The 142,683-nt window shown below is 32.9% G+C and overlaps 14 protein-coding genes, 1 long non-coding RNA gene and 2 other non-coding genes across 25 annotated transcripts; 8 read left to right on the forward strand and 9 right to left on the reverse strand.

Annotated features, from left to right (window-relative positions):
- Nucleotides 1-22,224: 22,224 nt before the first annotated feature.
- On the forward strand, nt 22,225-28,023 carry LOC102631315 (uncharacterized). Of its 3 annotated transcripts, none has more exons than XM_006469522.4 (11): nt 22,225-22,382; nt 23,109-23,351; nt 24,216-24,425; nt 24,987-25,067; nt 25,152-25,238; nt 25,325-25,420; nt 25,553-25,606; nt 25,720-26,708; nt 26,933-26,981; nt 27,077-27,116; nt 27,693-28,023. In XM_006469522.4, exons 2-11 carry the CDS (start codon nt 23,115-23,117, stop codon nt 27,842-27,844), a joined length of 1,995 nt encoding a protein of 664 aa, XP_006469585.1. In that variant the 5' UTR covers nt 22,225-22,382; nt 23,109-23,114; the 3' UTR covers nt 27,845-28,023. The 3 variants fall into 3 exon arrangements, 2 of the variants coding, with proteins under 2 accessions (XP_006469585.1, XP_006469586.1); XR_008051963.1 differs by having other exon boundaries at nt 22,258-22,415; nt 25,720-26,655; nt 27,693-27,817; XM_006469523.4 differs by having other exon boundaries at nt 22,259-22,415.
- Nucleotides 28,024-28,363: 340 nt separating this feature from the next.
- On the reverse strand, nt 28,364-32,162 carry LOC102631010 (protein-tyrosine-phosphatase IBR5). The gene is made up of 5 exons (XM_006469521.4): nt 31,655-32,162; nt 30,927-31,026; nt 29,847-29,904; nt 29,492-29,598; nt 28,364-29,023 (listed from the first exon to the last, which is right to left on the reverse strand). Exons 1-5 carry the CDS (start codon nt 31,892-31,894, stop codon nt 28,683-28,685), a joined length of 846 nt encoding a protein of 281 aa, XP_006469584.1. The 5' UTR covers nt 31,895-32,162; the 3' UTR covers nt 28,364-28,682.
- An 880-nt stretch (nt 32,163-33,042) lies between these two features.
- LOC102630499 (3-oxoacyl-[acyl-carrier-protein] synthase, mitochondrial) lies at nt 33,043-38,187 on the forward strand. Its single transcript, XM_006469520.4, has 14 exons — nt 33,043-33,362; nt 33,482-33,711; nt 34,285-34,392; nt 34,476-34,547; nt 34,719-34,805; nt 35,271-35,422; nt 35,842-35,922; nt 36,019-36,052; nt 36,163-36,229; nt 36,329-36,405; nt 36,944-37,004; nt 37,107-37,189; nt 37,333-37,404; nt 37,767-38,187. The coding sequence occupies exons 1-14, from the start codon at nt 33,230-33,232 to the stop codon at nt 37,929-37,931; spliced, it is 1,422 nt and encodes a 473-aa protein (XP_006469583.1). The 5' UTR covers nt 33,043-33,229; the 3' UTR covers nt 37,932-38,187.
- A 253-nt stretch (nt 38,188-38,440) lies between these two features.
- Nucleotides 38,441-41,364, reverse strand: LOC102629813 (tRNase Z TRZ2, chloroplastic). Of its 3 annotated transcripts, XM_006469516.4 has the most exons (8): nt 40,758-41,362; nt 40,206-40,368; nt 40,052-40,122; nt 39,808-39,903; nt 39,615-39,728; nt 39,332-39,400; nt 39,159-39,233; nt 38,441-38,705 (listed from the first exon to the last, which is right to left on the reverse strand). In XM_006469516.4, exons 1-8 carry the CDS (start codon nt 41,142-41,144, stop codon nt 38,613-38,615), a joined length of 1,068 nt encoding a protein of 355 aa, XP_006469579.1. In that variant the 5' UTR covers nt 41,145-41,362; the 3' UTR covers nt 38,441-38,612. The 3 variants fall into 3 exon arrangements, with proteins under 3 accessions (XP_006469579.1, XP_006469580.1, XP_006469581.1); XM_006469517.4 differs by lacking the exon at nt 39,159-39,233 and having other exon boundaries at nt 40,758-41,364; XM_006469518.4 differs by lacking the exons at nt 39,159-39,233; nt 39,332-39,400 and having other exon boundaries at nt 40,758-41,364.
- A 129-nt stretch (nt 41,365-41,493) lies between these two features.
- LOC102628883 (putative BPI/LBP family protein At1g04970) lies at nt 41,494-45,452 on the reverse strand. The gene is made up of 6 exons (XM_052433740.1): nt 44,907-45,452; nt 44,094-44,233; nt 43,278-43,629; nt 42,507-42,755; nt 42,011-42,136; nt 41,494-41,914 (listed from the first exon to the last, which is right to left on the reverse strand). Exons 1-6 carry the CDS (start codon nt 45,330-45,332, stop codon nt 41,699-41,701), a joined length of 1,509 nt encoding a protein of 502 aa, XP_052289700.1. The 5' UTR covers nt 45,333-45,452; the 3' UTR covers nt 41,494-41,698.
- Nucleotide 45,453: 1 nt separating this feature from the next.
- Nucleotides 45,454-49,367, forward strand: LOC102629348 (uncharacterized). 2 transcript variants are annotated; one of them, XM_006469515.4, is made up of 11 exons: nt 45,454-45,802; nt 46,067-46,200; nt 46,858-46,939; nt 47,047-47,117; nt 47,250-47,351; nt 47,434-47,523; nt 48,148-48,222; nt 48,331-48,363; nt 48,483-48,560; nt 48,812-48,871; nt 48,958-49,367. In XM_006469515.4, exons 1-11 carry the CDS (start codon nt 45,748-45,750, stop codon nt 49,126-49,128), a joined length of 951 nt encoding a protein of 316 aa, XP_006469578.1. In that variant the 5' UTR covers nt 45,454-45,747; the 3' UTR covers nt 49,129-49,367. The 2 variants fall into 2 exon arrangements, with proteins under 2 accessions (XP_006469578.1, XP_052289706.1); XM_052433746.1 differs by lacking the exon at nt 48,148-48,222.
- A 1,020-nt stretch (nt 49,368-50,387) lies between these two features.
- Nucleotides 50,388-51,745, forward strand: LOC102627510 (eukaryotic translation initiation factor 1A). Of its 2 annotated transcripts, none has more exons than XM_006469506.3 (2): nt 50,388-50,553; nt 51,098-51,745. In XM_006469506.3, the coding sequence occupies exon 2, from the start codon at nt 51,109-51,111 to the stop codon at nt 51,544-51,546; it is 438 nt and encodes a 145-aa protein (XP_006469569.1). In that variant the 5' UTR covers nt 50,388-50,553; nt 51,098-51,108; the 3' UTR covers nt 51,547-51,745. The 2 variants fall into 2 exon arrangements, with proteins under 2 accessions (XP_006469569.1, XP_006469570.1); XM_006469507.3 differs by having other exon boundaries at nt 50,395-50,553; nt 51,095-51,745.
- A 477-nt stretch (nt 51,746-52,222) lies between these two features.
- Nucleotides 52,223-54,418, reverse strand: LOC102628194 (protein IQ-DOMAIN 33). Of its 2 annotated transcripts, none has more exons than XM_025094895.2 (6): nt 53,953-54,418; nt 53,614-53,880; nt 53,313-53,513; nt 53,084-53,197; nt 52,617-52,994; nt 52,223-52,496 (listed from the first exon to the last, which is right to left on the reverse strand). In XM_025094895.2, exons 1-6 carry the CDS (start codon nt 54,022-54,024, stop codon nt 52,395-52,397), a joined length of 1,134 nt encoding a protein of 377 aa, XP_024950663.1. In that variant the 5' UTR covers nt 54,025-54,418; the 3' UTR covers nt 52,223-52,394. The 2 variants fall into 2 exon arrangements, with proteins under 2 accessions (XP_024950663.1, XP_052289066.1); XM_052433106.1 differs by having other exon boundaries at nt 53,307-53,513.
- Nucleotides 54,419-55,992: 1,574 nt separating this feature from the next.
- LOC102627223 (transcription initiation factor TFIID subunit 6) lies at nt 55,993-60,995 on the forward strand. 2 transcript variants are annotated; one of them, XM_025095176.2, is made up of 13 exons: nt 55,993-56,246; nt 56,473-56,559; nt 56,644-56,745; nt 56,834-56,942; nt 57,178-57,246; nt 57,449-57,549; nt 57,639-57,776; nt 57,870-57,965; nt 58,789-58,913; nt 59,158-59,290; nt 60,079-60,204; nt 60,327-60,435; nt 60,544-60,995. In XM_025095176.2, exons 1-13 carry the CDS (start codon nt 56,121-56,123, stop codon nt 60,918-60,920), a joined length of 1,698 nt encoding a protein of 565 aa, XP_024950944.1. In that variant the 5' UTR covers nt 55,993-56,120; the 3' UTR covers nt 60,921-60,995. The 2 variants fall into 2 exon arrangements, with proteins under 2 accessions (XP_024950944.1, XP_006469568.1); XM_006469505.4 differs by lacking the exon at nt 57,178-57,246 and having other exon boundaries at nt 55,994-56,246.
- Nucleotides 60,996-61,073: 78 nt separating this feature from the next.
- LOC102626661 (uncharacterized) lies at nt 61,074-61,801 on the reverse strand. The gene has a single exon (XM_052433109.1). The coding sequence runs from the start codon at nt 61,736-61,738 to the stop codon at nt 61,220-61,222; it is 519 nt and encodes a 172-aa protein (XP_052289069.1). The 5' UTR covers nt 61,739-61,801; the 3' UTR covers nt 61,074-61,219.
- Nucleotides 61,802-63,312: 1,511 nt separating this feature from the next.
- LOC102626363 (uncharacterized) lies at nt 63,313-64,052 on the reverse strand. Its single transcript, XM_052432377.1, has one exon. The coding sequence runs from the start codon at nt 63,879-63,881 to the stop codon at nt 63,465-63,467; it is 417 nt and encodes a 138-aa protein (XP_052288337.1). The 5' UTR covers nt 63,882-64,052; the 3' UTR covers nt 63,313-63,464.
- Nucleotides 64,053-65,045: 993 nt separating this feature from the next.
- Nucleotides 65,046-65,773, reverse strand: LOC102625783 (uncharacterized). Its single transcript, XM_006469500.4, has one exon. It carries the CDS (start codon nt 65,609-65,611, stop codon nt 65,195-65,197), a length of 417 nt encoding a protein of 138 aa, XP_006469563.2. The 5' UTR covers nt 65,612-65,773; the 3' UTR covers nt 65,046-65,194.
- Nucleotides 65,774-75,389: 9,616 nt separating this feature from the next.
- On the reverse strand, nt 75,390-75,495 carry LOC127900485 (small nucleolar RNA R71). The gene has a single exon (XR_008052668.1). It is a non-coding gene; the product is annotated as a small nucleolar RNA R71 (small nucleolar RNA).
- An 11,620-nt stretch (nt 75,496-87,115) lies between these two features.
- On the forward strand, nt 87,116-88,112 carry LOC102625227 (glycine-rich protein-like). Its single transcript, XM_006469498.3, has 2 exons — nt 87,116-87,294; nt 87,648-88,112. The coding sequence occupies exons 1-2, from the start codon at nt 87,180-87,182 to the stop codon at nt 87,914-87,916; spliced, it is 384 nt and encodes a 127-aa protein (XP_006469561.1). The 5' UTR covers nt 87,116-87,179; the 3' UTR covers nt 87,917-88,112.
- A 979-nt stretch (nt 88,113-89,091) lies between these two features.
- Nucleotides 89,092-91,666, forward strand: LOC107175723 (uncharacterized). Its single transcript, XR_001507235.3, has 2 exons — nt 89,092-89,712; nt 91,240-91,666. It is a non-coding gene; the product is annotated as an uncharacterized LOC107175723 (long non-coding RNA).
- A 15,751-nt stretch (nt 91,667-107,417) lies between these two features.
- LOC102624944 (glycine-rich protein HC1-like) lies at nt 107,418-108,264 on the forward strand. The gene is made up of 2 exons (XM_006469497.4): nt 107,418-107,585; nt 107,769-108,264. Exons 1-2 carry the CDS (start codon nt 107,474-107,476, stop codon nt 107,990-107,992), a joined length of 336 nt encoding a protein of 111 aa, XP_006469560.1. The 5' UTR covers nt 107,418-107,473; the 3' UTR covers nt 107,993-108,264.
- A 23,168-nt stretch (nt 108,265-131,432) lies between these two features.
- On the reverse strand, nt 131,433-131,539 carry LOC112497388 (small nucleolar RNA R71). The gene has a single exon (XR_003064186.1). It is a non-coding gene; the product is annotated as a small nucleolar RNA R71 (small nucleolar RNA).
- Nucleotides 131,540-142,683: the final 11,144 nt, after the last annotated feature.

Consider the following 142,683-nt stretch of genomic DNA (forward strand, 5'->3'; position numbering starts at 1 on the left):
TCATACAGAAACTTATATATATTTCTTATTATTTAAATTTAAATTTATATGATTTATTTACTTTATAATTAATATGAATAAAATTGTATTTTAAAACAAGGGTAACAATATAAAATTACGGCACTAGAGAGATTATTGAATATTATTAAAATAGTAGAGAAATAAGTGATATATACTAATTTTAATAAAGAGAAACTGACAAACCGCCTTTTCCTTTGCATGTAAGTTACAGATCATGCATCAATAATTAATCCCTACACGAACCAGTCACTCGGGTCTCAAGGCATCCAAAAGGACCAAAGGAAAAAAATTGCTGGCTTTAATTACTATTCTTATCATCTGCTAGCTTCAGGATGTCAAGCTCCAGCTCCTCATCTTTGAAAATGTCAATCGTTGTATTCTCTTCCTGTTCTCTTTTTGTTCCTCTCTTTGCATGCATGCAATGCCCGGCGTCTTGGTGCCATTTGGTTTTATTGAGATTTGTCTTCAGTTCTAGCATGCTCTTACCTATGTTGGGATGGGCACGGCATGATGCTACTATTCAGTTGTCCTCAATTAAAAAAGTAATACTTTTTTTTTTTTTTATGCTTAAGTCTTGTTCATATAATCTTTATAAATCCGTCCTTTCATTTTTCATTGATCTGTCTCTTTGCCCTTTAAAATTATTTAAACAACTTGATAACTTGAAATTAAATCTTTAATGGCCGTAACCTCAGACTCAGTATATTGAGAAAGATATTTTATACAATGTTGATAATGAAACCATTAAACAATCGCTACAACAAAAAAAAGGCTTTAGCAATTAAAAATAAAATCGTGGCTAAAGCATACAATTTTTGTTTCTATAGGCTATAGCGATAAAAAAAAAATTCGTCTTTACTTTGTAGCAATAAGAGCATTGCATTAGGCCTTTGGCGACGAATTTTCAAATTTCATTGCTAAATGTCTCCCTTTTAACGGCGAATACAATCATCACTTGCATGAGTTTTAGCGACGAACTATTTTGTTGCTAAAAGTATTTATAGCGACGAATAGAATTTGTTGCTGAAAAGCGCTTTTAGCGACGAATATGATTTCGTCGCCGATAGGTGCTTTTAGTTTTTCATTGCTAAAAGATGTTTTTAGTGACGAATAAAACTTAGTCACTAAATGGTATAGTTTTTCTAATATTTAATTATTATTATGAATATTTAAATATTATAATTTTTATCACGAAATTACAATGTTAATTAACACCATTATTATAAAAAGAGAACAAATTAATTAAAAAGAATTATCATTAGTGATGGAAAAATTACAAAAATAGTTACAAAATTTAATATCCATTCTTTTGAAAGAATAATTTTACAAATGAATATAAATTTGTTGACTTTCACAAATTTTAGTGGGAATCAATCCGTCATTTTTTTAATTTTCACAATGTTTAGCGAGTATTCATCAACAATGAAATATAGATTTTGTAGTTATGTAGTGCACATTTAGCGACGGAATTTATCTTTTATCGCTAAAGTCTAAATTTTTTGTGGAAATTTAAATCTTTAAATGAATATTTTTAGCCACAAAATTTGAATTTTGTCTCTAAAGGTCTAAAATTTTGGCAAACATCTTTAAATCTTTAAATGAATATTTTAGCGATAAACTTATAATCTCGTCGTTAAAGGTATAAAATTTTGGCAAAAAAATAACTGCTTTTAATCTTTAAATAAATATTTTTAGCGACGAAATTTGTATTTGTAACTAAAGGTCTAAAATTTTGGCTGAAAATAACTGATATTTAAACAAATATCTTAGCTACGAACTTATAATTTTATCGCTAAAAGTATGTATTTAGCAATGAAATTTAAAGTTCGTTGCAAAAGTTCTAACATTTTGGCATTAATATAAAATTTTAAATGAATATTTTCAGCAACAAACTTATAATCGATGAGGTGCACGCGAATATGGATTCTCGCAGGGAGTGTTGCCTTCCCTAATTGTGTGAGAGAGGTTAGATGTTAGGATTTAGTTTGGGGGATCGCGATTGAATGGGTATTTTACATTTTTAGTGATGGTTTAATCTAAAACCAGATTTCGTTAATTTTGCTTGGTTCTTATCGCTTCTTAAAATTACGTTGCAATTTTATATTAATCGAATTAAATTGAATTGATAATTTATAATTACATAATTTCATATAAAAAATTATGTTTTATATGAATCTTATGTGAAAATATATTTTTATTTCAAGTTTTATTGACAATTTATTTTAAAAATAAAATTAAATACATTATACTTGCTCATAAATTAAACTATATATTTTACCGACCTTACAGGTCAATTTTTATTTTAACCTTTGAAAGATATATAATCTATATACTAGATCATAATTTTATCAAAATTTATGCAAGTATTCTAACTTTGTACTAAAATGAACTACTTATCATTCAATCATTATATTGAAATTAAGAAGTATGTGATTGAAGGAGCTATTCGTCCTAAAAGTCTCCTAACATAAGTAGTCATAAGCCTCTCATCAAACTATATTTGTAAGTTTTAATTAAAAAAAGATAGTAGTATTAAGTTAATTCACTTAATTTTATAAAACTTATCAGTTTTTCCTAGTGAATGTGAATTTATCATTATTCCCACAAAGAATTAACAATTAACACATTTTATTTTCTTAATTTTTCATAATTTTATTAAATTGTTTTGTTGTAATGAAAATTTAATTACTTGTTAATTAATAAAAAGATTAATCATGAACATAAATTAAAATAATTGAAAATGCACTCTAAAGTTATAAAATTGTATCGATTTATTAGATCTTTAGCGACGAACCCGTAATTTCGCTGCCAAAAAGGAGCACTAGCGATGAAATTATTTTTCATTAAAACATTTTTTTTGTATATGTTAAAGCGTTTTAGCGACAAAACATTTTTGTCACTAAAACTATTTTTTGCGACCAAACTAATTTCATCGCTAAAGTTTATTTTTTACAAGTCAAATAGTTTTAGCAACGAACAATTTTCCTCGCAAATGCTAAAACATTTTTTTTTTAAATGTCAAACATTTTTTGCGACAACACCTCTTCGTTGGTAAAACCACTTTTTGGGAAGAAAATTGTTTCGTCGCTAAAATATAATTTTGAACATATCAAATAGTTTTCGCAATGAAATCGTTTCATCGCTAAAACTTATTTTTTTACTTCAAAGAGTTTTAGCGACAAAAAGATTATCGTCGCTAAAACTATTTCTTTCGAAAAAAACTCATTTCGTCACTGAAACCTATTTTTTCACATGTCAAACAATTTTAACAAAAAAATTATTTCGTCGCTACAACATATTCTTTCACACGCCAAATGGTTTTCATGACGAATTTATTTTCATCGCCATAGTGTTCTTCAGCAATGATTTTTATCCGAATGCAATAAAATGTAATTCCAATATATATTTGATGACAAAAGTATTCGTTGCTAAAAATGCATTTTGCGACAAAACATATTTCGTTGCTATATATTTCTTTAGAAATGAAAAAAATCATTGCTAAATAGTATATTTTTTGTCGCTGAATATGTTTTTTGCAAAAATTTTTTTTATCACAATATGTCAAACTTTCATTGATAAAGATATATGCGCCGACATATTTTTCACCAGTAAATGTTTTTAGCGACAAAAAATTTTTGGTAATAATATGTACTTTTTAGAGACAAATTGCTTTAATTTTGGCAACAAAACTTTATTTTCCTTGCTAAAAAGTATTTATTGTGATGAAATTTTTTTTTGTCGCTAAAAATTTTATCGCTAAAGACTCATCAAAATGTGTCATGGACAGTTGTAAATGATGCTGACAGAAATCTATATATTATGAATCAAAGACATAACTTACGTATTTATTATTTTTTTCTTAAAGTTGATTGCTATAGAGTAAAGTTTTTGCTTCGTGCCTGTAACCATTCGTATCAAATAGTGCCTCTTGCTATAATTAAATTACTTCTAGTCATCTGCATTATCAAATTTCATAGGTAGGAATATTTGACTTGACACTTAGAAGTTGTTTGATAAATGTCTGAAGTCTGAAATGTTATTAATTTTAGACTTTTTTAAAATATGCTTGTTTGTTTTTTGGAATTTATATATGATTTTCAAACATTTACATATAAATAGAAAAAGTAAACTTTTGTGACTTTTATTTGAATGGAAAAATGTCTGAATAACAAGTAAATATTATATTCCAAAATTTTTTTTGTAAAATAACTTATTTTCTAGACTATAAAATCTAATCCTCTTTTTTATTTTAATTTACTATGACACAAATGTCAAATAGCCAAGTTTAAGATTTTTTTATTGTAAAAACAAATAAGATGCCACTTATATTCAAATATTAAAAAAAAATAACTTATCAATTAGATTTTCGTAATCAGACCCACTTAGATTTCAAACAAAAAACAACAAACGCTACCTGAGGCTACAAAGACCCACACACTGACACACACATGATACTATTATTGTCAATTCAAAAAGATCATTGGGAGCAAGTATCCCCAAAGCCAACCTGGCCAAAATAATTTTCTTTCTTTTTCTATTAATAAGTTAATAACATGTATGTGATGTATTTTAAATCATAGAATAATATTATTGATCGGTATGTCTTCAATAAAATGATGAGATTCAAAATCTATGTCTTGGGTTTAATTTTTGTTCTCTAAGGATATCTTAATTAACATCTAGTACTTTGTAGACTAATAAGCACCTTAGCTTAAAATAATCATTGATATATAATTAAATAGATTGGTTGACTGTTAAATTAAGCTGCTACAACTTCCATTTTATAGTATGATTTTAAGCCACAAAACCTCAGAACACAACAGAGCCAATGTCGGGTACGTTCTTGGTGAAAGATAGAGTAGTTACCATGTGCAGATACAGTAGAGCAAAACTTAATCCTATATGTGCATTCTCAAACCTTTGTAAGAAAGAATATATATATATATATATATATAACAAAGGATAAAGGATTCTAGTCATTTTCTACACTCTGTTTCCTCCTCCCCCATCTGAATGACTGAAAAATGTGAGAGCCTTAACTTTGCCACTTGAAAATCGGTATGGCCAAGCATTCTCTATTTTTTACATTCTGAGCTTAATCTCCCTTGTGTTTCCATGGGCCGTTTGAGTGAAACTGACCCATTTTTCTTATCTTCTTTGATGGCTTGACTTCTGGCTTGAGATTTCCATCTTTTTAGTTTCCCAAGTTTACCCTTCCCAGCCATTTCTGTTTCATTGCTTTTTGGTGTATCGTCCATGTAATTTTTCAATCTATTTAAGCCCAATGAGCCCATATTCTGCTTTTCAATTATCATTTCATTTTCCCGCCCGTCTTTTCTGCATTTTCTCGCTACAGTGCTCATTTTCCCAGGCAGCAACTCTCTGCCAGCTATCTCTGCACCTTTGCTACAGTCTGTGCCCTTCTGCAAATCAGTTTCTCCCTTCTTCATTAATGAACCTAGAGCCGACCCCTCCGCCTGGCTGATTCTCATTGGCATTGTACTATGACCCGTTTAAAGTTGGGTTAGCCCGGTTCCTCCATCCATACTTGGTTTCCCCTGACCCATTTCCATTTGTCCCTGTTCTGACTGTTCATGAGTTTCCGGTACTACCGGTGATGATTTCTGCCTTCCTTCCGATCCCGTGATCGTGAATTTTTTTTTTTTTTTGCTTGGCTCTTTTCATCCTTTTCAATGCCTTCATCCATGCTCTATACGCTAACTCCTCTTTTGGCTGCCCACCATATTCCAAGCACTGTTTGTACTGGTGCCCAATGAGCCCACAACAGAAGCAAAATTCAGGTAATTTTTCATAGGCCACTCTTAGAGAAATCCTTCTCCCATCTTCTAGTTTTCACAGCAGCGTTTTCTTCAGAGGTTGTGTGATGTCTATTGAAATTCTTACCCGAGCAAAAGAGCCAATGCACTCCCCTGTTTCATCCGTCTCTACTTCTTCTACTTTTCCAATCTTTTGCCCTATCTCCTTTATAATGTCCTTGTCCATACACATAATAGGTGCTTTGTGAATTTGCACCCAAAATGATGTATGAGTGAAGGTTTGCTATTTGATGTCCCCTACGCCAATTGGTTCTGTGAGCACCATTAATGAATTGTTGAAGTGCCATGGACCTCCACGTAGTATTCTTTTCTTTTCTCCTTCTAAAGCAAATTTGAAAATGAAAATATTTTCCCCCATGCTTTCCACTTTCTCTCCTTCCCGAGAGACCCCACGTGTATGATAAATTTTTCCAATAAGACAATGTGCTGCTATTTTCTCTCCTTTGACTTTCATTTTTCCAGCAGAGTCAATCATATCATCCTCTTCTGATTTTAAGCTTATAGCCTCACGTTTGTGTATGAGTTCTTCGGAATCCATCTGCTTTTTCAATCTGAAAGGTTGCAGTAATGAGGCTCACCAAACTTGACCAACCCTTTGAACTGCAATAACACCCTTCTTTAGATTTAATATTCTTTTTGAGAACACAATAACTATAATGTTGCCCCACCCTGAAAGTGACTCTACCCACCCAACCCGTGAGTGACAAAATTTGGATCACCAAGGATCCCCTTCTTCATCCATTCTAGGATCCCCTTGCGAGAGAGAATTGTCTAGAAGGAAGACGTACTTACTTGCACTTGCGAAAGTCCCCTCTCCCGTTCTTAGTTTTGGACACCCTTGCTCTGTGGCATTACTCTTATGGTGGGTTTACTTTATGGAATGAGAATGAGAACAAAGGAATGAAAATAAAACTCATATTTATTTGATAAAATGTAATTTGAAAATGAGAATAAAAAGTGTAGGTCCCACACAATTTGGGAATAAGGAATGAGAATCTCATTCCTAAGGGGGTTGGGAATGGAAATGAGAGAATGTGAATAGAATATATGTTTGCTTTTGTATCCCTATAATGTTTTCATATTTTCTAAATTACCCTCATTCAAATCACAATTAATTTTATTATTTTAAATGTCAATAATAATAATAATTATTAAATTTTATTAACATTATTATTTTAGTTATTATTAATTATTTTTATTAATATTATCATTATTAACAATAAAAATAATAATTAATAAAAATAATTAATTTACCATTATTAGCAATATTATCATTATTATTGTTGTTATTATTATTATTATTATTAATAAAAATAATAATAACAATAATTAATAATAACTAAAATAATAAAGTTAATAAAAATAAAAATAATAATAAATGTTAATAATGATAATATAAATAAAAATAATATTAACAATAATTAATAATAACTAAAATAATAAAGTTAATAAAATATAATAATAATAATAATAATAATAATAATAAATGTTAATAATGATAACATTAATAAAAATAATAATAACAATAATTAACAATAACTAAAATAATAAAGTTAATAAAATTTAATAATAATTCAGAAGGAAATAGGATCGAAGGATGGATGTGCTTTCGTAGGATTTCAATATTAAAACTCTAATTAAACAATTAATGGATCGGCTTTTCCAAATTTTAAAATAATAAATTACCAGCTTTGATTATGGAGTTCTTTAGGTCATACAGTGATCAAACAAATTTGAACGCGGTTAGTCAGATTTTAATAACTAATTGGTACGTGGCATTGTTAAACCAGATCGATGCTACACAAAGTGAAGCCTTTGGACCCAGATCTGACTTAGAACAGATCAATAGTCCGCACGTTCGGGTTTCCAGCCGATATACCAACTTAGTTTTATTTTACCAAATAAAGTTAAGTTACTTTAAACGTGGTTGATTCTTTTTATTGGGCTATTATCATATTTAAATTAGGTTCTTTTAAAGGTTTGGGTACATACACAGTACCAGATCCGGATCCCGGAAATGGTGCTCTGAAGGAATGGAGGAAGAAGAGAAGTTTTACAACTGAGGATCGAGATCCGGTCTCTTTGCCTCAGAGGAATGTAGAATTTATATGGCAGATCTGATACAGATCAGTCTGTAAACATGCTTTGAAAAGAAAAATGCTTTAAAATAAATTGCTGGAATTTAAATGTGCATAAAATTAAATTGCAGAAAAGTAAATGCTTTAAAGTAAATTGCAAAAATTTAAATTACATTGAAATTTAAAGAACTGAATTTAAACATACATTTTTGCTTTCTGGCTTTTACAAATTTTCAAATCTTTCCAGAAGGGAAGATTGAAAAACGGGAAGATTGAAGGTAAAGAACTAGTCTGATCACCCAAAGCTCTGTGATAGAACTATTGTGTAAACAGAAAATTTCTTTGGAACCCTTCGGAGAGAGAGGTTTTTAGAGAGAAGGGGGAGAAGTAGAGAAGCTCTGAAAATGAGAAATGAAAAACCTGAGGAGTCTGAGTCTTCCTCTCGGTTTATATACAAAAATCTTTAAACTGTTCACTGTAGCGGGACTTTAAGTGCACAGTAACATCTGGAACTCTGCACTGTTCACTGTAGCGGGTTTTTAAGTGCACAGTAACAATTGGATCGTATCTTTGAATAGTAGATGCTTTGTACATATACAGAAATACAGACTGACGTACAATACGGGTGAAGAGACATGTGCGCTCTCACTTGTGTCCAGGGGACCACCCGAAAAAATACTTCTTTTTTTTTTTTTAAGTAAATAATCAAATAATTATTTAAAATGCTTTATCGGAGAGAAAATGCCGAAACAGTCATCTTCATTATCGTCTCCGAGAGAAATGAAAGGCTCTTCATCATCATCAACATCTTCATCTTCATCTTCAGAGGAATCTGCAGTTGAGGACTTTGATCGTGAGGCGAGGAGCTGTTCCATGGCTTTGAAATACTCATCTTCAGTTTTGGCGCTTGCCAAAAGAGACTGGGCTTTGGATTTTTGGGTTAGGAAGGTCTGTTGGGCTTTAGAGGCTTCCAGGGTTGGTTGTAGGAGGTTTTTAGAGGAGAGCCAATCTTTGATCATGTTGACAGTCAATTTGGACTGTTCATCAAATTTTGACCACCATTTGACTTTAAAGGTTCTTTGAAGGATGACTTGGGATTCTTGGGTGTGGAAACGGAGGTTCCACGAACAGACCCATGGTAGGAAGAAATTTGCACAAAAGCAAAGAAAGAGGGGAAATCTTTTTTCTGAGACAGAGGGTAAATAATGGGCTTTGAAGAGGTTTAGACAATTTGTAGCGTTTGGTGTTAGGATTTGTGGAATTGGGTCAAAAAGATTCCACCAATGCTGAAACTAATTTGGAAGGTTTTGAACGGTTATCTTTGTGTTGAAGAAAAATAACCAAGAATGGGATTTTTTAGGGTTTTGGATAAAAAAGGTGTTATACCATGCTTGTTGGTAATCCCAGTAGGAAAAAGTCCGACAATGTGGTAAACGGGTTTCAAAATTTAGAGGGAAGGTTTTAAAATTGTGGAGTAGGTCACCCCACTGATTTGGGCTTAATACTTTTAGGATTGTGGCCGTGGAATAAGCCGGTTCTGTATGGGCTTTGTCAAGAAAGAAATGTTTGAATTTAACTGATTCAGTTATTTCCAAAATGCTTTGATAATAAGACTGGGGTTTTGTCAAATCCCATGGTTTGAAAAACCAGCCTTTGGGAAAAAACTTTGAAATGCTTTGAAAAGGATCAGAATGGTAAAATCCATCTTCTAGAGAAAGAATGTTTTGAAAATGGGTTTTATCAAACCAATCGGAGGTTTTCTTTGAAGGTGTTGGCTGAGAAAGCACAATTTGGGAGGATGAGCTTTCAGCAGAGACAACAACATTTTGGGAAGAGGGTTTTGTAATTTCAATTTCTTTTTGGGGAGAAATTTGGCTTTGAGAAAGGTTTTGGAGGGCGAGCATGAGCTCAGGTGATTTTGTAATGGAACTCATCCATTGCTTTACTTAGTCATCAGAAGAAATAGATTTGTATTGGGCTCCATGTTCTTCAACCATTTCAATCCAAGATTTAATGGGCATGGCAGAAGAGAGTAGTTTTTCTTTAGAAGGGGTAGACTGGGGTTCTTTAGAAAGTTCTTGAGGACCAGAAACTTTGAGAACTGCTTTACCTTTGTCTTTCTTCTTTGGCGGCATTATCTGTTTTGAAAAAATTCTCTGGTTAGAAAATCAGGAACATAATTTTTGTCACCTTTAATAAATTCAATATCAAAATAAAAAACACTTAAAATAGCTTGCCATCTTGCAAAAATCTGTTTTGATGCAATGTTTTGAACATCTTTTTCTAAAATATGTTTTGCAGCTTTGCAATCAATTCTAAATAAAATTTTTTGATTTAGTAAATCACTTTGGAATTTAGATATGCATAAAACAATAGAAAGAATTTCTTTTTTGATAGTAGAATAATTTCTCTGGCAATCATTCCAATGCGCAGAAACATATTGTACTATCTGTTCTTTATCATTTTCTTTTTGTTTCAATATACCTCCATAACCTATGTCAGATGCATCAGTTTCAACAATTTTAGGTAATGCAGGATTTGCAAGAAATAAACATGGAATATTTTTTACAGATTGCTTTATTAATCTAACAACTTTGGTATGTTCTTCTGACCATGCAACAGGATTCTTTTTCAACCTATCATGCAAAGGTTTAGACATCCTATTGATATTAGGGCAAAAATCGAGAACATAATTTAGACTACCAAGAAATCTTTGTAATTGGGTTTTGTCCAGAATCTTGTCTGGGAATTTATCTGCAAACAAAAGAGATCTTTCAATTGGGGTGATAGTTCCTTTGGAAATATGATGACCTAGGAACCGGACTTTTGTTTGAAATAAAGAAATTTTTGAACTAGAAAGGGCTAACCCAGCTTTTTTAGTAACAAGGTGGAAAGTCTTTAAATGTTTGAAATGTTGGTCAATACTTTGAGAAAAAATCAATACATCATCAATGTAAACAATGCAAAACTCAGAATAGGGATTATAAATATCGTTCATGATTCTTTGAAATTCTGAGGGTGCATTTTTCAAACCAAAAGGCATTACTGTCTATTCGTATTGTCCAAAGGGAACAGTAAAAGCTGTTTTATAACGATCTTTAGGATGGATTTGTATTTGCCAAAAACCAGACTTCATATCAAATTTAGAAAAAATGAAAGCTGAACAGAGTTTTTGGAGCAAATCTTTTTTATTAGGTATTGGGTACCTAATCCATTTTAAAGCTTTATTCAAAGGTTTGTAATTTATCACAAGTCTAGGAACGCCTCTTTCAATTTCAGAATTTTTGCTGACATAAAAAGCGGCACAAGACCATGGTGATCTGGATTTTACAATGAGTCCTTTATTTTCAAGATCATTAATCTCATCTTTACAATGTTGTTCCAAATCCATGTTCATTTGGATTGGACGTGCTTTGGTGGGTATTTGTTTTTCATCAAAAGAATTTTCATAAGGCAAATCTACCAAATGTTGTTTCCTGTTCCAAAAAGCAGATGGTAAATCAGCACATATTTCTTTTTCAATAAGGCTTTTGAAATCGAGGATTTTTCTTTGTATAAAATCACTTTGTAGTTGTCTTTCAACTCTTTGGAAATTTAAATCCTTTTGTAGACAAAATAAATCATCTTGTTTGGATTTAAGAATGGCATTGATTTTGTTTTGGTAAACAGAACAAGCTTTGACAATGTTTAGATTCCTAGTTTTTGGCTTTTCAATAAACGAGAAAACAAGGTCTCTGGATTTTGCTTTGAAATATATACCATCATAATTGACAGCATATGGGGTTATAAGATTTATAAAAGGGGTTCCTAAAATGATAGCATGGTGTATATCATTTGTAAGAACAAAAGAAGTTTTAAATTCAATTTTATTATTATAAATCGAGGCTTCAACTTTGGAACTAACATTCAATTTTGAATTGTTAGCGGCAGAAAGTCTTTCTTTTGTTTTTTCATGAAATCTTTTGGGGACGATCTATTCTCTGATGCAATTTAAATCGGCGCTAGTATCAAAAAGGGCAATGGCGTCCATTGCAAAATCATCAGAAAAGATTAAAGTGACTTTAATCAAATACTTTCTTGTGGTGATTTGTTTCAAAACAAATAGGAAATCATTGGGTACTGACTCAATGTTTTCCACTTTTATCTCATCACCATTATCAGGATTAGATTCATTATCTGAATTATCCTGCAAATGTTTTTGTAAAAGAAGTTGGATAGTCTCAGAATCACTTTTTTGTTTTTCTTTTAAATCTCTGATTTCACATTTAATTTCTTTTATCTCTTTCTGAAGATCCTGGATATTAGGAACCATCTTTTTTGTTTTCTTTTTATCCAAAATTTGAGTAAGATCATACGAATTCTTTTTGATAATTGGAACTTTAGAAATCTCAGCAGAGGTTCCGGCTTTGTCGGAATCCATAGTTTTCAAAAGTTTATCAAGATAATCCTTTTGAAGATTTGGATCAGAAATATGCTTTACAAGTTCAAGAAAAATCTCTTGGTCTTTAGTCAAAACATTGATTTTCTTTAAATAGGAATCTGAATCAGAATCGCTGCTGCTAGATGCAGAGGTGTCTGAATCAAATAACTCATCTACTTGGAGGGGGTCACTATCTCCCGTCATGGAAGACTCAGAGTCTGAAGACTCTATAAGGAGGGGGGCTATTTTGGAAAGGATGTCTTCATTGAGGTCAAGCTCTTGGAGTCTTTTGTTCATTCTGCAAAATTTTGCAGTATGACCTTTCATGCCACATTTAAAACATGTAGCATCTTTGAAATTGAATGGGGTTTTAGGTTTGGCTTTAAACTCTTTCTTTTTAGAAAAACTATGTTTCTTATAAGGCCTTGAAGGTTTCTTATAAGGAAGTTTCCTAAAATCATGAAAGGGTTTCCTATGGCTCTTAGACTTGTAATGTTTCTTATACGGTTTCGAAGAACACTTACCATTACAAGTTTTGGAAGTAGAAGCTTTAAAGGGGTCATAGTTGAATTGCTTACAGAAACTGCCTAACTCTTGCTTAGATCTCCTAAGCTCCTGCTTCAGACGTTTCTGTAATTTCAAATCTTGACAGATCTTTAAACCTTCTTTATTGACAAAACTGACTAGTTCACCATAAGTGAGCTCGTCATAAGGAATACGATTGTCATAAAGAGCTTTGATGGAATTCCTAACCTTTTCTCCCAATAGGGTAGGTAAACCTGCAAGGAATTTTTCCTTCCAAGTTACATGATTTGCATCATCCCTAAGGAAGAGTCTAGTAAAGAAAGTGGTTTTGTATTCTTGGAAATCACTGAGTTTTCTACACCTTAAGTTGTGTAGTAACTCGGCGTTTTTGTCCCTAAGGTGAGAAGGGTCACCTATGAAATGAAGGGAAATGGTCAATATCAGGTTGACAACAGCATCCTGAATTGGGTTATTGAATTCGTCAAGAATGGGAGCGCCATTCTCATCGGTTTGGATGGCATTTAAGATGTCTAATTGCTGCAATTTAGTGAAAAGATGATCCCACCATCCTTTAAGTTGACCAGTAAAACCTGCAATTAGGATTTCTGCAATGGCCTTGTCAGAAGTTCCTGATTGGGTTTTATAGGCATTGGCTGCCATGGTCATTTGCTGCAATACACCTAGAATGTTGTATTCAGACATTCCATCTATATTCCACTCATAGACAGAGGATGCATTATATCGAGCTTGATTTAATGCACTAGGCCTGTTGTCTATGGTCAAATCAGGTGGAGATTTGGAAGTAGGGATAGCAAGTTCCCAATGGATTTTATTGGCTTTTGAAACAGGTTCTTTGGTAAAGGCTTCTAAGTCAGAAGAGGCAATAGAAGTTTGGTCATCTTTCTCTAATACTCCAATCTTGCTAGATTGAGGAGTATCAGGGGTTATTTGAACTTTGCTAGATGAGGAAGAAGTAGCTTCTATCCTATCTAATTGTTCTCTGATGGCTTTGGTAAAATCCGATTTTGATTCATTGGCAAGCTTTTGGCTAGTTTTCGAAACCTGAAAGGGTTTGAAAATAGGTTCCTTAAGCTTTTTATCAAAATCTGACTTTAAAGGAATAGGCTTTGGACTAGGAGAAACAGATATGGTTGATTGTTGGAATTGGTTTTCTATCCTAGTCAACTGTTTTCCTATAGTATTTAAGTTAGTATTACAGAAATTATTCTGTTGAATAATACTACTTAAATTACTATCAGTATCATTAGGCTTAGGGATTTTGTAAGGTGAAGCCCTAATTTCTATAGGAGGTTCGCCGTGGTCAACGGTTACACTTCGGAGGGGTGGATGCTCAGAATCGACAGTTCTATTACTTTCGGAGAGTTTCCATTCAGTGGTCTTTTTCCTAATAGTAATAGGGTTTGACTCTTTGAAGGGGTAAGAGATGTTGTTATTAGAAGAATATATCTCGAACCAATCAAAAAACAATATATGAACTTGATGAAGATTCACAAATTCATAATAGGTTTGTTGGATTTCTTTCCTTTGATTTAAAAAGTGTTTAAAAAACCAAAGTCTTTTTTCTTTGTTTAAATCAGAATAAAAATCTTTATGCAGAAAAGCTTTATCCAATTCAAATTCCTTTTTAATGACATTAATTACATTTTCTGTAACGGCAGAAAATGTAGGGGAAGTTGGAGGAGAATGTTCCTTCTCTTCCTGTCTTTGTTCATGTTGACTACTAGTGTAAATAGGGTGAGGAACACTAGTTGCATAGTCAACAGATCGTATAGAAGTGCTAGGTATATCTGAAGTTGAAAACCTGGGTTGACTTTGAAAAGGAAGATTTATAACGGAATGGACTTTTGTAAATTTCCTTTCTGATGAAGGAATGCTTGAGCACGATGTTCTATCAGAAAATCTGGATGAGGTGGATCTTCTGAATGACAATTTGACTTTTCCATCGGAATACTGAGTCACATTTTGCAACTCTGTATTAGGCTCAAGTTGTTTTGGAATCGCTGGTGGAGCGGCTCCTTCAAGAATCCATTCTTCTGGAAGATGGACATCTTTCCATTGAATAGGCTTTGGGATGACTGTGTTGGCTCTAGACAAATCAGTCTGCAAGAGAAGAGTCTCATCTCTTTTTGACTGGAATTTATGTTGTGTACTGAATGCAGTGATCATTGCCTGATACGAGATTTTAAAAATTAAGGCAACTGGGATGGATCCCTCAATCATATTATAATTATGAGTTTTGATTTGTAGAATCATGCTTTTCAAAATATTTTTATCTTTAAGTGAAATTGTTATGTTTGGATAACAATCAAATGAAATTTGACCTTTACAAAGACTGGATTCGATGCTACTTAGCAAAGAATCATCAAAAGAGATGAATCGCCCATCTCTTAGGACAACAAGGATAGAAGTATCCAAGCCTTCTTTGGTTAAGGGTTTTATTCCGACTTGAATAAGACCGATGTGAACATAATTGAAATTCTTTTCTTTTAATTTCTTTAAAGAATGCTCAGAAAACAAGTGAATTGTTTCAAATGGATTTGAAAGAGTTATGTCACGTTCTTCAGTCTTTATAATATAATCATTCTTTAAAAAATCAAGCTTTTTTGTTTTGTAAATCTTTTCTTTAGAAATTTTTGGAAGTTCCCAACAATCAATTGCTTTATCAAAGTTCTCAATAAAGAATTCTTCTGAACTCACAACATGCTTTGAAGCACTAGTCTTCCCGGAAGAAGAGCTAGAAAAGGATGATGATCTACAGTGCATAGGGTCCATGAGTAAAAACCTATGGTCTATCTATGGTTTTGTCAGGATGGCTACAGGTATGGTTTTACAGCCCTAAACGGATGACCTTATCCTATGGCGGGACTTACTACCAGTAAGGATTCACCACACAACAAAACTTCAAAATAAAACACAAGTCTTTAAACACAGAACTATAAACTGTTTTACACTATCCTCCCCTTGGCTCTGATCCTCTTTTTGACTGGAATTTATGTTATGTACTGAATGCAGTGATCATTGCCTTATACGAGATTTTAAAAATTAAGGCAACTGGGATGGATCCCTCAATCATATTATAATTATGAGTTTTGATTTGTAGAATCATATTTTTCAAAATATTTTTAATAATATTATTATTATTATTAAATTTTATTAACTTTATTATTTTAGTTACTGTTAATTATTGTTAATATTATTTTTAATAATAATAATAATAACAACAACAACAACAACAACAACAACAACAACAACAATAATGATAATATTGTTAATAATAATAAATTAATTATTTTTATTAATTATTAATACTATGAGTATTTTGGTAAATTGATTCTCATTTTCATTCCTCATTCCCATTTATTTTACCAAATAAACACATCAATGGCATTCCAGCACATTCTCATTCTCATTTATTTTTGCCAAGTAAACATTGAAATCTAATTCCTATTCCTTATTCTCATTCCAGCTCATTCTCATTCCCAGCACATTCTCATTCCATCCTATTCTCATTCCATTAAGTAAACGCACCATTAAATTAATTTGCCAGTCCATTCTCAGCCCATTCCCAGCCTATTCTCATTCCACCATATTCTCATTCCATTAAATAAACGCACCATTAAATTAATTTACCAGTCCATTCACAGCCCATTCTCGGCCCATTCCCAGCCTATTCTCATTCCACCCTATTCTCATTCCATTAAATAAACGCACCATTAAATTAATTTGCCGCCCAGCATGGCATAATGCTCATATATCAAATATCATCTTCTAAGACTGAAATGGCCTAAAAGTATGCAACTATCTTCAATTTTAGTATCAGATTTCATTTAAATAAAATTAAAAAGATGAGGCTACTAGAACTCATAAAATTCTTCATGACATCTATTTTCTTAATATACTACTAACAATTTTTCTTTAAAAAAAAAATTCAAAAACCCTTTAATATCCCAAAACTAAACCTAATTGTGCCTTCATTATTTCACTCTTTAAACGTACAAACCAAAGAACCAGTCTTCAACTTTTTCAATTTTTTTTCATATTCGTTGATGCCGTTTTTGTCGATTTGTTGATTTTGATTCCAATTATTATTGTTAATATTTTGATACTATCTATATTTCAATTTGAAAATCCATATCCTTGACCTTGATTTCTTTGGGTGAAATGGAAATTTAGTTAATTCTATGACGAACATATAACTCATCATTTGCTATATTTATTTGACAAATTCACTTAAAGAATGTTCCTCCCTCCATTTCTTGTATTACAAATAAAATAATTTATAAAATAGTTTAGAGATAAAACAATGAAGAACAAAATCAATGGAATGCAGAGTTTGATGGAAAACAAAGTAAAGTTTAACATTCAAAAACGTATTGGGGTTATGGTGAGTACAAATAGGGAAAAAAAAAGGTTACTAATGATTGTTCTGTTTTAGTAATTTTTTCATGGATATTTTAGTTATAAAATTTTTAATTAAAAATAGGTGTAGAAAATATTTTAATGATCAAATATCCTCTATGTACCTTAAATAAACAAATTGCTGTAGCTGCTAAAATGGGAAGTTCAGCTATTGTTTTTCTAATGGATATTTGAGGAAGAGAATTTGTCGTGGGGTATAAAGAGTTGCTTTCAGAGCAAAAGTCAGAGACCTTATTAAACGAACTGTCTTGATTCAGTATAACAAATTCAAGTAGACGTTTGTGGTCGAATTACTGTTTGTTATTTATGTTTATGACTTTTTTTATTAAAAAATAGATATAAATTTTTTAGTAAGCCTCAAGAGAGGTATAATATATTAAATGAAAAAGAAAAATAACAAAGTTCATTTAAAATAGACAAAGGTAAATGTAATCTTATAAATAGTTCATACAATAACAAATTATCATGGGATTAAGAAAATCGATATTCAGGCATTCCCTAAGAGATATCAAGCAGAGACTTCTTAATTTGTGATGGAGGGAAATCCCACTATATCAATTCAGAGAAACTCATACCGATATTGGCTAATGTGTCTACAATACCATTACCTTCTCTGTAGATATGAGAACAATGAAATCAAATAGACTTTATCATAGTTAGACAATTGAACTATTTAGTGTGGAATTGCCAAGAAGAAGATGAGATATCACTTTTTATATAAGAGTAAGCCGTTATCGAATCATATTCTAACCACAATGAATGTTAACCCTTATGATAAGCAAATTCAATAACACAAATAATAGCATAAAGTTCTGCATAAAATAAAGTTTGGTTCCCAATTGACATAACAAAGCAACTCAAAAACGTTTTATGAGGACCTCTATAAATAGCGCCAAGAAGAGATTGGAGGATGCCATAGAGTTATAGAGATCTTTGAAAAAGTGCGAAGAGGATTGCTTAGGTTAAGTAGATTATAAATAAAAAAAGAGTCAGGAAGATTTACAAATCCCGCACATAACTTAACTTACTTAATTGAGACATGTAACTCAAACACTAATGCTTAATACATGCAATTGAAGTTCGAACATTTTCAAACTTTAGCTTATTCCTAGCCTTCCTAATATGGTGTAAAATCACGGGGGAAGGCATCAAAGGGAAACTGTTTGCTTAAAATAAAATCTCGAAGATCGCAAACATTGCCAGATGGGTGGGAGGGGGGGGGGGGGGGACATGTGTTAAACAATAATGAAAGCCAATCCCAAAGTTCATTAGCAAAATGGCAATCGAGAAAAAAAGATGGCTAATAGTTTTCTCACACTGCATATTTGTACAAAGTTGGCAAGCGGAAACAATGTATATGCCTTTAACACGGAGATTGTCTTCAGAAGAAAGCCTTTCATGGAAGAGCTTCCAAGCTGAGATAGAAAATTTGGCGGGTATAAACTTACTCTACAAGGCTACAATCCACTGACAAGCAAAAGACTCAACAAGAAAAGAATCTTGAGCAATTAGTAAAAGTTAACATACCATTGCTAGAGTGCTCCTAAACTAGGACATCATCCATAGGTTCAAGAGGAAGAGGGACTGCAAGGAATTTATGTTGTCAAAGTTGGAAAGTATTGTTAAAAAGTCTCAAGAATTGACCAAGAATTTGTAATAATCAAAGATGACACTTTAGAATTAAGATGCGAAGCAATTTGCAGCTTTGGAAGAGTTTAGGAGAAACAAGTTTCGAAGGGGGCCATATTGATGAGCTTTTTATGAGTACTAGACATGCTGCCAAGGGAGAGATTAAACTGGCCTTTGAAGAAGATGCTCCAAGAATTTGAGAAGATATTCAGGCCGTTTTTAGTAAAGCTGCAAAATTCAGATGATTAAAATCTCGCAGCCCCAAACCACCTTTATTAATTTTTTTGAGAGCAAACTGTGGGCCAAGAAACTGTAACCAGATGCCTCCTGTCACAGCAACCTATCCAAATAAAGTTCTTTGTCCAGCAAGAGATTTGATTAATTAGTGATTTTGGCTATCTGTAGATCATGAAGCTATGAAGGAGCATCGCCTGAACAACTGATTGCACTAGATGAAACCTTTTAGCCATAGGCATCAACTTGCCCATCCAAGACTCTAGTTTAGATTTTATCTTATCGGTAAGACTTTGAAAATATTTTCATTTCGGTGGCCTTTAAAGATAGGAACTCCCAAATAATTGAAAGGAAATGAGCCTTCTTGGAATCCCAAAATGGGTTTGATGAAATCTTTTCTTTGAATGGCATGAGAACCACAGTAGAAGAAACTTTTGTCTTTATTGATGTACTGTCCGGAGGATCTATTGTAGTATTTCAAAAAGCACATGAAATAAAAATTAATTATTTTTGGTAAATATAATTAAAACTAGGAGTAAATGTATTAATATAAACTTTTTATTAAATAAATGTTAGGTAAAATCACATTGACGTTATAACTATAAGGATTTACTAAATATTTTATAACTGTGGCTATAAGCTACATCCCCCAAATAGCAGTTCCAAACGGACTTGGAGTGTGTAGAAGCATGTTTTAACTTCATGAGGTGTAGAGAAATCTATTAATTTTTCAATTTTTCTGTTCTTTTTTCTTTTAGCACGCACTGCATTTTTACATTGCAATGTATATGCTAGGGATGAGGAATAAGGGATCGTTATTACCCTTGTAAAATGTCTATTTCTTATATTAAGAAATGCATCTCTCTCCGAAAGACTGAAACCGTTGAGATTATTAAAGAGAGAGCTTTAAAAATTATGACATTAAGCTAATGATATAAAAATACTCGCTTTTTACATCTGCTTATAATTATAAAATTTGTTAATTTGGTACTGAAACAAGAAATAAACGAGCAAACAAATATGAACTACTAAGCTTTTATGATTTTGTAATTCGGTTTGTTCTTCATGTCTAGATTTGAACTTAGGAACAATTAATGGTGCTTATTATAAATTGCAGTATCATGGTCCCACAGAAACCCATATATCCACGACTCCAAAAACTTTTCTTATTGTTATCTTAACTATCAACCTTCAGAATGACAAGCTCAGTTCTTAAAATGTCAGTCTCGTATTTGCTTCTTGTTCTCTTTCTTTTCCTCTCTTTGCATGCATGCATGCAGTGCCCGTCATGGTGCCAATGATAAACTGACAATAAGCTAGGAAGCATTCACACTGTAGGTAAGGCTTCGATCGATGATGCAGAAAGCTGCAAGGCCAAAAGCCATGACATAAGCTATATAGTGTGGACTACGTCTCGTAATGACCACGCACCACTTGCTCCATCCGTGTGATTCACAATAAGCAACTGAGAAAGATTTACTGGGTTAGCTGGCCAGCTTTTGACCAGTGGATTCCAATGCCCTCACTTATCCACATAATATGTAATTTTAAAAAATTATATTTACCCAAAACAATTAAATTTTATTTCACTATTTCATAGCATTGCGGCTTATTGAGCCACAACACGACAATATCAGATTGAATCAACAACAATTATAGTCATTGTCTGCAAGCCTTCTTAATCTCAGTTTAAAAAGTGTAAAAATTAATTAGCTGTTAGGTAATTGTAAAATAAGTTTTTTTTTTTTGTCAAGATTAATTCGACCAGTGTAGTGGAAAAATATTAAAGATAAAAGGGTCCGTTTGAGATTGATTAAAAAGTAATTTTGAAAATTTAAAAGTTAATTTTGGAGTTTGGTAATTTTAAAAAAAATTAATTTTAGAAAAATCATCCCATTTTACATTAGATGTTGAAAAGTAGGGAATGAGTAGCTTTTCAAAATCTGATTTTGAAAATTAATTTTATGCTTAATGCAATTTCATCTATATTATAAAAATCCAAATAATCCTTATTAATTAGGAAATATAATTATTAACATTAAAGAGATTAATTATTATTGTTACCAATTATATTGAGATAACAAAATAAGAAATTACTAATATAAATATTTATTTTAGTTATCAATTATTATATATACATAGTAAAAAATATTTTATATACATGTATATAAATATGTAAATAAATTTTATTGAACATTATTTGTGTCCAATTCAATCATTTACATTCTTACAATAATTTAACACTAAGATTTATCAAATACATACTGCTTTTAAAACTTACAGAATTTTTAAATACAAATTTTACCAAATGCTTAACTAGTTAATTTTTCAGCTGATTATTTTTACAGTATAACTAATAATAAATATTTTAAAAGCTGTAGCATTACCAATTTGGCCCAAAATATTTCTAACTAAAAATAGTTTTCGTAATCAGTATTGTCCTTAGACATAATTTGTTCTACAATTAAATATTCAAACCGTACATCAAAAAACTAATCTAACAAATTTTAATAAATTTCTAATACAAATATTATAATATTATACTATAAAATCAGCATCATCAATATTAATTTCTTGGTCTTCACTTTTTTTTTTATATATGTTTATATTTTTTCTTTTTCAATAACACTATATTTACTAAGTGTAGATAATTAGTTAAAATACTCTTTGACATGTCATCAATCATTTTATAACATGCGTATGATATTCATTAATTTTTTATTGATTATTAACTTTTTATTTTTACAATTCACTTAATAAATAATACATAAAAGGCCCACATTATTAAATATCTCAATTGAGTATTCAAAGTGAATAAATATACCATCTCTCTTTTTTTTTTAAATGTTGCAGTATACATGAAAAAATTAAAATATTTTATGTTGGAAGAAATTCGTAATCCAGCAAAGGATCCACTTGTCTTTGTTGCCAAACGGACCCTTCTAGACGTCTCCCCAACGACGCTACGCCAGCACGTGCGTAACGTATAGAAAGCGGTCGCTCACTTTAGCATCTAGCTGAAGAAAACTTGGCAAAATGCGCAGCCTCTTATTCTACGCCGCGATGCCTATATAAAGTAAATTTACCACTAAAATTCTCAGCCTTGGCACTCAATTTTTGTCTGTAATTAACCAAAAAAAAAAAAAAAAAAAAAATCATATCCGCTTCTACGTAAAAAATATTCCGTCAATACTTGAGGTCAATTTCTTAATCTTGCTCTTTTCAATTTAGGTAATTGCTTCAAAACGCTTTTGTCAATGAGAAAATGTAATTTTTTTTTTTGTTCGAACAAAATTTAGACCAAGAAGGCTGAACGTGGGAACAATTTTTTTTCCCCGCTTTTGTGGGTTCTTGTAATGGATTGTTTTTTAATTTTATTATTATTCTTTAATTTGATGTTTTAGAGTGAAATGAAATGTCGGTACTGAAAATTGTGAGCTTTTGGTGATGTTTTTGTTCAATTTGCCACCTTTAGCTAATTGACTTGCTTTGGTGTGTTAGCTGAACATGGGTTTCATTTATTCATATTATTCTGTTAGTTGATGTTATGGTGATATTAACTGCTGTGAAAGCAGAAAGATTTTATCTGGGTTCTTTTATGGTTTTATGTTTTTAGTTTATTTTTGAAGGTTTTGAAGACTAAATGTAAAGAATGAGAAAAGCGTCACTCAATTCCTTGCGTAGTCAGCGTATTTACTTGTCATCACATAGATGATCCGATATTAAAAAAAGGAAACTTCTTTTGAATATATTACATATAGTATGTTACTCACTAGTATCTTTGTTTTCAGATTGTCATTAAGAAATTGATATGCTTAATTCTGGTATTACTTGAATTTGCTCTGTTCTAACAAAGGGCTTATGTTGTTAAATTGAGTGCTTTTATATTTTATTTATTTATTTTTCATTTGTCGTTTTCTTCAGCGTAAAATGCAGGATTTGGGGAGTATGCTCAAAGTCTCAGCTATATGGAGAAGAAAAAAATATGTTGTGGAAGTGAATTCTGGTTCACCTCTCAAGGAGCTTGGGCATGAGCTACAGAAATTGACTGATGTCAAGGCAGATACAATGCGGTTTATAGTTCCTCAAAACAAAGGCTCGAAACTGCTGTCTCCATTCTCTGATGAGCACTCTAGCTTAAGTTTGCAGGAAGTGTCTATTATTGAGGTATGTTGTTGAAACATGATAATTTACTAGAATACTTGAGGGATCAAAGTATGGATGGCAGAAATCTCCACATGGATGGGCCCCTGTGGGATTTTCTCCATTCGGGGAAGGTATGAGGATAATTTTATACCCAATTTCTTATTTGGGAAAAGTACGAATGCAATATAATACCCAATATCTTATTCAGGGAGGGGTCGGGGATTCGGTGAAATCTCCATTCCCTCCCCATTTGTCCATTTCTATTTTTGATTTTTAATTTTAATTTTATTTCTTCTAAAATTTTTATTAAATACATTTAAAATTTAAATTGTAATTGTATGGATGTAATGTAAATAACAAATATCATAATATTTATAAAAATAATATAAATAACAACTAATATTAGCACTTTAGGATTGACAGAGATAATTTTATTGATAATTTATACCATGTGACTTTTATGGATGTGTTCAATTTTGAAGCTTTACTTTTTCTTAATTTCATAGATTAACTTGTAATTTTGATGACATTGACTTGGTTTGATAGAAATAATTTTAATTACTTTGGTTTATTTTGATGTTTCTATGTTGGTAATACGATTTTATATTTGTACTTTAATATGATTAAACCAAGTTTAGAAAATAAAATTATCACTTATTTTGGGATTGGGTACCTCGGGGATCCCCATCCCCTACCTCAAGCAATTTTGAAGGGGACAAGGAGGATACAAGGATATACACAGAGTATTGGGATGTCGATCCCCTCCCCATTGCCATCCTAAGATCAAACCATGTCGTGCTTGTTCTTTTGTCACTTTTTAAGTATTCTGAAAAATCTTTAAGTATACTGATGGGGTCAAAGATTTACTGGTTTTTTCTAATTTAGGGGAAGTCCATCAGAATGATGGGAGTATCCGAAGATGAAGTTGACAAAGTTCTCCAAAATGAAAAGGCAGATCTTAGGATAGCTGGATTTGATGAGGAGGAAAAACGTCTCAGGCAGCGAATGCTGGATAGGACCAATGCTCCGCTGAAACTTCCTCAAGGACAATACATGTTCTGTGATTTTCGTACTCTTCAAATTCCTGGAGTAGAGGTACTACCAACTTTGTAGACTACTTTTTATTTTTTATTTTTTTATTTTTTCCCTTTGAGAAAATTTACTTTGTTTCTTTTATATATGTAGGAAAGAAATTGCATCGGAATAGTTTATGTTGGTTAAGTGCTGCTTCAGTTCACAAACATGTGATTTTTCAGTTGCTGAATCTAAGCTAACTTGTTATAACTAGGAACTAATAGATAGATTTGTAATTTGGTGCGACACGGATGATAGCTTTAAATTTCAAGTTGGATCCCTTAATTTTTAAAGTTTACAATGTCTTGATGCCTTGTGGATAAATTAACCTCGTTGGTGGCCATCAAAATACGGAATATTGCTTTAGCTTTATATTTTGGTATTTTAGTTCAATTTTCTCAAAGAGGAGTATAAAGTTTTTCTATGGTTGTAGTTACTAGGTGACAAGATTTTTGATGGTCTGCATACGATGCATATAAATGTGCTCTGTTGTGGCTTCTTGGATATCAGTTTCAAGGAAATAATTTTTTTTTTCCCTTCTCCCTTTTGAACTGATTTAAGGTGACTTTTGCTTGTCTATAGTTGAACCCTCCAGCTTCTGAGGCTTTAAAAATAATGCACATGCTTGCTGCAGATCCTGGAATAATTGCTATTATGAACAAGGTACTAAGAAATGTGCATTGTGTTACTATTAGTTGCCTAACTTAAATTGCACTAGCTCTGATATTTTCCTTTCTACTTTTAAAGCATCGTTGGCGTGTAGGAATTATGACAGAGTTGGCTCCTGTTGGCTATGTTGGTGTAAGTCCAAAATGTGTTCTCGGATTTAACAAGGTAACTTCTATTTTAAGCATATGAAACTATATCATTTATTTTACAACTATCACATAGTCCTTTACCGTTCACTCTTATTTGCTCAGAACCATGGAGAAGAGATATCTCTGCGGCTTCGGACTGATGATCTGAAGGGTTTCAGAAAATACGAAAGCATCAAGAAAACTCTTTTACATGAACTTGTAAGCTAGATTTTCAACAGGTTATGTTGAGTTTATGCATTCGTTTGGGCTGACTCATGGTTGTTGGCATTATGTTTGCAATTAGCAAATGATCTCTGAAGAAAATTACAATGTTCCATTTTTCCTATTCAGGCTCACATGGTATACTCCGAACATGATGCAAACTTTTATGGTCTTGATAAGCAGGTACATTTATGCTTGTGCGCTTCTTATTATATGTGGATTTTAAGTATTCTATGACTTAATTTTACGGTTCACTTGTAGTAGCATAATCTTGATTTAATGTATTCTCTGGGCAGCTGAACCAAGAAGCTGTTGCTTTAGATTGGACTAAATCAAGAGGCCACACCTTGAGTGGAGTCAGGCATACCAGCCATCATGAAGATGACCTCTTTGTCGGTGATAGTAGGAGTTTTTCTCAGAAGCTTGGAGGAAATATTTCAGATCAATTGGCAAGTGCTCGTGCGTCTTCTGTGGCTGCTGCTTATCGTCGTCTAGCAAATGCTTCTGCTAACAGTTTGGGGGTGTCTGAAGTACATGAAGAACCTGACCCTGATGATTCAGGGCTCATTATGCTTGGAGAATCTCATCATACAGTTTCAGCAGCAAAAGGAAGTCTGGATATTGAGAGTCCAAGTAGAGATCAGTGGAAAGGTCATGAGCCTGATCCTGATGATGATCCTGGCTATGAGAACAAGCTTGAGCCTGATCCTGATGATTCCCAGGATGGGGAACCTTTGGAACCTGAAAATTATTCTGACCCTGAGATGGTTCAGCAGGTGTCTCCAAAGAAACTGGCAGCCACAAACCCATATGAGGAGCCTGATCCTGATGACTCAGAAACTGCGTGGAAGTCTGGTGTTGTGGTGGAACCGGAATCTCTTTGCTCTCAGTTAATGGAGGTGGACGACACTGTTCAACTGAGGAGGACCAGTGCTGAACCTGATCCGGATGATTCAGAGGCTGAACTGAAAATAAAAATTGTGAATGACACCACGGAAGATCAAGGCCATCTATATAAGGCTCAAAGGGAACCCGATCCAGATGAATTGCTGGCAAATGAAGTCGTACAGCAAGAGCCTGATCCTGATGATAACTTGGTGCAGCTGCAGGAAATATGCAGTATGAAAATTGATGAGCCAGATCCAGATGATCAAGAATTAAGGAGTATACAAGACACTGTTACTGTTGTTTGCAGTCGTTTGCAGAAGGCCATTGAAATGCTGCGAGCTGAAGTAAGCCCTTTGGAGGCTAATACTGTCCTTAAAACCCTTTGTAAGATAATTAGGTATGGCTATTTAGCTTGATGATTTTGCAGTTCTTCCCCTGCTCCCTTGCACTCAAAAATTTGGTACCTGATTTTGCTTCTTTGCAACCCATAGTGGTTTTGAAGATTCAATCTAACATAGACCTCTAAAGAGATTTGGATAATTGATCAATCCTACAAATATTATGATTCTTTCTTGCACAGAACTTCTGATAAAAGTTCGATATGTTTGCCTTTGCTCTCAGGAATGTGATTGAACACCCAGATGAGACGAAGTATAAAAGACTTAGAAAGGTAGAATTATTTTCTTGTATGAATTTTCCTTTTTGTTTCCTTTGAATCTTCTCTTCTTCTCATTGTTAAAAATATTAATACATGGTATATTGCAGGCGAACCCCATAATCCAGAGGAGCGTTGCCAATTACAAAGGTTTGTATGTTTCTCATTTCGAGTTCTTGTTTTAGCTAAAGCAGATCTGTTGTGATCTAATACAACCGTTGGCATCAATGTTGTATGATTTACTGTTTTTAAATATAGTGGTAATATGATAAGTGATTTTGCCATCTTGCTCAGCTCTGGAAAAAGCTGGCCGACTGGTTGTTCAGGGAATATCCATGTACAATGTTCAGCCTACTAACATAATGGCCAGCTTAGTTGAGAACGTACTCTTTTGTTCTCTATTTTCTTCTACTAATGGTTGCCACGTGAATTTCTCGGGTTCCATAACTTAAGTTGAAGACAACAGCAATAACTTGCATGAATTGGAAATTGTGCCTTTTGGCTGGCTAGTGAAATAAGGTTTTGGACTCGCTATATGAGACCAATAAAAAAGTCACTTGCCTTAGTTTTTTTCCCTTTTTGTGTGTGTGTGTGTGGGGGGGGGGGGGGGTTTTGGTGTTTGTATTTGTTAATTAGCTGAAGTGAGGGCTGAATAAAATTTAAAACCATCTTGCGAAGAGTATGTTCTGTTTGAATATGACTTTTAACTTGCTTCTTGTGTAACAGCTGCCATGGAAATTCTTTTTCTGGTTGGTTTCAATGAAGATGTTGTTTTGGATGAAATCGGCAAAGCCGAGACTTATCTAGTGTTGAAGCGGAATGACCTGGCCTTATTGTGGCTTGCTAAGTCCTCTCTTGAAACGTGCATTGCTTACTAGCCGTGAGAGATTCTAGGAACTGTGTGCAATATGTAAATGGTGTTGTATTATTGTTAGCATATTATTAAAAAATTGTGTGCAACATGTGAAATTGTACATTGTGGATTGTTTAATACCGACAGAACTGTACATTAGATTTGATATTGTGACATCCATAAATAAAAGGATCTGTGATAAAAGTCTGGAATGGTGATAAGTTCATCCGGACGGTGATAAGTGCATTTTAATGGTTGCATACTTGACGTTATGATAGATCATGATACTATTGTTTAGATATTTGATGTCCTTGAAGATCATTCCATCAAGTGAATGGCAGTTGCTCGGTACTTTCATTAAATTACTTGAACTATGTATCTCAAGTGTTTTATATTCATATCAATTTTTCTGGCGTCCTTCCTGAAAGCATTGCACCCTGTTCAGGCTGTGTTATATTTGGCATTCAATGATAATAGCGCTGCAGATGCTGCTCCTTCGGTAAACACAAACGCAAGAAGAAAAGAGTTGATGCAATGGCAAATGTAAAGACAAGGAAATAGTATATGATTTTATCCCAAGAGGATGTGTGTTGTCAGTGAAAAGTTCATTTAGTTAACCAAAATGGAGATCTCCACGAAAACAGAAACCTCATATAAAATTTGACAATGAGCCAGATAAGCTGCATTTCAAGAACATTGGAGTGAGGAAGTGTGCATCACATTGTATCCACACGTCGAATCCCACAAAGCAAAGAGTCTGGGTATTAACTCCCACTTTACAACCAAATTTCATTCTGAGTGCACCGAGATGGGATTCACACCACTTCTTGCTTTTGGCCGATCTCACCAATGCTAACAACGAATTAGGAGCTGTCCATTGGAATATCACTGCCATTTGGGTTAGGAATGTTGCCACTGAGAGAGGTTTGAGAGATGTCAGTCTGGCCAGCTCCAAATGTGAACCCCTGTGTAGGAACATTTGAAGGACGACCGGCAAAAATGGAGGTTGCTCCAAAATTAGTGTTGAAAGCAGGGGCAGGGGCAGGGGCAGGGACAGGTACAGGAACAGGATCATTATTACCCTTTGGGAAGCCGAAGCTAAAGGATGGCATGCCTGCAGACAGAGCAGGCAAGGGAGTAGGATTGCTACCATCAACTGACCCAAAGATCTTCTGTTCATACTCCTGCAACTGTTGGTGGACATCTGCAATTCTCAACAGGCATCAAGTCAGGGTGGTAGAGAGTTTCATGCATACATGCACAAATACAATGATCATTTCAAAAGAGAGAATTTCTTTAAAGCACTTTTGATAGCTGAGTTTCTGATACCCAATCATATAAAAATCAAAATGTTAAGATGGCAACTATAGAAACAATAAGAAGTTAAGAACTTTCAACAAACAGGATTCAAATGTTAATGAAAATGAGATCTTCTTTAAGGGCCAGTACCCATGAGATAACCGGTTACCATATGCACTTCACATTCTTCTCATAACTTTGTGCTTTTCTTAAACAATGCCTACAGGGTGAACAGACTGGCCTAACAGACACAATCTACCACATTCTAAAATAATTCAATTGAACTCATTATCTTCCATTGACTAAATTTTCAATGCGCAAAATGCTTCTTCTGTAAATATGTAAGCAGATTATCATTCAGAAATATTACTACCTTCTGTTAAGTTAACAGATGGTCTCCGCTCTTTCACCCACTGATGACTCTGTGCAAGTCTCCATCCTTTACACTTCATCAAGTATGCTATTACAATAGCAGCCGACCTGTCAAAAAGAAGATGATCAAAATTTAATGCTTACTAATGGCCTAGCTGTCCAACAGAATCCTCACTGTAAACCACAGGGGAAGGTGGCAGAATCATGATCCAGAAGGGTCCCCGAAACAAGCGATATGTGATACCTAAGCCTACCATTGTAGTGCCAAAGTCTGTGTTTGTGTGTGAGTGGTAGTATGTTTGCTTTTGTAATTGCCTTTGTCCGAAAAAGTAAAGTTATTTAAGATGATAGGCAACCTGTTTTTTCCAAACATGCAGTGCACGAGAACACAAGCTTTGTCCCTCTCACATTGTTCTGCCAGGAAGTAAATTCAAAAGATAAAATAAAGTAAGTTAATTGCACTCCCTGCATAGTGAGAAATTAACTGCAAGACATGTGAACACCAACACCGAATTAAATTGATATATTAGCAACTGCAAAGCAGTTGATAAACTACAGCAACAAAACCTTTCATCAATTATATTTGAAATACTTTGTGACAAGTTTTCCTACTCTCCTTAATTATATTACATAGCAAGCACAAGCAGCAAGGGTTTTTCCACCCTCGACATTTTGACCTTCATCCAGCCATAATTACAGATATTATAAATGGTGACTGATCAGCAATGCATAAACTGAAAAATCTTTCTTTAATGTCGTGTCGTGATAAGCATGAGCAAAGTTCCCACCTAAAGTCTAACTTGCCAGCAAAAGTAACACATTTTACCATTTGAATATATATATTTTTGTTTTGGATAAGAGTTTACCATTTGAATATAGAAGCAGTATTTTAAAAAATTTGAATTTCATGGCCTCTACATAGAAAACTGAATCGCAGAGAGTAAATCAAAGGCTTGTTACAAGTTTTAGTGACTACAAAGCATAATTTTGAAGCCAACTAAACTCAATCTGTTCAAACCAACAACTCCCTCAGATGCTAATGAATGTAGAAGAATTTTCACCTGAAACCAAAGCATAGGAATATTGGGTTCAAAAACTTAAAAGTCCTAATTGTAAACCAAGAAAATTATGCAAGGTGTGTATAGAATCATCTAAGAGGATATAGCTTTTAGTCTTGAGGATGCCTTAGAAGGGACTGAGCAAACTTTACATAGAGCAAATACTGTATTGCTCTATGCAAGAGCCAAGGAGAATGTTTCTCTTTTCAATTTCCTATGCAAAATCAAGCCTAAGTACAACTGACAAGAGTCAAATAAATAAAAATTTAAACATACCAGAATTAAAAACAATTTCAATGACCGGCATTTATACACACAAGTACTAAACCAAAAACATTCACTAGATCAGCAAATCACAAGCATCGATAAGAAACACACCTAAAAACTGAATTGCATCATCGAATTGTAAAATTTTGTCATCTTCAAGGCAGTGATAGGTAAATGAGTTCTTGTAGAGATTTTGACAAGAAGGTACCGTCTGCATACAGACGAAATAGGTGGTATAAGTAACAGACAAAAGTACTATTTAAATAACTGAAACTCTGAAAGCCATTTATATGCATTCTTGGACTAACACAAACAGCACTTGCAAGAGGCAGTTATTCTCCCAGCAGAAGCACAGATAACAAATGATGCCTTTAACAACATACAAAACACGATATGGAAAGTCACAAATATTGAGTTACACACCCAACGGAACAAACAAAAGAAATGGAATTTGGCACAATAAAAAAATTGCAATCATTATATCATTAAACCATAAAAACTAAAGTTTGTGACGGTAATGAGAATAGCATCTACGGATCCTGTGACAAAAAAAAAATAAATAAATAATCAGCGACTGTGAAACACCAATATGCAAGGGGAGCACCAACGTTCATTTCATCAATCGATTCGCTGCAGGCTACGCCCACACATCTATGTTCGTCCCTAAGCAGTGAACCTTTTATCCTAAACCAGCTAAATTAGATTCACATGTGTATCAATCAATTCCTATTGAATTTTTTTTTCTCCTCAGTGTTGAGCCCTAACAGAAAAATCAAAGGACATAAATAAATCCTATACAAAGTAAAAAAAAAAAAAAACCGAATTTCAATTAAACTGACATTAAGAACACGCGAGATCCCTTGAGTCTTCAGAAGCCCTGAGCGAGACGCGTTGTCGTAGCTGCCCAAATAGAGGAAATCGGGCAGGATCTCAGACGGAAACGCGCTGACTTGGAGCGTCGTCGTCTTCTCTGCCGACGACGCAGAGCGGTGGCCGCAAATCCCGCAAACTTCTCCTTCCTCGTACTTGTGGTAGTGCCCGCACACAGAGCAGGGGTTCTCTCTCTCCCTCTTCCTCATAACAAACAACCAAATCTTTATTATTTATTTCTCTAAATTTTAATTACTATAATTTCCTTATTATTAATACGGTAAATTAGAACCGAAAATGTTTGATAAAAAGAAAGTTGATTGATGTTTGATGAGACTGTTGCGGTGGTTTGATTGATTGATTTATGATTATGCAATTGCTATTGTCACTGTTATTGACGTTGTGAAATTTAATTTATTATTATTATTATGGATTAGCTGTTGTGTATATGTGTCAACGTTTTGAAGGGGATGCTTGATTTGAGAGATTCTCGACGGCCATGTGCGTGTGTGTACATACACACATATTAATGCATCTATTAAAATTGTTTTTAGGCAGGTTATGACTTGTGATTTTATTTTTGTTTTGCTTTGGTTTCTTCTTTATGATCGGATTGCGTAGGCTCTTTATTTCTTAGATTTGTACTGGGGTTGTCGACCAATCGTTGCCCGCCACGTTGACACAGGTGACCTCTTAATTTCCCAAACAGCATCTTTACCATATTAAGTATTTTGATCCTTTTTTAAAAAAAGCCAAAAAAAAATATGCAATTGATTTTCTTTTTAATTGCACCATTCTAATTATTATATCATCTTGTATATATGATTAATGTTGTATGAATGTTCACGTCTGTTTATAAAAGTTTACTGAGTTAAACAGGTCAATAATATATACGAAGTCACGAAGAAATCGATATTAGACAATTAATTAATAAATTATTAAAAATGGTTTAATTTTCGATTGAATGTGTCTAAACTCTTAAGGACAATTGTTCGGAATTGTCACAAGAGAGGTTGTCTTATCGGCGACGTGTTTTTGAATTTTCAAATAGATTTTGATGTGGCTATTGTTAGTTTTATTTGTAAATATATTGGTAATTGTGCGAAAATTTAATGTTGTGAAATTATTTTATGTTTAACTAATGAAGTTTTATTTAAAAACTCTATGATCATGGTAGGTTAATCTGTTAATCCACCGAATATTTGATATCATGATGTTTTAAATAAGTTAGGACAAATAAATTTACCATACAATAATTTCTTTTGGTTTAATAAACAAAAATAAAATTCTACACCGTTAATAAAAGAAAAAAAAATCATTCTCAAAAATATATCCGAAGACTACTTTACCCCTGAATGTACCAGCAATAGTGGCAGGCAGCAGCCAACTGCAATTTCCCAAGATAGAAAAAAAATCACTCTCAGTCCCCGACTCAAGCGTGAAGTACCGCCACTTTTGTACTAAAACACTCGAACGCATAATCCAAAACTCAAGAAACCAAGTGGAAACATCGTACGAAGTTCCAAACATTCAGACAGTTAACGATGTCAAACTCATCTTGGCGCCGGCTCTTTTTCACTCGTCGCTTTGATCTCTCTCGTTACTTTTCCTCTTCTTCACGCGCTGAAGTTTTCGACCCGCCTCCACTTTCGCCTCTTCGCCGAGTCGTCGTCACCGGTAACACTAACGAATATTGAAACTAATAGGGTCTGTCTTGTGTATTAGCCTGAGTTTAGGGGGGTTTTAATGAAATTAACCTACTGCTCTGTGTGTGTGTTGAATTTTCATTTTCTCAGGCATAGGAATGGTGACGCCGCTGGGCTGCGGAGCGGAGACCACTTGGAGGCGTTTGATAGTGGGTGAATGTGGGATACGGGAAATTACACCCGAGGACCTTAAGATGGGTAACTTTGATAGAGAAACTCAGTTGCATGCATTTGGTCAGTTGACTTCTAAAGTTGCTGCTGTTGTGCCTTGTGGGATCAGTTCTGGTGAATTCAATGAGGACTCGTGGCTTAATTCTAAAGTAACCTCCTTTCTGCAATGCTTGTCTTATTTCAGTTGGATAGCATACAGTGATTGCTTCTTTTATATGTGTTTCTGATTAAACCGGTGAATGATATTTGATGGAATTGGAATATTTGGTATTTGTTTGTGTCAAGGTCTTAAGTAAGGGGTTAGTTAAGTGGTTATTGTGTGGGGCTCCAGTATCAGGCTGGAGTTTGTTGAGTGGATTCAAGGAATTTACAAGCTGTTTTGAAAAAATAAATGTTAACAGAGTTTAGATGAATTTTGATTTGAATGTTTTGAATTAGATTGAGAGAAACCTAGTTGAGATTGTTTTGGGGTACCTTATTAGGAGCTAAATAGTTCGTGTAATGGTTTGATGGCAAAATGTTGATAGAAGAGAGCTATTAATTGATTACAATCAGTGGGTGGAGCAGCATGGCTGGGATTTTTGGCTATCGTGAGTGCTAGAAGCATTAGTCTCTGCTACAAGCTTTTGTTTTACTGGTTCGTCATATATGATGGAGTTTCAGCTGCTTTTCTGTACTCCTTTTGAGTACTTTTACATCATATAGTTACTTTTTACCTTTAGGATCACAGGTCGATAGCAAGATTTATAGCCTATGCGCTATGTGCAGCTGACGAGGCTCTTCATGATGCAAAATGGCTACCCAGTGATCAGGGACAGAAGGAAAGAACGGTAATTATTTCTTATATTCAGATAATATGTGGATTTATATTCCATTTTAAGTGGTGGATATTGTCTCAACCTTAAGAACATAGGGAGTATCTATTGGCGGGGGCATAGGAAGCATCAGTGATACAGTGGATGCAGCGCAAATGATCTGTGAAAAGGTTGGTTTAATACTTCCTATTTCTACTTATAGAACCATGTTTCATTGCTATCGGACATTGCAACTTCTTGACTGATCAATCAGTTTTTCCTCTTGTATCAAGTATGGGATGTATAAAGCCATATGATTCTGGAATAATGAATTTAAATTACTGGTAACTCTGCTTTTTCAGCGACTTCGTCGGCTTAGTCCATTTTTCATTCCAAGGATATTAATCAATATGGCATCTGGTCATGTGAGCATGAAATATGGATTCCAGGTGCGTTCATAACTTCTGTAATTGAAAACTAATATAATGAGCTTTTGAGGATATAAGCGCAGTCATGGAATTGTACCTTTGTGTTACTAACTTATGCATTGATCAGGACTCGATAAATTGTGCTTTATCTCTCTATTGGTTGCGTTAAGGTCTCACTGTTCATTGATCAATTGTTTTGGAGAAATCAGCTTTTCGAGCTAGGGCTAAAATTTGGTAGCTAGGAAAATATGAACTTGTAAATTATATAGTTGGTGATTGCACATCATGTTGGTCCATGTTTCTGGTTAGGCTATTTAAAAGTGAGACCTTATAGTTACAAGATTTAAAAAAATAAGAAAAAGAAGGAACTGTATTAGCCAGAATTCTGTTCAAATAGTGATTTAGCAGTTAATGCCCTCAAGAAGCCAATTGAACTTCTCTTTGTTTCATTTTTTTTGCAAAGCTTTATCTCACTTTTGAATATAGGGACCAAACCATGCTGCTGTAACTGCCTGTGCTACCGGCGCACATTCTATCGGTGATGCTGCAAGGATGATTCAGTTTGGAGATTCAGATGTCATGGTGGCTGGGGGCACTGAGTCCAGTATTGATGCTTTATCTATGGCAGGATTTTGCAAGTAAGCATCAGACTGAATTATGTGCCTTTATCTCCATGGAAGCTATTGACTCAACTTTCCTTGCTGCAGTGTCTCCTTTTTCTTAACAACAGAAATGGTTCATGAAGGTGGAGAACAGAAACACATAGGGGCAGTATTTGAAGTGTTACTAGATGAATTGAAAAAACTAACTTGGCTTTAACTCTCTATGATGGTTAAAAGAATTCTCTAAATAGAACTAAGGAATCTAGTGCTGCTTCTTGGATTTTTCCCTTTTGGGTACACACAGCTTGCAAATGATTTGTGGCTGGATACTCGTTAATTAGGCTTCACAAGTTTCATTTTTAGTGAGGTCTGCTCGATGGAATTTATAGTTCTTTTCTATGTATGTCATCTTAACTAAGTTATTCAGTAGCGTATAATTATTTACGGAATTTCAGGTCAAGAGCTTTGACTACAAAGTACAATGGCACCCCACAAGAAGCTTCACGACCTTTTGATTGTGGCCGGGATGGGTTTGTGTAAGTAATTGCAGATAGTATGTTAATATTTCATATAATAGTTTGTTGCTGATTTGCTTTATGCTTTCTTCTGTCGAACTTATACTTCGAGCTCAGAATAGGTGAAGGTTCTGGTGTCTTGGTATTAGAGGTGAGTAGAGACATGCCTTGGAGAACATTTCACTCTTTTTTATCCCTCATTCTCCATAGGCTAATCTTCATTGTTTTTGGTTTTGTTTTCTTTTATTTCCTCCTTGCAAGGAACTTGAGCATGCTAAAAAACGAGGAGCAAAAATATATGCTGAGGTTCGTGGCTATGGGATGTCAGGTCATATTTCAGAACTATTTTTTAAATAGCCAAAATTTGCATCTATGGTCCTGCTTTTGTGGTGAAGCATTGATTTCTGAAGGCAATGATGTTGTGTAGGCGATGCACATCACATAACCCAACCACATATTGATGGAAAAGGTGCCATTTTGGCCATGACACGTGCCTTAAAACAGGTAGTACACAATGTTGATGGCTTTTAACAGTTGTCCATCCAATAGTAGTTGTTAGCAGCTGAACTAAATTACATGTGAAGACTTCAGCATTGGATGTAGTTGTATTAGCACTTTGATCAATTATAGCCAAGGTTTGGCGGTCAGCATTTATCTTGGGTAGTTTAGACAACAATTCAATGATTTTTGACTTCGTAGTGATGCCTCACCCGGACTCTACAAGAGCTAATAATTAAGAGCATCAAGATTATGCGTGTTCTTACTTCTATATGATTACTGTAGGCTTACTGAAATTAAGTTGGAGTACCTATGATCATAAGAACCCTGTTGCTTCATTTACTGGGCGTTAAGCAACAGTTTGTTGCTGTCCAGTCTTGGCACATGTAGCTCATTGATGGTAGAAGTTGGTTTCCTTTCTATTTTATGATCCTATAGGTGTGTCCTAAACAAATTTCTTCTATTGTTATTAACTTTTTAAGTCAATGTGTTTATTAGTTAACTTGTGCGTTATCTTTATATGATTTCATTTCACTTGTTGCAGTCTGGACTTCAATCTCATCAAGTGGATTACGTGAATGCCCATGCTACATCTACACCTCTGGGTATGTATTTGGTCCTACAAATTGCTGTTGACCCAGTAACTTCGGAATGTTGTATTTTCTGTAGTTTCTGTTTATGTGCTATTTGCTGGAACCTTAATTCAGGTGATACTGTGGAAGCCACTGCTATCAGAACTGTATTCTCTGACCATGCAACATCAGGTTCTTTGGCCTTTTCCTCCACAAAGGTATATATTTAATTCTAGATCTTATTGGTTTTTTGAGACAGGAGGATATTGGAAATGGTTTTCTTGGCCCAGTTCATACATGTTGCACTCAACCACCCCTTTGTATTGTGATTATTATTTTCACAATTACGTTTTCATTTTAGGGTGCCATTGGTCATCTCCTTGGAGCAGCTGGAGCCGTTGAAGCAATATTTGCAGTTTTAACAATTCACCATGTAAGTAATGTTATCCTGATATGCTTTTTCAGATAATTGAATGTAAGCATACATACGGTAATGATTGAGTAATTGAGCATGAACTCAAAACCAAGATATGTGTGTGTACTTGTTAATGAATTTGAACCAATAAATTGACTGTTTTATAAGTTCCACATCCCCCCTTATTACAAATGACACTTACCTTAGTGGCTCTCTGACTGAGATTTTGAGTTGTTGCTTCTTTTTGTTGTTTTAAACATGTACACAACTTGAAAGATCTACTTTTATTGGTGGTTCATATTACCAACATGTTCTAGACATTTCAACATTTGAAAAATTTTCTCTGATTACTAAATAGATGCTGTGGTTTCTTTTCCCAGGGAGTTGCACCGTTAACACTCAATCTTGCTAAACCAGATCCTATATTCAATGACAATTTCATGCCTTTAACTGCTTCGAAGGATATGCCAATATCAGCAGCTTTGTCAAACTCTTTTGGCTTTGGAGGAACAAATGCTTCCCTTCTCTTCACCAAATGTCAATGACATTCACGGAGTAAAGAATGAATTGTAGCTATGGCACTAATGAGCTGTTCTGAGCATCATAATGGAAGAATTTTGTATTTTTTTTCTTTTTCCAAAATTTATCATTTTTACAAATTTCGATGTAAATTTTTTTGTAGAAATTTTGAAATTATTATTGGTTGAACTTGGTTGCAGGAGATGGCCTGCTGTGGCTGCCAAGCAAAATGTTGTAATCGTTAGTTCATTGTTTTTATAGAGATCAGGAAACTTTGTACTATCAGTTTTCCCATATAGATATAATACTCAAGCTGTACAGGGGGAGGGGCTTTTGCAGTGAAGAGAAGTATTCATTATGTATATCAATGTCGACGACTGATAAATGCCTGATTTTACTTATTTCAACTGATTGTCACATTTGTTTTAATTATCTATAACAATCATCATTTTAGAATTTCGACATAATTTGCCATGTTTGTATGATCGTTTGACAATGGTAGGGAAGCCATTCACATTCAATTTTACACCGCTCGTTTGATTTGAATGCCTCTATCATATTAACAACATGATGCATTACAGAAGATTTCCTATTAAGATCACAAGCTCTCTACAAAACTGATAAAATTACAAAAAGAAAAAGTAAAAATAATAACTGATTACAGATCCCCACCCCTGTTAAACAAAAGTGAATCCTATATAAATGACTTAAGAGGTGTACACCGACTTGAAGCCTTCAGTTAGAGGAACCACTTTTGCTGACACCTTTGACTGCAACTTCAAGACGGCTTGGCGAATATCCTGCAATTGTTACGAGAGAATCAGTTAACAACATCCATAAAATGAAGAAATGAGGTTCATCCCTGCTACAGATGGTTCTTACTAAAAAAATACTGCTGCTCAAACAGTGAGCAATGAACACTTTCGAGGGTTGCACTGCACAAGATGCTTAAATCAATGGAATATTTCAGCGGATAATGAATTAAAACCATCTTATTAATCTGTATCCTAAGGTTTGGAAAGAATTTAACAATAAACAGCAGGGCTCAGCAGATGGTAAACGATCAAATTAGAGTGACTGGAAGGGAGTGTCAAACTGGCGTGGCCTACATGTTTAAAGTGCCTTTCCTGTGAGAGGCACCATTCATATTGAGGAACCATTTATGACCTCAGATAGAAGCTTGGATATTCACATTCTCATATAAGATGATATAAGAACATCATAAAAGATTTTAAATTTAATCAAGTAGTCACCTCAATATGATAGCGGGAGGAAAAATGGGTCAACAACACTGCTTTATTCCGAATCCACTTAGCATTTTCAATGATCTGCAGTTTTAATACATTCACATTCCATATGAATTAGCTAGCATCAACTGAAGTCATTGATCTTATTTAGTGTGTGACAAAATCAACAGTTCACATACCTCAGACAAATGAGTATGACCATGTTGTTGAGCATGTTCAATGCTCATCTCATCATCTAAGAAAGTTGCCTGGTATGAGAGCTTCACTGTCAGAGGTCAAGATTCAACAGATTGTAACCATAATGATATGATGACAAGAATGTTGGCTTCTTGGGTTTTTTTTTTTAAAAAAAAATTTTTCAAAAGAAGATTATTGCTAGAAGTCTGCATGCATAATCGGACCATTTCCAACACAGAATTATAATGAGCAACTCGTCAACATAGGAGCTCCCACACATGTTACCTCGGTAATAAGAATCTTTGCCCTCAATGCATCAGCATTACGTGGATTAAGCATAAACTCTGAAGTTGTATCTCCTGTAAATGCCACCTCTGGAGACAAAATGATGTCTGTAATCTATAATGAAAAGTTCAAAGAGAAATGAATTCTAAGTAACAGAGATTTAAAGAAAATTCATTTTGTTTAAGTTACAAACCTCAACGCCAGACTTTTTCAATTTCTCAATTTGCTTCCCTTTCAAATGAATATACTGCTTCTTCAGTTTTTTCCTGAGTAAGTAAATCACATAACCCTGGGATGCACATAACTTAGTGTTTTAGACAGTAAGCAAATCCCAATTTCAAAAGAGTTTATACTACAAGTATGACAGATTAACATATTAAACAAAATGAAAGGTCAAAAAGAGGCCCAATAAACTAACAATAATTTGATGAACCCACCTGACTTGGTATGACATGGTGAGTTTTAAATGGACGGACAACAATGTCATTCCGCATCTCGTAAGTTTCCCCTGAAGCCAATATCATAAAGTCATCTTCGATAAAAAGGAAGTCATCAGCCAAATGCAAAACTTAGACAGCCAAAGCAACATACCCACATCTAATGCAACCAAATCGAGGTTTAGTTCCACATTGCCCAAGGACCGGTGAATTTCAAACAGCTTCTCCACATCTTCTTTAATGGAAGGAGGAACAAATATCGTAGGTGGCTTTAAGTTGTACAGCCCACGACTTGCTACATACATTGGCAGCCCACCCTAAGCCAGTAAACGCAGCATAAGCTCATATAATATAGGCAACAACAGACAAATCGCAAGCAAGGAGCTCCAAGCACAATCAAAACAACTAACTAGGTTCATCACATGCTTATACGATCAATATAAGGGCATGCTTTAAGCTTATAACTGTTTTTTGCTTAATTTTGAAACCATGGGAATTAGAGTGTCACTTTTACTTTGAAGTTAATTTTTATTAACAATCTACCAGCTTATACTGTATTAGTGATTCTAATTCCGCGCCAGCTCACAACATCCCCATCCTAATCGTATCCTTAAATATGCACTTAACTTACATGAACTCACTCATAATGACGTTAAAATTACAAACTTCCACAGTCATTAACTGAAAAAAAAAAATAGCTACTTACAATATGGTCAAGATGGCCATGAGTGATAAAAACAAAATTCTGCTGGATTGCTCTAGTGGGGCACCTCCCAATATCGAAGGCACACTTCAATTCAGGTATAATAACACATGTTTCGTGGCCGCCTATCGAAACGCCTTCGATAGTGTAACCTTCCAAATCGATGCCTTTGCGGACGACGGCGGCACGAGCCTTGCGGTATTCTTCTTCTTCGTCGATAGCGCGGCTGATGGAGGATAAGAACCCGGCGGATTTGAGGGCGTTTAGGGGACCGACGTGGGATTGGAGCGAGAGGTGGTGGGGAGATTGTGGGGTTTTTGGGATTGAGGAGGGATGAAATGGGAAAATTGTTGGGAGTTTGGAGGGCGAAGTGGGCAGTGAAAGTTGCATTATGAGAGAGGTTTTTCAGAGGTTTTGCCTGAAAGAGTGATCCGGTTTCAAATTTTCAGCCTTTCGGAGACGGGCGCAGATACCCAATTTGTGGGAAGACGAATTTGAAACGGTGCGTTTTCTTAAAAATTTAAGCTAATTGCTTAAACGCCGCGTTTCACTTGGCTCCTCGTCTCAATTGCAGAAAATTCTTACACTGACGTTGGATCACTCTGTGTAGATAATTTTATAATGTTTTTCTACCAGTGCATACAAACTTCAGATTTTGAAATTTCATTATGAAATAATTAATGACAACATGGAATTTGATTTTTCTTTAAAAAAAAATTGAATTTCTTAGCAGTGAAAATGTTAAAAAACCATGTATCAAAATAAATAAATAAATAAATATTTGAAGTTTTTTTTATCAAACTTGTACACTGAAAAGCTGGTGAAGAAGAACTGTAGCTGAAGCCTAAATATCAACAACTCTGTACAAAGGCGTTAGAATCTGGAAAACTGAAACTTTGTTTGCTTTCCCTGCAAGCATTTCCAGGACTCCTTGAAACCTTAATTTATGTGTATCTATTGGAAAATGGAATGAAAATCTGATTAAGATTGTGTGAATCTGCATATGCCACATCGCTGCAAACTGTAATCTTCGAACTTGAGCATATAATCTCAGCACTCTTAACGGTGAAACCGTGAATGATGGGCAAAGGGAAGCCTTGTCCGAGATGGGAATTTACATATGGCACAAAAACGGTTTGGATAACTGCCCACACCACCGGCTGCAGGAATCGAATAAGATGTGAACTTTTCATCAGTTAACTAGTAACTTGCCAATTTTTATCAATGTACTTATTTTGGTAAGTAAAGAAGCATGCCTGAATGAGATACAACCGCAGTTTACCAATTTTGCTCCAAGTCAATGACATCGTAAAGCCGTTCAATTTCACACTACCACCAAGGTTATTACGTAAGATTTTAACTGAACATGAGCCATGAATAACCTGTACCAAAGTAGCACAAGATTGTGATATTCAATATAAAAGCCTGAGGATTAATCAATTTTGATCACGTACACCACAAAGTTACATAAATTTGAACACTGCAGAATGTAAATGCCACAGAAAATGGAAAAGGAAGACAATGCTCAAGCATGCGAATTGCACCTTCTCAGCTGACACCTTGAGTCCATTAAGCTATCAGCCCATCATTAATATCCCATTGATATTGGTGATACAAGTTTCAAGAACTATGGACTAATGAAGACCAATTATGCAATAGGGGTGAAGTAAATGCAAAAATAGGCAAAACTGCATAAAGAAACAAAGGAAGTAGAGTATATATACAAGTTTTGCTACATATCTATAAGCTTACCAATGAAATGCAAGCAACTGGTATCACTTCGCCTGATTCCAAAACATCAATGATCAAGTCTGCATGAACTGTGGCATCAATGTTATCCTCTGCAACCCTTATGACTGGAGGGGAAGATAAAGAGATATTCAAATTCATATCATCATTTGGGTATTTTCTGTACAGTTGAGGAATGATAAACCTCCATCCCGCTGTGTTTAAAAGGGACTGATCTGGTACTTTATCCACAGTCCATTGCATAAATTCTGCCTAACAAGGGAAAAACAACTTCCATTTAAACTTACAGACCTTTATCCACAGTCCATTGCATAAATTCTGCCTAACAAGGGAAAAACAACTTCCATTTAAACTTACAGACCAGACAAATATAAGAATATGATAAAAAAAGCATATACTTTCAAGAATTTTTTTTTTTTTTTTGGTTTGGCAGTAGTAAGCAACCATGATTCTAGATACTCAACACCAATGTTTCACCAAAATCTAACTCAAAATTACTCATGGATATGACAACGTTCATGATATGAAGATAGATCTAACTCATTGCAGAGTAAATCCTAGTTCAATCTGATGGAATAATTTGAAATGGTGGTCAATGCCCCCATTGGGTCCAATAACTTAGCTCAAGGCATCATTCTACACTACCTAACATGAATACAAGGCAAAATTCCTGTGAAAAATCAGGTAGCCACTGCCAAAAACCTCATCACTTAAGAAACTTATAGAGCACAGTTCAGTCGGTATAGTTAATAAAAGTTAAATTTCCAAACTTACATCATAATATAAGGCTGATGCAGAGTTCAAGACGGTTTCATCTAGTGAAATTCCAAGCATTTTAGATTGATCTGAGCAAAAGACAGGAGGTTGCAAATTACTGTTGTAGTAGTTAGGGATTGAAGCCTTCTTCCTTGCTGTAAATAACCCATTGATGTCAAACTCAATTGAAGAACTAGTCAATAAAGGATTATCCACAAAGGTAATATTCAAAGAAGCATGATCATCCACTGGAATTTCTTTTGGAAGAGATTGTAGCAATGAATCAAGCTTTGAAATCCCTTCTTTAAGTTTCTTGGTTATAGCATTTTCCACTGCAGACACTATTTGCTCTTCAAACGCATTGATCATTCTGAAAAACAAAGAAAAAATGGTTAAAATCAAAGGAAAGAAATTATTGCTCCTATTATTCAATGAAAAGAAGAACAATTGGTGCATATAAGGCACTGCAGCGGCATCTGCAAGGATAAACAAAATTCAATGGGGAAAGCAAAATCATTTGCCGTCAGAGCTGTTAGAAATAAAGTAAATGATAAAAGAACAAACTATGGAGTTCTTCTGGCATGGGGCACAGCACAAAACATTCAACCCACAGAGCCATACAGTTTTAATAACCAGACAGGAAGAAAAGGGTCTCCAGATATAGCAAGATACAACTTCCAGTTTCAGCAAACAAAGTTGTAAAATTGCAGGATCCCCAAGATATGATATTTAAGAGATGATAGATGCATAACATTCCATAAGACAGCCAACTGAAAATACAGAGTGCAGATAACAACTAAAACAAACAGCCTAAAACAATAAAAAATGACTTACCCTTGATAGAGCCAAGAAGCTCCTCCATCCAATTTTATAGAGATGTCTTTGACGTAGCAACCACAGTCAACAAGGGAAAGCTTCAGAGTTCCTTTTTGAGTCTCTAAGCCTAAAGTGAGCCCCACTTGCATGCCTTCAACCTTAACCAGAAGCAGCACTACATCAAATTTCCCTTTTTCTTTTGAAGACAAAAAGAATACAGAGGATAATCAAACAACAATGATAAAGCATCGCCTCTAAGACTAGCAACAACCTTAATAATCTAAAATTACACCACTATAAAAGCATATCTAAGGAAAACCTCTACAGCCACAAGCCAGTAAAATTGTAAAAACAGAAATTAATTCCAAAATTGTCTCAGTGCCCTGTATCACAATGGCAGCAAAAATCACCAACAGTACCAATTACAAATGAAACACAAAAATTATGTAGCCAAAAAAAAAAAAAAAAAAAATCCTTTAATGATTGAAAATCAATCACATAGTATGCAAAGACAGACATTTTCAATACCCATTTTCTATGAAGTCCTTTCTCTAATTTCAATAAAACATGTAAAAGCCAAATCACTAGCTACACTTAAAGCACAAAACCTACAAACCGGACTCATAACTCGATATAACTCGATAAAACAGCATTCCGAGATGCAAATCTATACACCCCATTAGTAATTGCAGACTATTTTAGTAACATTTGTCTACCAACATCACCAGTTACACATAAAGTATAGCAAGAAACTTACTTTCAAAAAATAAATAAATAAATCTTATTTGCATAAAATGTTATAAGAACTCAACATTAAACAAAATAAACTACCTGAACAGAAGCGATTCCATGATCAGAAATCTCAATGGGCAAAAGCCAAGTGGTGTATTCATAAAACCAATTCGCACTCAAATTACACGTGGTCCCGTAGGCAACAAATACAACACCAGTGTCCCCCGGCTTAACGTAAGAGGACAAAACATCGATGTTATATATCGTGATGTTTGATAAGACCATGCGAACATTGCCCAAAATTGGGATTTTAACAGCCCTTTCAATCTTGGGTAGCGCTAACGGGATTATTGAAGAGATTGCTTTCGTTATGAGCAAGTCCTTTACAAAGTCGAGGCCCGTTTGAGATATAATTATTGATGTGAAGGATTCTTGGTTTGAGGCGCCAACTTGGGCTTGTGAAGAGAAGAAAGATGACGTTATCAAGAGAAGAAGAAGCGGGAGAATTTTTGATAAAATTTTCATTTTTTTTGGAATTGAAATTATCAGTTATTCCCCCCCGCTCTCGGTGTTAGGTTCACCGTTCACGGCAATGGCATTGGCGGGGCTTGAAGACGCGTGGAAGTGGTAGGCGGGTGGTAACTGTCAAAAGAATAACAACGTTAACTCCATTTTAATCTTTCTTTTCCCGCGAAATGTCCAAAATGACCATTATATTTTCCATTTCATTTTTTAAAATCGAGAAATATATCAAACAAAATATGGCATCTTGCAAATTGCAATCTTGGCTTTAGCAATAATTGAAAAGGGGTATTCTAGAACTTTCATCTAATTTTTTTGGACTCGTTTCACAGTTTCCTTTCCTTGCTTCAAGTGAACCCAACATTATTCTTGGGCCTGAAACGAGGAAACGACGACCGACGCCTCAACCTGCAAAACAATGGCGTTGCAGGCTGGAGTCTCAACTTCCAAAGTCATTGTGCTTCTCGGCGCAGGTCGCTCTCTGCAATCATTTTCAGTCCTCTTATAATCACAGACCGATTAAAATCATTAAATTTGATATGATTTTAAAGTGTTAGTTTTACTAAATATGTGTAACGTTTTAAGTATGCTATCAGAATTTCTCAGAAGTCATTGGTAAAAATTCATTTTTTTCTTTTTTCTGTTTATTGGACGTAGTTATTGTCGTAAGTTTAATTTCATCTAGTAATTTATTGTTTATTTATTTTCTTTGCCTTTAATCTTGGTCAATGATTTAGGTTTGACCGGTTCAATTGTTTTGAGGAGCGGAAGATTGTCTGAGATAATTGCACAGCTTCAAGAGTTGCTTAAGGGTGTGGATGAAGTTCAGATTTCGCCATTTAAGTACGATAGCGCACTTCTTGCTGCTCAGGTACTGCCAATTGTTTGCTTCATTGAGGGTGTTTGAAAGAAAAAGTGTAAGAAAATTGCTTGTCTTTTCTCAATATTTTAAGGGATGTGAGTGCTACTTGGATGATTTAGTATTAAGGTATCTAAGGTGGCCTGGCAATTGACATCTTGAACTTCTATCTAGGTTATTACTTATTGAGAATACGCTAATTTTGTGTTTAAGACCAAAAATGTTGAAAATTTAAGTTCTGTAATTTGTCACTTCATCTAGGCCTATTACTGTGAGTTACCTCTGATTATTTGGCAGCTTTAACTTTTTGTATTGATGATCCTTCTTTTAAAGGGAGTGGCTGTGATACAAGTTATAACTATACCTGACATGTTAGAATTGTAGCTGGAATTGTTAGATTAGCGACCTAAAAGTTTTGGAGTTGTAACCTCTATCATCAAGACAACCCTTGTATAGTATCCTAACCATATTTAAACTGTAGCAACCTGTTAATGTTGGAATAGGTAATTTTCAAAACAATGGTAAATTGTTTTCTTTAGCTGGGTCCTTTCTGTTTTTACTTCTTCTATACAATGAAGGTCACTCTGATTGTTGGAAATTATCTTCGTTATTCATCCTCATGAGGGATGTACTTATTATTTATGTACTTCTTTCTGCCTTTACCTTCAGATTCAACAATTGTCACAAGAGATCAAAGAGTTAACATTATCCAATCCTGTAACCATCTTCAATGGGAATCCATCTTCTAGCGGTATGTGCATCAGTCTCTATTGAACCCAAAAGAAAAAAACGCATATGAGTATATAACCCAGTATTAATAAGCTGCTAAGATCTTATGCATTTCTTCTGCACATATAGGGGGTTATTCTTCTTATTTAGCTCCAGCTGCTGCCATTGGAGCAATGGGATATTGTTACATGTGGTGGAAGGTGAGTCTTTTTTACAACTTCTAACTCAAAGCCTGAGCATTTGCCAGCACAATGGCTTCTGGTGTTGTGTTATTTAAGCTTGTTGTTTTTGCTGATTACATCATATTTTTTTTGCTCTTATCTTATTCACAGGGATGGTCATTGTCAGATGTAATGTTTGTCACAAAGCATAACATGGCAAATGCTGTTGCATCTGTGTCAAAGCAGTTAGAGCATGTATCTGAAACACTGGCTGTAAGTAGATTTAGGTTGCCTTCTACTTGATTACTTGTTTACCATATGGCAATTCTCTAACTTATACAGACTACTTCTGCAGTCAACAAAGAGACAACTATCAAAGAGGCTGCAAAACTTGGACTGGAAGCTGCAGGAGCAGATAGAAACGTCTAAGCTCATTGCAAATGATGTACATCATCTTTTTGAGCTATCTGCATCTTTTGAAGTAACTAAGACGTAGGAGCTGCTGTCTATTCAAGTCAGCTAATCTTGTTAACAACATAGGATCAAACAGTGTCGCTTTCTCTTAGCTGTCGAAATAAATTTTGAAAATCCTTACCCACATGCTAAAAGAGATACCATAAGATTTAAAAGGTGAAATAAATCAATCCAGATGCGAACCTGTTCCTTGTCATTTACTGCTCCTCACTTTTGTAGATCCTGACAGTTGATGATGATTAGAAGACCAAATTTTGTACATCCTGACAGTTGATTATGCTTAGAAGATCAATTAGAGAATGGCGGCATTGTATCTTCAACAATGAAGAACATTAAGTGTTTGTAACATTAATTAAGAGAGTTTTGTGTCCATATGGATATTTAATTCCTTTTAAGATTACACCGTGTAATTCTTTTCTATTTTGGGTATGAAATTTGGTACTTTATTCATTAAAATAGAATACTATACACGATCTGGACTTTGGATCCTAATCAAGTGAAAAAAGAGGGGATAATGTAGAGGCTGCATCTTGCATCTAGCTACACAAAGGAACTTTGCTTATGCTGCTCGTTTTCATTGTTTACTTGCATACGGGTAGATGTGATGAATTCAAACCTTTCTCAAATTGGGTTTGACATTGAAATGATTCGTCAAATGGTAGCTGGCTTGGTGAGTTTCAATTCTCTGTCTAAATAACTCTAATTTATAACTAGCATGCAAATTTGGTAAGCTCACAACATTACTTGCTGATGCATTGTCTTTCAATGATTTCAACAGGAAGGAAAGCTTGAGCTTCTTGAGGGCAAACAGGTTATATTTGAATTGTGCAACTGAAAGGAGTACCTTCTGCTTTAATTCTGCTTTAAGTAATTACTCAAAAAACAATTTTTAATGTTTGATATTTACTCTTTTCCTTGAACATCATGCAGGATATGGCTAACTCAGGTCTCATGTATTTATGTCAAGTCGCTGGAGATGTTAAGAATGCTTTAACTCAACCTTTCCAGGTTAGATGGTCCCTTTGTCTCTTTCTGCCTTGTTCCTAAATTAGCGTAGTAAATGAGTACAAGGAGATTGCCCTAACAAATTCAGGTTACGTGCCCGCCCTTCTTCAAATGCATAACCCTTATTTTACTTAATCCTCCCTGCTCCGGAGGATGGGCAATTGGGCATATAGGTGGTCAATTGGTCATGTATTCATTATTCCTTATTCTCTATTGACCTACTGATTAAATCACTATTTTTTGTACTTAAGCAGGAGGTGAGTGCTCAGCTACCATATCATCCATCAGTGAGGTATGAGGATAACTCATTGAAGGTATGTTAGGTACTAGATATCATTTATTTTGCTTGTATCTTTTTAGATTCTTTCAGTGACATGGTCTAATAATAATAATCTTCCAGGGTCTCCAATTCCTGACGGAAGCTAATGAGTCTCCGGTGATTGAGAAATCAATAAGCACGAAGAAAATTGATCATGCCAACTACCTTAGTGAGCAAATCCCTGCCATCAAGACCAAGCTACACAGGTCATATCCAATTGGAATTTCTGTGATAGACCTTGTAAAGTCTTGACATGTGATTATTTTTGGTTCCTTGCATTTATAATCAATTTTTTACTCATCACAGCAAGAACATTCATGCTTTGCAGAATTCATTTATTTGATTCACAGCAATAAAAAATAGCTGTGACATGTGATTTATGTACCCTCGTCTGTCCAAAAGAATGTAGAACACAAGTCTTTGCAGTCTGTAATTACAATTTTTGAGTATTATACAAAAATGAAATAAGACAGTGTTCTCAATTGTGTCAATGACAATGCGCAGTCGTAATCTATGGGAAGCGTTCTAGAATAGCACTTTGTTCAATTGTTTCTTTTCAGTTATTAAGACGTAAAAAACGCAACTTACAAAACTAGTTAATTATGCAAAGTATATTCTTATAAAAAAAAAAAACCACTTGGCCTTTGGGCGAGTGGCTAGAACCTTACTCTCATAACTGTAAAGGTAGTGGTTCGAGTCCTTGCAACGCATGTATGGACTTATTTTTTAAAGGCAGTTAGCATCCTCAAATATTAAAAAGGGTAAAATTAGAGCAATACTATATAAAAATTAATGTAAATTAGTCTCAGTAATTGTCTGATTATAAATATCAATTATAATTTCATACAATATAAATTGTAATCTAAGTATTAATCTCATATAATTCAAAAAAAAAATATTCTTATAAAAACATAAAAGTAAAAATGAACTATGCATTGACATTATTAATTTTTGGGCTTTGTGACTATGTCAACATTTTCAGTAGGCCTTTTGGCACTTCTCAAAATCCCTCTTAAAATCTCTTTTTAATTGAATTTATTTGAATAACCTAATACATTTTTTATTTTGAATGAAAATTCAATTAAGTACTTAGATAAATTATTTTGACGAATTTTTTTATGCCTAAGCTATTTTATAATTTATATTTATATTTTAAATTTTAATAAAAAAATATTTTTTTAGAAAATTATAAGAGTTTAGAGTTATAAAGATAGAAATTATATAAACAAAAGAAAAAAAAATCAGATAAATTATTTATACAATTTATACAATTTTAAAAGGAAATTTTGGGTAAATTTTTATATGAAAATAGTTGATTTTATATATGGATTAGTATTTTGTCAATGATACTGAGGATCGGAAATGAAATTAGAAAGGTTGTTATAAGGATTTTAAAGGGTTGTTAAAAACACTAACTTTTTTTCTTAGCTAAACTAGTTGAGCGGCCCCAATAACCTTGGCACTGTGTAATTCTGGACACCCCTTTTGATGTGACTGTATTCATAAATAAAACGGGGTATATTTAGTAAATCTGGGTCAGTTAGGCCACAATAGCCGACAGCTTGACCTGATCTTTTCGGTACAAAAACGCTAGGGTTCGTAATTATAACTTCTCAGAAACAGATTGATTTCAATCTTGCTGCTTTTTAACTCTCCGACTCCACCTCTCCCCCAAAGGTATGCTCGTTCCTCCTCTTTTCAATTTAATTTCCTTTTTTCTTCCTGATTAGTATTCGAAATCGACTAAGTTCGTTTACGGGGTAAATTTGTTGTTTTTTTTTTAATCAGTTTGTTTTAGGATCATTATCTGTATCGCTTTGTTCTACGATCCGTTTAGGTTTAACTGTTCTTTTTAACTAGAGCTGAAAATCCTTGTTTTCCAATTTTATTAAATTGATCAGTTGCGATTGAGCTGCCTAATCAGTTATTAGAATTACGTTTTGTTAATTTTCTGATTAATCATGCTTTCCAATTTAATCATTAATCTTATTTAACTTGAAGATCGAAAAAGTATATCTTGTTTGTTTGCTATTTCTGATGAAACCCTAGTCATTGAGCAAAGTTTGCATCTGGGTTGTATGTGGTACTCTTCAGAATTAATCCAAAATTTAATTTAAACTATAGCGGTGCTGCTTTGTAAATTTTGAATGTATAGGCTGCGTTAGATTTCTTTTTTCTTTTTATTTAAATCTTAAATAACCAATATTTATATTGGTAGTAGAATTAGAAACCATGCCGAAGAATAAGGGAAAGGGAGGAAAGAACAGGAAGAGGGGAAAGAATGAAGCTGACGACGAGAAGCGTGAGCTTGTCTTCAAGGAAGACGGACAGGAATATGCCCAAGTCCTTCGTATGCTCGGCAATGGTCGGTGTGAAGCTATGTGCATCGATGGAACCAAGCGTCTTTGCCACATCCGTGGGAAGATGCACAAAAAGGTTTGGATTGCAGCTGGTGATATAATACTTGTTGGCCTACGTGATTATCAGGATGACAAGGCTGATGTCATCCTCAAGTATATGCCCGACGAGGCAAGGCTTCTGAAGGCTTATGGTGAACTTCCAGAGAGTACCCGTCTCAATGAGGGCATTGCTGGTGGTCTTGATGAAGAGGATGATGGCGCTGATAATGATTACATCGAGTTTGAAGACGAAGATATTGATAAGATCTAGGCTCCGAGAATCGACTCTGTCTGGGGTTTATGTTCAATATTTAGCAAAAATGGAGTATGCCAATGTATTGGTTACTTAAAAGCTGAAAATATGTGTTTGCAGCTTATATATTTGGAATTTTTAATGGTGAGCCTGTCATATTTTGTGTAACGCCTATTACTTGCTTATTAATTTTGTTTAGTTCTGCACTTTTTTTGAAGTGGTATTTCTAGAATGGAATCTTATACTGGTATGGTGCAGATCTTTAATGTCAATAATAATTTGTTGTGGCAATTAGGAAGACGGTAAAGTGCCGGAATCTTTTTATCGTAGTTTGTGTTAAAACTTGTGTATTGATTTGCCGATTGCTATGAATTTTCCTATCCACGCAGAATTGCATCATAAAAGGTATTGATGCTTGGCATTGTATATGCTTGGTATTTTGTTTGACGGTACGTGTTATGTTAATTTAATCAGGATGTCATTTTTTCATAGTGACTGTAATGCTGTTGTGTTTTGTGGCTATGCTCTGTGATTACAGCATTCTTAGTTTTATCAGAGTTTTAAGTTTCCACTTTTCATCCCATTCAAGGTTTCTTGAACATAGGTTCCTCTTCTTCACCTGACTGGATTTCTTTTCTTACTTTTGTAGTATGTGTTTCTGGAGCAAGATTCTTGCTTTGTTTGATGGCTGGGATGTGGCTAACAAGTTAATTATTAAGATAAACATAGCATAGAAAAGGCAATTTGATATGCCTAGAAGCCATGCAACGATGATTTACATTAAAAGTACTAGCATGAAGCCGACATTATCTTTATAGATGAAAAGGGGATATGGATCTGTTGCTGCTCCGGCGATCATGTGATTCTTAACCAGTTGTATCGCTGCACTTTATTTCTTTCTTGTTCCCTATTTGCTTTTGCATCTTCTTATCAATTTCACTCTCCTTTGAGCTATTTTTCCTGCTTACCTGTAGCAAATTGAAGGTTCTCAAGTCCCAAATTTGCATTAACCATATTCATTGCTAAATTTTAGTAAAATATTCTCTCTTTAGACAGGTATTCTAATAATTATTGTGAGGAAGTTCTACCTTGCTACCCTCTTTTGGGCACTGGTAGCTGGGCACAGTTTTCCGCCTTGACACTGTTCTTGTCTTTTTCAGCCTATTCTTGGTAGGCTTGAAGTCATCCGTCTCTGCTGCTGTAGTTACTGAAAAGCTGTCAAGTTGTACAGATACCTCATTGGATCCACAGCTTTCCTTTTCTTCCCCTGCTACATCGAAAAAACCTTTTCTCACCATGAGTCTTTGATCGTTGGCTCTAAATGGCTCAAGTTGATTGCTTGTATGACTTTCAACAGAGGATCTCTCAGGAACCCGGGTTGCCATCCACCGTTCTAGCCAGCTCCATCCCATGTTGAGTTCTGCGCCATCAGATTTTCTTTCTTTCTTCTTTGAACAGATTCTCAGCTTTAAATCAAGTGGATGGAACTAAAGTTAGGTTGGCATTTGGCTTTTTAATTCTTTGTTTACATTCAGACCAAGTACTCAAGCTATACCTGCTGTGAAAAGGCATATGCTAGAGCTCTCTCTCGCCTGGTCGAAGCTTCCAGTCTGTTCTGAATCCTCATTTTTGATACATTGCTACTGACTGTGCTATCATCCCAGTCTTCCTGTTAATATCATCTCAAAAAAACAAATCAAAGTCAGGTGAGATTCCTTAGTTCAGCCAACATATGTCACCCCATATAACTATTTTGTTAACATTCTTCTTTGCTTTACCTTTACCCTGAAAATCTGAGTTCTGGCTTTTTGATGCACATGGCGAGTCACAGCAGTGCTTTCTTCTCCAAATGAGGATCCTTCTACAGAATTTCCGGTTTGCACTTCAATTGATGTGCCCATAGACTCCCTACTTGGACTCCCCCTCCCTGAAACAGGCTCCTGCTTACTATCATTTGCTTTGTCTTCTTCATTCCGACGTGTAGCCTGAAAATCAAGTACCATAATGACTATAAAGAGTCACAGTTCCATAATTGTAGGAACTACTTATTCTATTGTGTATACAAATATGTAAATAGAGCTTAACCAGAAAGCGTCTAAATGCTGACTGAATAATGATCGCGGCATCTTCTTCATGGAATAATTTGGACATTGAATTACGCTTTTCCTTTGTCTCCACACTCTGAATATCTCCCTTGTCTGTTAAGTCTTCTACTATAGGCTGTGTGACGGTAGCCTCAGAGCTCTTAACCGAAGCAGAATCTTCCTCTGCAAGAACTGAATTGAATTCTTCACCACACGCGTATAATCTTACTGGCCTCCATTTTCTCTTTTCCACCACACTACTTGCCCGCTACATCAATTAGATAAAAGAAATTGGTCATAATAGATTCAAGATTACAAAAGTTATGTTATGGAGACTTACGCTGGTCCCTTGAGTGCTGACAGACCGGCTTCTAGAGAAGACACTCCTAACAAACTCTCCAGTAATACCCATCTCGGGGAGTAAACAATCAACGCCAATGCAGAAATCTCGTATGAGATGTTTTCAATTATTTAAGAAACCACCAGAGGCAGTGAGGTACTAAAAGATTCCCGGAATTATTGTTTATGTCGTAGAAAAGTTGAAACCCGCAAGTGGCATTCTTTACTCGGTTGTTTTCAGGAGACTATTAAGCCTCACTGAACTATTATTTATAACGGTCGGTGAACAACTAATTCTGTTAGTATTTTGATAACCTATATGTTAGCTATTATTATGTCTGAATGTTTGCAGGTTTTGTCAGAGCTTTAGAGCTGGACTTGTGAGCTTTAATTCCAAAATAATAGAAACTGAAAAAGTTACAAAAGAAAAAAAAAGAGATTAGATGGAAGCTTAAAAACTTCACTTTACGCACATGGGTTGCAGCACATTGGGCTCGCAAAGTTTGCTTGCTATTGGGGCTATGTCTATTCCTTTCTGCTTCCTGCTCTTAAAGTGCTTCTCCTTAAATTTCTTGCTTCTATTCCATTATCTTAAACATGAAAAACACGACGATTACTTTTAGCAGCTGTTTGTTTAATTCAAACATGACAATCACTTGCTTCTCTATATCATTCACTAGATACCAAAACCGTCTAATGTATTGCTGTGGTAACTGGTAAAATGAAAACGCAGGCTTTGGAATCTTGTGTGGTTTAAAGCAACTTCCAGAAGTGCTTTTGAGAGCAGCATAAGTGATCATGACTTGCCATGTTTGCACCTAAAGACAACTGAACTTTCATTACCAAGAACAGCAATGTTCTGGACTCAATATACCCACATGGACAACGACTAATATCCAAAGCAATTAGTTATCAAATAAAAGTTTACACATGAGAGAGCTGTTCTAATAGTATTAAATTTAACTGTTTAGTACTTAGTATAGGGACGTGGGCTTCTAGTAGCTGGGGATAAGATCAAAATAAAAGGATTGGCATGAAAATTAGAAATCATTGGTAATGTTGTAAGGACTCAGATGTGTGGACAGTGTGGTCCATAGAACTGCAAATGGTCAGACTGGCGGCCTATTCCATGTGAAAAATAATTGAGCCTAATTGATTTGTTTTAGCGAAGGCCAATCATATAATATAATGCCTCCACCTGTAGCTGGAAATTATAATCATCACAAACTTTCATGCTCAATTTCTCCCCTCCTTCCCCCACTCTGAGCAATAAGTGAGCATCCACAGATTTTAGGTTTGGTTTTCTACATAATGTTCAATACATACACTAATAGGAGTTTGCTTCTACTTATTGGTTACGAGTAATTTGATTTTTTAAAAAAAATCTGATTGTCTTCTATTTCATTGAGAATAACATCTTAATTAAAGAGAACTACTTTATGTGTAATTCCACTAGTCATAAATTATATTTTCTCTTTACGGTTTCCTATAATAGAGAATCAAGATTGGTGTTTAGTAGGTGAGATTTCTTATCTCTATCCAAATATATTAAAGAGAAAAAAAAGTTAAAAGTAATCCAAATTAGTGATCCGATGACAATCATTCATGTTTCAGATGTTGGGAATAAAAATTTAAATTATGAATAGGGTTGAGACATAGATTGATTCGGTTTTGAATCAAATTAAACCGACTGACTTTTGTCTAATATTATATAAACCAAATCGAATTGGTTCGGTCTTGTTTTTTTTTTTTTAATTTTAAACTATTAAATTCTTTATATTTTATGACTTTTTATTTTTGATTTTTTATATGAACGGATCAATTTTTTGTTAATTTTTCAAATCGAACCGTTTTTTTAAGCACCAACTTTTTAGCAGAGAGGTGAATAGGGATTTAGTGGACGGGTGTACTTAGCAAATACTTAGGGTGGAGCAAAAACTATAGCCCACAATTCAACGCCAAGGTTGGGCCAGGTTAAAAATTAGAACCCGGAAAACCGACCACTCTTTGTCCCTTGTATATAAGTACCATTCGGATCCTGAACCTGCAGCAGATCCGTGTTCATTAGTTACAGTCTAAAAACTTAATTCTTAAAAACATACGTGCGCACCTCAGTTGCAGAGTTGCAAGTAGAAAATGAAAAACTACTAAAAGCTAGAAGAAGAGAAAATGAGTATCGTACCAAAGGAAACAGTAGAGGTTATAGCGCAAAGCATTGGTATTAGTAATTTTTCTACCGATGCAGCGCTTGCCCTTGCTCCTGACGTCGAATATCGTATACGCGAAATCATGCAGGTAAAAATTAATTTTTAATTTTTGAATTATTTTTTTATTTATTAAACCTGAGATTATTATTGTTATTTTTAGTAGTATTATTATTATTGATTAAATGGAATACATTAAGCAGTTATGTTCTGTTAGGGTAAAGATATTTCGTTAGTTGAAGAAATAGACAAGTTGATTGAGCAAATTTGATAATTATTTTGCGGAATTAATGTAATTTCCTTAATCTGGACTATAGGAGGCAATTAAATGCATGCGGCATTCAAGGAGAACCACATTGACAACTGATGATGTTGATGAAGCTCTTAAATTAAGAAACGTGGAGGTGAGTTTCAAATTCTTTAATGGTATCAATTTTGGTGCTTGTTCAAATCTTTAATGTTTAACCTGTTTAATCGTCTGGTATCAGCCGGTGTATGGTTTTGCCTCAGGGGGTCCTTTGCGGTTCAGAAGAGCTATTGGGTATAGGGATTTGTTTTACCTTGATGACAAGGATGTGGAATTTAAAGATGTAAGGAGATTTATGGTTATTTGTTGGCTTTTATACTGAAATGGGTAGAAGCTATTATTAATTTTATGGGATTGTTTTTCACTTGTAGGTGATTGAAGCTCCTTTACCTCGAGCACCACTTGATACATCAATTGTCTGTCACTGGCTTGCTATTGAAGGAGTACAACCTGTAATCCCAGAAAACGCTCCGGTGCAAGGTTGGACTCTATATGTGGGCATTTCATCAAGTTTTGTAATATATCAGGCATAAAATTTGAATAGTTAGCATACAGTACGATGACCTATTTTCTAAGACTTCCTAGTATCTGGTGTGTTAGTATGTAAACCTGGGTTTCTTGCACATGCATACTGGTATGGGGAGGAGTACCAAGGCAGTGCCAGTTTGAGTGATCTTTTGCTTTGTTTTAGGTTTAAAAATGGGATATCTTGCAGGTTACAACTTTTTGTGGCAGAATAGCTATACAGGTGGTCTTGAATGCAATGTAGTCTGTGGTAGATTAGGTAAAGCTTTTCTTTTTTGGGGTTAAGTGTACGTGGTAAAATTACAAATTGAGACAGTTCTTCTTAAAACATTGGTTTTTTTAGTATTTCATGTTTATGATAATCTCAAGACCAAGATAACAGTGGGTATTAGTTGGTATTTAGCTATCTTTATTTGCCAAAATTTGGCACCTAATTTTAAATTGGTTTTCACTTTTCTCAGCAATTGCTGCTCCTTCTAATGGCACAAACAATGAACAGAAAGATGGGCTTCCTGTTGAGATTAAATTACCAGTAAAGCATATATTGTCTAGGGAACTTCAGGTTTGTAAAAATCTATCAGTGCTTATTTTATTATTCTGTTTTTCTTTTCTGCAACTTATTTTACTTTTCCTTTTCTGTCACCTTTGCAGCTGTACTTCGATAAAATCACTGAGCTTGCTGTGAGTAGGTCCGATTCAGTCCTTTTCAAACAAGCGTTAGTGAGCTTGGCCACAGACTCAGGACTCCATCCATTGGTTCCTTATTTCACATACTTTGTAGCTGATGAGGTGAGGAATTATAAGCATACTTTGTTAGCATGAACAGTTAAGGGAAATATTCGACAATTCTCATTCTAACTGATCCTTCTCCAATGATATCAGGTTTCTCGTGGTCTGAATAATTATTCCCTTTTGTTTGCTTTGATGCGTGTTGTTTGGAATCTTCTCCAGAATCCTCACATACAAATAGAACCTTATGTAAGTTAACCTTTAATTTATACAGTTTCATATAGAACTTCAATAAGCTAAGCCTATTCTTCAACTTCAATGTGGATGAAGCTCTGTTCAGCGGGCTCTTTTAAGGAAATCACATGCATTTCTACCATTCTTCTTGGACAATGTTAACTGCCAACCGTTTGACCTATATTCTGATTGTTTGAAAATTTTTGTTTAATTACTTGTTGGTGCTTAAGAGTAACTGGAACATATAAGTTTATGTGAGAGAAATTTGGAGCCTGTAATATTAACAAAAACCTGGAAAAAATTTGGTCATTAATGTTTAATAGAAAAAGATATTGTGGAAAAATTCTTCTAAGGAGAAAAAGGTGAATGTACTATCATTCTGATATTTTATCTAATTTGATTGATACTGAAAAGTACCAGCGGCATTCGGTCACTGAATTGTTATTTGAGCTGCAAATGTTGAGAGCATATATCTTCATGTGGTTTATTGATAAATCATGTTGTGTAAAACCATGTTACAATGGTCTTAATTGGACTCGGCTTAACTCACAACCCATGCATACTGAGTTTTCTGTCTGCTAGATGAATCCTTTTTTTTTTCCATTATATCCATTTTCTTGCTGCCACTTCCCGCTTCCCACTTCTTTTTATTTTTACATTTTGGTCTCGTCCTGATCAACTTAATTTCCTCGGACGTTTGTAGCTTTTGTTGCTTGTGGCTGTACAATCTTAGAGGGCCTTTTCTTTATGAGTAATTGTTCAATACATTGATATACCCTGCAGTTTGTTTGAAGGATCTCCTATTCATGAATCTGAGAAGGCATTCTTTTCTTGTCAGCTTCACCAATTGATGCCATCTGTGGTTACCTGCCTTGTAGCCAAAAGGTTGGGGAATAGACTTGCAGATAACCACTGGGAACTTAGAGACTTTACTGCAAAACTTGTTGCTGCAATATGTAAACGGTAAGACTTCTTTACTTAGATTTATGTTGTACATATTTAGAATATGATTCTGGAGGTGCCATCTTGACCGTCTAGAGCTGTACTTGGGCCTAAATTGGGTTCCCTTCTCATCCTCCCTTCTGACCTCAACTATTTCAGTTTAAAAAATGGTGTTCTATATATTCAGACAGATCTGTTTAACTTAGTCATCCATTTCTAACAGATATGTTATAATTAATTGATCTCTCACATTTGGCGTATGCAGATATGGGCATGTTTATAACACTCTTCAGACACGTCTAACCAAAACTCTTCTTAACGCACTTTTGGACCCAAAACGAGCATTGACTCAGCATTATGGGGCAGTCCAAGGGTTAGCAGCGCTGGGGCCGAATGTGGTATTCTCTTCTCTCATGCTATAGATGATTAAATAAAAATGTTATTATGTTTGAATGCAAATGAGTTTGCTTTTCATACATTTGGAAAGTTTCATGTGAATCCAATCTAACCCTGTCAATATTGGGTTTCGAGGAAGTAATGGAGAAGAGAGAACTAATAATTGTATTGAGAGGAGAATAACTGAAGGAGGGCGGAAAGCCTCACTATGCTCCTCTCTGATTTGGAGATGTTGTAACCCGAAAAGAATTAACTGAATTGATATTATGTTTCTGTGTGTGCACGCACCAAATTTCTTTCCAAGTCGTTGCATGGATGTACCTTTAATTATTTTGTATCATGTATCTTTCCTCTTATATATAAAGCTAGCAAGTTGAAGATATAAGATTTTGATGAGACATGATTACATTTTTGAAGTCTAGGATCAATAAATACTCTTTATCATATATTCTGAAAGATGTGATAGCAAATGCTCACTGTCAATTGTCTCTCTTCACTTCGTACAGATACTTTCTTCCTACTCCGCCTGTTGTACTAAACTTGAATTTCTTGATTGTGATTCTCTCAAATGGAGAAAAGAGAGAATTTATCTTTTAGCTATGATCAGTTTTGCTTGCCATATAAACTAACCAATACCATCAGTAAAAATTTTTTAACAAAACACTCCATGATTTGAGTTTCTCCCTGCAGATGATCATATCTTTGTTTTATGCCCTGTTTGAGCTCGTATCCTTTTTTATTAAGAATCTTTTAACATTTAGCTGTTTATGATGCTTCACTTTGCAAGTAGGTTCGCCTCCTCCTACTGCCAAATCTTGGTCCTTATCTAAGTCTTCTTGAACCGGAGATGCTTCTTGAGAAGCAAAAGAATGAGGTGAAGAGGCATGAGGCTTGGCGAGTTTATGGGGCCCTGCTGGTGAGACTTCCTTATTTTTTTCTCCCCCCTCCCCTGACATATATAATGATTGCATCAAACATCCAGTAGGATTAATTCTTAACAAGGATTTCTAATGAGTATAACTGGACTGCATTTTCCAGCAAGCAGCTGGTCAATGCATATATGATCGACTCAAGATATTCCCTCCTTTGTCATCTCTGCCTGCACGTTCTGTCTGGAAGACCAATGGAATAGTTGCTACTTTGTCAAGTAAGTCAGACAGAACCTAATTCTTCTATAACAAAGCTCTATGAATATTTTCTTTTTGGCTGAATAAAATAAATGAGTGATACCTGCTTCGCCTTGTACATATTCAAGATAAGCGGAAGACAAGCATGGATTTAGAAGAGCAGCCACCCCTCAAGAAAATTGCAACCGATGGACCGGTCGATGCTGTGTCAACCAGCTCCATGCCCACTCCCATGGAAGAGGATGCAACAGCTGCAACTCCTTTGGATAATTCTGATGCGGATCACCCCTCACCATCTTCTGTGCAGATTCCTCCTGATAGTGGGTCAGAGAGCAGAAGTAAAAGAGACAAGGGTGATAGTCAAGCTCAGAAGTTGTCAGCAATCCTTCCTCAAGTTTGGAAGGATGACTTAAATTCTGGTAAGCTTCTGGTTTCACTGTTTGAGTTGTTTGGTGAAGGCATTCTCTCCTTCATTCCAGCTCCTGAAATGTCTTTGTTCTTGTGAGCTGTTATGAAAGAATGATACTGTGGTGAATTATAAATATTTTATCAATGAAATTCGGCATTTTTGTGTGGCTCATGTTGATAATTTGGAATTAGGTGTTAGGCCCTTGGATTTGACCGTCTCTGATTGATTCTCTTTCCAGTAAACCTTAGAAAATAGAGTGACCTTTTTTTTAAATTTAAACTTGGTACAATATCTGTAGCTCAGGAATCACATACAAGAAATATAAAGGAGTAGAAAAAAGTGAAAAACGAAAACAAAACAAACAATTAATTCAGTCAGAAGTCAGAACAAGCAATTTAAACTACCACTTTGGCAGTTGATTCCTTCTCCACAACCTTCTTCAGGATGCTATCCTCTTCCAGAACCATTTGCACAGGCAAGAAACCGAGACCATTGGCCACGGCAAGCATCATTTGCTTGGTCTCTGCCTTGAACTCCTCCAAATCTACCGTCCCATTCGAGTCATGATCGAATTGGACAAACAAAGAGCTGTAAACTCTCGCAAGCTCGTCTGGGTCTGGTTTCTCATCTATGCCAAAGTGCGTCTCAAAGACCCTCAAACACTTCAGCTCCTTCATCATTTCTGAATGAGAAAGGAGACCATCGTTGTCTGTATCAAGATGGGCAAAGCGTTCACGTATCAAGATGTTGAATGCATATTCATCTTCCACAAAGCTGACGATTGTTGCGCCATCTAACACTTCAACACTCATATCGCTCTTTCTCGACTGTGAAAAAGTAAAAGCTACAATTAATAGAGTATATTTTGTGATTTTACAAGTCAAAGCAGAAGAGAACTTCACTTGTTGAAACATAAGTTGGGTTGCGTTGTTATTTATAGTTAATTAGTTACGCTTAAAGGACGGTTTTACTTTCAGACTTTCCCTTTTGAGCCTGTTGTTTCTTACTCCCACAGGAGCTTCTTGAATTAATTATTATTCGAAAGTATATTGAAGGTTTACGCCTAATAAATAAATGACACCTCATAGAAGACGAGTCGGTGGGCTGGCATGAATTAATGTGAATGTATGTCTGGCGCCTTTGAACCTTAGAAATTCCATGGGCTTACAGTTGCAACGTCTGAAAAGTCCAAATCAAAAGAAATTTCACCACGATTCTACGCGCCTCTAAAAAAACAATGGAGGTTTGAGACCCACAGATCATTCTCAGTGGGCCAGTGGCCACCACCTCGAGCATTGTGTATCTGTAATTTTTCTTTTTTAATTTATACATAATCCTTCGCATCGTATGGTATATTAACAAGAAATGTCGTAAGTGTTACACGAAATTTGAATATTATTATTTACGCTGATTTATGATGGACGTTGAAATAATATAAACAACTTATTTTATAAGTTTTGATAAAAACAGTATTAAATAATTTTTTTTAAATTATTTATTTTATAAATTTTTCTATTTTGATAAAAAATTTTAAAAGAAAATAAGGAGTTGTTTTTTTATAAACTGCTATTTTAAATCTCTCCTAGTTTTATTTTAAGAATTAGGATTTTCTCCTAGTTTTTTTTTTCGGCCTCCCTCCCAGCCTCTCCTGATTCTTTAAATCTAGTGAAAAAAGTTAACTTAATTTGAAAAAAAAAACTAACTTGATTGTCAGTATTAGAATTCAAAATTCAATCTTACCCACTCATTAAAATATGGAAGAATCCTTGTCCATCAGAACATATTTACCTCAAGTTTCTGTGTTTGAATTCACCGAACGACAGAAAGTAGAAGAGTCTATGGTTTGAAGCTCATCTTCAATCTTTGGCTTGTTTTATTATGTACGTGACTATTATTCTACATATGTTTATGAGCATGCTGCTTTGCGCGGGCGAATTAACCCGAGTTTTGTCCAAACAAATCAGCTTTTTCCTATGTTCAATTTCTCTCAATAAGGTTTTGGGTCAAGCAGAAGCGGTAACTCAGCACTAATGTATCTATTTATCTACATATGTTTACATTTAATTTATATTTATGAGAAAAGTTGAAAACGAGTTTTGGGATGGGAATTATTATTTTTTTCAGCCGATCTGTTCATTAAAAAAAAAGATAATTAATAATTTTTTCTCTAAAAATGATGTTTGTTTTAGGAAATTGCTTGCTATTTACTGTCTATGAATTTATGCATTTATTGAAAATTTAAATATGTACAATGGTATAATAATCTTCTGTTGATATATAGGGAGAAATCTACTCCACCCACATCTACAAGAAGAGAAATATTTTGGTCTTTATAGGAATTCGAGTTAAAGGGCACATATCTACCACTAGGCTAAAACCTTAGTGGCGATTACTCCTGAAATCTGCCTATACCAAATTGAAAGTAGATTTTATGGAATCTACAATCATGTGCGTTGATCAGTTTGGTATCTACTTTTGCTCCAAGAAGTTGAAATAGAGAGACTTTTTATTTGTTTGAACTTAATACAACGCTTTATCAATTATCGATCAGGAATAACATGCAAGAAATGAAACAAGAAATAAAAATAAAGCAAAACAAAACAATTACTCAGGTCAGAACTAGCAATAAATTAGTTAAGCTTAAGCAGCCGCTTTGGCAGTGAACTCCTTCTCCACAGCCTTCATCAGAAAGCTATCTTCTTCCAGGACCATTTGTACAGGCAAGAAACCGAGACCATTGGCCATGGCAAGCATCATTTGCTTGGTCTCTTCCTTGAACTCCTCCAAATCCACCGTGCCATTTGAGTCATGATCGAATTGGACAAACAGAGAGTTGTAAACACTAGCAAGCTCTTCTGGGTCTGGTTTCTCGTCGATGCCAAAATGGGTCTCAAAGACCCTCAGACTCTTGAGCTCCTGCATCATTTCTGCATAAGAAAGGAGACCATCATGATCTGTATCAAGGTGGGCAAAACGGTTTCGTATCGAGTTGTTGAATGCTTCTTCATCTTCCACAAAGCTGACAATTGTTGCACCATCTAACACTTCCACACTCATTCTGCTCTTATATATGCTGCCTTCTTTTGCTTTATAGTAATATGTAAAGTCAGAGGATCGGAAGTTTTCGATCTTGTTGAAACATAAGTTGGGTGTTGTTTGTATTTATAGGTGCACGCTTCAAAGGCAGTTTCAAAATTTTGCCATAGCTTTTTGAATCGATCGCCTGAGAAGTAGTAGGTTTGCAGAAAAATTCGAGTCAGTGGGCGTGCATGCATATTTGTGTAATTTGCTAGTGTGGCCATTCAATTACTTTTGAGAATCGATGGGCTCACCATGTTCTCTAGAGAGTCAAACATATCAACAGAAATTGACCAAATAAAGTCAAAGGTGGAATTTAAAAATACAGCTTCAAACTTCAATTCAATTCTACGCATCTTTGAAGAACAGTGTAGGTATGATTTATGAGATCCATAGCCGCAGCTATATTAATATATGAAATTCGATTAAGTTTGGTAAGCGTTATATATATATATAGATATATATGAATCTTCGCATGAATGTACGTATAATAAAAAAATTGTGGAAGCTGTGTGAATATGAAAACGACTGCGTTTTATGTGTAACTAACTATCATGGGCCACACGCTTGACCTAGATAAGTCAAACGCCAATCAAATGAGCGTTAACTGCTGTTAGTTTTGGCGCTAAAGCGCTGGGTAGGTTGCATTTACAAAGCTGTTACAACAGCTTTGTAGCGGCGGAAATTGCGGGATTTTTGCAAATGCTTAGCAGAAATAGAGTAGCTGAGACCGTAATCAGGGGTTTATTTTATGAGCAAAGTTGAAAATGAATTTTGGGATGGGAATTTTTATTTTTTAGCGATCTAGTCATAAAAAAATAACTATAATTACTAATTTTTTCTTTGAGAAAGATGTCTGTTTTAAGAAATTGATTACAATCTATTGTCTACGAATGCTATGATTTAAAATTTCTTGAAAATTTAAACACATATAATAGTAGTATAATTTAAACGTCTTCTAACACTAATCAAAATTATACTCCTACTAATATACAGGGAGAAATCTGCACAAATCTACCTCTAGGCCAAAGCCTTAGTGGCAATTACTACAGAAATCTGCCTATACCAAATTGAAAGTAAATTTTATGGAATCTACAAGCATGCCTGTTGATCAATTTTGGTATCTATTTTTGTACCAAGAAGTTGAAATAGAGTGACTTTTTATTCATTTAAATTAATACAACATTATCAATTATTGATCGGGAATAACATGCAAGAAATGAAACAAGAAATAAAAATAAAGCAAAACAAAACAATTACTCAGGTCAGAACTAGCAATAAATTAGTTAAGCTTAAGCAGCCGCTTTGGCAGTGGACTCCTTCTCCACAGCCTTCATCAGAAAGCTATCTTCTTCAAGGACCATTTGTACAGGCAAGAAACCGAGACCATTGGCCATGGCAAGCATCATTTGCTTGGTCTCTGCCTTGAACTCCTCCAAATCCACCGTGCCATTTGAGTCATGATCGAATTGGACAAACAGAGAGTTGTAAACACTAGCAAGCTCTTCTGGGTCTGGTTTCTCGTCGATGCCAAAATGGGTCTCAAAGACCCTCAGACTCTTGAGCTCCTGCATCATTTCTGCATAAGAAAGGAGACCATCATGATCTGTATCAAGATGGGCAAAACGGTTTCGTATCGAGTTGTTGAATGCTTCTTCATCTTCCACAAAGCTTACAATTGTGGCACTATCTAACACTTCCACACTCATTTTGCTCTTATATATGCTGCCTTCTTTTGCTTTATAGTAATATGTAAAGTCAGAGGGTCTGAAGTTTTTGATCTTGTTGAAACATAAGTTGGGTGTTGTTTGTATTTATAGGTGCAAACTTGAAAGGTCGTTTCAAAATTTTGCCATGGGTTTTTGAATCGATCGCCTGAGAAGTGAGAAGTAGTAGGTTCGCAGAAAAATTCGAGTCGGTGGGCGTGCATGCATATTTGTGTAATTTGCTGGTGTGGCGATTCAATTACTTTTGAAAATCGGTGGGCTCATCATGTTCTCTACATAATCCAATATATCAATAGGAATTGCCCAATAAAGTCAAAGGTTGAATTAAAAATACAGCTTCAAATTTCATTTCGATTCTACGCTTCTTTGAAGAACAGTGTAGGCACGACTTACGAGATTCATAGCGGCAGCTATATTAATAAATAAAATTCAATTAAGTTTGTTATGCGTTTATATATATATATATGAACCTTCGCATGAATGTACGTATAATAATAAATTGTGGAATCTGTGTGAATATGAAAACGACTGCGTTTTGTGTGTAATTAACTATGATGGGCCACACGCTTGACTTAGATTAGTCAAACGCCAGTCAAATGAGCGTTAACTGCTATTAGTTTTGGCTCCAAATTAAGTGCTGGTTTGGTTACATTAACAAAGCTGTTACAACAACTACATAGCGGCAGAAATTGCGGGCTTTTTTCAAATGCTTAGCACAAAATAAAGTAGCTGAGACCATAATCAGGGGCTCCAGATGTATTCCTTCTTCGTAATTCTCCGTAAACAAACAACTGATTCATTAATAAAGTAGTATTGATTGTTCCTTGGTGGAAGTAAGCCAAGTTCTTGGCTTAAACACTAATTAAACCCTTTTGTGTTTTTTATATCTTTTATGTTTCTTGTACATAGAGATAGGTTAATTTCTTGATTAATTTCCTGTTGATCATCATTCTTTGCGCATGATCTTGTTAATCAATCTGTGCATTGGTTGCATTGAGTTGTCTGTTTCCTTTATTACTTGTACTTGTTCAACAATATATCTTTGCTTCCTCCTTATACCATCAGTAATATGTGGCTGAACTACTGTCATTTGTTGAAAGAATACATTATTGGGTTTCTCACACTTAATTGGGAAGCTGATAGTATTGTTGACTGTCTAGTTAATTTGACTGTGGATTTTTCTGATTTTACTTGGCTTGACCATCTTTCTTGGGATATAAATCACGTGTTGTTTAATAATCCCAACGGATTCCTTCATTAATGTTTTTGATAGCTATCTCCATAGTCCTTTCTCTGTTAATTTTTTACTTTCGTATATCAGTTTCTTAGTCATCTTAAGGGGCAAGGCTCATTATGCCCCTTGATTAGGTGTATCTCTACCCTTTATTTAATAAATTTCTCAATTTTTCAAGGTTAAAAGAACTTTTATATTTTCTTGATACAATATTTCTACTTCTACTAGCTTTGTTAATTAATATGATATTGTTATATACATAGTTATATGTATGTTCTAGATTTATATATGGTGAAAGTATAAAATATATTTTTGGGAGGGGATAATTACTGCTCAACGGATTTGGGTTTAATGCTTGTATGAACTCTGTCCTATAGTCTTTTGATTTGGAGCCAGGGAGTACTTGCTTTTGATTGGTTGAAACAAGACTAGAAGAAGTTGCTCCTAATAAACTAATAATGAACTAATTAAGCTCTATTCAAACATGGCATTTCACGTGAGCACAAAAGTTCAGACTCATCACTGGCCTTATTCATTCAATACAAAAGCTCACAAACCAAAGGTACAACTGAAGCAAATATTGGAGAGGATATTAATTAGTTCTCATCATCTTCAAACTCGGCGTCGGGCTTGTCGGCAGCATGGGAGCAGCAACTGTAGCAGTCATTTGAATAGCGGTAGGTGCGGCAGCATCCGTGCCGGCAATATCCTCTTCGTGGTGGGTACCCTCCAAATCCACCGCGACTCCATAATTTCCGTTTGGTTACCCATATCCGCAGCCCCCATACTTTGCCTCCTCGATGCCGTTGAGATTCACATTTTCCTCTGCAATAGAATATAATAGTAATAAATGGATTAGTGAAAACATAAAAATCACAGTGATTACATGGAGAAATTTTAGAATATTTTAAAGATATCATTTTAATCATATAATAAGTAAATGATGCTCTGATATGTGTGCATTTATTTTGAAAAGCCACCATACAAGTGGTGATTATATTAAATTCAATTACACATATCATATATATATTAATTAGTTGCGTTACTTTTGAAGTTTTGATGTATTCTAGACTTCCTTCATAACGAGAACAATATAAATGATCTAATTTTTCATCAGAGCAAACATACTTTCATCATTGGTAGTTAATAATTGAGAATATAGTAATTACGTAAATCATGACCATACATAAATAAAAGCGTATATGTGTCAAAAGATTCTTCAAAGTTCAAATATGATCAGATCATGAAAGGATTCATATATAGTATCAAGATTTTCTCACGATCTGATTTTTTATTTGAGCAAACATACTTACATATATAATTGGTAGTTATGAGAATACAATAATTAAGTAAATCCTCACTATATACACACACACCCGTGCGCGCGGGTGCACGTGTGAGACTAATAAAAATAATTTAATAGTCGCATTATGCTTGCTTTGAACTATGTAGGATTATATCTTATTGTATAGTATATACTCCATAGAAATTCAAAAACTAACTCATATACAATTTCTAGAGTTGAGAATAACCTCTAACTTGCATATTTTAGTATAATAATTTATTATAAGTTGATGTGAGATTGTATTTTCACTCGTAACATGAATTAAGGTAGATATGTTGAATGTTATGACTTCTAATCTACTGTTGTTGTAGGAATGTATCATTTATGAGTGTGTGGGCGTGCAGTAACTAATAAATATTAGCTAACAAATGACGTTGCATGCTTATTATGCAGATTTAGAAATTAATACGCACAGCACACATACTATAGAAAGCGAAAATGCAAATAATTTCATGCATGCGTGGAAATGAAGAAAATGAAAGCATCATTTTCTTTTTTCTCTTTTTTTTTTAGTGGTGATATAGCCACAAATTCTTTTTCAAACTTATTTTGTACAAACTGATTTAATTTTAATTCATTGGTTGAATAAAAATATAAAATAATTAAAAAAAATAATGTGGACTAAGAGATATCTAATCCAACCAATTAAATCATGATACATTAGTTTATAAAAAAAAAATTGTACAAGAATTTGTAATTATATTATTACTTTTTTTTTCTCTCCCAATCGGTTTACTCGCTTGAGTGATCATCTGAAGAGATGGCAAAAGAACAAGATCAAAGAGAAAACAAGTAAGAAAAATCAAAGTGATCTTAGATGAAGCCATTGTTTTCTCTTCCGAAGAAGTTACTGAGCTTGATTTTATCACTGTGATGTTACTTGAAAAGAATGTTAAATAATATTGTGTCCCATGAGGTTATCACGTGCATGGAGTCCCCACGTCAGTTAATGAAATTGGATTCAACGTCAATGCAAAAAAGCAATGTCATTTCGATCTGCGTCATACATGACGTACGCTTCTCTTCAGAACCAGAACATATCTCATCATATTTCGGGGTCTTGCTACCTTACAGTTTATGTAAGGTACATCCAAGCTAAAACAACTAGAGGTGGGCCAACAAGCAATTAAAGGTGGAGCCCAGGGCCAGCTTTAGAGTATCATGTCCTTAGGTGAATTTTTTTTTTTAATGAGACCTCTTTTTATTTAGCAACTTCAATACTCAATAAAATAAAATAAAAAACTGAAAATTTATTTCTGTTTTAGTTCTTGAATTTTAACAAATAATCAAGAAGATTCTAAAAATTTTCAAAAACAAAATCTAAATTTACCATTAGAAATTCTATAAAAATAAACAATCGAATAAATGAGAACAATATTATTTTTAAATAAAATATTTAAAATAGTAGCACATAGAAAGTTGAGATCATAAATTGGTGGTTAGATAATGGATATGGATTTTGTATTTCAAGTAACTATTTTTTTTTCTTTTTTGAATGAACTAATTCATGTAATAATCTTCATTGTAAAGAAGAGAACAAGAAATTTTTCATCTATGATTTTCTAAATTATAAGATTTTTAATAGAAATTAAAAGGAATACTCAAAGCCAAAAATTCTAATGTTGAATAATTGATCTTTTTAAGAAGTTGAAAAGGTAAAAAATTTACTTATTTTTATTGGAAAAACTAATAATGAATAAATTAATGGTTAGACAATATTATTAATTATATCTCTTTAACAATAAGATAACTAATTATAGTTTTTTTATATAAAACATAATAATTATTAATTATAGGATAATTATTAATTAAAGAGATGTCTAATAGACTTTTCTACCACACATAATTTTTTTTTAAAAAATCTTTACTAACTAGAGAATTATTACTAATACTAAAAAAATAAAGCCTTTCTAAAATTTGGGGTCTTAGGCGACCGATTTGTTCGCCTATACTTAAAGCCACCCATGGCGGGGCCAATCACTCATTATATAAGGGGCTATATTTTACATAGTTTGTAAGCTAGCAAAATCCTTCTCTCATAAGTCATAATTAAGCCAACTCTTTGATTTTTCTTAGACCTATTGTTGAGTTCACCAAGATTTTGCTCTTGAATTTCTAATGAATTTTAATTCTCAAGAGATATGTGGATGATATTTGAAACAACTGCATCTCTAATGATGTGTATACTTATCAGATTAGGAAATCGAAATTCAGGATCGAAATTATTAATGTCGTTTACTATGTCTAATAGAGGTGGGAATTAAAATCAAAATCATGGGGTCTACCTCAATTTGCAAATGAGAAATGGAAGAGTGATGATGATGATGATGATTATTATTATTATTATATCGATTATAATACTTTTTATCATCATCATCATCATAATTTTGTAATAAAAATAATCATAATAATTAAAATACAATTTTGTAATGATTGTTAGAAATTACAAATTTATTATTATTGTTGTTGTTATTGATAAATGTATTACAATTAGTTAACATATTAATTTTAATAATAATAATGTTGTTATTAATGATAATTAATAATAATAATAATAATTATCATTATTATTATTTTTGAACAATAATAATCACAATAATTAAAATGCAAAATAATAATTATGATAACAGTTGATTAAGGGTATTTTAGTCATTTGAAACTATCTAATTCATTTTTATTCTGATTCCAAGATAAAGTAAACAACATTGATGATAATACAGCTCAATACAATTTCGATTCTTACAGCTCAAGTAAACAAATTATTCTAATTTCAATTTCTCATATTGAATCCAGCTCATTTTGATTCCAGTTGATTTCTAATCCCATTTAGTAAACGCACTATAAAGTTATTCATTATTTTTTTGGGAAGTTGCCAAATTCTTCCATGCTCAAATTAATATATACCACATAGTTCTTTAAAATTTTTATAATATCTAAACATTCCCCTAACATAAAAAAATTCAAAGGAAAAATGGGCTAAATGGGTAGTTTATTTTATGATTTATCTTGGAAATATAAAATATATATTTATTATAAGAAAAATAGTTAAAAATAATGAAAAGTATAAAAAAATATTATTATTAATTTTTTTACATCAAAACATAGATTTCTTATTTTTAGTACTTAATTTTTTTTTAATCTCCATTCATACAATTTATTTAATTTATAATAAATATGAATAAAAGTGTATTTGAAAACAAACAAAAAAAAACTGCAAAATTATGCTATCAAAAGGATGATTGACAGTTACGAAAACTATAAAAGAGTAAGTGGTGTATATTAATTTTAATGGGGAGAAACTAATAATCTCTCATATTCTTTGTAACATCAAAAATGAAAAACAATACAAGTACGATAAGGATTTAGTGAAATAGGTGATCAAAAAAGAATTATATAATATTGCGAACACTGGGGCAAGTAATGCACGGCAGGGAGTTAATAATAAATTCATCTACATATATTTAATATTTTCTCACAGAAATAATGGATTTATGGGCAATATTTTTTCTGCAGGTTTTCAGGAAAGACTCCGAAATATCACATGTTGATCTCTGCCGTGACTTTATTTCCTAGTCTTTGTTTATTCTTCAAAACTCACTCCAACTCTTGTAGCTGTTAATTGCCATAATTCAGAACTCGTTCGTAAGTGTTACATGCTTCAGTTTAATTTTGAAAATGTTACAAGCTAAAAGATTGTTAAAACTTTATGATAATTCTTTTTCGATAATATGCAATTAGTAATTCCAATTAACCAACTAACATAAAATTTTAATTAATATAGTGGATTAAGCGTCAAAATACCTTAGGGCCTTTGTTTTTAAAGTACCAATTAATATGATGGGTGCGGCATTGTCAGAATCTTCTTCACTCTTTGGAAACAAGAAAAAAGAAAAGTAGCCACCTCATTTAGCTAAAATCAATGCGATTAGATGTCGGAGGATCATGAAAATGTGAAAAGTCTAATCAAAAGGAGCATGTTTGGATATGCTGTGCACTTCATTTTCGTGCTAAACGACATAAGGATCGATGATCTTATCTCCAGCTAATATATCCAAGTATTGCCTTCGACATCAACTGATTACACACGTACGATTAGATCAACTATCACACACAAATATTAGATCAGATAATCAACTAAAGCATAAGATGACTTTGATCGAATAAATGTTAAATCAAAAAATTAATTAATAAACGTTACATTTCACTAATTGTAAATCTTTAACTATCAAATCAGTTAACCAATTATTATTAGCTTCCGAAATTAGAGATTTTGGTTCTGACTTAATTTCTCAATAATTAAATTATCCCCAATACACACGCACAATATTACTCTTGGACTCTTTATCTAGTACGGGCGCTCTTATTTTTTTTATGTGTAAACACGATGTTAAATTATGGAATTTAAGAGAATTTATTTTTAATTCTTTTAAACCGCATAGTTTAAGAGCGTGTTCACATTAAAAAAAATGTGGGCATCCGCACTTTATAATTATATAGGAGTGGCTTTTTCTCTAGACAACTAGACAATTGATTAAGACCCTGTTATAGATTAAGGCTTTATATTTATTTTAAATCTATTATTTTATAGTAAAAATATATAAATTTCTAAGTTCTAACTAACTCAATCATGATTAGTTTAATTTATTATTGCTTTATAATTATCTTTTCTTAAATGAATTATCAAAATTCCAATAAATTCTCTCTAGAATTAATAGTTTTAATTCCTATAAAATTTCTGTGTAACGTTAAATTAATAAATTTTAATTAAAACATTGTTAATTCCTACCTCTATTTTTTTTTAAAAAAAACCTACATTTGCGAACTTACCTGTTAGCAATATTTTCTCCTAAAACAATGATACCATAAATGCATTACTAGAAAAAGAATTAATAGTTTATTTTTTTATATTTTCTATAGTCATAAAACCTCCAATCATCAAACTTAGTTTGTGATTTCATATTAAATTTTCAGGTTTTATCTTTCTACTCTATTTTAAATTAATTTTGTTATTGAGTTGTCTTATTTCTTTATGAAAATATTATTGTATTCATCGGGTGTTGTGTTTTAGCATAAGGCCATTCCTGCTAGAGGTTGAGGGGGGGAGACCCGGTCAATGACGGTTGGCAAGACGTGCATTCCTGCTCGAGAATCATGGCACGAAGTCCACTCAGCCACAACTACGATAATGACGCACCCACTTCCGAGAGTTGAGAGAGGTGATGGACGTGGATTGCAGGAAGGGCCAGATTCAAAGGAAGACTATAAAAAGGTAACCAACGAAGGTAAACGGGTTAGACTTTTTGAGATTAGAACTTAGGAAAAGAGCTTTCTATTGAGAGATCATAAAAGAGCCATAATATTAGTGGCCGTGTGTTAGAGTGCAATTTATGCACTAGTTTTGCATTATTTACTTCCCTTAATATCAATGTTTTGCACTTAATAATAGTGATTTACTTATGTTTTACTTTTGTAGGTGCAATTCTATTGATTGATGATAAAATTGAGCTATAAGATGATGTTTAAGGATGATTGTTCCCTTGGAGAAATTATGAGCGGCAGAAGAATTTTGTTGATAAGGCGTGGGCGCGTGCTGTCAATTGCGGACTTGCAGTTTTTAGTTTAACGTGTTTTATATTTTTGACTATTTTTGTAATTACGAATTTAATATTTTAGATATTAGTATTTTATTTTAAATAGAACTCTAAAAGAGAAGAGAGAGAGAGTATTTAAGGGAGGAATCAATTGTGAAAAAAAGGGGATTTTGGATTGGAGAAAAAGAAACCCTAGATCTAATTTTTCTCTTCTCTCTATGAGGAACTAAACCCATTTTTCTGGTTGAAGGTTAATGAAGCTTTGATTCATCACTACTGTGAGATCTTTCTTGTGCTTTAATTGTTTTATTACTTTTGGGTATTTGTTTATTCTCTGAATTATTTTCATGATTATGTTTGTTAATTAGGTAATTGGCCACTATTTTATTATCAACTTAATCTATTGTCAATTAAAGGATTCATCGTATGAAGAATTTAATGTTTGTGACAAATAACATAGCAGAGAGTTGTGTTGTGAGAATAAACAATCTAATTTAAATGAATCATCATATGTGTTGATTAGGATTTGGGTCTCTCTGGTTTTTCAGGCTGTCAATTGATTAAATTCTATGATCGTATCTAGGGTTGTCTATTGATTAGGGAAATAACCAACGGTCGTACCTTGGTTATCGACTAGTTAAGGAGAGATTGGCTATTAGAGGGTCTCAGTAGCTATAACCGGTCTATTCATGAGTAATAATAATCTATATTTGAATCAATGATCAGTAGTCGAATCAAGCTGAGTTAATTCCTTCAACCAGAGCTTTCTCCAATTTGAATTACAACTTTAATTTGCATTCTTGTTATTTTTAATTTGATTTTTATTATTGTCAACAATTCCCCCATTTTACGTTTTACGTTTCAAAAGGATTTAAATAATTACCGATCTCTGTGGACACGAACCTGCTCAATCACTATACACAATTTATTTAGAGTAGGAATTTATTTTTGTTGGCTTCGACACCCATCAAATTTTGGCGCCGTTGCTGGGGATTGGTGTCATTTATTTAATCCTTTTTATGTTTTACTTGGTGTATGGTTCGTTCTTCTCGTACATGTACACTTTCGTTTAATCCTGAAATTGAGAAGACAGCTCGCTAGCTGAGACAGCAGACGAAGCGAGCTAAGTAACGATCCTCGTCGCCTTTACTTTCTGAAACAGATACAGTGCCTGATTTAGTTGAATCATCTAGCGATTCAGAAGAACAAGTGATGGATAGACCTGCACCTGTAGAAAGAACTCTTAGAGAGTTAGCTGAACCAGACTTGAATCAACAACCACTCTGCATTCAATATGTAGACTTGGAGGTAAATTTTGAATTAAAGTCTGGTCTTATTCATTTATTACCCAAGTTTCATGGTTTTGCAGGTGAAGATCCTCATAAACATCTTAAGGAGTTTCATGTTGTGTGTTCAAGTATGAGACCACAAGGCGTGACTGAAGAGCAGATTAAGCTGCGTGCTTTTCCGTTCTTTGTAGATGGGCTAGCTAAAGATTGGTTGTACTACTTGCCTCCTGGATCGATTACAACGTGGAATGGTTTGAAGAAGCAGTTCCTCGAGAAGTACTTTCCTGCTTCAAGAGCTGCCAACATCAGAAAAGATATTTGTGGGATCAGACAACTTCCTGGGGAGACTTTGTATGAGTATTGGGAGCGATTCAAACAATTGTGTGCCATTGTCCTCAGCATCAAATTTCTGATCAACTTCTTATTCAATATTTTTACGAAGGATTATCATTGATGGATAGGAGTATGATAGATGCTGCTAGTGGAGGCGTGTTGGTGAACAAGACCCCTACTCAAGCAAGGGAGTTGATCTCAAATATGGCTGCCAATGCACAACAATTTGGCAGCAGGCAAGATGCCACTTCAAGAACGGTGAATGAGGTAAATATTTCTTCAGTTGAACAACGTTTAGATAAACTCACTTCTCTTGTGGAAAAGTTTGTTGTAGGTAATGTGCAACAGGTGAAGACTTGTGGTATTTGTTACAATATGGGTCATTCAACTGATATGTGTCCTACACTTCAAGAAGAACCCATTGAACAAGCCAATGCAGTTGGAGGATTTCCAGGCATGCCTCAGAGGAGGTATGATCCTTATGCACAAACATACAATCCAGGATGGAAGGATCATCCCAACTTTAGCTATGGAGTTAGGCAGTCAAGATTCCCACAACAGTATCCACCAAGACAACCAGCACCTCCACAGTCAAACTCCAAGTCAGGTATATCTCTCGAAGAAATTGTTAAATCACTTGCGACTAACACACAACAATTTCAACAGGCAACTACAGCAAGCATTCAGAACTTGGAGAACCAAATGAGTCAATTGGCAACTACAGTGAGCCGTCTGGAGTCTCAAGTATTAGGGAGATTGCCTTCACAATCTGATGTGAATCCAAAGCAAAACGTTAGTGCTGTCATCCTTAGAAGTGGGAAAGAGTTGCAAGAGCCTAGTAAGAAAGTGACAAAGTATGTAGAAGATGAGCTTGAGAAGAATGAATTGATGCCTCAATCTCAAGATGCGCAACCCACTAGAGCGAAACCCCTACCTATTGTGATACCTCCTCCTTTTCCAAGCCGGTTTGCAAAATCCAAAAAGGAGGAACAAGAGAAAGACATCCTTGAGACATTTCGCAAGGTTGAGGTAAATATTCCTTTATTAGATGCTATAAAACAGATACCTCGATATGCTAAAGTCCTTAAGGAACTATGCACCTCTAAGAGAAAATTAAGAGGAGATGAAAAAGTTCACATGGGGGAGAATATTTCAGCAGTTCTTCAAAAGAAACTACCTCCTAAGTGCAAGGATCCAGGTATGTTTACTATTCCTTGTAAAATTGGTAGTGTTAGAATTGAAAAGGCTTTGTTAGATCTAGGAGCTTCTATTAATGTCATGCCTCGTTCTATTTATTCATCTTTGAATATTGGTCCATTAAAAGAAACTGGCGTGATAATTCAACTAGCCGATAGGTCTAATGCATATCCTGATGGGGTATTAGAAGATGTCTTAGTACAAGTTAATGAGTTAGTTTTTCCTGCTGATTTTTATGTACTTGATATGGAAGATGATAACTCCTCTAATTCTGTCCCAATTTTGCTAGGAAGACCTTTTCTTAAGACTGCTAGGACTAAAATGGATGTACATAAAGGGACTCTCACTATGGAGTTTGATGGAGAGGTTATAGAATTCAATATGAATGATGCCATGAAATATCATAGTGATGAACATTCAGTATTCTCTGTAGATGTTATTAACTCTATAGTGCAGGAAGTTTTTTTACAAGAAAAAGACGAAGACATTTCATGATAGAATGATTTTGAGAAAGGAGTTCTCTGTTGGTCAAAAAGTTCTTCTTTTTCATTCTAAACTTAAACTTTTTCCAGGTAAATTACGTTCTTGCTGGGTTGGACCTTTTATTGTTACTAATGTTTTTCCTCATGGTGCAGTTGAGATTCGGAGTCCGACCTCTGACAGAGTTCTTAAGGTTAATGGTCATCGCTTAAAACCTTTTTATGAAGGTTTTTCGGTGAATATCGTGGAGGATGTGGCTCTCGAGAGTCCCAATTATGGAGATTGATGCATAAATGTGTCTAGCCAAAGACATAAAACAAAGGCGCTTTTTGGGAGGCAACCCAAATGATTTATTTATTTTGGTTTTTGTCATATCTTCTTTTAATTTTGATTCAGATTTTTTTAAAAAAAAATAATGTGTTTGCTTATTTTGGTCAGAAGAAAATTTTTGATAAGGCGTGCCCACGTCTTAACTAATAAATACTTCTGTGATTTTTAACGTGAAATGGTTTTAAGGCGTGCCCACGTGCTTATTAGAAAAGTACTTCTGAAATTTTTTTTTTTTTTTTGTGTCTCAAAGTGGTTCATCATAAAAAAAAAATTATTTATTTATTTGAAAATTAAAAAAAAAAACTTTTTTTTTCTTTTCCTTTCTTTTCTTTCTTTTATATATATATATTTTTTTTATTTGAAAAAAAAAACGAAAAAAAAAAAATTTACTGTTCACAAAATCCCTAATTCACATAATTGGTTTTCTTCTCCAGCCTTCACCGAGCAGCCACGCAGCACCAGCGATCCACCATCGCGAACCAGCCCACGCAGCAGTAGTAGCAACTGTGCGCGCAGCTAGCTCCATCCCACGCGTGCGCATATTCAGCCTTCACCAAGCAGCCACGCAGCAACCCGCGAGCGCAGATCCAGCCTTTGCCTAGCAGCGCGCAGAACCAACGTCAGCCCAGCTCTCACGTGCAATCAACCCCAGCGCGCAGATCCAGCAACCCACTAGCGCAGCAGAACCAGCCCCAGTAGCGCGCAGCATCCCGCACGCAACCAGCATCACCAGCGCGCAACCAGCAATCCCTCAGCGCGCAGCAACAGCCGCAGCACGCAGATCCAGCGTCACCAGTTCGCAGCATCAGTCCCATCCGCGCGCAACTGAACCAGCAACCGTGTACCCGCAAGCTCCAGTCGAGCAGCAATAGTCCGCAACCAGCCTACGACCTGCATTCCAGCCGCGTGAATCGAAATCCGTGACAAGATGGAGCAGAATTTGGCCGCATACTTCGAGAGTGTGGGATTTACCCCACCATTTCCGCCAAGCCCATAGACGTTATGTGGATCAAAGCTCACAATTCAGGGAAGTTTCTTTTTGCCCTTAAACTTTTATCCTTACGCTTTAATTTTTATGTGAGCTTTGATTATCTTACATTGGGGACAATGTAAGTTCTTGGTGTGGGGGAGGGATTTTTGCATTATTGATGTCTGGAAGTAGTATTTTCACTCTACTCATTTATTTTCACTCTACTCATCCTTAAATGATTTTGGAGTTAGTATGCTTTATATATTATTATTTTATCTTTTCTTTTCTTTCTCACTACTTTTTTTTTCCCATCTATCTCAAATTATTTACATCTATTTTTTTTTTCCCTATCATACTCTTTCATCACTCACATTTTATCTTTCATTTTTTTTACTACATACATCTTTCTCGCTTATTATCATTTTTACCTTTCCTTTTATATCTCATTCATACCTTCATCTCATTCTACACCACTATTGATGATTGATTCATTTGAAGAGTGTACATGATTTGATGGCAAATTTACCAACTTTGTGAGGATTTGAGCCTATGAGCAACCACTTTGCTCTAATTATTTTTGTTATGTGAATATCAATCCTAGTTTGTTTATTCTAGAACTTGCTTTATTATGCATGTTGAAGCCACATTACGGGATTTTATGCATTAAAATGATAAGGGCAAACCATTTACCATTTTTCTATTCTCGCATTTTCCTTTTTCTTTACCCGAAGACCTTTATTTGCTACCTTTGTTTGAGCCTTAACCATTACCCATCTAATTCTCTCCATCTACTTAACCATTTTTTTTCTTTTTGAGCCTCAATTTAAGGAGATTTTTGGACTCATTGTGTGGATATATTTTGTTGCTTTTTCTACCTTGTAATAAAGTTTCTCAATTAGATCAACAAGCATTATGCTTGAATTCAATTGTGCAAGGTTCGTTTCTTTTGTTTGATTCGAAAAAAAAAAAAACAAACAAAAAAAAAAGAAAAAGAAAAGAAAAAAAAGAGAAAAAAAATTGAAAAAGAAAAATTGGAAAAAAAAATCAAAAAAAAAAGAGAAAAAGAAAAAGAAATGTTTGCATTCGTGGTGACTTGAGTAGAAATAAGCATTTTGATATCATAAGTTCATTCAATGAGTTCATTCTTCTCATTTTGATCCCTTTTTCTTTCATAGACCTTTCTTTTTCATTTAACCTATTTAACCCCATTACAACCCTTTTAAGACCCTTAGATTTTTGCATTTTATTCATGTTTTGTGGATTGAGATGTGATATATGAGCAAGCTTATGGTAATAGCATTCTTTGATTTGATTTGAGTGCATAAATGATACCCTAAACACTTTGAGTGCATGGAGTGAAGTCATTGAGAGGGCTATTAAATCTTGTTGCACTTGAATTTTGAATGGATCTTCTTGGTGGTTGAATGTTCTTATTCTATCTTATGAGATTCTATGCTTTAAAATCCTTGTCTCTCGAATGTTGATCGACTTAATTTCTTGAGGTATGCTTGCTTAAAATTATTTTTGGATGAGTTGAGATAAGAATTGAGTGGAGATTTGGGATTAATCTTGAGTTATATGCTTGAGGACAAGCATCATCTTGGTGTGGGGGAATTTGTTAGAGTGCAATTTATGCACTAGTTTTGCATTATTTACTTCCCTTAATATCAATGTTTTGCACTTAATAATAGTGATTTACTTATGTTTTACTTTTGTAGGTGCAATTCTATTGATTGATGATAAAATTGAGCTATAAGATGATGTTTAAGGATGATTGTTCCCTTGGAGAAATTATGAGCGGCAGAAGAACTTTATTGATAAGGCGTGGGCGCGTGCTGTCAATTGCGGACCTGCAGTTTTTAGTTTAACGTGTTTTATATTTTTGGCTATTTTTGTAATTACGAATTTAATATTTTAGATATTAGTATTTTATTTTAAATAGAACTCTAAAAGAGAAGAGAGAGAGAGTATTTAAGGGAGGAATCAATTGTGAAAAAAAGGGGATTTTGGATTGGAGAAAAAGAAACCCTAGATCTAATTTTTCTCTTCTCTCTATGAGGAACTAAACCCATTTTTCTGGTTGAAGGTTAATGAAGCTTTGATTCATCACTACTGTGAGATCTTTCTTGTGCTTTAATTGTTTTATTACTTTTGGGTATTTGTTTATTCTCTGAATTATTTTCATGATTATGTTTGTTAATTAGGTAATTGGCCACTATTTTATTATCAACTTAATCTATTGTCAATTAAAGGATTCATCGTATGAAGAATTTAATGTTTGTGACAAATAACATAGCAGAGAGTTGTGTTGTGAGAATAAACAATCTAATTTAAATGAATCATCATATGTGTTGATTAAGATTTGGGTCTCTCTGGTTTTTCAGGCTGTCAATTGATTAAATTCTATGATCGTATCTAGGGTTGTCTATTGATTAGGGAAATAACCAACGGTCGTACCTTGGTTATCGACTAGTTAAGGAGAGATTGGCTATTAGAGGGTCTCAGTAGCTATAACCGGTCTATTCATGAGTAATAATAATCTATATTTGAATCAATGATCAGTAGTCGAATCAAGCTGAGTTAATTCCTTCAACCAGAGCTTTCTCCAATTTGAATTACAACTTTAATTTGCATTCTTGTTATTTTTAATTTGATTTTTATTATTGTCAACAATTCCCCCATTTTACGTTTTACGTTTCAAAAGGATTTAAATAATTACCGATCTCTGTGGACACGAACCTACTCAATCACTATACACAATTTATTTAGAGTAGGAATTTATTTTTGTTGGCTTCGACACCCATCACCGTGTTTCCCAGAAAGGAAAAACGTACGTTTTTGACTTGAGCGTCGGAGGGTTTACGCCGGGAAAATACCTAGCGTGCTCTGACCTGTCTCTGTGTACACAGGAGTCTGCGGAGAGGAAGTCTTACGAGGAGAGATTCTGGTCATGGACGAGTTAGTTGAGGAGAGCTCTTGGTCGTGGACGAGCAGAAAACTAGAATCTCGCATCAACACCCACAAATTCTTATGCAAACTTATTGTGTACAAACTGATTTGATATTAATTTATTGGTTGAATAAAAATATAAAATAATTAAAAATAAATTGTGTGAACTAAACGATATCTAATCCAACCAATTAAGTCATGATATATCAGTTTGTACAAAAAAAATTTATAACTATATTATTACTTTTTTTTCTCCCCCAATCGATTTACTCACTTCAGTGATCATCTGAAGAGATGGCAAAAGAACAAGATCAAAGAGAAAACAAGTAAGAAAAAAACAAAGTGATCTTAGATGAAGCCATTGTTTTCTCTTAAGAAGAAGAAGTTACTAAGCTTGATTTTATCACTGTGATGTTACTTGAGACGCGGTGACAAGAACATTGCAGCTTCGCCCTATTTATAGATAGCGAAGGCTGCTGATAAATTGAAAAAGATGCAAAGAATGTTAAATAATATTGTGTCCCATCAGGTTATCACGTGCATGGAGTCCCCACGTCAGTTAATGAAATTGGATTCAACGTCAATGCAAAAAAGCAATGTCATTTCGATCTGCGTCATACATGACGTACGCTTCTGTTCAGAGCAAGAACGTATCTCATCATATTTCGGGTCTTGCTACCTTACAGTTTATGTAAGGTACATCCAAGCTGAAACAACTAGAGGTGGGCCAACAAGCAATTAAAGGTGTGCCAACCACTCATTTTATAAGGGGCTGTGTTTTACAGACTGCAAGCTGGAAAAATCTCTCTCTCATAATTAAGCCAACTCTTTGATTTTTCTTAGACCTATTATTGAGTTCACAAAGATTTTGCTCTTGAATTTCTAATGAATTTTAATTCTCAAGAGATATCTGGATGCTATTTGAAACAACTGCATCTCTAATTGTGTGTATACTTCTCTAATTGTGTGTATACTTCTCAGATTAAGAAATTAAAATTATTAATGTCGTTTATTATGTCTAGTAAAGATGGAAATTAAAATAAAAATCATGAGATCCATCTCAATTTGTAAATGAGAAATGAAAGAGTGATTCGCAAGGAGGACTGAGATCAGTTTTCCGTTCGCAAGATTACCAAATTTGTCTCACCAAAAATTTAAAATTTTGAAAATACAAATAGCAGAAAAAAAGTAACAAACATTTCGAACACTTGAGAAAGCATCCATCGCAGCCACATCACTTGAAGAAGCCTCCATTGAACTCTCGCAAACAAGCCTCCATCGCAGCTAAACATTTTTGGCCTCCATCACAGCACTGGGATCAGACACCAAAACAGTAGCTCCCCAAATTGCATCGGGCAATAACACAAATTGCATCGTTAGGGCATCTCTAATGTAGCACTATCTTTATTACTTTATCTTATTTACATATATGTCTTATTTTATATAATATTTTAAGTTATTATTTAATTTTTGAATATTATACTAATATTTTTTTCTGCAGATTTTCGGAAAGACTCCAAAATATCACATGTTGATCTCTGCCGTGACTTTATTTCCTAGTCTTTGTTTATTCTTCAAAACTCACTCCAACTCTTGTAGCTGTTAATTGCCATAATTCAGAACTCGTTCGTAAGTGTTACATGCTTCAGTTTAATTTTGAAAATGTTACAAGCTAAAAGATTGTTAAAACTTTATGATAATTTCTTTTTCGATAATATGCAATTAGTAATTCCAATTAACCAACTAACATAAAATTTTAATTAATATAGTGGATTAAGCGTCAAAATACCTTAGGGCCTTTGTTTTTAAAGTACCAATTAATATGATGGGTGCGGCATTGTCAGAATCTTCTTCACTCTTTGGAAACAAGAAAAAAGAAAAGTAGCCACCTCATTTAGCTAAAATCAATGCGATTAGATGTCGGAGGATCATGAAAATGTGAAAAGTCTAATCAAAAGGAGCATGTTTGGATATGCTGTGCACTTCATTTTCGTGCTAAACGACATAAGGATCGATGATCTTATCTCCAGCTAATATATCCAAGTATTGCCTTCGACATCAACTGATTACACACGTACGATTAGATCAACTATCACACACAAATATTAGATCAGATAATCAACTAAAGCATAAGATGACTTTGATCGAATAAATGTTAAATCAAAAAATTAATTAATAAACGTTACATTTCACTACTTGCAAATCTTTAACTATCAAATCAGTTAACCAATTATTATTAGCTTCCGAAATTAGAGATTTTGGTTCTGATTTAGGTGGCGTTTATTTTTTTGTCTAAAATCTGAATAAACCTGAATTAGTTTGAATTCTGAATAAATCTGAATGTTTGAGTCTGAATAATATATTTATTTTTTCGTCTAAATCTCAAAAAATAAGTATTAAATTATTTTTTTTTCAACTTAAAAAGTTAAAAATATGTACTTTTACATTTGTATCCTTATTAAATTTGAATGTCAAATAAATAATATATTAAATACCACAATATTTTAACATTTATAAGCAAAACTATATTCAAGTGAATACATAATTATTTTAGAATTTTAATATATAAAATATCATAAATTTTAAATTTTATCGTATATAATATAAGAAAGAAAAAATATGGATATTTTTATGTGGGGTAAATGTCTATGGGTGAGTTTGGGATAGACATGAAAAATAAATTATAAAGCAAGGATATTTTTGATATTAACAAGTAATTGACTTAATTCAGATTTCTCCATTAAGTAAAAAGCTAAAAAAATTGGCTTATTTTATTAAGTCAAAATTATCTAAAAAGTCTCATTAAGTTATAAAAACAAACACCTCTAATTAACTTAATTAATTAAGTTAAGTCACTTTAAGTCATTAAGTTAAAAAACAAACGCCACCTTAATTTCTCAATAATTAAATTATCCCCAATACACACACGCACACACACACACACTATTACTCTTTGACTCTTTCTCTAGTATGGACGCTCTTTTTTTTTTTTTATGTGTAAACACGATATTAAATTGTGGAATTTAAGAGAATTTATTTTTAATTTTTTTAAACCGCATAGTTTAAGAGCGTGTTCACATTAAAAAAAAATGTAGGCATCTGCACTTGATAATTATATAGGAGTGGCTTTTTCTCTAGACAACTAGACGGTTGACTAAGACCCTATTATAGATTAAGGCTTTATATTTATTTTAAATCTATTATTTTATAGTAAAAATATATAAATTTCTAAGTTCTAACTAACTCAATCATGATTAGTTTATTTTATTAGTGCTTCATAATTATCTTTTCTTAAATGAATTATCAAAATTCCAATAAATTCTCTCTAGAATTAATAGTTTTAATTCCTATAAAATTTCTGTGTAACGTTAAATTAATAAATTTTAATTAAAACATTGTTAATTCCTACCTCTATTTTTTTTTAAAAAAACCTACATTTACGAACTTACCTGTTAGCAATATTTTCTCCTAAAACAATGATACCATAAATGCATTACTAGAAAAAGAATTAACAGTTTATTTTTTTATATTTTCTATAGTCATAAAACCTCAAATCATCAAACTTAGTTTGTGATTTCATATTAAATTTTCAGGTTTTATCTTTCTACTCTATTTTTAATTAATTTTGTTGTTGAGTTGTCTTATTTCTTTATGAAAATATTCTTGTATTCATCGGGTGTTGTGTTTTAAATTTTTGCAATAACTGTATGCTTTTTCATCAGTTGTTGTTTCTAATTCTAGTAATAATGTTTTACAAAAAAAATCAAACGTTTATTTTTTTTCTTTTCATGGTCATTGGTTAATGCTTAACACCAAAAACCATTAAAGTTTAATTAATGATTTTGTCTCAAATTTTTAAATTTTACCTTTACATTTTCCTCTTACTTAGTTTGTTATTTAGTTGTCTGATTCCTTTATGAAAAATATTACTATGTTCATTGGGTGTTGTTTTTATTTTTCTAAAATAATTGTGTACTTTTTTCATAGGAAATTGTTTATAATATTGATAAAAATACTTTTGCAAAAAAAATAAAAATTTTCAAAACTAAATTGTCAAAAACTTATTTAAGATAGGCTATAGTACGTTATCATTTGAGAAAGATATGTTAGTAAAATTTAAAAAGAAAATTAATAATTTTATAACTTAAAAATATAAAAAAATTGATTTGAAATGATAACTTTTATAATAAAATTAATGTATATATTTTATCTTAAATTTTTAAGCTGGCATAATTAAAACAATTTGCTTGAAGTCTGCTAAAGGTTGAGCCGCCCCTATTAATAACGAAATGCCATGAAGAATGAAACATGACACGAAATCGGCATTATTGAACTCATCGCGTTCTCTAGTTAAATTAGCTCTATCCTATCCAGACTGTAGACGCCGTGGCTTTAAAGTCAATTGTGATGAGAAGAACTGTACAAGTGGGTGACTGACATTAACAGGTCGCGCATATGGGGTCGCAATTAGGGTAATTTTTAAAAATTTCTTTTGAGGTTTGGATTTGTTGCAAGTAGATAGTAAAAATCTATTTATTTATAAAAAATCTCATACCGTCAATTAATTTTAACATTGACCGTTAGTTGACTGTGCAAAGACAATATTACCCTTAATAATAGTTTATAGACTGACTAAAAAAAATTAAAATTATTAACGCGAAAAGCACAAATCTTATTTTTTGATAATTTTATCCTTGTCAATTCCAAAGATTTACAATATCATAGGTAAAGATTATGACTATTTCATTTTCAAGTTTTTAATTTTATCTTTTTTGTAAGAACTTTAAGGAAATATCAATAATTTAAAGATGATTTTTTAAGTTTTTAATTTTATCTTTTTTATAAGAACTTTAAGAAAATATCAATAATTTAAAAAGGGTAAAATAACCAATAATTTTAGTTTTTTTTTAGTTATTTTTGTCTGTAAACTATTATTAAGGGTAATATTATCTTTGCACAGTTAACTAACGGTCAATGTTAAAATTAACTGATGGTAAGAGATTTTTTACAAATAAATAAATTTTTACTATCTACTTATAGTAAGTCCAAAACTCAAAAGGAAGTTTTAAAAATTACCCGTCGCAATTATCATGACAGGGTGGCTTCATCCCCAATTCACGGCTTGGATTGAATCTTGCCTCTTAAAATCATCGCATTGTAAAGACGACATTTTCCGTACTACTAGTGTCCAATAACAAGTGGTGACTATGGGTCCAACACTGATGAAAGAGTTACAGAGACATTGTGCCATGTTTTAAAACGAACAACTACTAGTTATTAATACGCGCGTAAATCAATTGGTAAAAGATTATTTTAATTTAATTAAAATTTTTTATTTAAATCTTGAAAATGTAATTATATTAAATACTTACGTGATTTTTAAAAAAATAAAAATAAAAAACTATTAGTTAAAAGTGTCGTAAAAGTGTATGTAACAAATTTATACTCAAAAATTAATTTAAAAATTAATAATTTTTTAATTTAATAATTATTTTCGATTAATATGAAATGTTTTTCCTAATAAACACTTGGCCACTTCTGGACCAAGTATTAGTATGAATCCATTGGCCGACATAATTAATGGACCTCGTTCTTTTACTTGAGAGTAGGTGAAAACATTAGATTTTCCAGTACTGACAAATTCAATTAAAAAGATTGAATAATTTCTACAAGTAGATCTTCAACAGCCAACTAACTGTGGGTCATGACTCATAAATTCATCATACTCTTCCTGATGAGCCCTCCCACTATAAATAGAGAACATGAGAATGCAAATTTCATCATCCTTCTCCAATCCTTCATTGATAGTTTTCTCAAGCAAGAAAAAGAAAAATGGGTTCCAAATTGTTCCTTCTTTTAGGCCTTTTAATGGCCATTGCTCTTCTTATCTCTTCCGAGGTAGCAGCCAGAGACCTGGCCGAGACTTCCATTGATCACAACGAAAAGGGTGAGCTTATATAACAAACGGTTGTCTAGTTTATAAAAACATATTTTAAAATACAAATTTGAAATTTTATAATAATTTAATGAAGTATTCTAACTAAATAGCACTATTTAGTCTCAAATCTGCACTTTGATAACACTGAGTTAATTGTAATTAACTATTATGTTTCATTCATGGATTTTTTTTTTGCACATTATATTAAAATATCTAATCATAATAAGCCATAGGGATATTAGATAAACAACATATTTAACGTGTGTTTATTATTCTTCAAAATAAATAATATCAAGATAAATAAATATTAACATTAATCATTACTAATATTATTATGTAACACGTTGTAAATACACATGCAGCTGATAAGGCCACAGAGACACATGAAATTGAGGACGGCCGTGGAGGTTATAACCGCGGTGGCCGTGGAGGTTATAACGGCGGTGGCCGTGGTGGCTATGGAGGTGGTGGGGGCTATGGCGGTGGTGGGGGCTATGGCGGTGGTGGGGGCCATGGCGGTGGCCACTGCCGCTACGGTTGCTGTGGACATGGTTATCATGGAGGCTGCAGGTGCTGCACTTACGCTGGTGAGGCTGTTGATACGGAGCCTGAAACCGAGCCTCAAAACTGAAGCTCCATAATAAATTTGTATCTGTATCTCAATAAATAAATAATCTTGCTTACATTTATGCGATGTAAGCTTCATTCTGTTTTTCCTTTTTTCTTTGTTTTGTAAGTGCAATGTAAGCTGCTTGTTCACAAAAAAAATACTTCTTTTATATAAAAGAAGTATTTATGAATAAATGAGTACATTTTTAGAGCTTTAATTCATCATTTTAAAAAGTTACAATGGCTTTGTCTATCATTAATTATTGGATCTGAAAATGATAACTAAATTTGTCTATTTATGCGGCAATTAGGCACTGGTTTGCTTGATAGGAATGGAAACTAAAGCTTTGCTTAGACTCTTAAGATATTCGACAAAAGTTTATCCATGCCTGGAAATGGAAGCCCTTGTCAATGATTGGATTGAAATGATACGGCCTAGATACACTTTCTTTTTCTTTTTCTTTTTCTTTTCCCAACAGCTTAGGCAAAGCTTAATAAGCGAAAATAAAGTTGCTTAATTGACAGACCAACAATGCTACTTTGATTAATTATTTTTTTTAAAAGATAGGTTTCAAAACTTTGGCAAAATATATCAAAAAATTAAAATTTACTTATTAAACTATCATCGTCATCTTATACAAATCAGATGTGAGAACCGCATCACAAGAGATAAAAATTTTAAAAATATTACTTGCAAAATACTCCTACTAAAATTTAGTCTAATTGAAGTATTATGGAACTGACTGTGCCCTCCGTTTGTATGCTATTTATGAATAGAAATTGGAATGATTCGGAATCAAAATGGATAACAACCGAAGGAATGGAAATTAGAATAAATTATTTACTTGAGTTATTAAAATTACAATTGGCATGAGTTATATTTTCGTTGATATATTTATTTTGTCTTGTGATAAAAATAGATTATAAAATTATTAAAATGTCATTAGTTACAATTATGCATTTATTCACTAAGAAAATAAAGAGTAAATATTTTTTTTATAAATATTATTACCATTATCATTATTAAGTAATAATAATAATAATAATAATAATAATAATATTATTATTATTATTATTATTATTATTATTATTTAATGACAATTATTACTATTCTCTTTAATAATTGTCATTATATTATTATCGAAAGAGAGGTGCCACTTCATTATTGATTTGGGAGCTCCAATCAGTCAACTTGACACAAACAACAATGGTATCAATGTTGGGTAATTTTCCATTTCTTCCGCTAAAGTTTGTTGTATCTTCCTTTTGAGAGATTGTATCAGCGTATCTCCACTTTCTCCTTTGTTGTTAGTGGACCGTTAATTGGACCGTTTGTTGACTAAATTAAATGACCAAAATACCCTTATACCATTAAAACCAAAGCTAAGGAAGATCTATAGGGTAATAGCTCAATGAAAAACGGGCGCCAAAGTTTATAAACAGTGTAAATGACCATCCTACCCTTAAGAAATATCAATTTATCTTGGGAAATTTACCCATTTGATCACTTTCCAACTTTTCATATAAAAAAACCCTACTCCCAATTTTTCTAACAATAGCAACCACTTCCAAAGCTCTTGGACCAAAATAACCCTAAATTCTCAAAACAAAACAAACAAAACATTTGACCCAAGATTCACCTAAAAACATCTCTTATCGCCCCAACTACGCCCACACAAAGTTCCTTCACTTGCGGCATTTCTTGATTTCCGCCGAGTTCCTTAACTTCTAGTGGCGATTTCCTTCACTTGTAGTGGCAATTTGTGTGAGTTATTTTCGTTCCAGCAAGTTCTTTCACCTAGGGTTTCGGCGGCTTAGGTACTTTCTCGATTTTTTTCATTAATTTAAAGTAATTTTTTGTTAAAATTGCCTGGTTGATTCATCATTGATCATAATTAATCATTAGGATGTGTATTGGGTATGAAAATATTAGAGTTTTTCTAAGATTAAGATATCTAATACATGGCACACCAAGTGTTTGTTTAAATGCCTTTAAGAAATTATTGATCTAAACTTAAAATTATTTTTAGGTTAATGAGAAGGTTGGTGTGTCGGCCAATCAAGAATGTGGATGGTTGCCTGTGTTGCCTAAAATTTGGCCATGTCAAGCTTGGGCAAGGCGGGTGGCTTCTCCCCATCACCTAACCAAATGGGCATGCATGGCGTGGGAGGCTAAGCAACGTGGGTGACACGCTTGCGTTGCCCAACTATATTAAATAAATAACTAATTATCAACAAATTCGGGTGATCTGGATGACAGCACTATCGCCTTGGCGACAGTATTGTATACTAGGCAATGCGAGCACTGATCGCCCAACATGTAGTATTTCGTCGCCTGAGTGATGAATACTAAAATCCAGGTGACACGTACCTGTCGCCCGGGCAACAAGTCATTCTAAGCTTGGGCGATAGTTTTGTCGCCAGGGCAACAGGTACTTGTCGCCTGGATTCTAGGTTTCATCTTCAATATCGTTCAAAACCCATTTCCGTCGGATTTTGTCGAAATTTTACTAATTTATAAATCTATGACCTCACATTAACCATTTAATGTACCCACATTGTAATAAAATGAGCAACTAATCTTTTGTATGAAACCTAATCAAAAAAATAAAAGATAAAGATTGAAGAAATACTAACCTTAACTTCTTATTATTTTTTAGTTTGTTGCTTGATTTTGTCTTCAATACTTGGATAAATATATTAGTTTGATGAATGTGAGATAGGTAAAAGGGAGGTTGAGTGATAGTTGGATAATGTGGGAGAGGTGAAATGAGAAGTGTTTTGGTGGTGTGTGGAGATATTCGGCTATTGCTTGGGAGTTGGGGGTTTATTTGTTTAGTTTTAGGGGTATTTTAGTCTAAGAACCTTGTAAATGGTTGCTATCGTAAGAAAAACTGAAGTCAGGTCTTTTTTTATGTTTAAAAGTTGGAAAATGGTCAAATGGGTAAATTTCCCATTTATCTTTACCGATTCATAAATCATACTACAAAATTTAACCAAAAAAAAAAACTTAAAATATTTGGCCATTTTTACAGCCTCAAATTCCAATAAGCTCGACATTCACAATTGTTTTGCTGCTCATCTTTCATTACAATCAAAAGCTGTGACACAAGTAATCCACATCAAAAAATCATATAAGCAATCTTATTCATTATCCATCTCAAGCTCCCCACACAATCAACTACTTTTGCATTAAAACAACACAGTTTAAGTCAATGAAGCAAATCCTATATAACCAGTTCGGTAACCATGAATAGTATACAAATCAAAGGAACCAATCTCCCTCTTTCTCTTCTTTATCCTTTTAATCTATTATCGTAATCTTTGTTTCTTATTAATTTATAGGGTATCCAACTGAAAATCCTCACGCCAATAGGGGAAAGAAGAAGTAGTGTTTGCCTCAAACTAAGAAGAAAGGAGACCACGGCTTCATTTAAAGATGATAAGAAAGTGATCAACAATACTTCTGCAATAGATACAAATGAACATTGTTAGACTAATGGACATCTATTTTTTGCACTATGAAATTTATTGATATTCATTCATCCAAGAATTGCTAGCTGACCTTGTAATTGTTTTTTCACTACACACACACACAAACTCTGATAATGTAATTTGTGTAAATTGTGCAACCTCTTTCCTCTTTGCTGCTGTTCGCTCTATGAAGCTTGCTTCTAAAAGATGATCCTGAATATATAGCTTGATGTTTTCCTCCGTGTTTTATTTGATCATATATTGTGTGTAAAACTTTCTATCAAAACAGCATTCAACATTTTCCTATGTGTTTATTTATTTATTTTTTTAATGTCTAAATTCATAATGTTTGTAATCAAAGCTAGGTTTTTCTCTTGTTGACCCCCTCCTGTCAGAATGTGTACAATAATGATCTACTAAAGACATAGCAAATGCAACATCAGACAACTTATAAATTCATAATTAATGCTACAGAAAATAACCTTACCATCCACCAAATATTTCCAGTGCACTAAATACTCTTGGAATTAAACACTTTCTACGAAGGCGTTCCCTTTTATTTTCATGTGCCTTCATTATTGTGGATAATTGCTTCAATTTCTTTATAATAATAATAATAAAAAAGGTTCGTAGTCCATGTAATTTAAAAAAGGAGAAAAAAGTGCTTTCATACTCAATTGCAATACTAGCCACCTTCATTTTTTAATGTGGCTTCCGATCACAGATCTAAATTTTCTCCAACAATTGGCATAAGTGTTCTTCACACATCTAAATCTTTATATTCTTAGCAAAAATATAAGGAGACCAACACAAAAAGGCAGAAACTCTGAACAGGACTTTGTATGAATAATCCCACCAAAAAAAAAAAAATACCCAAGATCCTTTTCTTCTTCCTTAAATGAATTCATGCTAAATATCTCTTAAAAGTTCAGCTCTTGACTAAAAATTCTAAAAATGCACAAAGTATATATCTTCTAATCCATAGCTTATAACGTGCATTCTGATAATTTTAGTTTAATGAAAATAAAATCCCCCAAAAGCGTCACTACAAACCACCATAATCAGTAACTATAACCAATTTTTTCAAAAACATCTTTGATTTCAAGTATAATAATAATAATTAAAAAAAACAACAAAATCGTTGCAGCAACTAGCTAGCCTACATAGTAGACAAATTCCCTCCTCTCCCCGCCCTTCCCCCCCCCCCCCCCCCCCCCCCCCCCCCCCCCAAAAAAAAAAGAACTCGTACAACTCATTCAATCAGCTTTCAACACAAGCATGCAAAATTCGTATTATTACCTCATCTTTAGCCCCCAAAATCTTTCTCCAATGAAATAATAAGCAACTAAACCCCAATTTGGATCATGCATTTGATCTATATTTAGTAGTTTTCTGATCCGGGATCTTAAAATATGAGAAAAATCCGAGAAAACTTTAAACCGCGAGATTTTAAAGACTTACAACTTGAATTTAAAATTGTAAGAAAATCAAACTTTAGTAATCAATAAAAAAATGAAAATAAAGTTTTCACTTTAAGTTCTTTTTCTTTATTTAGGATTTGTGTGAAGGTGGCACATCAAAATGGCAAGTTTGATGGGCCTCAAGTAATTTTTTAAGGATTCTCAAACTAATAGTTGAACCCAATGAACCCAAAATTTATAGGTAGGATAAAATTGTATTAAACCCATAAAATATTCATTATTTTTTAAGTATAATGTTTTTCTTACTTTTTCTTTTAGATTTTTTTTAGAAATTAACTAATAAAAAAAGTTTGAAGAGAAGAATATAGATATTAAGACTGAAAGAGTGAGAAAATTTTTAGAAACTGAAAAATTCATAAATGAAAAGAGTGTTCATTAAAAAAGGGTATTTTTGGTATTAAATGGAATATCATTGAAAAATGGGTTTTAATAAGATTATGGAAGGGTGCTAATAGTCCGACTCTTAAAACAATTAGATATGAGTCCCTATTCACACCTCTTACATAAATGAGATTAATGTTACTTTAGTCCTTGTAGTTTGAGTCAATTAACTATATAGTCTACATATTTTAAAAAAGTGCTTAAACGGTTCATATTATATGTGAGTATCTTTTAATATCTACTTAATTATCACATGTTGCATGTATAGATTTGCTTGAATTTTAAATTATATATGACATAATTACTTTTTTATCTTAAGAAAATAGATCCAACAACTACAAAAGTAAATAAGGGTGTTTTGAATTGTTTTTACAAATACAAAGACCACTTAAATAGTTAGCTCAACTTGTAAGGACTAAAAAAGCATTTAGTTGTGAAATTAAAAGACTAATAGATTATGGTTCCTAAGAAAGGGTGGGATATTTTCACCCTACAATTTGTGTAAATCCATCCTGTTTTAAAAAATTATTTACAAAAATATCACATTTTTAATAATTTAAAATAAAGAATAAGCTTATACAATTAGTTACATCATTTTCTTTACTTAAGTTTGTTTACCATAGTTGATCACTAATATTATTTTAACATAATTTTAATTTGATTATTTTTATAACATAAAACAACTAAATTGTCCAAAACATGTGCTTTTGTACCTATAATTTCAAATAATTAAAGAGGATTTAATTGGTTAGTTGTTCAAATTTCTTCTTCATTTGAAATTATTACAAATAATGTGAATTTTTTATAATTATGTTTTTGGAGTGGGATAGGTTTACATAACTAGAGGGATGGAACATCATCACCCTCTAAGAAAATCTAACTTTAGTAATGATTAAAAAAATGAAAATAAAATTTTCAGTTTAAGTTCTTTTTCTTTTTTTAGGATTTGTGTGAAGGTGGCACATCATCTTCGCACTAAATGGCAAGTTTGATGGACTTCATGGTGAGACTCACAAATTTAGCAAATATTTTTAAATGATATGGGTCTTTTATCTTTTAATTTGTAGGTCTCTCAGCAGGACTTAAACCTACTAAATAGTAAGTCTTAAATAGTCTGACCTTCTATCACAAAATACTGTAGTGTGCCAGCCCCACACAAGTGCTTCACTTATTTGAGATAAGAAAAGTCTCAAGTCCGTGAAAAATACAGGCCCCGTTTGGGATTGAGGTTAAAACTCAATACGTTGTTTATTTCATAATTATTGATAGAGAAAACGTTTGGTAAATTTTATAAAAGTAGCTTATTTTATAATTTTTTTCGTTTTGACAGCAATTTTTAAAAGCAAGTGGGAGGTTGCTTTTTATAAGCAGCTTATTAAATAAGTCACCACATTTTTTTAAAATTCTTATTATAACCTTAGTATTTTACAAAAAGACAATTATATCTTACTTTTCCATAAATCCTAATATATAACCATTAGATATCATATTACCGCCACAATTAAATTACCATCATAACTACTGTGTGTTCTCTCCATTATTAATTTAATGTGAATGTAATACATATTAATTTTTTTTAATTTGGATTATATATAAGTATGAATTTTATTCATATTTATGTAACATATTATGAAGCTCATTAGATTTTACTTAATTGAGTTTTTTTCCCACATTATGTAATTTTACATACTTAAAGAAAAAAGGAAAAAAAAAGACATGTCTAAACAATTTATTAAACATACTCTAAAAATAAAAGGCAATTTAAACTTATATATATTTTGGTCATTATATAATAAAATAGTACTTTCGTAATAAAGTTTACTAAACACATATGCTCTACTTTTCAAACTTATAGTGACCACAACAACACACTTTATCAAACACTAAACTGCTAATTTAATAAGTTGTTTATATCATCCGCATAGCAAAAGTAACTCATTTAATCAGCCACCGCAATCCCAACCTAACCCATAGACTAGTTTATCAAGCTTATAAATCACATTTAATTTATCAATAATTTAAGGAATTCTAATATTTGAGTTCCAACTTGAATCGATTAAGGATTTTATGACTTATAAAATTACTTAACCACCAATCAATGAATAAAAACATATAAATTGAGAATCAAATTAAAACTTGAATATCGGGATACCTACCAATACCATTGCTCTTAATTTATTGCCATAGAAGCGAACTGTCATCATCTTGATATTTTGGAGAGGAATCAACGGCTCACTTGAAACAAGTTGTATACGAAGGTGCAGCTTGCATAGATGGAAAATGTTCACACAGAGCAATATGGTCATTTGGACACCAAAAAGTAACATTAATTGTGGTTCATAAGTTTGAAAATTCTTGGTGGCTTACTCAGACCACCAACTCCTTAAAACTAATGTAAATGGAGATAAGAAAGTACTATTATATTTCATCATATCCTTTTCAATAAATAATCCTCTATCATTTCGCTCAGTACGAAAAAAAATGGGCTCTAAGTTTTCCTTGTTTTCGGTCTTTTAATGGCTATTGTGTTCGTTCTTATCGCTTCAAGGGTGGCGGCTAGAGGCCTGGCTGAGAGTTCCGCTTACAAGCAAAATGCTGAGCTTATAAATATAGGTTCCAGTACTTGCTATATATCTTCTTAATTTAGATTAGCAGTAATGGTGAGCATACAATAATTAGATCAATTTTGTTTTCATATATATTCCAACGTATATAGCAATATTATGTGCTTTAAGTTGGATTTTATTAAAACACAATTTTAAATCAGGACAGAAGAATCGTTGTCCATAATAATATTTTAATTACTGATATAATAACTAATACACCAAAAATGACATGATGCTATTTACATGATGCCAAGTACAGTGAAAATCCTCCTCTGACTTACGGGGTACTGCCAAGCCCTGGAGGTACGGCGGTGGCTGCTGTAACAGCCCCAACGTTTGATGTGGTGGTGGTTGAAGGACAACATTTGTCCATGAGGTTCCTAAAAACGCAACTTTTACGCAGTAAAATTGCAACGGATGGTGGAAACTCTAGAAATCTCGGATCGACTTCATTCAAAAACAAAAATCAAGAGGAAAGATTAAAGTTTATTTACCTCATTTGTAGTTTCAGAAACAACTTCGTGAGGTAGGAGAAAATGACTGAAAACAGCAAGGTACGAACACTGTCCAGGAAATAGACCATTGCACGAACAGCTTCTGTTTTTGCACGATTTGAGATACTTAAAGCACCCCAATTGTGATGCCTCTAATGAGTCCACACTTAGAAATGTTCTAGGAGTTCATAGGATTTGGAATCACCAAATTTCGTTTAGAAATGAGAGAGATAATGAAGAAACATGAATGATAGTTTATAATAATTCATTCCACCAAATAAAGCCACCATTATCTTTTAAATAATGACACCAAACATTATCATGAGCTAGACCCACCCAGTAAGCCATTCTTTATTGAATGTGATCTTAGCACTTCAATAATTTATTTAATCAAATTAATTTTAAATAAATAAATAGTTAAATTAATTAATTTTGTTTTTAATTAATTAAGCCCATTTTGATCAAATCAAATGGTTAATTGTGGGCTTCTTTTGTGACATGTTCTTATGGCTTTTCCTAATCCATATTAGGTCCAATAAAAGCCCAAAATTCTAAACCCAAAATTGATCTAGAAGTCCATAATCATTTATGAACCGAAACACGTCTAATATGACCATTTTACTTGCTCGATCTTGTACATAATGTTTAATTGAGGATTTATGAAATTTATTTTGTTCCATAAACTATTTATGAAACATCTAAATTTCAATCTCAAATCATAGTTTAGATATATATATTTATTCTTAATGAATTATAATATAATGGTGCGTTTACTTCATGGAATGAGAATGGGGTGAAATGTGAATGAGCTGGGAATGAGAATGAGAATGGGCATGAGCTGGAATGGGAATGAGGAATAAGAATAAAATTCTAATGTTTACTTGACAAAAATAAATGGGAATGAGAATGTGCTGGAATTCCATTGATGTGTTTACTTGGCAAAATAAATGGGAATGAGGAATGAGAATGAGAATGAGAATTAATTTACCAAAATATCCATAGTATTAAATAATGTAATTTTCATTAACTAAATACATGTATAAATATTATTATAAAAATGATATTAATTAAAAAATAAAATTAATAATAATAATAATAATAAATGTTAATAATGATAATATTAATAAAAATAAAAATAACAATAATTAATAATAACTAAAATAATAAAGTTATTATTAATAATAATAATGACATTTAAAATAATAAAATTAATAAATTTAATAATAATAATAATTAATAATAACTAAAATAATAAAGTTAATAAAATTTAATAATAATAATAATGACATTTAAAATAATAAAATTAATTGTGATTTGAACGAGGGTAATTAGGAAAATATGAAAAAATTAGAGGGATACAAAAGTAAACATGGGTTTCATTCTCATTCCTTTATTCTCATTCACAATCCCCCCATGGGAATGCAATTCTCATTACTTACTCCCAAATTGTGTGGGATCCACATAATTTATTCTCATTCCCAAATTACATTTTGCCAAGCAAACATGAGTTTCATTTTCATTCCCTAAACCCTCAAATAAATACACCATAAATACCGATTTTCCTAAAATTAGGAAATTTAACTTCTCATTTTCTAGTAACTCTTTTTTTCATTTCTATTAGGTGTGTGACATTTTAGGTTCTTTGTTAAAAGGTAATAGAACTATTTTAATGATAACTCTTTATTCATTGAATGATGGTAAACTCTTTAGTCATTAATTAGAACTTTTCTAATAACCTTAAGATGCATTGCTAATATGCTTTACTAATAATGATTTTAAGGTTTCTACAAGTTATGAGTGACACCTAGTAGTATTTTACAACCACCCAAATAACAAGAATTGCTGGATCTATGAAACATATTCCATTGTTTCTCTATGTCCTGGTCTCTTCATCATCCATGTCCAGAGAAAAGCATGGCTTATGGCTTAGTTTGTTAAACATTTATGCTTTATCTCAAAAATAAATCTAAATGAACTTGGTATGAAAAATATAATTTGAATTCCTTCAAATATATTTCACATTGGCCAAGGATTTTTCATACCAATTCATATTATCTTACAGGGACATTCTTTTTGTATATTACAAAGTGATGAATTCCATTTTGGCCATACATTTGTCTCCATACATAGCGAACCATGACAGCTATTGGTAGATCTCTTCATTGATTAGGAATCAATCCTTATGCTTTTCACATATTAGAGATGTCTATGTACAAGACATCTGTGATGCCTCATGTATCAAGACCATTATTAAACACAATGTCTATCATAATGTATAATAAGCCATTAACACTCAAAACCATATGGGTTATTATATTTGGTCAAGTTCAGTAAACTCGTTCTCGCAACAAGTACCTATATGTTTGACTTGATATCTCATGTTAATGATATGAAACTCACCATCTATTTTACTATCACATACCATAAATGAGTCATAACACATACTAGTGTTTATAGGAATTTATGATGTCCAATCATAAATCCACCACTAGGAACTATTTTAGAAGTATAGTACAAATGATACACATTTCATATTCTCGACAAACTCGAGAACGTGTTCCTTAACTATTTTACTTCTTGAACTATATTCATTAAATTAATTTATGAATGTTGATAACTTTACTATTTTATAAATATCAAAATGCTATTCAAATACAATAATTCCCTAAAAATAAACACCATTCAATTGGCCTTTAGGGCATATTACTAACAATGGTTTTAAGTGAAGAGGTTGCAGGTGCTACTAGAGGTTGTTGTTGATGCAAAGATATTTGTTTCACTAAATAAATGTTGCTTAAATTTATGCGTTATAAAGTACCTATTTGTAATGCTACATAAGAAGTATACATGAATGGATTTTAGAATTTTAATTATAGATATGCGGTTAGAAAAAAGTTTTAATCAATTATATCGTCTATAGATATTCGATATTAGAAAAATCAACTCCGCTCCGACATAATTTAATCGATGAACCAAATAAATCACGGACTCTCATAACTTAATTTTTTTAAGGTTTGGAGGATCCAAAGTGACATGTGACAATTATAGTATTTTGCCTTCAAAATTTATTTTTTTATTCTTCTCATGACATGTCATTATTTCTCTAATTTACCTTCAAAAAAACCTCTTTCACCACCGGCGACACTCTCAACTAGCCTAATTAAACACATGGCAGAACGAAATATTTTTTCCTTAACTTTTAGAGGCATAAGGCTACTGCAAATAGAAAATATATTTCATGATCAAACAACATGTAAAATTTGGGGTTTATGGAAAGAAAAACTTCAAATAACTATGTTGTTAGATTTCAGTATAATCATATATAATATTTTGACCTTTTTTTCCTCGATAATACTAGAAAAGGATGTTCAAATCCAATGGATTTTATTAAATTTAGGTCCAATAAATCACATATTAGATTTTATATTTTGGATACAATCCGATACAATTACTAACTTCAATCCAATATAATCCAACCCAATAAAAATTCGAATCCAATTTAATCTAATTTGATCAATTTGATTAAAATAAAAATTTATAAATAAAAATTTTCGATTGCTCTCCAGAGTTCTAAATACCGACAATTGAACAAAAAAAAATTTATTTCTTTAATATTTCATGATTCATGCGTTTTATTATTATCTAGTTGACAAAAAAATAAATTGAAATTTGAATATTGAAAGCAAACACTGGCTGTGGGTTATAATTTGTACTCTATATTATTATCATTATATATTTTAATCATACAAAATTAGATTTTTTAAAAAGAAAATTAGGTTCTTTTTAGTAAATTAAATGTAAAAGCGACATGTAGCTTTCTTAAAAAAATAAATAAAGAAAATAAGGATTAGTTGATTGGATTGATTTGTATTGGATTTTAATGCATAGATCCATAAACAATTTCAATAACATTGGATATTCCATTTTACAATTTAATCCAATCCAGTTAAAAGGTCAATCTGACGAAAATTCAATTGCTTTATGTTGTATCAATTGGTTTGATCGAATTGGGCTAGATCTTGAACACACTTAATAATAGAACTGCATTCACAACTTCTTGAAATATTTTTTTTCCCTCTTTCACATATTACTTGTTGGTTAAAAAATATTTTGCAGCAGAAATCATTGAATCACAACTCTTACAAAATATGTAAAATTATTGTACACTAGGTATCGTACATTTACCCTTTTGGAGTAGTAATTCAAGCACCCAAGACATAAACTAGTCACCAGCAATTTAATAGATCACAATTTGTCGGCAACAATCTTCCTTGGTTATGATTCAAGTGCGAACTAGTCACCAACAATTTAATAGATCAGAAGCCTAAATGAATTCTAAATCTACTCCACAAGAAGACTGGAACCAACCTCCATAATTGTACGCTATCTAAAATAGTATAAATATATTTCGCATCCATCGAGACCTCAAATAGTATAAAAATCGCAATCATGAAACTATAATTAACTGAAGATTATAATTGAAGTAAAATTAATGCTTATAAGATTTAATAAGTTTGGCAACCATTGCAAAGTTTAACAAAATCTCATTGTGATCTAGTTCAATTTAATTAAACTAAATTTGACACGACCCACCCCGACCTATATGTCGGATTTGAGGCGAATCGTGCGGACTAATAACTAAAACTTGTGGCGTAAATTTAATTCATGAAAATAATATGGCCTTTCCTATAAACACATAACAACCTCTGTGCCTTTTCTGAAACCATATATGAATTCAAAACTTGCATAAGTCATGTCTCATTGTACATATTGACAATAGAAATTTATTTAAATATAAAACATAAGCAACATAAACGTGCTCAAAATGCAAGACATGCAACAGTGTGTCTCGTGGCCCAACCTCAATTAATTAGAACTGATATGTACGAAATCCTGCGGAATCTTGGAAGGAAATGGGTAAATAGGAAAATAGTGAGCTTGCGGCTCAGTGAGTGGATGTAATTATATATAATAATAATAATAATAATAATAATAATAATAATAATAATAATAATAATAATATAGTGTACTAGTGCTTATGCATAATCATGTGACATAACTCCACATTGAATGTCATACATTAGCAAACATGGAATTCATACATACATACATCACAAACTGCACCAAATAGTACCTAGAGGAAATAACTCTCAATACTCGTCGGGTTCATCATCGAACGAGTAGAGCAGGGGAAAAACCTCTCAATACCTAGCAGAATTTAGCTACATCGCATGGGTAGAGTAACCTAACTCTCAATACGCATGCACAGAGTCTACGGGGAAGGGTACATATATGGCGACTGACAATCATATCTCATGACTCAATCAAACATATAATATGCGTACATGTAATCATAGCGTGATATTAAATCATATTATCAAACATAAATGCTTCACGGAATACATAAAAGTAATAATATCCACTCACAGATCATGTTTCACTCCGGGGTTCGTTGGGGCTGTTGTGGGTCTCTGGACTCTCAAGTTCCTCCTAAAATGCAGGGTTCGAAAATTAACTGTTAGAACTGATATAAAAACTTATACGTATCATGCAGACTGTAACATAATTACTTAAATTTCATAAATCTATTACCCACTGATCCAATGGATATAATTCTAACTATCCAATTCTATTTTCTGTATCTTTTCTTTTCAATTTCTCTCTTCCCCACTCTCGGCTTCTTCATTTTCCTCCGTTCTTTTCTTTTTTCTTGGTTTCTCTTCTTTTCTTCTCTCGGTCTTGCTTTCACTTCGAAAATGGAAGCACAAATGAGAGCTGCTTTCAATTATTTCAAATTATATATACATGGCCACTGACTCGCGAGTGAAGCATGCAGGTGAAATATCTACATGTCGCAAGCAAGGAGTGAAGCTGGCATGTGGAGAAGTGGTGAAGCAGGCAGCTGACTGTTGCTTTTGAAATCACCCACGTTTGGCTCTTTTTTTTTTTTTTTTTCCAAGCGGTGCATGACAAAATTAGTAAATTCATACATGATTAAGATAAATTATTCAACTTTATTTAATGAAAAAATAACTTGTAATTATATTTTTTGTAAATCTACATGATGATTATATAAATAAATATAGTATGATTAAATGAACTTTATTCAAATTATTAATACACCCAAGACATTCAATGCAAGAAAATAGGGTTTATGTTACCCCTCATGTGACCACAAAGTCGGCCTTAGCATATGTAGCTAACTTTGTGAACATTGGTAGCTCCCTTTATGTGATGGCAAGACTGCCGTCACATTTGTTACTAAATTTGTGCCATTAAAAAGTCATTTACTATTTTAATATTTATGTTTACTTAAAAACTAAACCCTAAATTATTTTCCCCAACAAGAAAACTTAGTCGATCAGTCCCAATCTCGCTTGGCTTGTGCCTGGCATCCAAAACCTTAGCTGGTCATCAGAAAATAGTGTGAAACACTAGCAATCTTCTTCTTCTTCTCTTTCTCAACTTTTCAGGTAAGCTTGTGATTACAGATATTGATCTTGAGTTTACAATTTTTACTGTAGCCTTTCTTGTGTAGTTCTGTCGGAAAATTTTTTTGTTCCTGTGTGTTGAAGCTCCTGTCATCCTGTTCCATTGGTGAGTTTGCTTACTCAAATTAAGATGGATTAGCTTTCATTTCAAATTTTATCAACTGAATATAGTTTTCATTTTAATGTTTAACAGTTAACATACAAATTAATTCAAAAGAAAAGCCAAACTTGTTTAAATTTACTTTAATTCTAATGTTTACAAGTAACTTAGATTTGGATTTTAGTAGGGATGACAATTTTTCCTGTTGGGATGGAATCTTGTGGGATCCTATTCCCTTTGGAACAAGATTACGACATATTTTTGTGCCAAAAGAATAAGGGACAAAAATGAGACATTTCTTTTTATTTCACTTACATAAATAGGATAGGACTGGGATTGATAAATCCTGTCACCATCCCATTGCCAATTTTGTTGAGTTGGTTTATTATTATATTATTTAATTATTAGATATTTTAACATGACTGAAGTTGGTTATTGTCTAAATCTATAGTTTTTAAAGCGCAAACCTTAATATTAATATGCAATGGAAGTAAATAGGCAATTAAAAGAATTAGCATGAAATTATATTCAAATGTGCATGTAATAAAAATAAAACTATTATTTGATTATTCTACTTTGTATTTATTCAAGATTTTTGCTATATTGAATTATGATGATCCTTAAAAGAAAAAGTCAGAATTTATTTATTTACATTGGGGATTGTTTAGGATAATGGGATACAACGAGATATTTAATGGGAAGGGACTAGGACAAATTTTTGTCCCAAAAAAATAAAGGGATGGGAATGAGACATCCCTAAGTTTATGTATACAACGGAAAAATCACTACATCCGGCCTGCCAAAACCTACTTGCCATGGGTAATTTTGTGGGTTGTGTGCAGGTTTGGTATTATAAATTGAAACTCGCACTAGGTTGTGGGAGGGTTTGGTGTAAGCCAAATATCCGACGGATACTTTCATCTTTTTTTTTTAATTAATTTTAATTGAAAAATATTTAAATCTAAAAATATATTTGTATAGTTATTATAATTTTACTTATTATAATTTTTATGGACTATTATTTTTTTAACTTAATGCATGGTTATTTCATTATTATAATTTTGTTCTTCGGATTAGTATTTAAAAAGTATTTTTCTTTAGAAAATCTTAATTTTACTCATTATTGTAGTAATCGTGTTGGATGAATGCTGATGGCGGTGAATGAAATGAAGATCTTCTATTAGAGCTTGTGTTGAATAATAATATGAAATGATAATTGTTATTTTTTAGATACTAATTTGTGACTTTTCATTTACATTGATTAAATTTAGAATTGAATATATTATGTGAAATTTTAAGTTATTACTAAAAATTTATATATTGAACATTTATGATTTTAAATGTAGAAATCCACAAACAATCTACCCGGTGTTATTGTGGATTTGGTAATTATCAAAACCTGGAGCGTGTGGGTTTTCTTAAAAAAATAAAACCCACAGCAAGTTACGGGCAGGTTTAGTAATTTAAATTTTGTATGGGTGTAGATTTAATAATAACAAACCCACTGCGAGCTGTGTCCATGTCATCCCCAACTCTTCTTAGTATTTAGTCCAAAGTTATGATTGAACTTGAAATATGACTACCGCCGTAGCTAACAAGTAACAATGTAGCACTGGAAAGTCAAACACGACGCGACACTGTCAAAATGTTAGAAAATTCTTGGCACTAAAGCCACCACAAATAGAGATATAAGAAAACACAAATAATTTTATTTTTCTTCCTAAAAAAAACTATGGGCTTTCGGATTTTTCTTTTTTTAGTGGCTATGATTCTTCCTATCTCTTCAGGGTTCGCAGTTAGAGACCCGACTGAGATTTCCACTAACAAGCAAAATTGTGAGCTTATTAATTAATTAACCATTTATATTCTTATGAATATATATATATATATATATATATATAATCCATCTCCAGCATAGGTATCTATATTTTTTAATTAATTATTGATAACTAATTTATTAACCATATAAGCAAAATTGTGTGTTTCTAAAAAGGAAAAGTTCGATTGATTTTTTTTCTCCTTCTAAAGCCAGGTATCTGAGTGAGCTAAGAAAGTCCACAAGGACCACGACGGATGCAAACTGGTCTTTGAATCATATAAACCCAAATGTATTTTGAAACAAGTGTCTTCATCATCCTTGCCAGTTCGATAACATGATTATCCTGAAAGATATTTCAATCGAATTTAAATCTTTGAAGCCGTTTGCATCGGCTGTTGCACAGATTTTCGTTCAATAATCCAGGGGACTTTCACCTCATCATGGGTTCAGGTTGTGAAAGATGCATTTAGGTTCTGTTTGATATTAAGATTAGGTAATTGTAGGTTATGTTTGTTTTTCTGTTTGAAATTTAAATAGATTTATCTTTTTGTCTGAGAAATGAATATATTTAAGTTAATCTGAATTTTAAATAGACTTGAATGTCCAAATTTGAATGTTATGTTTGTTTTTTTTTTTTGTCTGAACTTTTGAAAATAAATAACAAGTTGATTTTTTTTTCAACATAAAAAATTTGATATGAAGTGATTTTACATTGGACCCATAAAAATTTTATTGTTAAATAAATAATAAACATCTCAAAAAATATAATTAATATAATATTTTGTTACAATATACATTATGTTCAAATGAATACAACCTTGCTATATTCTAAACTATAGAGTAGATTGACCAATTTTTGTTGCACTTTATGATGTTTTATATGAAAAATACCCATAAAAGTTTACAAAAGTAAATAACGTAAACTTGAAGAAAATAAGAAGATAAAAATAAAAATATCTCAAACTATATTTTCACAAGTTATAGAGATGAATAATAATTTTGACTAGTAAGTGTAATTTAGGTAAAGATGAAAATCAAAGATATTTTGGAAAATATGTTGTAATGATGTCACCAGACTTTTTAGATTAAGTAAAAAGTTAAAAAATTTGACCTAATAGTTTGATAAAAGTAAAACAATTTGGCCTAATACTTTGATAACTTAATGACTAAAAATTTTCATTAAGTTAATAAAATAAATAAACTTAATGACATAAGTGGTTCAAATCAAGTCAATTAAATCATTCAAGTTAGAAAAACAAACGCTCCTTTAGTTTAAAAGTTATAGTGTTAAAGTATTTGATAAACAATAGCTGCTGTAATATAAAATCTATGTTAATTTGATCAACCACTTTTATAATAAAAAAATTTATAATATCTTTATTAATTGTGTCAAAATCATGATTTAAAAGTTACATTTATTATACATTATTAATTTTTATTTTAATTATAAATTTTTTCCAACAACTTTAGTTTAAAAAGTACAACATATCAGTACCAAACCAACCTTAATTTAACAAGGGCAGAAAGGATGGATTAAAAGCTATCTAACATAGGTTATCGGAGACTAATTAACGGCTTGGATTGAATATTGACTTCGAAGTCGTTCCTGATTATAATGAGTTTTTGCCGTAGCTAACGGGTAACGAATCATCTGTATGTGTACTAATGATAATGAGTTTTTGTCGTAGCTAACAGGCAACGAGTGGTATCATGGTCCAGCCGCGTCTAGCAAAGATTGATACGTTCACATGCGACATGAAAGCAGACTCTTTTTTCGTAATTATCACGTCCGGTGACTCCGGTCAATGCACACACTACTAGTCAATGCACACACTAGTACACTACTCTAGAAGGTGGTTGTGTATTTTAACTACAAAATATTGAAATATTGTAATATGTTTAATTATAATAATTTATATTGTAATATTACAATTTATAATTTTTTATTAATATGATCCAAAAATGTTTGTATTATTTATTATACCTATCAACGTCAATGATATTAATTAAGCATAATTTAGTTAAATTTTTATTTTTATTAAATTTATTTCCAATTTTGCATTACAATTATTTAACAATTTTATAATTTAATCAAAATTTAACTAAATATTTTGATTTTTAATTAAAGTATAAATATGAAAGCATAAAATAATAAATATTATAATTTAATGTAAAAAATGAACTATAAATGAATTTTTTTCCTCTCCCGAATATCATAATATATTTTTACAAATTTTTCTAAAATTTACTTTTACTTTATAACGGTTTCTTATTGATGTCTATTCATTTTATAAAATCTTAGATACAAGACCTAGGATAGTATTTTAAAACTTTTTGATAAAATTTGTGTATCAGTCCAGAATAATAGTTCAACATGACAAATATAAACGTTTTTCAATAATCAATGATCCAAATATATTTTCTGGTATGTGATCCAAGTATTTGAGGTTAATTTTTAATACACCATTATAATTATGTCTGGTGTGATAGTGTTTTTTTTTTCTAAGTGAAAAAAAAAAATTATTGTCGCATTTCTATTTTTGGGAGTTGATGAATAGGTAATAGAACCGGTCAATAATGGCAACGAAGTGGGTCAAAAGTTAAAAAATTGTCGTCAACTACTCGGACCGCTTGCTAGCTCCCTAAACCGTCTATAAATAAAGATAACCGAACACACTAAGTTTATCATATCCTTCTTCGAAAAATAATCTTATATTGATACAGTAAGAAAAAATGGGCTCTAAAATTTTCCTTGTTTTAGGTCTTTTGGTGGCTATTGTTTTCATATCTTCGGAGGTGGCAGCTAGAGACCTCGCTGAGACTTCCATTGAGCACAAGAAAAATGGTAAGGTTAATTAATTATATATTTAGGAGTATCTATCTGTTATTTGCATGAATTTTTCTTGTAACAGATAAAACCCTTACAAGTTATTAGCCATGAAAGTGGGTGTCCAAAAGTATACTAAAGGCAGCCCTTTACATGTATAGCCATATAAATAACACTTTGTTGTAAAATATTAATTTGCAGCTGAGAAGGCCACTGGGAGAAATGGAGTAAGCGGTGCTAAGTACGGTGGCTATGGTGATCCTCCTGGCGGCGGTGGTTATGGTGATCCTCCTGGCGGCGGCGGCTATGGTGATCCTCCTGGCGGCGGTGGCTATGGTAATCCTCGAGGTGGGGGTGTCTATCGTAACCCTCGTGGTGGGGGCGTCTACCCTCCTGGCGGCCGGTATTGTCCCAACGGTTGCTGAGTACCAGTGGTTACAACGGAAGAGGCTGGAGTTTGTGCTACTCTTTAATTTACTGGAGAGACAGGTGAAGCGAATTGAAGAGTGAAGCCAAGCCTCACAACTGATTGTGCACCATATACATGCTGAAATAAATCCGAACTTTATGCCCTTAATCTTATATTTCCAAATAAACACATATTTTAGGTAATTTCAAAATTTACCATGATCACCCATGAATCCGAACTTGGAAGCTTGTTATGGAGTTTTAACCGAGTTGTTACAACTTTGATCTAGCTTCTGAATTCCGCTTCCTTTACTTTAGCTCAAGCTTCGGCTTTTCTCAACAATTTACTGTGCACACACAGGAGAGAAGAGGGAGAGAGAGAGGTGCACTGCACTCATGCCACATATTTGTGAACAGTAAACTTCCAATAGGCTGAAGTTACTTAAATATAGTGGTTGAGCGCAGGGACCCCTCATGTGTTAGTACAAAATTGCCCATCTCATTATGAGCTAAAATAACACAATTAAGGATTATACTTGTCCATAATATACTACTGTATAGGGTATGTCAAAATCAGACTCATTAACACAATATTTGATTACTTAATAAATGAGTTTGTCAAAATTGCTCCATAATATTTGACATTAGTCATGTATCAATTCGGTAAAATATAGAAAATAATTAGAATGATTTATGCCAGTCCACAAAATGTGAGAAATAAATCTAACAATCTCCCACTTGGACGGCAGAAATCACTCTAATGATAAAGTTAAAATAAAATAATATTTTAAAAACAACCGAATTAATCAATATGTGACTATAACAAAAGGTCAAATGCAAGCAATCACCCAAAATATAAATAAGTCCAAAATGTACCATAAATATCAAGTCATATGTGCACCAATAGGATGCTCCACATAACAAGACACCTATAAACACGTGACTATGCAGTAGTATACAAGTATAATTATGGAAATAACATGACAATGTGATCAACATGCTCATTTCCACAAAGTCCACATGTCTAGTAAAATGAGACCAAAAAAAAAAAATGTCTCCTAGACCATCGCTTCTTCATAACCATAATAAGACTCTAGCAAAATGTCTCGAGAAGCGAGCTTCCATTTTCATCATAATGATACTACTAATACCAAGATGTTTCACGGAAGCCGTGCTTTCTTATAATCATAATGAGATTGAATCAAAATGTCTCAAGAAAGCACACTGAAGCTAAGCCATAATGCTTCAGTCTTTAATGTCCATATTGAGACCGAGTAAAATGTCTCGGACCATGATATCCTCATTATATACATAATGCCATACGCAACTAAATGTGTACACAATATACGGAATATCAATATCACATAACAATATGCATGCATAATAACAAAACGAGTAATAAATAATCTCATTTAAGTTGCAACTCATAAAATAAACCAGAACTCCCACTAACTCAGCATATATAAGTGGATTCTAATAATCCCATATGCGTCACATGCTCCCTAAATACTTTTGGAGCTAAAGATTTAGTAAGTGGATCGGCTAACATGAGTTCTGTAGGTATATACTCTACTGATATATAAGATAGAGTAATTTTCTCTCTCACAAACAAGTATTTAACATCAATGTGCTTGGAACGTGAGGAACTCCCTGTATTGTGAGAAAAAGAAACAGCTGCAGAATTATCACAGTATATTTTTAACGACCTCGGTACAGCCAATATAAAATCTAGCCCTGCGATAAAATTCTGCATCCATAAAGCTTGACGTGTAGCCTCAAAACATGCTACATATTTTGCCTCCATTGTTGAAGAAGCTATAAGTGTCTGCTTGGCATTTTTCCATGATATAGCTCCTCCCGCCAACATAAAAATGTAACCAGATGTGGATTTCTTATCTTCCAAACACCCTGCAAAATCAACATCAGAATACCCAACTATATTCAAATAGTCAGATTGCTGATATGTCAATACAAAATCTTTAGTGGCTTGCAAATATCTGAGTACTTTCTTTGCAGCCTTCCAGTGTTCATATCCAGGATTGCTCAGGTATCTCCCAAGTACTCCCACTGGAAAAGCAATATCAGGGCGAGTATAGACTTGAGCATACATCAAGCTACCCACAACTGATGCATACAGGACTGTTTGCATTCTAGCTTTGTCTACATCATTATCGGGACATTGAGACTTGGAAAGTTTGTCACCTTTTGAAATTGGGGCTTTCCAAGGAGCACAAGACTGTAAATTGAACCTTTTCAAAATACGATCAATGTAGGTCTTTTAAGACAATTCTAGAACTCCTCTAGATCTGTCACGAAGAATCTCTATCCCTAATACATAATGGGCTTCACCGAGATCCTTCATATCAAAGCTGTATGACAACATTTGTTTTGTCTTAAGTAAAAAATTAATGTCATTAGCAGCGAGCAATATATCATCCACATAAAGCACCAAAATGATATACTTGCTCCCACTGACCCTCAAGTATATACATTGATCAATAATATTCTCTTGGAACCCATAAGAGGTGACAATATCGTGAAATTTCAAATACCACTGTCTGAATGCCTGTTTAAGTCCATAAATGGACCTTTTAAGTTTACACACCATGTTTTGTTTACCAGTCTCAACAAAACCATCAGGTTGCACCATGTACACATCTTCAGACAAGCTCCCATTAAGAAAAACTATCTTCATATCCATCTGATGCAATTCTAAATTGAAATGAGCCACCAATGCCATAATAATACGAAAAGAGTCTTTAGTAGAGACGGGAGAATAGGTTTATGTGTAATCAATGCCTTCTCTTTGACTGAAACCCCTTAGCCACAAGCTTGGCCTTGTATCTCTCTACCTGACCACTGACATCTCTCTTAGTTTTGAAAACCCATTTGTAACCAATTGGTCTACATCTATCTGACAACTTAACTAAATCCTAAACCCCATTGTGGTATATAGATGCCATCTCATCATGCATTGCATGTGTCCAAGATGAGGATTCTGAACAACTGATGGCCTCTTGAAAGGTAATAGGATCAGATGATGAGTCAGCATCAAAATCATGTTCATGCAAGTAAACAACATAATCATCAGGAATTGCAGGTCTCCTGGTCCTCTCTGATCTCCTCAATTGCACATCAGTAACATCATCCTCTACAGTCATAGGCTCTATATCATGATGAGGTTTAGGATCAACAGAAGAAACATCAATATGTGATAATCCAATCGCAGAATTCGAAAAAGATGGAATAGGCAAAATCACGTGTTTTTCTCTCAATGTAAGATTGCTGGGCTCAGAACTCCCACCATTGTGATCATCTTTAAACTAAAAGGCACGATCAGACTCAATGATTCTAGTAGTGTGGGAAGGACAATAAAATCTAGAACCCCATGAGCCTATACAATAGCTAATAAAATGACCACTAATGGTTTTCAGATCAAGTTTCCTTGATTGTGGATTATAAGGCCTCACTTTTGCTCTGCATCCCCAGACATGGAAATGACGAAGTCTCGGTCTCTTCCCTGACCACAACTCATAAGGAGTTTTGGGCATCGACTTACTAGGTACCTGATTCAAAATGTAAGGTGCAGTTTTTAAGGCTTCACCCCACAGAAAATCTGGTAAAGTGGAGTTACTAAGTATACACCGCACCATGTCAAGAAGGTTACGATTTCTTCTTTCTGCAATTCCATTCTGTTTAGGAGTCCCGGGCATTGTATATTGGGCTTCTATTCCACATCCTAAAGAAATTGAGCAAAAGGTCTAGGATTACGCCTAGTTTCATCATATCGCCCATAGTACTCACCACCTCTGTCTGATCTTACTGCTTTAATTTTCTTACCCTTTTGGAGCTCAACATTAGCCTTAAAAGATTGAAACGCAGACAGAGATTCAGGCTTTTCAGTAAGAAGTTCAACGTGACCATAACGAGAAAAGTCATCGATGAACGTGATAAAGTACTTATAACCTCCAATAGCAATATGAGTAAATGGCCCACAGATGTCTGTATGTACCAACTCTCAACACTTGTTGACTCCTTCGAGTTCTCTATTTTCTGGTTTTGGCAGTAAGTTTGCCTTTGATACAATCAATACAAGTGCCAAAATCAGAGAAATCTAAATTATGAAGAATGTCATCTTTAATGAGCCTTTCCATTCTCTGTTTAGAAATGTGACCTAACCGTTTATGCCACAACATAGAGAAATTTTCATCAACCCTAGGACGATTAGAGCTAACAACATTCATAACATGCGCATTGGATGATGATTTAACAGCATGGGGAAATAAATCAATCATATATAAGCCATCATATAGAGTGTCAGAACCAACTAACTTTGAATTGCGGAATAAGTAAACTTTTCTATCACCAAAATGAAAAGTATAGCCACATCTATCCAAAATAGATACAGATATCAAGTTTCTCCTAAAAGAAGGAATATAAGTTGTATCTAACAGATCCAAAAAATAGCTTGTGGCTAGATGTAGTCTGACAACTCCTATGCTTTCAACTTTGGCTGTCACTTTATTGCCCATATGAACTATCAACTCTCCTTCATTGGGCTCCCTCCTGCTTCTGAATTCCTGTGAGGAATTCGTTATATTAATGGTTGCACCAGTATCCAACCACCAAGTATCAGAAGGAACATCAACTAGATTAGATTCAAAGCCTACAAAAGCTACATGAATACTTTTCTTTTCCAACCATGCTTTGAATCCGCTGTATTCAGCTCTCTTGTGCCCAAGTTTCTTACAAAAGTGGCACTTTCCTTTAAAGCTCTCAGAAGTGGAACCAAAAGTGGTGGAAGAATTACCACGTGAAGTTTTCTTTCTAAACTTTTTCTTCTTGAAAAACTTATTGTTGCCCTTTAAAGAGCCTTTCTTCACACTTCCACTCTCTTGAGTAGTTGCCATCATGACAGTGTGAGATTTCCCCTTCTTCAATGATTTCTCTTCTTGAACCACATAAGCAGTCAACTCAGTGATATTCCGAGTGTCTCTCTGAGTATTATATTGGCTTCTCAGATTGCCAAATTATGGTGGAAGGGATTCAAAGATTTGGAAGATCAGGTAGTCATCAGGCAAATTGACATCCATGTCCTTTAGCTTCTTATGGTAACTGATCATCTTAAGGATGTGCTCTCTCACCCTAGAAACACCATCATATTGGGCATTAGCAAGCAGCCTCAGACAATTACCCTTTTCTGCCTTATCTACCTTCTTGAAAGTTCTTCTAACAGCTGCCAAGTAATTTTTGGCCTTATCACATGTAGGGATGCTATCTCTAGTTGTTCTATCAATGATGTATTTGATTGTATCCAGACACAGTTTATTAGATTCATCCCAAGCTGCCCATTCTACTTTTTCAGTAGTAGTGCTCTTATCAGTGGGCTTGACTGGTTCATCAACTCTTAATGCCAAGTCTTTGTTCAACGTAGATAGATAAAACAAAATGGACTCATGCCAGTCCTCAAAATTTGTCCCAGTTAAATTCTTGAGGGAGGCAACTTGGAGAAATGAGAGAATATCTAGAGCTGAGAAATTGATAACAAAAATTATCAATCATGCAAAAACAAAATCATGCTATAATCAATTACTCATCATTCTAAGTTTCTCCAATAGCAACACAATATGTTAGGCATCCTTGAACAATATAGGATATATGTTAGGCATCCTTTAACAATATAGGAGTGCAATAACCAAAAGATAAAGCAGGCAAGTTGAATATAACACCAACATTGACCCATTACTGATAGGGTAATCAAGCCACTCAGTAGAAAATACTCAACAAATCTCTTTATCTACCCAAGTATCCTACCAAGTAGTGATTTGCCGACAGGGTAGTATCATCACCCGTATGGATCTTGGTAATAACAATAACAATCCATCGCAAAATTCATAATCAATAATTATAAATGGACAATCAATTGCAAAACACCAAATAATTTATCATGATTGGTCCTACAATAAGCAGATACACAATCACTCTAAATTGTAGTTTTGCATCATATATATATTTCATACATTAACAAAATTGAGGCTAAATAAACTTTATTAAACACAATTAAAGTTTCTACCAAGATATTAAATCAAATAAAATATCTACATGCCTCAATGAAATATATGAATGTTATGCCCATAACATCCAACAATGATGGATTATTTTAAATTTAAAATTCTGAAAAATCGCCAAAATTGTAAGGATTTTGGACTAAAATGAAGCATTTTCAGAATTATATTTACTGTTTTAAATATTAAAATTTTTGGCCCAAACTGTAAATAAAATAAAATAAAATAGTGGGCCATAATATAATATACCAAAATTAAAGGGACCAAATGATATTTACTCATTTTGACAATTTTGCAAATATGTTGGGCCATAATGACATTGCACAAAGTTTAGGGATCTAAACGAAATTATCTCAAAATGTCATCTTCAACCTCGGGATGTTTCAACAGTGTAGCTACAATAAGCTACAATAACCTCATTCATACCATCCCAATTTTGGCCACCAAAAATTACGAAAAAATTATATCTTTACTCCAAAATCATCATTCATGCATTATTTAACAACTATTTGCTCAAATATGCCCAAATTCGAAAAATTCGCAATTAAAGGAAAAATTCCATGAGTGAGATTTCACCAACAAATCAACTATGGTTTACAAGGAAATGCATAACCATGGGCTCTAATACCAATTGCTGAAATAAATACGAACTTTATGGCCTTAATCTTGCATTTCCATATAAACACATATTTTCGATAATTTCAAAATTTACCATGATCACCCATGAATTCGAACTTGGAAGCTTGTTATGGAGCTTTAACTGAGTTGCTACAGCTTTGATCTAGCTTCTGAATTCCGCTTCCTTTACTTCAGCTCAAGATTTGACTTTTCTCAACAATTTACTGTGCACACACGGGAGAGAAGAGGGAGAGAGAGAGGTGCACCGCACTCATGCCACAGATTTGTGAACAGTAAACTTTCAATGGGTTGAAGTTACTTAAATACAGTGGTTGAGCGCAAGGACCCCTCATGTGTTAGTATAAAATTGTCCATCCCATTACGAGCTAAAATAACACAATTAAGGATTACATTTGTCCATAATATACTACTGTATAAGGTATGTCAAAATCATACTAATTAACACAATATTTGATCACTTAATAAATGAGTCTGTCAAAATTGCTTCATAATATTTGACATTAGTCACGTATTAATTTGGTAAAATATAGAAAACAATTAGAATAATTTATGCCAGTTCACAAAATGTGAGAAATAAATCTAACAATACATACATACATACATACATACATAGGAGGCTGTTCCAATCTGGGAGTCCCGGATTGGAACAACATCTGGGACGAAATTTGGGGCTGTTGGATTCAAGTCCAACGGCCCCAAATTCCTTCTTTTAATTTTTTTTGAGTTGGCTGCCACAGGTGGCCTTTGGATTCAAATCCAAAGGCCACTAGCCTTCCTCCCGGACGTTGTTCCAATCCGGAACCTCTCTCTCTCTATATATATATATATCTAAATAAATAAATGATGTTGTATGCGTTGTAATAAGTTACTTACTTCTAATGATGCTTCATGTAAGAACTATATACACGTATATGAAAGCAAGAATAAATTAAATGAGTGGAGTCTTATTTTTGTTTAAATATTCGGAAAATTCTATCAAACTCCTCCACACTCTGATGTCATGATCATTTACTGTACAAATCAGTGGCAGACTCATAGATTTTATCTAGGAGGGCTTAATAAATTATAATTAATAAAAATATTCGACCAAAAATACTAGGTGCCAAGTATTCAACTTCATTGAATTAATGATTTTGAACATATTTATGACTAACCTTGACTAATCTTGACTCATTTTCAATTTTAGAAAAGTTACATATTCTAATAACTTCATTGTCAACTCAATAATTTGAAATTTCATTGTTTTCAAACAATGACTTAAATTACTATAATTATGGGAGTCAAACATATAAAACTTACTATAAATAGTAAGAAATCTAGTTGATCAAAGAATTCTAACTCAATTGAACCTATTTAGTTCATATAAGAAAATCTTAATATTTTCTTTATTTTTTATCTGAACGTGAGAAAGAGACCATGTATATTTATTTTTGAAAGGGTGTTGAAATTGGTTGAATAATTAAGAATTTAAAAACCGGTGACCTTGGACTTGATATTTTTGAAAATTATATCAATCAATTAAATCATGACTTAGGAACCACTTTCAAGTCCAGAACATGTATACGACAAACTAAGAAATGGACCAAACATACAACATATTTTAAAGAAAAATTTGTAAGTCAAAAAAGGACTTTAAATTTCTAAATGGACCATATACAATATATTTAAATAAATTTTAAAGCCCAACATGGGCTGTTTGTCGAAAAATTCAAAATTGGAATTCAAATACACATGCATGCATTCAACTTTGGAGAGATAAATTTGAAGACAAATTCCTAGCATGCAAATTTCAAGCACACCAATGTTGAGCTAGCATGATCTCTTCACGAAAAATTACACCAAAGCCATTAAAATTGAAAATGGCCAATGTTTTTTTTTTTTTCATCCATTCATATTGTAAGCTTTGCCTATAAATAGAGGAGTAGAATGCATTTGTAAAGCATCCCAATTTGGGAGAAGTAGAGAGCAATTGCAAGTGAGCTCTTTGAGAGAATTTGAAAGAGCTTCCACTTGAGTGTTCTAGTGAGGTTTCTTTTTGGTGTATTGGGTATTGAGTTTTTGAGAGTTTTTCACTTTTGTAAATTTCCATTATTAATAAAATTATCTTCCAGTCTTTACCCGTGGGACATAGACATTACGTCGAGCCACGTAAATTATTGTGTTTTTTTTCTTTACATTTATTTACACCACATTTATATTTCTCCAGAAGTTATAGGCAGGGCTGGCTTTAGAGTGTTTGTGGCCTTAGGCGAAATTTTTTTATGAGGCCTCTATTTGTTTTGTAATTTCAATACTAAAAGAAATTTAAAAAAAAAGTTCAAAATTTATTCCATTTTTAATTCTTGAATTTTAAAAATAAAACCTAAAAAAACAGTTAAGAAGATATCTTTTTATTCCATTCAAACTATTACAAAATAAACAAACAAATAAATAAGAATAATATTATTTTCAAATCGGATATTTAGAATGATAAAACATAAAAAGTTGAGATGATGAATTAATGATCAGATAATAGAAATGGACTTTGTATTTCTATAAACTGATTATTTTTAAATGAACCAATGAATATAATAATTTTCTTTGTAGAGAAGAGAGGAAGAAATTTTTTCATTTACTGATTTTTGAGATTACAAAGTTTTTAATACAAAGTAAAAGAAATACTAAAAGTCAAAGATTCTAATATTAAATAATTAATTTTTTAGAGGAAATTGAAAAGATGAATAATTTAATTTTTTTGGAAAGACTAATAATAAATGAATTAATGGTTAAATAATATTATTAGTTATATCTCTTTAACATTAATGTTATCAAATATAGATTTCTCATAAAAAATAATTCTTAATGGTAGGATAATTAATAAATTAGAGAGATGTTAATAAGCTTTTTGATTTCCTAAAATACGTAATTTAAAAAAAGAATTATTAGAAAAAAAATAAAAAAATGAGGCCTTCACATAATATAAGGCTTTACGCGACTGCCTTATTCGCCTATACCTAAAGCCACTCCTGATTATAGTCATTGTAATATTTGGTAATTGCTCAACATCACGCTTCCGCAACACAATTAAGTTCTCCCATAATATGAATCTTATACATCTTACATATCCACTCCAGTTAAATGTTAAATGGGTAGATTTAAGATAGTTTTAAAAATCTCGATAGGCAAAAAGCACCAAGGGAAAATAAAACAGTTATAATTAATGAACGTTACATATCATTAATTAATTTATCATCTAGTAATCTATGATCACTAAATTAAGTTATGAATAAAGAAAATAAAAGAGTAATACTACTACCCTAAAAATCTATCTCATATCATTAGGAGAAATTTTTTTTTATGTGGGCACTACTTGCCGTCATATAAGATCTTTTGTGATGACTTTGTGATGGCAAAGAGGGGTTACATATGAGAGCGTTGCAAATGCTTCCTAACCATATTTCTCACACTGCAAAGTATATTTTGTAACCCCTATTTAGCCATTACAAAAACGTTACGACAGCTTAATGCCGTCATAAACTCACAATTAAAAATTCGAGCTCATAGAATGTACAAATCCAATCATGCGAAATATCAACAAGATAAGGATATACTAAGGAAAACATATAACCTATCGTGTATTCATTGCAATATTAAATGACAAATGACTCATCATTTTTTAGAAAGAATATAAATTAAGCATTAATTCTCAAAACTATGGTTCAATAAGAACACTTTACATTTCAATACTAACAAAGAATAGCCAATCTTATGGTATATTGAACGTAGGTTTTTATCCTTACTAGCCAAAGTTTCGAAACCTGTTTGTAAAAGGCTGCACATTACAAGTTAGTCATTGGAAAAGGACAGGGTTGCAGAGAGGGGAAAAAAGAACACATAATATGTATAACTTATACAAGGTGAAAAATAAATGTATTTTAATAGTCACCAAAAAAATTTTCTTTGGAGATTATCTATCTTACTAAAACTATAAATTACGATAAAAATGACATAAGATTAGAACAGATACAAAAAGAAGTTAACACTCTATTGAATGGACTTAAATAGAAACAAGAACCTGGCAAGTAAGTAATAAATTAATTAAAAAACTCCATTATTTCTATTTCAGAAAATTAGTAAATTATTTATCATCAAATGAGCAAATAATTTATTAAGAAATACCTTTTTTACCAAGGTGCGATAGATCTAGATTTGATAGAGTTGTCTCCTTGGTCTCCTCTTTGCCTCTTTCTCTACATGAAAGTCTCTAGTTGCTCGGAATTCACTCCACTCTCGGAATTCACTCCACTCTTGTATACCTTCAAGAGATTGAAATACTACACAAAAGTATCCATTAGATTTTGGAGACAGTAATTAATAACAAAAACTTTATTTAACCATAATCATTCTCCAAATAAGAAATTTAACTTGTACCATTGAACAAGGCAGAAAATTGAACTTCACAATTACAATAATCAAAGGAGAAACAATAGAGCATGATCAATATTTTACAAAGTAACAACTATTACAGAACTTTATAAAAAATTCCATTTTCGCATCATTGAGCTAATCACAATAGAGCAACATAAACTCAATTCCTTTCGGTAATTATATGAAATAATCGAAATATGTTCTCAAAAATATTTAACAAATCATGTAACACAAAACATCCTAGAGTATACGGATATTATGATTTTTTCACCTAAGTTTTGTGGCACATAAACTCAGTATCAAGATTTGGTGAAAATTGCATTTTATCACTAAACGTTTATGCTGTTATCACTTTACTACCATTCCGTTAAAAATAAGTTAATATTTAATGGAATATAAGTTCAAAGTTGATTTTGTCCTTGGAGCATAAAAGACAATTTTTCTTTTTGAAAATAAAGAAATTACAAAAGAGAAATTTATCATTTGTCCACTGAAAATTTTCTGACATATCAATTCAGTACCAAGATTTCCTGAAAACTATATTTTACTACCTAATATTTAAAATGTTATCACTTTACTACCAAAATATTAAAAATAACTAAATATTTAACCCAAAGTATAAAAGACGATTTTGTCATTTGAAAAGAAAGAAATTACAACACACAAAAATTATCTTAGAAAAGTAGTCGTTATATTTAAAAATTGACTTTTCTTTTTTTAATTATATGAACATGCTGCTATGCATTTAAATATCAACATTTCAAGTAATACAAGCCAAACACTTTAGTTTTGATAATATCATTCAACACCGGCAGCCCTTAGCCATTTCAAATACTACAATGACAAGCCAAATATTCTATATTTAACACTTCATCATTCAACTATCCTGATAACATTTTGGCTTCAACATAAAATTCCTTAAACGCCGTCATGACATTAGTAAATTTTTAATTGTGTTAATATTTTGTGGTAAAATGATAATTGCTTAAACATTAGATCGTAAAATATGGGTTTCAAGAAACTTTAGTACTGAATTGATACGTCAGAAAACTTCTGGTGGACAAATGATAATATCTCTTTCACAATTGAATGGAGCGTTTTGCCTTTAACGTGAAATTCCTTAAATGTCTTTATGACATCAACAAATGTTTAACTGCATTAATGGAATAATGGTAAAGTGAAAACAATGTAAATGTTTAATGGTGAAATGCAATTTTCACTAAACCTTACTACTGACTTGATGTGTCAAAAAAACTTAGGTGAGAAAATTATAATATTCCTAAAATTTATATTATTTTTCTCTTTTAAATTTTTTGGTAGAAATTTGAAATAGGTGATAACCATAAAAGAGAAAAAACAAATGATGAATCACTAGCCTAGCCTCATTATCTAGAGAGATGTAATGATATATTCTAAAGGCTATAATCAAACCGATCATGCCCATCAGATTTTGGAAAAAGTAATTAATAAAAAAAAACCTTATTTAACTATAATTAATTATTCTCTAAGAAGAAATTTAACTTGTATCATTGAACCAAAAAATCACGCTCATGAGACCATTAAGCTAAAGGCATGGCTAGGGAAAAATTAAAAGAGAAACACAATAAGATAATACGCGTTCTGACATTTCAAGAGCTTTTGGAACATTATTACCTGTAAATCATCATTGAAAACGAGATGGCTTGAGCTCTATTTTCTTTGCAAAACCTTCACAAACAGAAGGAAAAAAAAATCTTAATGTTGTAAGCTCAAAATTAATTTTCCTTGTGACAATTTCAGGACACTAGTAACAGTATCAATTTAGGATCGCAATGGTAAACACTTCACAAAATGATGCCTTGTTTATCTCAGCCACTGTAAGCTAATTCAGCATGACTTGATCAAGAACCAATTGTCGAGTATGGCTAGCATTATTAGCATTATTTCTAGATTAAAAGGTTAAATTGCTAAATTCTCACCAGAAAACGGAACAATAAGCACTAGCCTGACTAATCAGAGAGATGCAATGATGAATATTGTACAGGCTTATCATAACTTTAAGTTTCATAACTAACAACAGTAAGCAAATTTCAATAATCTAAAACTTGAGTTGAACTAATCGACGAAGAAAAATCATGTCAAGGATCATCAAATGGTGATAATTAATGTCCCAAAATTTTAATCAAAATCAAGCTATTTGACTAGAATTTTAACTGAAATCTAGAATAGTCAACCAAAAATTTAAAAGAAAATTAATGTTCTGTTTGAAATTGAGGTATTGTACCTTTTAAGGTACAACTACTGTGGAAAAAAAAACTGTAACTATGAAACAAAAGTTAATAATGTTGTGCGCGGAATGCGGAATCAAATGCACCAAATAATTACCCAAAAATAAAGGACACAAAATATAACGTGGTTCGGCAATATGCCTATGTTCACAGGAGCAAGATAAATTAATTGTATTTCTAACAATTATTAGAGTACAATATTTGAGTAATGAAACCTCACTTCTAAAAATCCAAATACACCCACTACTCTTACATATTTGAAAGGAAAAATTTCTCAATTACAAACTCTCCAATTGCTCACTCTCTTAACAATTCTGCAATTGAATTGTTTAAGCTCAAATTTATGGATGATTTCAAATGAAGAATTGCCCGTCTCTTTATAGGAAATCAATGGCACTATTGCACCTAGTCCTTTGCAATTTGTCAAGGTGTTAGGTGATTCTTTGGCCAATTTGTCAAGTTTATCGACAAATTCCAATCTTCGGCCAAAAAATCTTCATTTGACTTCAACAAATCTCCACCTCGGCGAAAATTTTGCTAAAATCTTAACCAACTACTAGTGAACCATCATCCTCAAAGTAATCCTTCAATAAGGATCCAGAATAGCTGCGTCGTTTCGACTGCCTACGTATCTGAAATTTGGGATCAAGCCAACCGTAATTCAAAATTCTCAAACTCAACACATTCGAAGGATTTGAATTAGTTTCAAGAAATGTTGAAACTTAACTTCAGAAATCACCTTTGTCAACATATCTGATGGATTATCTTTGGTATCGATCTTTCTCAACAACACAACACCGCTCTCGATAACCTCCCTCACATAATGATATTTCACATTTATGTGTTTCGTCCAATCGAGATATGTTTGATTCTTCGCTAGGAATATAGCGCTTTGGTTATCACAGAAGACCTCAATGTTCTCCTGCATTACTCCCAAATCACCTAACAAGCCTTTCAACCAGACAACTTCCATAGTGGACAGAGTAATTGTTGATTGTAGAATTGACCTCCAGCTAACCGGACCTCCACCTAATGTGAATACGTAGCTCGTTGTTGATCTTCACTTGTCAAGGTCTCTGGCGAAATCAGAATCACAATACCCAATGCCTTGTTGACCACAATCCTTCTTGAATAATAACCCAATATCAATTGTTCCATACATATATCGGAGAATCCATTTCACCGCAAGCCAACGGTCTTTACCCGAATTATGCATGTATCGACTAACCATACTCACAGTTCGAGATATATCGGGCCTTGTACACATTATATCATATATAAGACTACCTACGGCACTAGCATATGGAACACGAGCCATGTAGTCGCACTCTTTTTGAGAAGGACATGAAGAAGAGTTTAATTTGAAATGAGGAGCTAGAGGAGTAGAAACTGATTTGGTTTTGTCATCCATACCAAACTTTTTTAGCACCTTCTTCAAATAAGATTTTTTAGTTAACCACACGCTCTCATTCCTCTTGTCTTTATGAATTTCCATCCCAAGTATTTTCTGTGCATCACCCAAGTCTTTTATCTAGAACTCAAAAGCCAACTGCTTCTTTAGTCTCTTAATCTTAGCTCTATTCTTCGAAACTATAAGTATATCGTCGACATACAGTAACAAATAGATGAAAGCTCCATCTTGTAATCTTCTAAAGTAAACACAGTGATTGTGTTCACTTCTGGTGAATTTCTGCCCTTGTATGAATTGATCAAATCTCTTGTACCACTGCCTTGGTGACTGTTTTAGTCCGTACAAATATTTAATTAATCTACACACATGATTCTCCTTTCCAACAACTTTGAAACCACAAGGCTGAGTTATATAGATTTTTTCCGCTACATCTCCATGCAAGAAAGTCGTCTTAACATCCAATTGAGCCAACTCTAACTCAAATTCAGCTATTAAGACAAGTAGGACACGAATGGAAGTATGCTTTACAATTGGAGAGAATACTTCATTATATTCAATACCTTCCTTTTAAGAAAAACTCTTTGCAACGAGCCTTTCCTTGTATCAGAAAGTTGATTGATTTGGAGATCTTTACTTTTTGGTGTAGGCCCAGTTACTGCCAATAACCCTTTTCCCTTTTGGTAACTCTACAAGTTCCCAAGTCTGGTTTTAATAGAGGAATTTCATCTCTTCCTCAATGGCTAACTTCTACTGATTACTTTCACTGCTGCGTAATGCTTCACCGAAAGTGTTGGGGATGTCATCATCAATAACTAGAAGTACATATACTACCACCATGTCTTTAGTAAGCCATCTGGGTTTCTTTATCATTCTTTTTGGTCTCCTTATTACTATAGACTCATTTTCATTTTCTACATCTTAAGTTGTTTTTTCCTGCTGTAGGACATCATCAAAAACAACTTTTTCTTCAACTCATGGGGTCTCTTTTAAAGTTGTGCTCCTATCTGATGTAGAACTAACTGGTACATATAGAGTTGCATCAAACTCCACCCGCTGCAATGTCTCACTACTCTTGTTCTCCACCTGCTGAGAACTTAAAGCTTTCAGCATATAAGCTTCATCAAAAGTGACATCTCTGCTATACACAAACTTTTTATCTTTAAGATCCTAAAGCTTGAAACATTTAACTCCACCTTTAAATCTCACAAAGATAGATTTTCTTGCACAAGGATCGAGCTTATCATTTTTTACATGATAATAAGCTGGACATCCAAACACACAAATTGAGTCATAGTCTTGTGCATGATTTCCAGACCACATTTCCATTGGAGTTTTACCTCCAATTGCAGCAGAAGGCAACCGATTTATCAACTGACTTGCGTAGCTTACAGTCTCAGCCTAAAACTTTTTATCTAAACCAACATTAGATAACATACACCGTACTTTCTCCAATAAAGTACGATTTATATGCTCAGCCACATTGTTCTGTTACGAAGTATGTCTCACCGTGAAATGTCTTTTTATACCCTCACTCTGGCATACTTGTAAGAATGGATCAAAAGTATATTCACCCCCATTATCAAAACATAATACTTTGATCTTTCTGCCAGTTTAAGTCTCCACTAGTTTCTTCCATTTCAAGAAAATCTCTAGAACCTCATTCTTTGCTCGTATGTTGTACACCCACACATGTTTAGAGAAATCATCAACAATTTTAACAAAATAATGGCTTCCACCAATTGATGCAGTCTTGGTTGGTCTGGATACATCACTGTGAACATATTTAAAGATCTCACGAGTATCGTAATTAGCCGTACCAAATTTAACTATTGTTTTCTTGCCTGCTACACAATGCTCACAAAACTTTAATTTACAAGTTTTGGTTCCTTTTAAGAGTCCATGCCTCATCAGAGTTTGCAAAGACTTCTCTCCAACATGTCCCAGTTGTATATGCCATAGGTTAGTGGTGTCACTGTGTGCCTGAGCAACATTTGTTTCATCAGTTATACCCCCCTCAAATAGTATAGATTGTGACGCCGAACTCCTTGCAGAATCACCATAGCCCCATACATTAACTTCATTGTGCCATTTTCAATAGTAACCTTAGAGCCTTTAACTTCAAGAGCACCCACAAAAATTAGATTTTTCTTTAAAATTGGAACATATTTAATCTCTTTCAATTCTCTAAACATTCCACCAAACATTTTGAGCCGAATTGTTCCTATCCTCATTATGCGACAAGGTTAATCATTCCCCATCACAACTACACCGGATTCTAAATTATGAAAACCCGTAAACCATTCCTTAATGGGACACAAATGATAGGTTGCTCCAGTATCAAGTATCCACTCGCTCGAACTAGCCACATATGTTGTAGGCGTAATACTTAGTGAATAATCAGAGTCTTCATCTTTATGTGCCATGTTTGCTGCTGTTGTTTCTTCCCATCTCTCTTTTAAGCTTTTGGGCAATCTTTCCTCCAATGACTTTTTTTACGACAAAAGGAACATTCATCTCGATCTATATTTCTGCTTCTCGATTTGGATTGAGAATTCTTTCCACCATACTTCTTCTTTTTCTCCATCTTCCTTTCTCTGGCAAACAAAGCTTCAAACGATGCTCTTTCGGAATGTTTATCATTATTTCGAATTTCTAAATTGGTCAATGCCGTGCAGACATCTTTGAAGATGATCACACTTTTCCATATGTCAAAGTAGTCATAAAATGACTATATTCCTCTAGCAGTAAGTGTAATAGAATTATAGCCTTGACTTCATCCTTAATATCTTCATCAATATTTTTCAAATCAGCAAGTAACTTTTCAAATCTTGAGACATGATCGTGCATTGACACCCCAGGCTTCATTCGAAAGCCATATACTTGGCTCATTGCATGAAGTCAATTTTCAAAACTTTTCAGCAGGTACTTCTCCTCCAATGTACGCCACAAAGGCATCGCACACTCCTCATTTTTTACCAAGTATTTCACCTCCTTGGTCAAACAAGGTCTGATCTGACCACAGGCTTTCTCGTTCATACGATCCCAAGTTTCTTTATACAAGTATATTTTATTTTTTAAAACAACATCGAGATCAATTTGAATAAGGGCATCCATAACTTCGCGCCTCCACATGCCGAAGTTGATTTTCCCATCAAACTTTTCAACATCGATCTTTTGGCCTCCTATAATAAGTGCTGAGTGGCAATTTGGCGGAATGTGGAATCAAGCGCACCAAATAATCACTCGAAAATAAAGGACAAAATATAATATGGTTTGGTAATATGTCTACGTACACAGGAGAAAGAGAAAATAATTATATTACTAACAATTATTAGAGTATAATATTTGAGTAATGAAACTTTACTTCTCAGAACCCAAATACACCCAGTACTTTCACACTCTTAAAAGGAAAAACTTCTCAATTACAAACTCTCCAATTACTCACTCTCTTAACAATTCTACAAATGAATTATTTAAGCTCAAATTTTGGGATGATTTCAAATGAGGAATTTCCCCTCTATTGATAGGAAATCAATGGCACTATTTCACTTACTCATTTGCAATTTGTCAAGGTGTTACGTGATTCTTTAGCCAATTTTTCATGTTTATTGACAAATTATCCAATCTTTGCCAATTTGTCAAGTTTATTGACAAATTCCAATCTTTGGCCACAAAATCTTCATTTGACTTCAGCAAATAGTATGTAGTAAATCTAAATTTTAAATAATAATTTTGACAATATTATTAAAAATATAATAGATTTTCTATCATACAATTGAAAAATTATTTCAACATATTGACACAACTTAAAAGCAATCTTTAACTCCCAAGTATAACAGTGCTTTGTTGTATTATAGCTCGGTGAGTTTGAGGTCGATCCTCAGAGAAAAGATTTAATTTATTTATTTTATTTTATCTAAAAATTGAAATTAAAACTTGAAAATAAACAACTTAATTTAAATGAAACTATGAAATTGAACTAGTTAGGGCTGTGGATCCACTTTTAGTAGTAAATAAAACTTAATAAATTCTTTTTGCCTTTTTTTAGATTTATTACCCAAAAGATTAATTATATAAATTAATATTATTTTCCCTTTAATTTTATGATGGATTAAGTATTTATTGTGCCAAAATTTAATTTGTCTACAATAAGTCAAAATACCATTTTACAATACCTTATATTAAGATATTAAGAATTTATTTTGCCAAATTCATTTGTTTATCTACAATAAATCAAAATTTCAAAATATAAAATATGTATAAAATTAAATAGAAAATAATTTAATTTATGAAATTAAAAATAGAATTTGAATAAATCATATTTATTTCCTAAGAGTTTCACCTTACCCTGACTAATATTATTTAGTTAAGCATAATTGAAATAAAAAGAAATATTAAAATTAAATTACTTATAATTAAAGTAATAAAAACAACTAAAAAAACTAAATTTATTTATAAAAATAATTATACAAAAAATAAAAAACACACCTGAAAATCAAGATTACAAGGAGATGGAGAGAATTTGAGAAGAAGAGAGATGATTAAAAACATAGAAATGAGGCTCTATTTATAGAAAAATAAATTCATAATCCAGTGTTTTGCGGTCCATCATAAGCTTCATGCATGTACTCCTCACAACCTTTAGATAAAAATCCAATGGCTGGTCAAACTTTAAAAGTCAACATCACACGTGACATCGTTTGACTCATCCGATTTGGCCAAAGAACGATTGAGATTTGGTGGGTTAATGGGTGGATCAGGTCGACCCGAATACAAAAATTTGGATCCTACAACTTGCTTCACCAACCATTGCCACGTGGCACAATTATGGCCATTGAATCGTGAACGGTTGAGATTTAATCAAAATTGCCAGTTATCCCATGTACTCATATCTATTGTAAGTTCATTTCATCATCCAATCAGTGCTCAGTCAATAGAAAAAGTCAACTCCTTTTAAACAAGCCCAATTTTAAGCCGATCTTGACTGATCTTAAGGTTTTCAGACCTCTGGAATCCAAATTTGACCTCCGTTTATCTGTTTGGAGCCTCGAATTACGTGAAATTAATATTTTACATAATAAACATAAAAAATACACAAAATTAGATATATTTAAAACATAATTAATAATTCTTAATATATTGCATAAAAACAAATATAAATTATAACATAAGCACAAAATAATATTATTATCGCTTGATAATTAAACAATTTTTAATACTAATCACATATCTTTCAAGTTATAATAGATAATGTTTACCAAATATTTTAGCGTTGTACCTTTTAAGTTACGGCTACCAAACCTCAATCCCAAACAAACTCTAAATGCAAGAGAGAGATATTTACTTGCAAGTAGTTATTCTTATTCACGCTGCCGACTAGAATATATATATATATATATATATATATATATCTGTGTGTATGTGTGTGTGTGTATAGAGATTATCTATGACAATAAGTCATAAAAGGTTTCTAATAAAGATAAGCCATTATTGCACCGCTGATTTCATTAGCAAAGGATTGAGTTCGTTAAGTTCTTAGAGACGCTTATCATAACTATATATATATATATATAAATATATATATATATATATATATATATATATATATATATATATATATATATATATATATATATATATATATATATATATTCTTAGTTATAATATAAAATTTTTAATTTTTGACGCAAAGAGCATGTGACATAAACAATAAGTTATTATTAGATGCTGTATTATTGTTTTCTCTTCCCAAATTCTCTCAACTCACACGACTTTGACTTCTCCTTGACCAGCAGCTCATGGTTTCATTGGCCTCCAGTAGTGGTGCTTTCCCACCTACGAAGACTCCCCTTTACGCCGGCGACCACATGATCAGTAGCCTCCATTTCAGTCGCACCAACTACAACCCGCAAGCCGTAGTTCACGACTTTTATCTCAAACCAGTCCTAATACTAGTGCTGCTTCTTTTGCCTAACTGCCGCTGTCATCACCCCTGAACTATCCCGACACAACCCATCAACCACTGATGTCTCACAACTCGTTTACACATGCCTTACAATGTAAGACATTAACTGGCCTATCTAATAGAATTAATAATTATCTTTTATATAATTATCTTTTAGTTAAATTAAACTTCTTATCCTTATTTATAATTGTTTTCGTTATTATGTTTATTAAATTTCAAAATTTAATACATGAGCAGTTTAAAGAAAAGTTATATAACTTCTACATCTCCTAATATCTCTCTACATGTTACGGTGGTTAACTAAAATTAAGGGATTAGGACCCATCTCTTTCCCTTATATTTATATTCTTCTTGATGGGAGAAGCTGAGATTTTTTTTAATTTAAAAAAAATTAAAATTAGGTTCCCTAGTCTAACAACTTAAGCATGTGTATTCCATCTATTCACGAAAATAGTGGTGTTGGATAGATGATAACTCTATGAAATGAGAGTTATCATGAGACTTTTAGGCTTAAATCAAGACTACTCAGAGAGTAATTGATGCGCTTTTAGTACATTTTGATGTTGGTTTGCATTAACATCTATCTTAGTTTAAGTTTGATGAAGTTTGTGTGATTATGAATAATTGTATGCCAAAAACATGTGCTTAATTATAGGTAACTGGAAACGTAAGTTTTATGGAAAGGATGTTGTTGCAATGGACTTATAAAAAGGACAAAAGATCATGGTTACAGAAGACTTGAAGGCAAGGCTGGAATAGTGTAGATGTTGTAGCTATTGTTGCAGTAACTATTGCTGTAGCAATCTTCGAGCATTGACTGAAAAATCCGGGCAGGATATTCAGAATATTCTGATCTACAGTTTCCTAATATGAAGATGCGTGCCCTAAAGTTTCCAGTTACCCTAATTTGCAATTATAAAAGGAGGCGTACATGAAAAGAAAAAGGGAGGGTCGTCAATCAAGATTAAACAGAAAAGAATTAACGAAGTAGCAGAATTCTCAATTAAGATTCAAGGCTGTACCAGTAAAAGAAATTGCGGAATCGATTGGAAGTCATTATTTCTCTTTCTTTTCTTGTTTATTTGTTATTCATTGATCATGAAGATATATTTGATGGCTAGAACTTGGTTATTTATTTACCTTTCACAAATTATGAACTAAATTTATTTATGGTTGAGTGTTAAACTAGCTTGATGGTTAATTGACTGAATATAGACGTTGCTACATGTTTGCTATAACATTTTGCTTTGATAGTATTTATTGAAAGTCATTATTTTGACTGACCACCCATTTAATGGTACAAGCTAGGAAAGAGCCAAAAAATGGTCTATCCTAGTGGAACATATCAGAGCTATACTCGATCATGGATTGAGTTTCCTGAATTAAGTTTAACTTGAGTCCTAAAAGGCCATGCTTAATCTAAGATTAGTGATGAACTAGATATAGGGATTCACCTTGTAGGGTAAAAAAAACCTAAACGTGTAATGCTATATCATATGTAGGTATAACAACTGGTCATTAATTGGTTGCATAAAGATATAAGACATCCAACATGCTACCGTTGAGGATAAAGTTGGTTTCTGCTCAGTCCTATAGTAGATGCTGCAACAATTGAGCGTAACATGCATAAAACAGTCAACACCATCAAGAGGGTTTAATCACTCAACTACTCCATTTGCTATTGGTTTAACCTTTTTGTTTAACGTGCAAATTATATTCATTGCATTTTTAATTATTGTGATTTTATTTTACTAAGTTACTTGGTCATATTAGTTGTATTGATTTAATTTAGAATATAGATTGCACTGTTGAAATTGTTGTAGCAAGTCTGATAACATTAATCCTTGTGGAGATGATCTTAAATACTCATCATTTTATTACTAGTTGCGTACACTTGCACATTGACACCATAGCAATTGAAGTAAATCAACAAGTTTTTGGCGTTGTTGCTGATGATTGATTGTTTATTTTTTAGTTGTGAAATCAATTTTGACGGTGCTAATCTTTGATTTTATTACTTTGTTAACATATCACTTTTGCATGCTCAAATACAAACTTGTTGAATTTCAATTTGACCTAGAGCTTGAAAGAACTGCAAGAAGATTGAGAAGAGAGCAAAGAAATTCAAAAGCTGTTGTAACAATGGATGACTTGCAAAACTTAAGAAACTTAGACCCTCACGGACCAATACAACCTGTCAATGGTCAAGAAGGTCAGAATGAGCAAATTAAGCAGAGAACAACATGGAATAACAATATTATCTACATGGTAGATGATAGAGACAGAGCCATTAGAGATTATGTTGTGTTGGCTCCTCAAGTTATACATCTTGGCATAATCAGACATGAGGTGGAAGCTGCCAATTTTGAACTAAAACCAGTGATGTTTCAAATGTTGCAAACAGTGGGGTAATTTAATGGATTTCCATTAGAAGATCCTCATCTCCACTTTAAGTGTTTTTTTTAAGGTAAGTGATGCTTTTAAAATTGCTGGAGCATCACATGATGCATTGAGATTAAGACTTTTTCCTTATTCCTTAAGAGATCGAGCAAGAGCATAGTTGAACTCTTTACTAGAAGAATCCATCACAATATGTAATGAGCAAGAGCATGGTTGAACTCTCTACTACTAGACTCCATTACAATATGGAATGACTTGGCTGATAAGTTTTTGATGAAGTACTTCCCACCAACAAAAAATGCAAAGTTGCGGAATGAGATCACTTCTTTTCATCAATTAGAAGATGAAAGCTTGTATGAGGCTTGTGAAAGATTTAAGGAGTTGCTTAGGAGATGTCCTCATCATGGCATTCCTTGCTGCATACAGTTAGAAACCTTTTATAATGGATTAAACCCAAGCACTAGATTGATGGTCGATGCTTCAGCAAATGTGGGTTTATTATCTAAATCTTATAATGAAACCTATGAAATTTTGGAGAGAATTGCTAATAACAACCATCAGTGGCCATCAACTAGATAAACTACAGCAAAAGGAGCAGTAGGGATACACAATGTGTATGCATTTACATGATTATCAGCCCAGGTAACATCATTGACTAACATAGTGAAAAATATGACTACTGCTCCAGCAACTATCAATCAAGTTGTTGAGATTTCCTGTCGTACTGTGGAGAGGGGCATTTATTTGATGATTTTCCAGGGAATCCAGCATCAGTCAATTATGTGGGCAACTTCAATAGATAGAACCAGAACAATCCATATTCTGATACCTACAACCTTAGATGGAGGCAACACCTGTACTTTTCATGGAGCAACTAGAACCAGCATGCTCCAGCACCTAGTGGACAGAGTAGACCCACTCAGCCACTTGGTTTTTATCAACAAAATCAAGGGCAAAGAAACACTAGCAATGATCAATTTAGTTCCTTGGAAAAACTAATTAAAGAGCACATTGTGAAGAATGAAGTAATTGTCCAAAGTCAAGCTGTGTCCTTGAGAAATTTAGAAAATCAAATTGGACAGCTTGCCACAGTATTAAGTAACAGACCTTAGGGGAATTTATCCAGCAACACAGAAGATCCAAGGAAAGAGGGTAAGGAACATTGCAAGGTGATCAACTTAAGGTCTGGGAAGGGTGTTGACATCCCTGTTGGTATGCTAAGAAAAACGATGGAACCTATTTCATCTCCAGAGGAACTTCAAGTTGAAAAAGAGTTGCAGGAACCCAGTTATCAAAACACTACTGAAAGCAGTCAGGCTACAACAACCACATGAAGAAATCACTCAGTACCTGTTGAACCAGAAGCTGCAACACCAGCAGTAACAACCCAGAGTCAATCAAAAGAACAACAACCTGTATCTCCTATTGCAGTGCAGCAATTTAGGCATCCAACCCTTTCCTACAAAGATTCCAGAAGTAAAGACAAGATAAACAGTTCAGCAAATTCTTAGAAGTGTTGAAACAAGTGCATATCAATATTCTCTTTGTGGAAGCTTTAGAAAAAATGCCCAATTATGTGAAATTCTTAAAGGATATTTTGGCAAGAAAGAGAAGGCTTGAAGAATTTGAAATTGTTGCTCTAACAATAAAATGCAGTCATATGATTCAGAATAAAATTCCTTAAAAACTGAAAGATCTAGGAAGTTTTACAATACCATGTTCTATTGGAACTAGGTATAATGGTAGAAAATTTTGTGACTTAGGAGCAAGCACCAATCTCATGCCCTTATCTGTATTTAAGTAATTGGGAGTTGGTGAATGCAAACCAACAACAGTCACTTTACAACTTGCTGACAGATCCCATGCATATCCTGAGGGTAAGATTGAAGATGTCTTGGTAAAGGTGGACAAATTTATTTTTTCAGTAGATTTTATTGTACTAGATTTTGAGGTAGACAAGGAAGTACCAATTATACTTGGTAGACCTTTCCTAGCAACAGGGAAGACCTTAATTAATGTGCAGAAAAGAGAGTTAACCATGAGGGTGAATGACCAACAAGCCGCCTTCAATGTGTTGAAAGGTATGAAGAGTCATGATGAGGTTGAAGACTATAATTTTTTTAATGTTGTAAACTTTACTGTGACAAAAAGAATAGACTGCTGCTGCAGCAAAAAAGAAATCAGAGTTGCTACTTTTGAAGAACTTAAAGAAGAGGATACTGCAGCAACCCAAATAGCATGGTTAGGAGAAAAGCAATCTGTAAGACATGAAAGACACTTTGAATCTCTAGATCTTTCAAATAGGAAAGTAAAACCAACAATTTCATCTATTGAATGACCTCGTATTTTAGAATTCAAACTTTTACCTTCACGCTTGAAATATATTTATCTTGGCAAAAATAATACACTTCTGATGTGTTTACTTCATGGAATAGAGAATGGGAATGAAAGAATGGGAATGAAACCTATGTTTACTTGGCAAAATGTAATTTGGGAATGAGAATAAACTGTGTGGGTCCCACACAATTTGGGAATAAGGAATAGGAATCTCATTCCCATGGGGGGGTTGAGAATGAAAATGAGGGAATGAGAATTGAATATATACTTACTTTTGTATCCCTTTAATTTTTTCATATTTCCTAAATTACCCTCATTCAAATCACAATTAATTTTATTATTTTAAATGTCATTAATAATAATAATTATTATTATTAAATTTTATTAACTTTATTAATTATTTTTATTAATATTATCATTATTAACAACAAAAATAATGATAAAAATACTAATTAACAAAAATAATTAATTTATCATTATTAAGAATATTATCATATTGTTGTTGTTATTATTATTATTGTAATTATTATTAAAAATAATAATAACAATAATTAATAATAACTAAAATAATAAAGTTAATAAAATTTAATAATAATAATAATAATGTAATTTTCATTATCTAGATACATGTATAAATATTATTATAAAAATGATATTAATTAAAAAAAATAATAATAAATGATAATAATGATAATATTAATAAAATAATAATAACAATAATTAATAGTAACTAAAATAATAAAGTTAATAAAATTTATTAATAATATTAAATGTTAATAATGATAATATTAATAAAATAATAATAACAATAATTAATAATAACTAAAATAATAAATTTAATAAAATTTAATAATAATAAAAATAATGTAATTTTCATTATCTACATACATGTATAAATATTATTATAAAATGATATTAATTAAATAATAATAATAATAATAATAATAATAAATGTTAATAATGATAATATTAATAAAAATAAAAATAACAATAATTAATAGTAAATAAAATAATAAAGTTGATAAAATTTAATAATAATAATAATAAATGTTAATAATGATAGTATTAATAAAAATAATAATAACAATAATTAATAATAACTAAAATAATAAAGTTGATAAAATTTAATAATCATAATAATAAATGTTAATAATGATAGTATTAATAAAAATAATAATAAAAATAATTAATAATAAATAAAATAATAAAGTTAATAAAATTTAATAATCATAATAATAAATGTTAATAATGATAGTATTAATAAAAATAATAATAAAAATAATTAATAATAACTAAAATAATAAAGTTAATAAAATTTAATAATAATAATAATAATAAATGTTAATAATGATAATATTAATAAAAAATAATAACAATAATTAATAATAACTAAAATAATAAAGTTAATAAAATTTAATAATAATAATAATAATGTAATTTTCATTATCTAGATACATGTATAAATATTATTATATAATGATATTAATTAAAAAATAATAATAATAAATGTTAATAATGATAATATTAATAAAAATAATAATAACAATAATTAAGAGTAACTAAAATAATAAAGTTAATAAAATTTAATAATAATAATAATAAATTTTAATAATGATAGTTTTAATAAAAGTAATAATAACAATAATTAATAATAACTAAAATAATAAAGTTAATAAAATTTAATAATCATAATAATAAATGTTAATAATGATAGTATTAATAAAAATAATAATAATAACAATAATTAATAATAACTAAAATAATAAAGTTAATAAAATTTAATAATCATAATAATAAATGTTAATAATGATAGTATTAATAAAAATAATAATAATAACAATAATTAATAATAACTAAAATAATAAAGTTAATAAAATTTAATAATCATAATAATAAATGTTAATAATGATAGTATTAATAAAAATAATAATAACAATAATTAAAAATGACTAAAATAATAGAGTTAATAAAATTTAATTATAATAATAATAATAATAACAACAACAACAACAACAACAATAATGATCATATTATTAATAATGATAAACTAATTATTTTTATTCATTATTAATACTATGGGTATTTGGTAAATTTATTCTAATTCTCATTCCTCATTCCCATTTATTTTGCCAAGTAAATACATCAATGGTATTCCAGCACATTCCCATCCCCATTTTGTTTTTGCCAAGTAAACATTGAAATCTCATTCTCATTCCAGCCCATTCTCATTCCCAGTCCATTCCTATTCCTCCCCATTCCCATTAAATGAAGTAAACGCACCATTCATGTAATCACTTCATCTTCTTTAAATGCAGATCAAGAAAGAAGTTTGGTAGAAGTGCTAGGGAAATACAAAAAGGTAATTGGAGGACTATGGCAGATATTAAGGGAATCAACTAATCCATATGCATGCACAAGATTTTGCTAAATGATTGTTACAGCAATTCAGTAGAGCAACATAGGAGACTAAACCCTATCATTAGGAAGTTGTGATAAAAGAGATCATCAAATGGTTGGATGCTGGGATCATATACTCGATATCTGATAGTTCTTGGGTGAGCCTAGTACAATGTGTTCCAAAGAAAGGTGGAGTAACTGTTGTGGCAAATGAGAAGAATGAACTTATTCACACAAGAATTGTAATAGGATGGAGAGTTTGTGTGGCCTATAGGAAACTTAATAAAGCCACAAGGAAGGATCACTTCCCACTGCCATTTATAGATCAGATGCTGGACAGACTTGCTCCAAAACATTAATACTGCTTCTTAGACAGGTATTCAGGTTACAACCAGATTGAATAAGTTCATTCTTCCCACTGCAAATGAGAAGAATGAACTTATTCACACAAGAATTGTAATAGGATGTAGAGTCTGTGTGGCCTATAGGAAACTTAATAAAGCCACAAGGAAGGATCACTTCCCACTGCCATTTATAGATCAGATGCTGGACAGACTTGCTCCAAAACATTAATACTGCTTCTTAGACAGGTATTCAGGTTACAACCAAATTGCTATAGCACTAGAGAATCAGGAGAAGACCACATTCACCAACCCTTATGGAACTTTTGCTTTCAGAAAAATGCCATTTGGTCTATGCAATGCTCCAGCAACCTTCCAGAGGTGTGTGATGTCCATTTTTTCAGATATGGTTGAGAAGACATTGAAAGTTGTCATAGATGATTTCTCAGTCTTTAGAAAGGCATATGAAGATTGTTTGTATAACCTAGAAGATGTGCTTAAAAGGTGTGAGGAGACCAACCTGGTACTCAATTGGAAAAAAAATGCCACTTTATGGTACTAAAAGGTATAATTTTAGATCATAGAGTGTCCAAGAATGGGATAGAGGTGGACTAGGCAAAGATAGAGGTGATAGATAAACTGCTACCTCCAACTTCAGTTAAGAGTATTAGAAGTTTCTTAGGACATGCCGGATTCTACAGAAGGTTCATCAATGATTTTTCCAACATAGCTAAACCTTTATGTATGCTGATGGAGCATGACATATATTTTAATTTTGATGAAGATTGTTTCAAGGCCTTTAATGAGTTAAAGAAAGCTCTAGTAACAACACAAGTTGTTATAACACCAGATTGGAGTCTACTTTTTGAACTGATGTCTGATGCTAGTGACCATTCTATTGGAGCAGTGCTGGGACAGAGAAAGACATGAAATGCCATTAACAAATATTTTGGAGGTAGAGATCTTTAATGTATGAGGGATAGACTTCATAGGCACATTCCTACCATTTTTTGGGAACTTATATATTCTAGTTGTTGTGGACTATATGTCTAAATGGGTGGAGGCTGCAACACTGCCAACAAATGATCCCAGACGGTGGTGAACTTTCTTCAGAAAAATATTTTCTCACGGTTTGGAACTCCAAGAGCAATCATTAGTGATGAAGGTACTCACTTTTGCAATAAGATCTTTACTGCAGCATTAGCTAAGTATGGAATTAAGCATAAGATTGTTACAACATATCACCCACAATTTAATGGTCAAGCAGAAGTGTCCATTAGGGAGATTAAAAATATTTTAGAGAAAGTGGTGAACCCCACCAGAAAGGATTGGTCATTGCAATTGCATGACTTCTTATGGGCCTAAAGAACAACATACAAGACACCAATTGACATTGTTAACATGAATATGTTAATAATATTGATTTTGATGATAACAAACTTTAAATGATTTTTGATTAAAATATTGGAGCTATTCCTTAATAAACGAAAGCCTTATAATCATTCCAATCATATTCATAAAAGATGGACTTTCAAATTAGAAAATGATTCTCTGCAAAATCTGGTTTAAAATGTGATTCTGGAAATAAACGGTAAACCGTTTTCTTTTAAACGGTTAACCGATTAAAACCAGAGAGCTACATATTACCTAAGCTCTAACTGATTAAGAAAAACGAAAAACAAAAAAAAGATGGGAAGGCTACTAGAACTTAACGGTGAACCGTTTATTTAAACGGTTAGCCGATAAAATCCAGAATTGAAGGTTGTCCTCTTCTGGCACCGTTTAACAAAACTGAATAAGGCTAAATTATTTTGTAGGTTACTGGAACCAAACGGCGAACCGTTTATTACAAACGGTTAACCGATACTATCCAGAGAGGTTACTTCATGCAAATCCTTAACCGTTTAATGTAAACGGATAATTGATGTTCATCTTGCAAGTCTCTGGAATTTAACGACAAAAGGGTAAGCCTAAACGGCAAATCGTTTATTTAAAATTTGGCCCAACGGTAACTTTTGACCAGCCTAAACGGTGAATCGTTAATGGTTAACGGCGAACCATTTTCGGGCAGACAGTTTGTAACGGCTAGTTTTTCAACTCCAACTATAAATAAGCTCATTCAAATTCAAACAAGTTTGATCACAATATGACTATTGAGCTTATACTTGAGAATACAATCTTCATAGAGCTTTGAACACACTCTTGCTTCATCTATTCACATATTGGGCATCATTTTTGTAATCCTAAATATTGTGAGAGGCAAAAAAAATTTGTAATCTTTTATTTTTGAGTGATTGTAAGTGTTGGGATACACTTGAGTTAAGAGATTGGGATAATCTCTTGTTGTAAAGGTTATTTACACCTTGGAAGTCAAGTGTAATTCTCAAGGCCAGAAAGCTTGGAGGCGTGGATGTAGGCGAGGTTGGCCGAACCACGTAAAAATCTCTGTGTTTGAATCTCTCTTCCCTTATCTTTTTATATTGTGATCAACTTATTTGTTATTGCTTTGAATTTGGTTTATATTTGCATTAAGTTTTTCTTTAGAAATTGAATAATTTTTAGAATTCCAATTCACCCCCCTCTTGGGTTGCATAACTAGAATTTCATTTGGTATCAGAGCTTAGTTCTCTTGTTAGGACTTAACCGTCTAGAGTAAAAGATCCATGGCAACCCAAAAATGACTCAACCTTTAAGGGAGGACAGTCCACAACTAGACTACCGTTCTTTGACGGAAATGACTACCCATATTGGAAAATTAGGATGAGAATTTATTTACAAGTACTAAATTATGAAATTTGGGAAGTTGTTTATGATGGTCTGTTTTTGCCCCTAACTAAAAATGAATTCGGGGAAGATATTCCAAAACCTTCAAGGGAATGGAATGAATTGGAAAAGAAAAAAGCTTCTCTAAATTCCAAAGCTATGAATGCTTTATTTTGTGCACTTGATAAGAAAGAATTTTATCGAGTATCTAGTTGTGAAAGTGCAAATGAAATTTGGCACAAACTTGAAGTAGTTTATGAAGGCACAAATCAAGTGAAAGAGTCGAAAATTAGTAGGTACACTCGACAATATGAGTTGTTCCAAATGGAACAAAATGAGAGTGTGTACTTTATGTATACGAGATTTACGAACATAGTAAACACCCTAGGAGCCCTAGGAAAGACCTTCTCAAATAGCGAAAAAGTTAAGAAAATCATTAGGTCACTTCCAAAAGAATGGAGACCCAAAAGAACTGCTATTGAAGAGGCCAAAGATTTAAATACTTTACCTCTTGATGATTTAATTAGTTATCTCATTTCATATGAAGAAGATTTGGCAGCAGAAAAAGGGCATGAGGAGAAGAAGAAAAGCATTGCTCTCAAAGCTTCAAATATGAGAGTGATGGGGAGAGTGAACCGAATGATGAAGAGTTAGCCATGCTAGCAAGGAGGTTCAGAAGATTCTTCAAGAAAACCGGAGAGCGAAGAAATTTCAGAAGCTTCAAGAACCAAAGGGAGAAGAAAGAGGTAATCACATGCTATGAATGTAAGAAGCCTGGCCATATAAGATCGGAGTGCCCACTTATCAACAAACTCAAGAAGAAAGCAATGGTTGCAACTTGGAATGATAGCGAGGAAGATTCAAGTGATGAAGAAGGATCGCAAGAAGTATCAAACCTAGCACTTATGGCAATAGGAGGGGATAATGATCTCAATGAGGTAAGTGATCCCACCTATGATGAATTGTATGATGCTTTTAAAGAATTGCATAATAAGTTGATGAAGATTGGTAAAAAGAATGTATGTCTTAAAAAGGAAATGGCAAAGCTTAAAAATGAAAATGAATCTCTAAATGCAAGAAATGCATGTCTAGAAGTAGAGAACAAAACATTACATGATGAAATTACATTATCAAATGAGAAACCTAGCATCTCACATGAGCATTTAGAATCACACATAGATGATTTGAAAATTGAAAACCAAATGCTTAAGAAAAATAGCAATGAGTTGAATGAGATTGTTTTGAAATTTACAAATGGACAAAAGATGTTGGATAATATGCTTAACTCACAAAAATGTGTTTTTGATAAAAGAGGACTTGGGTATAAGCCTACTTGAAGCAAAAATATTATAAGAATTATTTTGTTAAAGCTACCTCCACAAGTGATCATCAGATTATTTGCCATTATTGTAATCAAAATGGTCACATGAAATATAAATGTCCCGTGAAAAGGAATGCATATTATGGTGTCAAATGTATTTGGGTTCCAAAAGGAGCCGTTGCTAACTCCCAAGGACCCAAAAAGCTTTAGGTACCTAAAACTTGAGATTTTCCTTGTAGGGCTTAAAGAAGAAGAAAAATAAATGGTATTTGGACAGTGGTTGCTCAAGGCACATGACCGGAAATTATGCATGGTTCTCAAGCTTCACCAAAATTGAAAATGGTGGGGACGTATCTTTTGGAGACAACTCAAAAGGAAAAATTCTCGAAATTGAAAATGTTGGTAAAGTTTCCTCAACTCTAATTGAGAATGTATGTTTGGTTGAGAACTTGAAACACAACTTAATTAGTATTAGTCAATTATGTGACAAATGTTATAAAGTTATCTTTGATAAATTTAGTTGTGTTATTGAGAATTCATGTGATGGCAAGATCTTATTTGTTGGGAATAGATGTGGTAATGTTTATATAATTGACATAGAATGTGCATTTACTCTTGATAAATATTTTTTGGCATTGCATGATGATAGTTGGTTATGGCATAGAAGGTTAGGACATGGAAGTATGGATTTGATTTCAAAAATTTAAAAAAATGATTTAGTTAAAGGTCTTCCAAAAATTGGTTTTAAAAAAGATACGATTTGTGAAGCTTGTCAATTTAGAAAACAAATCAAAACATCTTTAAAAAATAAAAATCATATTTCTACTTCAAAACCACTTCAACTTCTTCACATAGATTTATTTGGGCCCTCTAGATATGCTAGTTTAAATGACAAATATTATGCATTTGTGATAATTGATGATTATTCTAGATATACTTGGGTATTATTCTTAGCCAATAAAGATGATGCTCTTGATGCCTTTAAAGTGCTTTGTAAGAAAATACAAAATGAAAAAGGGTATGGTATTGCATGCATTATGAGTGATCATGGAGGAGAGTTTGAAAATCATGCATTTGAGATTTTTTGTAATGATTTTGGCATTGAGCATCAATTTTCATCACTTAGAACTCCACAACAAAATGGAGTTGTTGAGAAAAAGAATAGATCTATTCAAGAAATGGCTAGGACTATGTTGAATGAAAATTCATTGTCTAAGTATTTTTGGGCCGAGGCCGTCAACACCGCTTGTTATGTTTTAAATCGTGTGTTGATTAGATTTAACCTTAACAAAACTCCATATGAGCTTTGGAAACATAGAAAACCCAATATTGGTTATTTAAAAGTGTTTGGATGCAAATGTTTTATTTTGAACACAAAAGACAATCTTGGCAAATTTGATCCAAAATCTAATGTTGGTATTTTTCTTGGTTATTCAAACTCAAGCAAAGCTTATAGAGTTTATAACAGAAATACACTAATTGTAGAAAAATCTATGCATGCTACATTTGATGAGTCTAACCCCTCCTCTGCGGAGAAAGGAATAAATTATGATGATGCAGATGGAGAGTTACAAGAAGAACCATCAAAGGATAATCAAGAAAATGCACTACAAAGAAATTAAGAGGATGAATAAGAAGAGCAAACAAATATGGAGCAACATGAAGGTACTTCTCAAACACTCCCCAAGGAGTGGAGGTATGTTTCTTCTCACCTTAAAGATGTAATCTTAGGAGATTCATCACGAGGCATTACAACTAGATCATCACTTAGGAATACTTGTGAGCATGATGCATTCATTTCTCAAATTGAACCCAAATCCTTTGCAGATGCAGAAAATGATGAATCTTGGATTATGGCAATGCAAGAAGAGTTAAATCAGTTTGAAAGAAACAATGTGTGGGAATTAGTTCCTAAACCGGAACATCAATCCGTCATAGGTACTAAATGGATATTTAGAAATAAGATGGATGAATCCGGTGTGGTTGTAAGAAATAAAACTAGATTAGTGGCTCAAGGTTACAACCAAGAAGAAGGAATTGATTTTGATGAAACTTTTGTACCCGTTGCTAGACTAGAATCAATTAGAATGTTGTTGGCATTTGCATGTCATAAAGATTTCATCTTATTTCAAATGGATGTGAAAAGTGCTTTCTTAAATGGGTATATTATGGAAGAAGTATATGTAAAACAACCCCCTGGTTTTGAAAATGAAAAACTTCCAAATCATGTTTTTAAGTTGTTTAAAGCCTTATATGGATTAAAACAAGCACCTAGAACATGGTATGATAGGCTTAAGAATTTCTTGTTAGAAAATGATTTTTCTACGGGTAAAGCGGATACTACTCTCTTTGTTAAACATAAGGACAAAGACATACTTGTTGATAAAATTTATGT

The sequence above is a fragment of the Citrus sinensis genome, chromosome 2, assembly GCF_022201045.2.
Source record: "Citrus sinensis cultivar Valencia sweet orange chromosome 2, DVS_A1.0, whole genome shotgun sequence".
NCBI classification, from domain to species: domain Eukaryota; kingdom Viridiplantae; phylum Streptophyta; class Magnoliopsida; order Sapindales; family Rutaceae; genus Citrus; species Citrus sinensis.

What these genes read in the sequence shown, in the direction of transcription:
- LOC102631315 (XM_006469522.4), top strand. Translation starts at nt 23,115, where the DNA reads ATGCAGGATTTGGGGAGTATGCTCAAAGTCTCAGCTATATGGAGAAGA. An exon ending in TTCAAATTCCTGGAGTAGAG is followed by an intron (nt 24,426 to 24,986) that starts GTACTACCAACT and finishes GCTTGTCTATAG; the next exon opens with TTGAACCCTCCAGCTTCTGA. An exon ending in TAATTGCTATTATGAACAAG is followed by an intron (nt 25,068 to 25,151) that starts GTACTAAGAAAT and finishes CTACTTTTAAAG; the next exon opens with CATCGTTGGCGTGTAGGAAT.
- LOC102631010 (XM_006469521.4), bottom strand. Translation starts at nt 31,894, where the DNA reads ATGAGGAAGAGGGAGAGAGAGAACCCCTGCTCTGTGTGCGGGCACTAC. An exon ending in TGATGCAATTCAGTTTTTAG is followed by an intron (nt 29,905 to 30,926) that starts GTGTGTTTCTTA and finishes ACTTCCTGGCAG; the next exon opens with AACAATGTGAGAGGGACAAA. An exon ending in TGCATGTTTGGAAAAAACAG is followed by an intron (nt 29,599 to 29,846) that starts GTTGCCTATCAT and finishes TCTTTTTGACAG; the next exon opens with GTCGGCTGCTATTGTAATAG.
- LOC102630499 (XM_006469520.4), top strand. Translation starts at nt 33,230, where the DNA reads ATGTCAAACTCATCTTGGCGCCGGCTCTTTTTCACTCGTCGCTTTGAT. An exon ending in TCGCCGAGTCGTCGTCACCG is followed by an intron (nt 33,363 to 33,481) that starts GTAACACTAACG and finishes TCATTTTCTCAG; the next exon opens with GCATAGGAATGGTGACGCCG. An exon ending in CGCAAATGATCTGTGAAAAG is followed by an intron (nt 34,548 to 34,718) that starts GTTGGTTTAATA and finishes CTGCTTTTTCAG; the next exon opens with CGACTTCGTCGGCTTAGTCC.
- LOC102629813 (XM_006469516.4), bottom strand. Translation starts at nt 41,144, where the DNA reads ATGCAACTTTCACTGCCCACTTCGCCCTCCAAACTCCCAACAATTTTC. An exon ending in TTTGGTTGCATTAGATGTGG is followed by an intron (nt 40,123 to 40,205) that starts GTATGTTGCTTT and finishes TATTGGCTTCAG; the next exon opens with GGGAAACTTACGAGATGCGG. An exon ending in GTCATACTCATTTGTCTGAG is followed by an intron (nt 39,234 to 39,331) that starts GTATGTGAACTG and finishes TTAAAACTGCAG; the next exon opens with ATCATTGAAAATGCTAAGTG.
- LOC102628883 (XM_052433740.1), bottom strand. Translation starts at nt 45,332, where the DNA reads ATGAAAATTTTATCAAAAATTCTCCCGCTTCTTCTTCTCTTGATAACG. An exon ending in GCTTCTTGGCTCTATCAAGG is followed by an intron (nt 43,630 to 44,093) that starts GTAAGTCATTTT and finishes TTTGTTTTTCAG; the next exon opens with AATGATCAATGCGTTTGAAG. An exon ending in TGCGGTTGTATCTCATTCAG is followed by an intron (nt 41,915 to 42,010) that starts GCATGCTTCTTT and finishes CGATTCCTGCAG; the next exon opens with CCGGTGGTGTGGGCAGTTAT.
- LOC102629348 (XM_006469515.4), top strand. Translation starts at nt 45,748, where the DNA reads ATGGCGTTGCAGGCTGGAGTCTCAACTTCCAAAGTCATTGTGCTTCTC. An exon ending in CATTGTGCTTCTCGGCGCAG is followed by an intron (nt 45,803 to 46,066) that starts GTCGCTCTCTGC and finishes TCAATGATTTAG; the next exon opens with GTTTGACCGGTTCAATTGTT. An exon ending in TGGGAATCCATCTTCTAGCG is followed by an intron (nt 46,940 to 47,046) that starts GTATGTGCATCA and finishes CTGCACATATAG; the next exon opens with GGGGTTATTCTTCTTATTTA.
- LOC102627510 (XM_006469506.3), top strand. Translation starts at nt 51,109, where the DNA reads ATGCCGAAGAATAAGGGAAAGGGAGGAAAGAACAGGAAGAGGGGAAAG.
- LOC102628194 (XM_052433106.1), bottom strand. Translation starts at nt 54,024, where the DNA reads ATGGGTATTACTGGAGAGTTTGTTAGGAGTGTCTTCTCTAGAAGCCGG. An exon ending in TCAGCACTCAAGGGACCAGC is followed by an intron (nt 53,881 to 53,952) that starts GTAAGTCTCCAT and finishes TAATTGATGTAG; the next exon opens with CGGGCAAGTAGTGTGGTGGA. An exon ending in CTCAGATTTTCAGGGTAAAG is followed by an intron (nt 53,198 to 53,306) that starts GTAAAGCAAAGA and finishes TGATATTAACAG; the next exon opens with GAAGACTGGGATGATAGCAC.
- LOC102627223 (XM_025095176.2), top strand. Translation starts at nt 56,121, where the DNA reads ATGAGTATCGTACCAAAGGAAACAGTAGAGGTTATAGCGCAAAGCATT. An exon ending in ACATACAAATAGAACCTTAT is followed by an intron (nt 57,966 to 58,788) that starts GTAAGTTAACCT and finishes TTTTCTTGTCAG; the next exon opens with CTTCACCAATTGATGCCATC. An exon ending in GAGTTTATGGGGCCCTGCTG is followed by an intron (nt 60,205 to 60,326) that starts GTGAGACTTCCT and finishes TGCATTTTCCAG; the next exon opens with CAAGCAGCTGGTCAATGCAT.
- LOC102626661 (XM_052433109.1), bottom strand. Translation starts at nt 61,738, where the DNA reads ATGTTTCAACAAGTGAAGTTCTCTTCTGCTTTGACTTGTAAAATCACA.
- LOC102626363 (XM_052432377.1), bottom strand. Translation starts at nt 63,881, where the DNA reads ATGAGTGTGGAAGTGTTAGATGGTGCAACAATTGTCAGCTTTGTGGAA.
- LOC102625783 (XM_006469500.4), bottom strand. Translation starts at nt 65,611, where the DNA reads ATGAGTGTGGAAGTGTTAGATAGTGCCACAATTGTAAGCTTTGTGGAA.
- LOC102625227 (XM_006469498.3), top strand. Translation starts at nt 87,180, where the DNA reads ATGGGTTCCAAATTGTTCCTTCTTTTAGGCCTTTTAATGGCCATTGCT. An exon ending in CATTGATCACAACGAAAAGG is followed by an intron (nt 87,295 to 87,647) that starts GTGAGCTTATAT and finishes ATACACATGCAG; the next exon opens with CTGATAAGGCCACAGAGACA.
- LOC102624944 (XM_006469497.4), top strand. Translation starts at nt 107,474, where the DNA reads ATGGGCTCTAAAATTTTCCTTGTTTTAGGTCTTTTGGTGGCTATTGTT. An exon ending in CATTGAGCACAAGAAAAATG is followed by an intron (nt 107,586 to 107,768) that starts GTAAGGTTAATT and finishes ATTAATTTGCAG; the next exon opens with CTGAGAAGGCCACTGGGAGA.